Source organism: Strix uralensis, chromosome 3, assembly GCF_047716275.1.
Source record: "Strix uralensis isolate ZFMK-TIS-50842 chromosome 3, bStrUra1, whole genome shotgun sequence".
In the NCBI taxonomy this organism is placed as follows: domain Eukaryota; kingdom Metazoa; phylum Chordata; class Aves; order Strigiformes; family Strigidae; genus Strix; species Strix uralensis.
Window position 1 is genome coordinate 120,763,793 of NC_133974.1, and position 140,104 is coordinate 120,903,896.

The window sequence follows — 140,104 nt, forward strand, 5'->3', positions numbered from 1 at the left end:
GAATTCCCTGCTAGCACCTTCTCTGTGCCTGTTCACATTGCTTTGCAGAATCGCTTTTGTGCAGAAAACAGTAACACTTGTTCAGAACGAAAGAAAGCACAGAGCCCCAGATTTTATGTTGTCCTGGAGAGCTTGCAGAGCACTGGGGAAAGGCAGGCAGAGAATTCCCTGCTAGCACCTTCTCTGTGCCTGGGAAGCAGAAGTGTTCACATTGCTTCGCAGAATCGCTTTTGTGCAGAAAACAGTAACACTTGTTCAGAACGAAAGAAAGCACAGAGCCCCAGATTTTATGTTGTCCTGGAGAGCTTGCAGAGCACTGGGGAAAGGCAGGCAGAGAATTCCCTGCTAGCACCTTCTCTGTGCCTGGGAAGCAGAACTGTTCACATTGCTTGGCAGAATCGCTTCTGTGCAGAAAACAGTAACACTTGTTCAGAACGAAAGAAAGCACAGAGCCCCAGATTTTATGTTGTCCTGGAGAGCTTGCAGAGCACTGGGGAAAAGCAGGCAGAGAATTCCCTGCTAGCACCTTCTCTGTGCCTGTTCACATTGCTTCGCAGAATCGCTTTTGTGCAGAAAACAGTAACACTTGTTCAGAACGAAAGAAAGCACAGAGCCCCAGATTTTATGTTGTCCTGGAGAGCTTGCAGAGCACTGGGGAAAGGCAGGCAGAGAATTCCCTGCTAGCACCTTCTCTGTGCCTGGGAAGCAGAAGTGTTCACATTGCTTCGCAGAATCGCTTTTGTGCAGAAAACAGTAACACTTGTTCAGAACGAAAGAAAGCACAGAGCACCAGATTTTATGTTGTCCTGGAGAGCTTGCAGAGCACTGGGGAAAGGCAGGCAGAGAATTCCCTGCTAGCACCTTCTCTGTGCCTGGGAAGCAGAAGTGTTCACATTGCTTCGCAGAATCGCTTTTGTGCAGAAAACAGTAACACTTGTTCAGAACGAAAGAAAGCACAGAGCCCCAGATTTTATGTTGTCCTGGAGAGCTTGCAGAGCACTGGGGAAAAGCAGGCAGAGAATTCCCTGCTAGCACCTTCTCTGTGCCTGGGAAGCAGAAGTGTTCACATTGCTTCGCAGAATCGCTTTTGTGCAGAAAACAGTAACACTTGTTCAGAACGAAAGAAAGCACAGAGCCCCAGATTTGATGTTGTCCTGGAGAGCTTGCAGAGCACTGGGGAAAAGCAGGCAGAGAATTCCCTGCTAGCACCTTCTCTGTGCCTGTTCACATTGCTTGGCAGAATCGCTTCTGTGCAGAAAACAGTAACGCTTGTTCAGAACGAAAGAAAGCACAGAGCCCCAGATTTTATGTTGTCCTGGAGAGCTTGCAGAGCACTGGGGAAAGGCAGGCAGAGACTTCCCTGCTAGCACCTTCTCTGTGCCTGGGAAGCAGAAGTGTTCACATTGCTTGGCAGAATCGCTTTTGTGCAGGAAACAGTAACACTTGTTCAGAACGAAAGAAAGCACAGAGCCCCAGATTTGATGTTGTCCTGGAGAGCTTGCAGAGCACTGGGGAAAAGCAGGCAGAGAATTCCCTGCTAGCACCTTCTCTGTGCCTGTTCACATTGCTTCGCAGAATCGCTTTTGTGCAGAAAACAGTAACACTTGTTCAGAACGAAAGAAAGCACAGAGCCCCAGATTTTATGTTGTCCTGGAGAGCTTGCAGAGCACTGGGGAAAGGCAGGCAGAGAATTCCCTGCTAGCACCTTCTCTGTGCCTGGGAAGCAGAAGTGTTCACATTGCTTCGCAGAATCGCTTTTGTGCAGGAAACAGTAACACTTGTTCAGAACGAAAGAAAGCACAGAGCCCCAGATTTGCTGTTGTCCTGGAGAGCTTGCAGAGCACTGGAGAAAAACAGGCAGAGAATTCCCTGCTAGCACCTTCTCTGTGCCTGTTCACATTGCTTCGCAGAATCGCTTTTGTGCAGAAAACAGTAACACTTGTTCAGAACGAAAGAAAGCACAGAGCCCCAGATTTTATGTTGTCCTGGAGAGCTTGCAGAGCACTGGGGAAAAGCAGGCAGAGAATTCCCTGCTAGCACCTTCTCTGTGCCTGGGAAGCAGAAGTGTTCACATTGCTTCGCAGAATCGCTTTTGTGCAGAAAACAGTAACACTTGTTCAGAACGAAAGAAAGCACAGAGCCCCAGATTTGATGTTGTCCTGGAGAGCTTGCAGAGCACTGGGGAAAAGCAGGCAGAGAATTCCCTGCTAGCACCTTCTCTGTGCCTGTTCACATTGCTTCGCAGAATCGCTTTTGTGCAGAAAACAGTAACACTTGTTCAGAACGAAAGAAAGCACAGAGCCCCAGATTTGCTGTTGTCCTGGAGAGCTTGCAGAGCACTGGAGAAAAACAGGCAGAGAATTCCCTGCTAGCACCTTCTCTGTGCCTGTTCACATTGCTTCGCAGAATCGCTTTTGTGCAGAAAACAGTAACACTTGTTCAGAACGAAAGAAAGCACAGAGCCCCAGATTTTATGTTGTCCTGGAGAGCTTGCAGAGCACTGGGGAAAGGCAGGCAGAGAATTCCCTGCTAGCACCTTCTCTGTGCCTGGGAAGCAGAAGTGTTCACATTGCTTCGCAGAATCGCTTTTGTGCAGAAAACAGTAACACTTGTTCAGAACGAAAGAAAGCACAGAGCCCCAGATTTTATGTTGTCCTGGAGAGCTTGCAGAGCACTGGGGAAAAGCAGGCAGAGAATTCCCTGCTAGCACCTTCTCTGTGCCTGGGAAGCAGAAGTGTTCACATTGCGTCGCAGAATCGCTTTTGTGCAGAAAACAGTAACACTTGTTCAGAACGAAAGAAAGCACAGAGCCCCAGATTTTATGTTGTCCTGGAGAGCTTGCAGAGCACTGGGGAAAGGCAGGCAGAGAATTCCCTGCTAGCACCTTCTCTGTGCCTGGGAAGCAGAAGTGTTCACATTGCTTCGCAGAATCGCTTTTGTGCAGAAAACAGTAACACTTGTTCAGAACGAAAGAAAGCACAGAGCCCCAGATTTTATGTTGTCCTGGAGAGCTTGCAGAGCACTGGGGAAAGGCAGGCAGAGAATTCCCTGCTAGCACCTTCTCTGTGCCTGGGAAGCAGAACTGTTCACATTGCTTGGCAGAATCGCTTCTGTGCAGAAAACAGTAACACTTGTTCAGAACGAAAGAAAGCACAGAGCCCCAGATTTTATGTTGTCCTGGAGAGCTTGCAGAGCACTGGGGAAAAGCAGGCAGAGAATTCCCTGCTAGCACCTTCTCTGTGCCTGTTCACATTGCTTCGCAGAATCGCTTTTGTGCAGAAAACAGTAACACTTGTTCAGAACGAAAGAAAGCACAGAGCCCCAGATTTTATGTTGTCCTGGAGAGCTTGCAGAGCACTGGGGAAAGGCAGGCAGAGAATTCCCTGCTAGCACCTTCTCTGTGCCTGGGAAGCAGAAGTGTTCACATTGCTTCGCAGAATCGCTTTTGTGCAGAAAACAGTAACACTTGTTCAGAACGAAAGAAAGCACAGAGCCCCAGATTTTATGTTGTCCTGGAGAGCTTGCAGAGCACTGGGGAAAAGCAGGCAGAGAATTCCCTGCTAGCACCTTCTCTGTGCCTGGGAAGCAGAAGTGGTCACATTGCTTCGCAGAATCGCTTTTGTGCAGAAAACAGTAACACTTGTTCAGAACGAAAGAAAGCACAGAGCCCCAGATTTGCTGTTGTCCTGGAGAGCTTGCAGAGCACTGGGGAAAGGCAGGCAGAGAATTCCCTGCTAGCACCTTCTCTGTGCCTGGGAAACAGAAGTGTTCACATTGCTTGGCAGAATCGCTTTTGTGCAGAAAACAGTAACACTTGTTCAGAACGAAAGAAAGCACAGAGCCCCAGATTTTATGTTGTCCTGGAGAGCTTGCAGAGCACTGGGGAAAGGCAGGCAGAGAATTCCCTGCTAGCACCTTCTCTGTGCCTGTTCACATTGCTTTGCAGAATCGCTTTTGTGCAGAAAACAGTAACACTTGTTCAGAACGAAAGAAAGCACAGAGCCCCAGATTTTATGTTGTCCTGGAGAGCTTGCAGAGCACTGGGGAAAGGCAGGCAGAGAATTCCCTGCTAGCACCTTCTCTGTGCCTGGGAAGCAGAACTGTTCACATTGCTTGGCAGAATCGCTTCTGTGCAGAAAACAGTAACACTTGTTCAGAACGAAAGAAAGCACAGAGCCCCAGATTTTATGTTGTCCTGGAGAGCTTGCAGAGCACTGGGGAAAGGCAGGCAGAGAATTCCCTGCTAGCACCTTCTCTGTGCCTGGGAAGCAGAAGTGTTCACATTGCTTCGCAGAATCGCTTTTGTGCAGAAAACAGTAACACTTGTTCAGAACGAAAGAAAGCACAGAGCCCCAGATTTGATGTTGTCCTGGAGAGCTTGCAGAGCACTGGGGAAAAGCAGGCAGAGAATTCCCTGCTAGCACCTTCTCTGTGCCTGTTCACATTGCTTCGCAGAATCGCTTTTGTGCAGAAAACAGTAACACTTGTTCAGAACGAAAGAAAGCACAGAGCCCCAGATTTGCTGTTGTCCTGGAGAGCTTGCAGAGCACTGGAGAAAAACAGGCAGAGAATTCCCTGCTAGCACCTTCTCTGTGCCTGTTCACATTGCTTCGCAGAATCGCTTTTGTGCAGAAAACAGTAACACTTGTTCAGAACGAAAGAAAGCACAGAGCCCCAGATTTTATGTTGTCCTGGAGAGCTTGCAGAGCACTGGGGAAAGGCAGGCAGAGAATTCCCTGCTAGCACCTTCTCTGTGCCTGGGAAGCAGAAGTGTTCACATTGCTTCGCAGAATCGCTTTTGTGCAGAAAACAGTAACACTTGTTCAGAACGAAAGAAAGCACAGAGCCCCAGATTTTATGTTGTCCTGGAGAGCTTGCAGAGCACTGGGGAAAAGCAGGCAGAGAATTCCCTGCTAGCACCTTCTCTGTGCCTGGGAAGCAGAAGTGTTCACATTGCTTGGCAGAATCGCTTTTGTGCAGAAAACAGTAACACTTGTTCAGAACGAAAGAAAGCACAGAGCCCCAGATTTTATGTTGTCCTGGAGAGCTTGCAGAGCACTGGGGAAAGGCAGGCAGAGAATTCCCTGCTAGCACCTTCTCTGTGCCTGGGAAGCAGAAGTGTTCACATTGCTTCGCAGAATCGCTTTTGTGCAGAAAACAGTAACACTTGTTCAGAACGAAAGAAAGCACAGAGCCCCAGATTTTATGTTGTCCTGGAGAGCTTGCAGAGCACTGGGGAAAGGCAGGCAGAGAATTCCCTGCTAGCACCTTCTCTGTGCCTGGGAAGCAGAACTGTTCACATTGCTTGGCAGAATCGCTTTTGTGCAGAAAACAGTAACACTTGTTCAGAACGAAAGAAAGCACAGAGCCCCAGATTTTATGTTGTCCTGGAGAGCTTGCAGAGCACTGGGGAAAAGCAGGCAGAGAATTCCCTGCTAGCACCTTCTCTGTGCCTGTTCACATTGCTTCGCAGAATCGCTTTTGTGCAGAAAACAGTAACACTTGTTCAGAACGAAAGAAAGCACAGAGCCCCAGATTTTATGTTGTCCTGGAGAGCTTGCAGAGCACTGGGGAAAGGCAGGCAGAGAATTCCCTGCTAGCACCTTCTCTGTGCCTGGGAAGCAGAAGTGTTCACATTGCTTCGCAGAATCGCTTTTGTGCAGAAAACAGTAACACTTGTTCAGAACGAAAGAAAGCACAGAGCACCAGATTTTATGTTGTCCTGGAGAGCTTGCAGAGCACTGGGGAAAGGCAGGCAGAGAATTCCCTGCTAGCACCTTCTCTGTGCCTGGGAAGCAGAAGTGTTCACATTGCTTCGCAGAATCGCTTTTGTGCAGAAAACAGTAACACTTGTTCAGAACGAAAGAAAGCACAGAGCCCCAGATTTTATGTTGTCCTGGAGAGCTTGCAGAGCACTGGGGAAAGGCAGGCAGAGAATTCCCTGCTAGCACCTTCTCTGTGCCTGGGAAGCAGAAGTGTTCACATTGCTTGGCAGAATCGCTTTTGTGCAGAAAACAGTAACACTTGTTCAGAACGAAAGAAAGCACAGAGCCCCAGATTTTATGTTGTCCTGGAGAGCTTGCAGAGCACTGGGGAAAAGCAGGCAGAGAATTCCCTGCTAGCACCTTCTCTGTGCCTGTTCACATTGCTTCGCAGAATCGCTTTTGTGCAGAAAACAGTAACACTTGTTCAGAACGAAAGAAAGCACAGAGCCCCAGATTTTATGTTGTCCTGGAGAGCTTGCAGAGCACTGGGGAAAGGCAGGCAGAGAATTCCCTGCTAGCACCTTCTCTGTGCCTGGGAAGCAGAAGTGTTCACATTGCTTCGCAGAATCGCTTTTGTGCAGGAAACAGTAACACTTGTTCAGAACGAAAGAAAGCACAGAGCCCCAGATTTTATGTTGTCCTGGAGAGCTTGCAGAGCACTGGGGAAAGCCAGGCAGAGAATTCCCTGCTAGCACCTTCTCTGTGCCTGGGAGGCAGAAGTGTTCACATTGCTTCGCAGAATCGCTTTTGTGCAGGAAACAGTAACACTTGTTCAGAACGAAAGAAAGCACAGAGCCCCAGATTTTATGTTGTCCTGGAGAGCTTGCAGAGCACTGGGGAAAAGCAGGCAGAGAATTCCCTGCTAGCACCTTCTCTGTGCCTGGGAAACAGAAGTGTTCACATTGCTTCGCAGAATCGCTTTTGTGCAGAAAACAGTAACACTTGTTCAGACGAAAGAAAGCACAGAGCCCCAGATTTTATGTTGTCCTGGAGAGCTTGCAGAGCACTGGGGAAAGGCAGGCAGAGAATTCCCTGCTAGCACCTTCTCTGTGCCTGGGAAACAGAAGTGTTCACATTGCTTGGCAGAATCGCTTTTGTGCAGAAAACAGTAACACTTGTTCAGAACGAAAGAAAGCACAGAGCCCCAGATTTTATGTTGTCCTGGAGAGCTTGCAGAGCACTGGGGAAAGGCAGGCAGAGAATTCCCTGCTAGCACCTTCTCTGTGCCTGTTCACATTGCTTTGCAGAATCGCTTTTGTGCAGAAAACAGTAACACTTGTTCAGAACGAAAGAAAGCACAGAGCCCCAGATTTTATGTTGTCCTGGAGAGCTTGCAGAGCACTGGGGAAAGGCAGGCAGAGAATTCCCTGCTAGCACCTTCTCTGTGCCTGGGAAACAGAAGTGTTCACATTGCTTCGCAGAATCGCTTTTGTGCAGAAAACAGTAACACTTGTTCAGAACGAAAGAAAGCACAGAGACCCAGATTTTATGTTGTCCTGGAGAGCTTGCAGAGCACTGGGGAAAGGCAGGCCGACAATTCCCTGCTAGCACCTTCTCTGTGCCTGGGAGGCAGAAGTGTTCCCATTGCTTCGCAGAATCGCTTTTGTGCAGAAAACAGTAACACTTGTTCAGAAGGAAAGAAAGCACAGAGCCCCAGATTTTATGTTGTCCTGGAGAGCTTGCAGAGCACTGGGGAAAGGCAGGCAGAGAATTCCCTGCTAGCACCTTCTCTGTGCCTGGGAAGCAGAAGTGTTCACATTGCTTCGCAGAATCGCTTTTGTGCAGAAAACAGTAACACTTGTTCAGAACGAAAGAAAGCACAGAGCCCCAGATTTTATGTTGTCCTGGAGAGCCTGCAGAGCACTGGGGAAAGGCAGGCAGAGAATTCCCTGCTAGCACCTTCTCTGTGCCTGGGAAGCAGAAGTGTTCACATTGCTTCGCAGAATCGCTTTTGTGCAGAAAACAGTAACACTTGTTCAGAAGGAAAGAAAGCACAGAGCCCCAGATTTTATGTTGTGCTGGAGAGCTTGCAGAGTACTGGGGAAAAGCAAGCAGAGAATTCCCTGCTAGCACCTTCTCTGTGCCTGGGAAACAGAAGTGTTCACATTGCTTCGCAGAATCGCTTTTGTGCAGAAAACAGTAACACTTGTTCAGAACAAAAGAAAGCACAGAGCCCCAGAATTTATGTTGTCCTGGAGAGCTTGCAGAGCACTGGGGAAAAGCAGGCAGAGAATTCCCTGCTAGCACCTTCTCTGTGCCTGGGAAGCAGAAGTGTTCACATTGCTTCGCAGAATCGCTTTTGTGCAGAAAACAGTAACACTTGTTCAGACGAAAGAAAGCACAGAGCCCCAGATTTTATGTTGTCCTGGAGAGCTTGCAGAGCACTGGGGAAAGGCAGGCAGAGAATTCCCTGCTAGCACCTTCTCTGTGCCTGGGAAGCAGAAGTCTTCACATTGCTTCGCAGAATCGCTTTTGTGCAGAAAACAATAACACTTGTTCACAACGAAAGAAAGCACAGAGCCCCAGATTTTATGTTGTCCTGGAGAGCTTGCAGAGCACTGGGGAAAAGCAGGCAGAGAATTCCCTGCTAGCACCTTCTCTGTGCCTGTTCACATTGCTTCGCAGAATCGCTTTTGTGCAGAAAACAGTAACACTTGTTCAGAACGAAAGAAAGCACAGAGCCCCAGATTTTATGTTGTCCTGGAGAGCTTGCAGAGCACTGGGGAAAGGCAGGCAGAGAATTCCCTGCTAGCACCTTCTCTGTGCCTGGGAAGCAGAAGTCTTCACATTGCTTCGCAGAATCGCTTTTGTGCAGAAAACAATAACACTTGTTCACAACGAAAGAAAGCACAGAGCCCCAGATTTTATGTTGTCCTGGAGAGCTTGCAGAGCACTGGGGAAAAGCAGGCAGAGAATTCCCTGCTAGCACCTTCTCTGTGCCTGTTCACATTGCTTCGCAGAATCGCTTTTGTGCAGAAAACAGTAACACTTGTTCAGAACGAAAGAAAGCACAGAGCCCCAGATTTTATGTTGTCCTGGAGAGCTTGCAGAGCACTGGGGAAAGGCAGGCAGAGAATTCCCTGCTAGCACCTTCTCTGTGCCTGGGAAGCAGAAGTGTTCACATTGCTTCGCAGAATCGCTTTTGTGCAGAAAACAATAACACTTGTTCAGAACGAAAGAAAGCACAGAGCCCCAGATTTTATGTTGTCCTGGAGAGCTTGCAGAGCACTGGGGAAAGGCAGGCAGAGAATTCCCTGCTAGCACCTTCTCTGTGCCTGGGAAGCAGAAGTGTTCACATTGCTTCGCAGAATCGCTTTTGTGCAGAAAACAGTAACACTTGTTCAGAACGAAAGAAAGCACAGAGCCCCAGATTTTATGTTGTCCTGGAGAGCTTGCAGAGCACTGGGGAAAAGCAGGCAGAGAATTCCCTGCTAGCACCTTCTCTGTGCCTGGGAAGCAGAAGTGTTCACATTGCTTCGCAGAATCGCTTTTGTGCAGAAAACAGTAACACTTGTTCAGACGAAAGAAAGCACAGAGCCCCAGATTTTATGTTGTCCTGGAGAGCTTGCAGAGCACTGGGGAAAGGCAGGCAGAGAATTCCCTGCTAGCACCTTCTCTGTGCCTGGGAAGCAGAAGTCTTCACATTGCTTCGCAGAATCGCTTTTGTGCAGAAAACAATAACACTTGTTCACAACGAAAGAAAGCACAGAGCCCCAGATTTTATGTTGTCCTGGAGAGCTTGCAGAGCACTGGGGAAAAGCAGGCAGAGAATTCCCTGCTAGCACCTTCTCTGTGCCTGTTCACATTGCTTCGCAGAATCGCTTTTGTGCAGAAAACAGTAACACTTGTTCAGAACGAAAGAAAGCACAGAGCCCCAGATTTTATGTTGTCCTGGAGAGCTTGCAGAGCACTGGGGAAAGGCAGGCAGAGAATTCCCTGCTAGCACCTTCTCTGTGCCTGGGAAGCAGAAGTCTTCACATTGCTTCGCAGAATCGCTTTTGTGCAGAAAACAATAACACTTGTTCACAACGAAAGAAAGCACAGAGCCCCAGATTTTATGTTGTCCTGGAGAGCTTGCAGAGCACTGGGGAAAAGCAGGCAGAGAATTCCCTGCTAGCACCTTCTCTGTGCCTGTTCACATTGCTTCGCAGAATCGCTTTTGTGCAGAAAACAGTAACACTTGTTCAGAACGAAAGAAAGCACAGAGCCCCAGATTTGATGTTGTCCTGGAGAGCTTGCAGAGCACTGGGGAAAAGCAGGCAGAGAATTCCCTGCTAGCACCTTCTCTGTGCCTGTTCACATTGCTTCGCAGAATCGCTTTTGTGCAGAAAACAGTAACACTTGTTCAGAACGAAAGAAAGCACAGAGCCCCAGATTTGCTGTTGTCCTGGAGAGCTTGCAGAGCACTGGAGAAAAACAGGCAGAGAATTCCCTGCTAGCACCTTCTCTGTGCCTGTTCACATTGCTTCGCAGAATCGCTTTTGTGCAGAAAACAGTAACACTTGTTCAGAACGAAAGAAAGCACAGAGCCCCAGATTTTATGTTGTCCTGGAGAGCTTGCAGAGCACTGGGGAAAGGCAGGCAGAGAATTCCCTGCTAGCACCTTCTCTGTGCCTGGGAAGCAGAAGTGTTCACATTGCTTCGCAGAATCGCTTTTGTGCAGAAAACAGTAACACTTGTTCAGAACGAAAGAAAGCACAGAGCCCCAGATTTTATGTTGTCCTGGAGAGCTTGCAGAGCACTGGGGAAAAGCAGGCAGAGAATTCCCTGCTAGCACCTTCTCTGTGCCTGGGAAGCAGAAGTGTTCACATTGCTTGGCAGAATCGCTTTTGTGCAGAAAACAGTAACACTTGTTCAGAACGAAAGAAAGCACAGAGCCCCAGATTTTATGTTGTCCTGGAGAGCTTGCAGAGCACTGGGGAAAGGCAGGCAGAGAATTCCCTGCTAGCACCTTCTCTGTGCCTGGGAAGCAGAAGTGTTCACATTGCTTCGCAGAATCGCTTTTGTGCAGAAAACAGTAACACTTGTTCAGAACGAAAGAAAGCACAGAGCCCCAGATTTTATGTTGTCCTGGAGAGCTTGCAGAGCACTGGGGAAAGGCAGGCAGAGAATTCCCTGCTAGCACCTTCTCTGTGCCTGGGAAGCAGAACTGTTCACATTGCTTGGCAGAATCGCTTCTGTGCAGAAAACAGTAACACTTGTTCAGAACGAAAGAAAGCACAGAGCCCCAGATTTTATGTTGTCCTGGAGAGCTTGCAGAGCACTGGGGAAAAGCAGGCAGAGAATTCCCTGCTAGCACCTTCTCTGTGCCTGTTCACATTGCTTCGCAGAATCGCTTTTGTGCAGAAAACAGTAACACTTGTTCAGAACGAAAGAAAGCACAGAGCCCCAGATTTTATGTTGTCCTGGAGAGCTTGCAGAGCACTGGGGAAAGGCAGGCAGAGAATTCCCTGCTAGCACCTTCTCTGTGCCTGGGAAGCAGAAGTGTTCACATTGCTTCGCAGAATCGCTTTTGTGCAGAAAACAGTAACACTTGTTCAGAACGAAAGAAAGCACAGAGCACCAGATTTTATGTTGTCCTGGAGAGCTTGCAGAGCACTGGGGAAAGGCAGGCAGAGAATTCCCTGCTAGCACCTTCTCTGTGCCTGGGAAGCAGAAGTGTTCACATTGCTTCGCAGAATCGCTTCTGTGCAGAAAACAGTAACACTTGTTCAGAACGAAAGAAAGCACAGAGCCCCAGATTTTATGTTGTCCTGGAGAGCTTGCAGAGCACTGGGGAAAAGCAGGCAGAGAATTCCCTGCTAGCACCTTCTCTGTGCCTGGGAAGCAGAAGTGGTCACATTGCTTCGCAGAATCGCTTTTGTGCAGAAAACAGTAACACTTGTTCAGAACGAAAGAAAGCACAGAGCCCCAGATTTGCTGTTGTCCTGGAGAGCTTGCAGAGCACTGGGGAAAAGCAGGCAGAGAATTCCCTGCTAGCACCTTCTCTGTGCCTGTTCACATTGCTTGGCAGAATCGCTTCTGTGCAGAAAACAGTAACGCTTGTTCAGAACGAAAGAAAGCACAGAGCCCCAGATTTTATGTTGTCCTGGAGAGCTTGCAGAGCACTGGGGAAAGGCAGGCAGAGACTTCCCTGCTAGCACCTTCTCTGTGCCTGGGAAGCAGAAGTGTTCACATTGCTTGGCAGAATCGCTTTTGTGCAGGAAACAGTAACACTTGTTCAGAACGAAAGAAAGCACAGAGCCCCAGATTTGATGTTGTCCTGGAGAGCTTGCAGAGCACTGGGGAAAAGCAGGCAGAGAATTCCCTGCTAGCACCTTCTCTGTGCCTGTTCACATTGCTTCGCAGAATCGCTTTTGTGCAGAAAACAGTAACACTTGTTCAGAACGAAAGAAAGCACAGAGCCCCAGATTTTATGTTGTCCTGGAGAGCTTGCAGAGCACTGGGGAAAGGCAGGCAGAGAATTCCCTGCTAGCACCTTCTCTGTGCCTGTTCACATTGCTTTGCAGAATCGCTTTTGTGCAGAAAACAGTAACACTTGTTCAGAACGAAAGAAAGCACAGAGCCCCAGATTTTATGTTGTCCTGGAGAGCTTGCAGAGCACTGGGGAAAGGCAGGCAGAGAATTCCCTGCTAGCACCTTCTCTGTGCCTGGGAAACAGAAGTGTTCACATTGCTTCGCAGAATCGCTTTTGTGCAGAAAACAGTAACACTTGTTCAGAACGAAAGAAAGCACAGAGACCCAGATTTTATGTTGTGCTGGAGAGCTTGCAGAGCACTGGGGAAAGGCAGGCCGACAATTCCCTGCTAGCACCTTCTCTGTGCCTGGGAAGCAGAAGTGTTCCCATTGCTTCGCAGAATCGCTTTTGTGCAGAAAACAGTAACACTTGTTCAGAACGAAAGAAAGCACAGAGCCCCAGATTTTATGTTGTCCTGGAGAGCCTGCAGAGCACTGGGGAAAGGCAGGCAGAGAATTCCCTGCTAGCACCTTCTCTGTGCCTGGGAAGCAGAAGTGTTCCCATTGCTTCGCAGAATCGCTTTTGTGCAGAAAACAGTAACACTTGTTCAGAAGGAAAGAAAGCACAGAGCCCCAGATTTTATGTTGTGCTGGAGAGCTTGCAGAGTACTGGGGAAAAGCAAGCAGAGAATTCCCTGCTAGCACCTTCTCTGTGCCTGGGAAACAGAAGTGTTCACATTGCTTCGCAGAATCGCTTTTGTGCAGAAAACAGTAACACTTGTTCAGAACAAAAGAAAGCACAGAGCCCCAGAATTTATGTTGTCCTGGAGAGCTTGCAGAGCACTGGGGAAAAGCAGGCAGAGAATTCCCTGCTAGCACCTTCTCTGTGCCTGGGAAGCAGAAGTGTTCACATTGCTTCGCAGAATCGCTTTTGTGCAGAAAACAGTAACACTTGTTCAGAACGAAAGAAAGCACAGAGCCCCAGATTTTATGTTGTCCTGGAGAGCTTGCAGAGCACTGGGGAAAGGCAGGCAGAGAATTCCCTGCTAGCACCTTCTCTGTGCCTGGGAAGCAGAAGTGTTCCCATTGCTTCGCAGAATCGCTTTTGTGCAGAAAACAGTAACACTTGTTCAGAACGAAAGAAAGCACAGAGCCCCAGATTTTATGTTGTCCTGGAGAGCTTGCAGAGCACTGGGGAAAAGCAGGCAGAGAATTCCCTGCTAGCACCTTCTCTGTGCCTGGGAAACAGAAGTGTTCACATTGCTTCGCAGAATCGCTTTTGTGCAGAAAACAGTAACACTTGTTCAGAACGAAAGAAAGCACAGAGCCCCAGATTTTATGTTGTCCTGGAGAGCTTGCAGAGCACTGGGGAAAGGCAGGCAGAGAATTCCCTGCTAGCACCTTCTATGTGCCTGGGAAGCAGAAGTGTTCACATTGCTTCACAGAATCGCTTTTGTGCAGAAAACAGTAACACTTGTTCAGAACGAAAGAAAGCACAGAGCCCCAGATTTTATGTTGTCCTGGAGAGCTTGCAGAGCACTGGGGAAAAGCAGGCAGAGAATTCCCTGCTAGCACCTTCTCTGTGCCTGGGAAGCAGAAGTGTTCGCATTGCTTGGCAGAATCGCTTTTGTGCAGAAAACAGTAACACTTGTTCAGAACGAAAGAAAGCACAGAGCCCCAGATTTTATGTTGTCCTGGAGAGCTTGCAGAGCACTGGGGAAAGGCAGGCAGAGAATTCCCTGCTAGCACCTTCTCTGTGCCTGGGAAACAGAAGTGTTCACATTGCTTCGCAGAATCGCTTTTGTGCAGAAAACAGTAACACTTGTTCAGACGAAAGAAAGCACAGAGCCCCAGATTTTATGTTGTCCTGGAGAGCTTGCAGAGCACTGGGGAAAGGCAGGCAGAGAATTCCCTGCTAGCACCTTCTCTGTGCCTGGGAAACAGAAGTGTTCACATTGCTTGGCAGAATCGCTTTTGTGCAGAAAACAGTAACACTTGTTCAGAACGAAAGAAAGCACAGAGCCCCAGATTTTATGTTGTCCTAGAGAGCTTGCAGAGCACTGGGGAAAGGCAGGCAGAGAATTCCCTGCTAGCACCTTCTCTGTGCCTGGGAAGCAGAAGTGTTCACATTGCTTCGCAGAATCGCTTTTGTGCAGAAAACAGTAACACTTGTTCAGAAGGAAAGAAAGCACAGAGCCCCAGATTTTATGTTGTGCTGGAGAGCTTGCAGAGTACTGGGGAAAAGCAAGCAGAGAATTCCCTGCTAGCACCTTCTCTGTGCCTGGGAAACAGAAGTGTTCACATTGCTTCGCAGAATCGCTTTTGTGCAGAAAACAGTAACACTTGTTCAGAAGGAAAGAAAGCACAGAGCCCCAGAATTTATGTTGTCCTGGAGAGCTTGCAGAGCACTGGGGAAAGGCAGGCAGAGATTTCCCTGCTAGCACCTTCTCTGTGCCTGGGAAGCAGAAGTGTTCCCATTGCTTCGCAGAATCGCTTTTGTGCAGAAAACAGTAACACTTGTTCAGAACGAAAGAAAGCACAGAGCCCCAGATTTTATGTTGTCCTGGAGAGCTTGCAGAGCACTGGGGAAAGGCAGGCAGAGAATTCCCTGCTAGCACCTTCTCTGTGCCTGGGAAGCAGAAGTGTTCACATTGCTTCGCAGAATCGCTTTTGTGCAGAAAATAGTAACACTTGTTCAGAACGAAAGAAAGCACAGAGCCCCAGATTTGATGTTGTCCTGGAGAGCTTGCAGAGCACTGGAGAAAAACAGGCAGAGAATTCCCTGCTAGCACCTTCTCTGTGCCTGGGAAGCAGAAGTCTTCACATTGCTTCGCAGAATCGCTTCTGTGCAGAAAACAGTAACACTTGTTCAGACGAAAGAAAGCACAGAGCCCCAGATTTTATGTTGTCCTGGAGAGCTTGCAGAGCACTGGGGAAAGGCAGGCAGAGAATTCCCTGCTAGCACCTTCTCTGTGCCTGGGAAGCAGAAGTCTTCACATTGCTTCGCAGAATCTCTTTTGTGCAGGAAACAATAACACTTGTTCAGAACGAAAGAAAGCACAGAGCCCCAGATTTTATGTTGTCCTGGAGAGCTTGCAGAGCACTGGGGAAAAGCAGGCAGAGAATTCCCTGCTAGCACCTTCTCTGTGCCTGGGAAACAGAAGTGTTCCCATTGCTTGGCAGAATCGCTTTTGTGCAGGAAACAGTAACACTTGTTCAGAACGAAAGAAAGCACAGAGCCCCAGATTTTATGTTGTCCTGGAGAGCTTGCAGAGCACTGGGGAAAGGCAGGCAGAGAATTCCCTGCTAGCACCTTCTCTGTGCCTGGGAAGCAGAAGTGTTCACATTGCTTCGCAGAATCACTTTTGTGCAGAAAACAGTAACACTTGTTCAGAACGAAAGAAAGCACAGAGCCCCAGATTTTATGTTGTCCTGGAGAGCTTGCAGAGCACTGGGGAAAGGCAGGCAGAGAATTCCCTGCTAGCACCTTCTCTGTGCCTGGGAAGCAGAAGTGTTCACATTGCTTCGCAGAATCGCTTTTGTGCAGAAAACAGTAACACTTGTTCAGAACGAAAGAAAGCACAGAGCCCCAGATTTTATGTTGTCCTGGAGAGCTTGCAGAGCACTGGGGAAAGGCAGGCAGAGAATTCCCTGCTAGCACCTTCTCTGTGCCTGGGAAGCAGAAGTCTTCACATTGCTTCGCAGAATCGCTTTTGTGCAGAAAACAATAACACTTGTTCAGAACGAAAGAAAGCACAGAGCCCCAGATTTTATGTTGTCCTGGAGAGCTTGCAGAGCACTGGGGAAAAGCAGGCAGAGAATTCCCTGCTAGCACCTTCTCTGTGCCTGGGAAACAGAAGTCTTCACATTGCTTCGCAGAATCGCTTTTGTGCAGAAAACAATAACACTTGTTCAGAACGAAAGAAAGCACAGAGCCCCAGATTTTATGTTGTCCTGGAGAGCTTGCAGAGCACTGGGGAAAAGCAGGCAGAGAATTCCCTGCTAGCACCTTCTCTGTGCCTGGGAAGCAGAAGTGTTCCCATTGCTTCGCAGAATCGCTTTTGTGCAGAAAACAGTAACACTTGTTCAGAACGAAAGAAAGCACAGAGCCCCAGATTTTATGTTGTGCTGGAGAGCTTGCAGAGCACTGGGGAAAGGCAGGCAGACAATTCCCTGCTAGCACCTTCTCTGTGCCTGGGAAGCAGAAGTGTTCCCATTGCTTCGCAGAATCGCTTTTGTGCAGAAAACAGTAACACTTGTTCAGAACGAAAGAAAGCACAGAGCCCCAGATTTTATGTTGTCCTGGAGAGCTTACAGAGCACTGGGGAAAAGCAGGCAGAGAATTCCCTGCTAGCACCTTCTCTGTGCCTGGGAAGCAGAAGTGTTCACATTGCTTCGCAGAATCGCTTTTGTGCAGAAAACAGTAACACTTGTTCAGAAGGAAAGAAAGCACAGAGCCCCAGATTTTATGTTGTCCTGGAGAGCTTGCAGAGTACTGGGGAAAAGCAAGCAGAGAATTCCCTGCTAGCACCTTCTCTGTGCCTGGGAAACAGAAGTGTTCACATTGCTTCGCAGAATCGCTTTTGTGCAGAAAACAATAACACTTGTTCAGAACAAAAGAAAGCACAGAGCCCCAGATTTTATGTTGTCCTGGAGAGCTTGCAGAGCACTGGGGAAAAGCAGGCAGAGAATTCCCTGCTAGCACCTTCTCTGTGCCTGGGAAGCAGAAGTGTTCACATTGCTTCGCAGAATCGCTTTTGTGCAGAAAACAGTAACACTTGTTCAGACGAAAGAAAGCACAGAGCCCCAGATTTTATGTTGTCCTGGAGAGCTTGCAGAGCACTGGGGAAAGGCAGGCAGAGAATTCCCTGCTAGCACCTTCTCTGTGCCTGGGAAGCAGAAGTCTTTACATTGCTTCGCAGAATCGCTTTTGTGCAGAAAACAATAACACTTGTTCAGAACGAAAGAAAGCACAGAGCCCCAGATTTTATGTTGTCCTGGAGAGCTTGCAGAGCACTGGGGAAAAGCAGGCAGAGAATTCCCTGCTAGCACCTTCTCTGTGCCTGGGAAACAGAAGTGTTCGCATTGCTTCGCAGAATCGCTTTTGTGCAGAAAACAGTAACACTTGTTCAGAACGAAAGAAAGCACAGAGCCCCAGATTTTATGTTGTCCTGCAGAGCTTGCAGAGCACTGGGGAAAGGCAGGCAGAGAATTCCCTGCTAGCACCTTCTCTGTGCCTGGGAAGCAGAAGTGTTCCCATTGCTTCGCAGAATCGCTTTTGTGCAGAAAACAGTAACACTTGTTCAGAACGAAAGAAAGCACAGAGCCCCAGATTTTATGTTGTCCTGGAGAGCTTGCAGAGCACTGGGGAAAGGCAGGCAGAGAATTCCCTGCTAGCACCTTCTCTGTGCCTGGGAAGCAGAAGTGTTCACATTGCTTCGCAGAATCGCTTTTGTGCAGAAAACAGTAACACTTGTTCAGAACGAAAGAAAGCACAGAGCCCCAGATTTTATGTTGTCCTGGAGAGCTTGCAGAGCACTGGGGAAAGGCAGGCAGAGAATTCCCTGCTAGCACCTTCTCTGTGCCTGGGAAACAGAAGTGTTCACATTGCTTCGCAGAATCGCTTTTGTGCAGAAAACAGTAACACTTGTTCAGAACGAAAGAAAGCACAGAGCCCCAGATTTTATGTTGTGCTGGAGAGCTTGCAGAGCACTGGGGAAAGGCAGGCAGAGAATTCCCTGCTAGCACCTTCTATGTGCCTGGGAAGCAGAAGTGTTCACATTGCTTCGCAGAATCGCTTTTGTGCAGAAAACAGTAACACTTGTTCAGAACGAAAGAAAGCACAGAGCCCCAGATTTTATGTTGTCCTGGAGAGCTTGCAGAGCACTGGGGAAAAGCAGGCAGAGATTTCCCTACTAGCACCTTCTCTGTGCCTGGGAAACAGAAGTGTTCACATTGCTTCGCAGAATCGCTTTTGTGCAGAAAACAGTAACACTTGTTCAGACGAAAGAAAGCACAGAGCCCCAGATTTTATGTTGTCCTGGAAAGCTTGCAGAGCACTGGGGAAAGGCAGGCAGAGAATTCCCTGCTAGCACCTTCTCTGTGCCTGGGAAACAGAAGTGTTCACATTGCTTGGCAGAATCGCTTTTGTGCAGAAAACAGTAACACTTGTTCAAAACGAAAAAAAGCACAGAGCCCCAGATTTTATGTTGTCCTGGAGAGCTTGCAGAGCACTGGGGAAAGGCAGGCAGAGAATTCCCTGCTAGCACCTTCTCTGTGCCTGGGAAGCAGAAGTGTTCCCATTGCTTCGCAGAATCGCTTTTGTGCAGAAAACAGTAACACTTGTTCAGAACGAAAGAAAGCACAGAGCCCCAGATTTTATGTTGTCCTGGAGAGCTTGCAGAGCACTGGGGAAAGGCAGGCAGAGAATTCCCTGCTAGCACCTTCTCTGTGCCTGGGAAGCAGAAGTCTTCACATTGCTTCGCAGAATCGCTTTTGTGCAGAAAACACTAACACTTGTTCAGAACGAAAGAAAGCACAGAGCCCCAGATTTTATGTTGTCCTGGAGAGCTTGCAGAGCACTGGGGAAAAGCAGGCAGAGATTTCCCTACTAGCACCTTCTCTGTGCCTGGGAAACAGAAGTGTTCACATTGCTTCGCAGAATCGCTTTTGTGCAGAAAACAGTAACACTTGTTCAGAACGAAAGAAAGCACAGAGCCCCAGATTTTATGTTGTCCTGGAGAGCTTGCAGAGCACTGGGGAAAGGCAGGCAGAGAATTCCCTGCTAGCACCTTCTCTGTGCCTGGGAAACAGAAGTGTTCCCATTGCTTCGCAGAATCGCTTTTGTGCAGAAAACAGTAACACTTGTTCAGAACGAAAGAAAGCACAGAGCCCCAGATTTTATGTTGTGCTGGAGAGCTTGCAGAGCACTGGGGAAAGGCAGGCAGAGAATTCCCTGCTAGCACCTTCTCTGTGCCTGGGAAGCAGAAGTGTTCCCATTGCTTCGCAGAATCGCTTTTGTGCAGAAAACAGTAACACTTGTTCAGAACGAAAGAAAGCACAGAGCCCCAGATTTTATGTTGTCCTGGAGAGCTTGCAGAGCACTGGGGAAAGGCAGGCAGAGAATTCCCTGCTAGCACCTTCTCTGTGCCTGGGAAGCAGAAGTGTTCACATTGCTTCGCAGAATCGCTTTTGTGCAGAAAACAGTAACACTTGTTCAGAACGAAAGAAAGCACAGAGCCCCAGATTTGCTGTTGTCCTGGAGAGCTTGCAGAGCACTGGAGAAAAACAGGCAGAGAATTCCCTGCTAGCACCTTCTCTGTGCCTGGGAAGCAGAAGTCTTCACATTGCTTCGCAGAATCGCTTTTGTGCAGAAAACAGTAACACTTGTTCAGAACGAAAGAAAGCACAGAGCCCCAGATTTGCTGTTGTCCTGGAGAGCTTGCAGAGCACTGGAGAAAAACAGGCAGAGAATTCCCTGCTAGCACCTTCTCTGTGCCTGGGAAGCAGAAGTCTTCACATTGCTTCGCAGAATCGCTTTTGTGCAGAAAACAGTAACACTTGTTCAGACGAAAGAAAGCACAGAGCCCCAGATTTTATGTTGTCCTGGAGAGCTTGCAGAGCACTGGGGAAAGGCAGGCAGAGAATTCCCTGCTAGCACCTTCTCTGTGCCTGGGAAGCAGAAGTCTTCACATTGCTTCGCAGAATCTCTTTTGTGCAGGAAACAATAACACTTGTTCAGAACGAAAGAAAGCACAGAGCCCCAGATTTTATGTTGTCCTGGAGAGCTTGCAGAGCACTGGGGAAAGGCAGGCAGAGAATTCCCTGCTAGCACCTTCTCTGTGCCTGGGAAACAGAAGTGTTCAGATTTCTTAGCAGTATCGTTTTTGTGCAGAAAACAGTAACACTTGTTCAGAAGCAAAGAAAGCACAGAGCCCCATATTTTATGTTGTGCTGGAGAGCTTGCAGAGTACTGGGGAAAAGCAGGCAGAGAATTCCCTGCTAGCACGTTCTCTGTGCCTGGGAAACAGAAGTGTTCACATTGCTTCGCAGAATCGCTTTTGTGCAGAAAACAGTAACACTTGTTCAGAAGGAAAGAAAGCACAGAGCCCCAGATTTTATGTTGTCCTGGAGAGCTTGCAGAGCACTGGGGAAAGGCAGGCAGAGAATTCCCTGCTAGCACCTTCTCTGTGCCTGGGAAGCAGAAGTGTTCACATTGCTTCGCAGAATCGCTTTTGTGCAGAAAACAATAACACTTGTTCAGAACGAAAGAAAGCACAGAGCCCCAGATTTTATGTTGTCCTGGAGAGCTTGCAGAGCACTGGGGAAAAGCAGGCAGAGAATTCCCTGCTAGCACCTTCTCTGTGCCTGGGAAACAGAAGTGTTCGCATTGCTTCGCAGAATCGCTTTTGTACAGAAAACAGTAACACTTGTTCAGAACGAAAGAAAGCACAGAGCCCCAGATTTTATGTTGTGCTGGAGAGCTTGCAGAGTACTGGGGAAAAGCAGGCAGAGAATTCCCTGCTAGCACCTTCTCTGTGCCTGGGAAACAGAAGTGTTCACATTGCTTCGCAGAATCGCTTTTGTGCAGAAAACAGTAACACTTGTTCAGAACGAAAGAAAGCACAGAGCCCCAGATTTTATGTTGTGCTGGAGAGCTTGCAGAGTACTGGGGAAAAGCAGGCAGAGAATTCCCTGCTAGCACCTTCTCTGTGCCTGGGAAGCAGAAGTCTTCACATTGCTTCGCAGAATCGCTTTTGTGCAGAAAACAGTAACACTTGTTCAGACGAAAGAAAGCACTGAGCCCCAGATTTTATGTTGTCTTGGAGAGCTTGCAGAGCACTGTGGAAAGGCAGGCAGAGAATTCCCTGCTAGCACCTTCTCTGTGCCTGGGAAGCAGAAGTGTTCACATTGCTTGGCAGAATCGCTTTTGTGCAGAAAACAATAACACTTGTTCAGAACGAAAGAAAGCACAGAGCCCCAGATTTTATGTTGTCCTGGAGAGCTTGCAGAGCACTGGGGAAAAGCAGGCAGAGAATTCCCTGCTAGCACCTTCTCTGTGCCTGGGAAACAGAAGTGTTCGCATTGCTTCGCAGAATCGCTTTTGTGCAGAAAACAGTAACACTTGTTCAGAACGAAAGAAAGCACAGAGCCCCAGATTTTATGTTGTCCTGGAGAGCTTGCAGAGCACTGGGGAAAGGCAGGCAGAGAATTCCCTGCTAGCACCTTCTCTGTGCCTGGGAAACAGAAGTGTTCACATTGCTTCGCAGAATCGCTTTTGTGCAGAAAACAGTAACACTTGTTCAGAACGAAAGAAAGCACAGAGCACCAGATTTTATGTTGTCCTGGAGAGCTTGCAGAGCACTGGGGAAAGGCAGGCAGAGAATTCCCTGCTAGCACCTTCTCTGTGCCTGGGAAGCAGAAGTGTTCCCATTGCTTCGCAGAATCGCTTTTGTGCAGAAAACAGTAACACTTGTTCAGAACGAAAGAAAGCACAGAGCCCCAGATTTTATGTTGTCCTGGAGAGCTTGCAGAGCACTGGGGAAAGGCAGGCAGAGAATTCCCTGCTAGCACCTTCTCTGTGCCTGGGAAGCAGAAGTCTTCACATTGCTTCGCAGAATCGCTTTTGTGCAGAAAACAATAACACTTGTTCAGAACAAAAGAAAGCACAGAGCCCCAGATTTTATGTTGTCCTGGAGAGCTTGCAGAGCACTGGGGAAAAGCAGGCAGAGAATTCCCTGCTAGCACCTTCTCTGTGCCTGGGAAACAGAAGTCTTCACATTGCTTCGCAGAATCGCTTTTGTGCAGAAAACAATAACACTTGTTCAGAACGAAAGAAAGCACAGAGCCCCAGATTTTATGTTGTCCTGGAGAGCTTGCAGAGCACTGGGGAAAAGCAGGCAGAGAATTCCCTGCTAGCACCTTCTCTGTGCCTGGGAAGCAGAAGTGTTCCCATTGCTTCGCAGAATCGCTTTTGTGCAGAAAACAGTAACACTTGTTCAGAACGAAAGAAAGCACAGAGCCCCAGATTTTATGTTGTCCTGGAGAGCTTGCAGAGCACTGGGGAAAGGCAGGCAGAGAATTCCCTGCTAGCACCTTCTCTGTGCCTGGGAAGCAGAAGTCTTCACATTGCTTCGCAGAATCGCTTTTGTGCAGAAAACAATAACACTTGTTCAGAACGAAAGAAAGCACAGAGCCCCAGATTTTATGTTGTCCTGGAGAGCTTGCAGAGCACTGGGGAAAGGCAGGCAGAGAATTCCCTGCTAGCACCTTCTCTGTGCCTGGGAAACAGAAGTCTTCACATTGCTTCGCAGAATCGCTTTTGTGCAGAAAACAATAACACTTGTTCAGAACGAAAGAAAGCACAGAGCCCCAGATTTTATGTTGTCCTGGAGAGCTTGCAGAGCACTGGGGAAAAGCAGGCAGAGAATTCCCTGCTAGCACCTTCTCTGTGCCTGGGAAGCAGAAGTGTTCCCATTGCTTGGCAGAATCGCTTTTGTGCAGAAAACAGTAACACTTGTTCAGAACGAAAGAAAGCACAGAGCCCCAGATTTTATGTTGTGCTGGAGAGCTTGCAGAGCACTGGGGAAAGGCAGGCAGACAATTCCCTGCTAGCACCTTCTCTGTGCCTGGGAAGCAGAAGTGTTCACATTGCTTCGCAGAATCGCTTTTGTGCAGAAAACAGTAACACTTGTTCAGAACGAAAGAAAGCACAGAGCCCCAGATTTTATGTTGTCCTGGAGAGCTTACAGAGCACTGGGGAAAAGCAGGCAGAGAATTCCCTGCTAGCACCTTCTCTGTGCCTGGGAAACAGAAGTGTTCACATTGCTTCGCAGAATCGCTTTTGTGCAGAAAACAGTAACACTTGTTCAGAAGGAAAGAAAGCACAGAGCCCCAGATTTTATGTTGTCCTGGAGAGCTTGCAGAGTACTGGGGAAAAGCAAGCAGAGAATTCCCTGCTAGCACCTTCTCTGTGCCTGGGAAACAGAAGTGTTCACATTGCTTCGCAGAATCGCTTTTGTGCAGAAAACAATAACACTTGTTCAGAACAAAAGAAAGCACAGAGCCCCAGATTTTATGTTGTCCTGGAGAGCTTGCAGAGCACTGGGGAAAAGCAGGCAGAGAATTCCCTGCTAGCACCTTCTCTGTGCCTGGGAAGCAGAAGTCTTCACATTGCTTCGCAGAATCGCTTTTGTGCAGAAAACAGTAACACTTGTTCAGACGAAAGAAAGCACAGAGCCCCAGATTTTATGTTGTCCTGGAGAGCTTGCAGAGCACTGGGGAAAGGCAGGCAGAGAATTCCCTGCTAGCACCTTCTCTGTGCCTGGGAAACAGAACTGTTCGCATTGCTTCGCAGAATCGCTTTTCTGCAGAAAACAGTAACACTTGTTCAGAACGAAAGAAAGCACAGAGCCCCAGATTTTATGTTGTCCTGCAGAGCTTGCAGAGCACTGGGGAAAGGCAGGCAGAGAATTCCCTGCTAGCACCTTCTCTGTGCCTGGGAAGCAGAAGTGTTCCCATTGCTTCGCAGAATCGCTTTTGTGCAGAAAACAGTAACACTTGTTCAGAACGAAAGAAAGCACAGAGCCCCAGATTTTATGTTGTCCTGGAGAGCTTGCAGAGCACTGGGGAAAGGCAGGCAGAGAATTCCCTGCTAGCACCTTCTCTGTGCCTGGGAAGCAGAAGTGTTCGCATTGCTTGGCAGAATCGCTTTTGTGCAGAAAACAGTAACACTTGTTCAGAACGAAAGAAAGCACAGAGCCCCAGATTTTATGTTGTCCTGGAGAGGTTGCAGAGTACTGGGGAAAAGCAAGCAGAGAATTCCCTGCTAGCACCTTCTCTGTGCCTGGGAAACAGAAGTGTTCACATTGCTTCGCAGAATCGCTTTTGTGCAGAAAACAATAACACTTGTTCAGAACAAAAGAAAGCACAGAGCCCCAGATTTTATGTTGTCCTGGAGAGCTTGCAGAGCACTGGGGAAAAGCAGGCAGAGAATTCCCTGCTAGCACCTTCTCTGTGCCTGGGAAGCAGAAGTCTTCACATTGCTTCGCAGAATCGCTTTTGTGCAGAAAACAGTAACACTTGTTCAGAACGAAAGAAAGCACAGAGCCCCAGATTTTATGTTGTCCTGCAGAGCTTGCAGAGCACTGGGGAAAGGCAGGCAGAGAATTCCCTGCTAGCACCTTCTCTGTGCCTGGGAAGCAGAAGTGTTCCCATTGCTTCGCAGAATCGCTTTTGTGCAGAAAACAGTAACACTTGTTCAGAACGAAAGAAAGCACAGAGCCCCAGATTTTATGTTGTCCTGGAGAGCTTGCAGAGCACTGGGGAAAGGCAGGCAGAGAATTCCCTGCTAGCACCTTCTCTGTGCCTGGGAAGCAGAAGTGTTCGCATTGCTTGGCAGAATCGCTTTTGTGCAGAAAACAGTAACACTTGTTCAGAACGAAAGAAAGCACAGAGCCCCAGATTTTATGTTGTCCTGGAGAGCTTGCAGAGCACTGGGGAAAGGCAGGCAGAGAATTCCCTGCTAGCACCTTCTCTGTGCCTGGGAAACAGAAGTGTTCACATTGCTTCGCAGAATCGCTTTTGTGCAGAAAACAGTAACACTTGTTCAGAACGAAAGAAAGCACAGAGCCCCAGATTTTATGTGGTCCTGGAGAGCTTGCAGAGCACTGGGGAAAGGCAGGCAGAGAATTCCCTGCTAGCACCTTCTCTGTGCCTGGGAAGCAGAAGTGTTCACATTGCTTGGCACAATCGCTTTTGTGCAGAAAACAGTAACACTTGTTCAGAACGAAAGAAAGCACAGAGCCCCAGATTTTATGTTGTCCTGGAGAGCTTGCAGAGCACTGGGGAAAGGCAGGCAGAGAATTCCCTGCTAGCACCTTCTCTGTGCCTGGGAAACAGAAGTCTTCACATTGCTTCGCAGAATCGCTTTTGTGCAGAAAACAATAACACTTGTTCAGAACGAAAGAAAGCACAGAGCCCCAGATTTTATGTTGTCCTGGAGAGCTTGCAGAGCACTGGGGAAAAGCAGGCAGAGAATTCCCTGCTAGCACCTTCTCTGTGCCTGGGAAGCAGAAGTGTTCCCATTGCTTGGCAGAATCGCTTTTGTGCAGAAAACAGTAACACTTGTTCAGAACGAAAGAAAGCACAGAGCCCCAGATTTTATGTTGTGCTGGAGAGCTTGCAGAGCACTGGGGAAAGGCAGGCAGACAATTCCCTGCTAGCACCTTCTCTGTGCCTGGGAAGCAGAAGTGTTCGCATTGCTTCGCAGAATCGCTTTTGTGCAGAAAACAGTAACACTTGTTCAGAACGAAAGAAAGCACAGAGCCCCAGATTTTATGTTGTCCTGGAGAGCTTGCAGAGCACTGGGGAAAAGCAGGCAGAGAATTCCCTGCTAGCACCTTCTCTGTGCCTGGGAAACAGAAGTGTTCACATTGCTTCGCAGAATCGCTTTTGTGCAGAAAACAGTAACACTTGTTCAGAAGGAAAGAAAGCACAGAGCCCCAGATTTTATGTTGTCCTGGAGAGCTTGCAGAGTACTGGGGAAAAGCAAGCAGAGAATTCCCTGCTAGCACCTTCTCTGTGCCTGGGAAACAGAAGTGTTCACATTGCTTCGCAGAATCGCTTTTGTGCAGAAAACAATAACACTTGTTCAGAACAAAAGAAAGCACAGAGCCCCAGATTTTATGTTGTCCTGGAGAGCTTGCAGAGCACTGGGGAAAAGCAGGCAGAGAATTCCCTGCTAGCACCTTCTCTGTGCCTGGGAAGCAGAAGTCTTCACATTGCTTCGCAGAATCGCTTTTGTGCAGAAAACAGTAACACTTGTTCAGACGAAAGAAAGCACAGAGCCCCAGATTTTATGTTGTCCTGGAGAGCTTGCAGAGCACTGGGGAAAGGCAGGCAGAGAATTCCCTGCTAGCACCTTCTCTGTGCCTGGGAAGCAGAAGTCTTTACATTGCTTCGCAGAATCGCTTTTGTGCAGAAAACAATAACACTTGTTCAGAACGAAAGAAAGCACAGAGCCCCAGATTTTATGTTGTCCTGGAGAGCTTGCAGAGCACTGGGGAAAAGCAGGCAGAGAATTCCCTGCTAGCACCTTCTCTGTGCCTGGGAAACAGAAGTGTTCGCATTGCTTCGCAGAATCGCTTTTGTGCAGAAAACAGTAACACTTGTTCAGAACGAAAGAAAGCACAGAGCCCCAGATTTTATGTTGTCCTGCAGAGCTTGCAGAGCACTGGGGAAAGGCAGGCAGAGAATTCCCTGCTAGCACCTTCTCTGTGCCTGGGAAGCAGAAGTGTTCCCATTGCTTCGCAGAATCGCTTTTGTGCAGAAAACAGTAACACTTGTTCAGAAGGAAAGAAAGCACAGAGCCCCAGATTTTATGTTGTCCTGGAGAGCTTGCAGAGCACTGGGGAAAGGCAGGCAGAGAATTCCCTGCTAGCACCTTCTCTGTGCCTGGGAAGCAGAAGTGTTCGCATTGCTTGGCAGAATCGCTTTTGTGCAGAAAACAATAACACTTGTTCAGAACAAAAGAAAGCACAGAGCCCCAGATTTTATGTTGTCCTGGAGAGCTTGCAGAGCACTGGGGAAAAGCAGGCAGAGAATTCCCTGCTAGCACCTTCTCTGTGCCTGGGAAACAGAAGTGTTCGCATTGCTTCGCAGAATCGCTTTTGTGCAGAAAACAGTAACACTTGTTCAGAACGAAAGAAAGCACAGAGCCCCAGATTTTATGTTGTCCTGCAGAGCTTGCAGAGCACTGGGGAAAGGCAGGCAGAGAATTCCCTGCTAGCACCTTCTCTGTGCCTGGGAAGCAGAAGTGTTCCCATTGCTTCGCAGAATCGCTTTTGTGCAGAAAACAGTAACACTTGTTCAGAACGAAAGAAAGCACAGAGCCCCAGATTTTATGTTGTCCTGGAGAGCTTGCAGAGCACTGGGGAAAGGCAGGCAGAGAATTCCCTGCTAGCACCTTCTCTGTGCCTGGGAAGCAGAAGTGTTCACATTGCTTCGCAGAATCGCTTTTGTGCAGAAAACAGTAACACTTGTTCAGAACGAAAGAAAGCACAGAGCCCCAGATTTTATGTTGTCCTGGAGAGCTTGCAGAGTACTGGGGAAAAGCAGGCAGAGAATTCCCTGCTAGCACCTTCTCTGTGCCTGGGAAGCAGAAGTCTTCACATTGCTTCGCAGAATCGCTTTTGTGCAGAAAACAGTAACACTTGTTCAGACGAAAGAAAGCACAGAGCCCCAGATTTTATGTTGTCTTGGAGAGCTTGCAGAGCACTGGGGAAAAGCAGGCAGAGAATTCCCTGCTAGCACCTTCTCTGTGCCTGGGAAACAGAAGTGTTCGCATTGCTTCGCAGAATCGCTTTTGTGCAGAAAACAGTAACACTTGTTCAGAACGAAAGAAAGCACAGAGCCCCAGATTTTATGTTGTCCTGGAGAGCTTGCAGAGCACTGGGGAAAGGCAGGCAGAGAATTCCCTGCTAGCACCTTCTCTGTGCCTGGGAAGCAGAAGTGTTCCCATTGCTTCGCAGAATCGCTTTTGTGCAGAAAACAGTAACACTTGTTCAGAACGAAAGAAAGCACAGAGCCCCAGATTTTATGTTGTCCTGGAGAGCTTGCAGAGCACTGGGGAAAGGCAGGCAGAGAATTCCCTGCTAGCACCTTCTCTGTGCCTGGGAAGCAGAAGTGTTCCCATTGCTTCGCAGAATCGCTTTTGTGCAGAAAACAGTAACACTTGTTCAGAACGAAAGAAAGCACAGAGCCCCAGATTTTATGTTGTCCTGGAGAGCTTGCAGAGCACTGGGGAAAGGCAGGCAGAGAATTCCCTGCTAGCACCTTCTCTGTGCCTGGGAAGCAGAAGTCTTCACATTGCTTCGCAGAATCGCTTTTGTGCAGAAAACAATAACACTTGTTCAGAACGAAAGAAAGCACAGAGCCCCAGATTTTATGTTGTCCTGGAGAGCTTGCAGAGCACTGGGGAAAGGCAGGCAGAGAATTCCCTGCTAGCACCTTCTCTGTGCCTGGGAAACAGAAGTCTTCACATTGCTTCGCAGAATCGCTTTTGTGCAGAAAACAATAACACTTGTTCAGAACGAAAGAAAGCACAGAGCCCCAGATTTTATGTTGTCCTGGAGAGCTTGCAGAGCACTGGGGAAAAGCAGGCAGAGAATTCCCTGCTAGCACCTTCTCTGTGCCTGGGAAACAGAAGTGTTCGCATTGCTTCGCAGAATCGCTTTTGTGCAGAAAACAGTAACACTTGTTCAGAACGAAAGAAAGCACAGAGCCCCAGATTTTATGTTGTCCTGCAGAGCTTGCAGAGCACTGGGGAAAGGCAGGCAGAGAATTCCCTGCTAGCACCTTCTCTGTGCCTGGGAAGCAGAAGTGTTCCCATTGCTTCGCAGAATCGCTTTTGTGCAGAAAACAGTAACACTTGTTCAGAACGAAAGAAAGCACAGAGCCCCAGATTTTATGTTGTCCTGGAGAGCTTGCAGAGCACTGGGGAAAGGCAGGCAGAGAATTCCCTGCTAGCACCTTCTCTGTGCCTGGGAAGCAGAAGTGTTCGCATTGCTTGGCAGAATCGCTTTTGTGCAGAAAACAGTAACACTTGTTCAGAACGAAAGAAAGCACAGAGCCCCAGATTTTATGTTGTCCTGGAGAGCTTGCAGAGCACTGGGGAAAGGCAGGCAGAGAATTCCCTGCTAGCACCTTCTCTGTGCCTGGGAAACAGAAGTGTTCACATTGCTTCGCAGAATTGCTTTTGTGCAGAAAACAGTAACACTTGTTCAGACGAAAGAAAGCACAGAGCCCCAGATTTTATGTTGTGCTGGAGAGCTTGCAGAGCACTGGGGAAAGGCAGGCAGAGAATTCCCTGCTAGCACCTTCTATGTGCCTGGGAAGCAGAAGTCTTCACATTGCTTCGCAGAATCGCTTTTGTGCAGAAAACAGTAACACTTGTTCAGAACGAAAGAAAGCACAGAGCCCCAGATTTTATGTTGTCCTGGAGAGCTTGCAGAGCACTGGGGAAAAGCAGGCAGAGATTTCCCTACTAGCACCTTCTCTGTGCCTGGGAAACAGAAGTGTTCACATTGCTTCGCAGAATCGCTTTTGTGCAGAAAACAGTAACACTTGTTCAGACGAAAGAAAGCACAGAGCCCCAGATTTTATGTTGTCCTGGAGAGCTTGCAGAGCACTGGGGAAAGGCAGGCAGAGAATTCCCTGCTAGCACCTTCTCTGTGCCTGGGAAACAGAAGTGTTCACATTGCTTGGCAGAATCGCTTTTGTGCAGAAAACAGTAACACTTGTTCAGAACGAAAAAAAGCACAGAGCCCCAGATTTTATGTTGTCCTGGAGAGCTTGCAGAGCACTGGGGAAAGGCAGGCAGAGAATTCCCTGCTAGCACCTTCTCTGTGCCTGGGAAGCAGAAGTGTTCCCATTGCTTCGCAGAATCGCTTTTGTGCAGAAAACAGTAACACTTGTTCAGAACGAAAGAAAGCACAGAGCCCCAGATTTTATGTTGTCCTGGAGAGCTTGCAGAGCACTGGGGAAAAGCAGGCAGAGAATTCCCTGCTAGCACCTTCTCTGTGCCTGGGAAGCAGAAGTCTTCACATTGCTTCGCAGAATCGCTTTTGTGCAGAAAACAGTAACACTTGTTCAGAACGAAAGAAAGCACAGAGCCCCAGATTTTATGTTGTCCTGGAGAGCTTGCAGAGCACTGGGGAAAGGCAGGCAGAGAATTCCCTGCTAGCACCTTCTCTGTGCCTGGGAAGCAGAAGTGTTCCCATTGCTTCGCAGAATCGCTTTTGTGCAGAAAACAGTAACACTTGTTCAGAACGAAAGAAAGCACAGAGCCCCAGATTTTATGTTGTCCTGGAGAGCTTGCAGAGCACTGGGGAAAGGCAGGCAGAGAATTCCCTGCTAGCACCTTCTCTGTGCCTGGGAAGCAGAAGTGTTCACATTGCTTCGCAGAATCGCTTTTGTGCAGAAAACAGTAACACTTGTTCAGAACGAAAGAAAGCACAGAGCCCCAGATTTTATGTTGTCCTGCAGAGCTTGCAGAGCACTGGGGAAAGGCAGGCAGAGAATTCCCTGCTAGCACCTTCTCTGTGCCTGGGAAACAGAAGTGTTCACATTGCTTGGCAGAATCGCTTTTGTGCAGAAAACAGTAACACTTGTTCAGAACGAAAGAAAGCACAGAGCCCCAGATTTTATGTTGTGCTGGAGAGCTTGCAGAGCACTGGGGAAAGGCAGGCAGAGAATTCCCTGCTAGCACCTTCTATGTGCCTGGGAAGCAGAAGTCTTCACATTGCTTCGCAGAATCGCTTTTGTGCAGAAAACAGTAACACTTGTTCAGAACGAAAGAAAGCACAGAGCCCCAGATTTTATGTTGTGCTGGAGAGCTTGCAGAGTACTGGGGAAAAGCAGGCAGAGAATTCCCTGCTAGCACCTTCTCTGTGCCTGGGAAGCAGAAGTCTTCACATTGCTTCGCAGAATCGCTTTTGTGCAGAAAACAGTAACACTTGTTCAGACGAAAGAAAGCACAGAGCCCCAGATTTTATGTTGTCTTGGAGAGCTTGCAGAGCACTGGGGAAAGGCAGGCAGAGAATTCCCTGCTAGCACCTTCTCTGTGCCTGGGAAGCAGAAGTCTTCACATTGCTTTGCAGAATCGCTTTTGTGCAGAAAACAATAACACTTGTTCAGAACGAAAGAAAGCACAGAGCCCCAGATTTTATGTTGTCCTGGAGAGCTTGCAGAGCACTGGGGAAAAGCAGGCAGAGAATTCCCTGCTAGCACCTTCTCTGTGCCTGGGAAACAGAAGTGTTCGCATTGCTTCGCAGAATCGCTTTTGTGCAGAAAACAGTAACACTTGTTCAGAACGAAAGAAAGCACAGAGCCCCAGATTTTATGTTGTCCTGGAGAGCTTGCAGAGCACTGGGGAAAGGCAGGCAGAGAATTCCCTGCTAGCACCTTCTCTGTGCCTGGGAAACAGAAGTCTTCACATTGCTTCGCAGAATCACTTTTGTGCAGAAAACAGTAACACTTGTTCAGAACGAAAGAAAGCACAGAGCCCCAGATTTTATGTTGTGCTGGAGAGCTTGCAGAGCACTGGGGAAAGGCAGGCAGACAATTCCCTGCTAGCACCTTCTCTGTGCCTGGGAAGCAGAAGTGTTCCCATTGCTTCGCAGAATCGCTTTTGTGCAGAAAACAGTAACACTTGTTCAGAACGAAAGAAAGCACAGAGCCCCAGATTTTATGTTGTCCTGGAGAGCTTACAGAGCACTGGGGAAAAGCAGGCAGAGAATTCCCTGCTAGCACCTTCTCTGTGCCTGGGAAACAGAAGTGTTCACATTGCTTCGCAGAATCGCTTTTGTGCAGAAAACAGTAACACTTGTTCAGAAGGAAAGAAAGCACAGAGCCCCAGATTTTATGTTGTCCTGGAGAGCTTGCAGAGTACTGGGGAAAAGCAAGCAGAGAATTCCCTGCTAGCACCTTCTCTGTGCCTGGGAAACAGAAGTGTTCACATTGCTTCGCAGAATCGCTTTTGTGCAGAAAACAATAACACTTGTTCAGAACAAAAGAAAGCACAGAGCCCCAGATTTTATGTTGTCCTGGAGAGCTTGCAGAGCACTGGGGAAAAGCAGGCAGAGAATTCCCTGCTAGCACCTTCTCTGTGCCTGGGAAGCAGAAGTCTTCACATTGCTTCGCAGAATCGCTTTTGTGCAGAAAACAGTAACACTTGTTCAGACGAAAGAAAGCACAGAGCCCCAGATTTTATGTTGTCCTGGAGAGCTTGCAGAGCACTGGGGAAAGGCAGGCAGAGAATTCCCTGCTAGCACCTTCTCTGTGCCTGGGAAGCAGAAGTCTTTACATTGCTTCGCAGAATCGCTTTTGTGCAGAAAACAATAACACTTGTTCAGAACGAAAGAAAGCACAGAGCCCCAGATTTTATGTTGTCCTGGAGAGCTTGCAGAGCACTGGGGAAAAGCAGGCAGAGAATTCCCTGCTAGCACCTTCTCTGTGCCTGGGAAACAGAAGTGTTCGCATTGCTTCGCAGAATCGCTTTTGTGCAGAAAACAGTAACACTTGTTCAGAACGAAAGAAAGCACAGAGCCCCAGATTTTATGTTGTCCTGGAGAGCTTGCAGAGCACTGGGGAAAGGCAGGCAGAGAATTCCCTGCTAGCACCTTCTCTGTGCCTGGGAAGCAGAAGTGTTCGCATTGCTTGGCAGAATCGCTTTTGTGCAGAAAACAGTAACACTTGTTCAGAACGAAAGAAAGCACAGAGCCCCAGATTTTATGTTGTCCTGGAGAGCTTGCAGAGCACTGGGGAAAGGCAGGCAGAGAATTCCCTGCTAGCACCTTCTCTGTGCCTGGGAAACAGAAGTGTTCACATTGCTTCGCAGAATTGCTTTTGTGCAGAAAACAGTAACACTTGTTCAGACGAAAGAAAGCACAGAGCCCCAGATTTTATGTTGTGCTGGAGAGCTTGCAGAGCACTGGGGAAAGGCAGGCAGAGAATTCCCTGCTAGCACCTTCTATGTGCCTGGGAAGCAGAAGTCTTCACATTGCTTCGCAGAATCGCTTTTGTGCAGAAAACAGTAACACTTGTTCAGAACGAAAGAAAGCACAGAGCCCCAGATTTTATGTTGTCCTGGAGAGCTTGCAGAGCACTGGGGAAAAGCAGGCAGAGATTTCCCTACTAGCACCTTCTCTGTGCCTGGGAAACAGAAGTGTTCACATTGCTTCGCAGAATCGCTTTTGTGCAGAAAACAGTAACACTTGTTCAGACGAAAGAAAGCACAGAGCCCCAGATTTTATGTTGTCCTGGAGAGCTTGCAGAGCACTGGGGAAAGGCAGGCAGAGAATTCCCTGCTAGCACCTTCTCTGTGCCTGGGAAACAGAAGTGTTCACATTGCTTGGCAGAATCGCTTTTGTGCAGAAAACAGTAACACTTGTTCAGAACGAAAAAAAGCACAGAGCCCCAGATTTTATGTTGTCCTGGAGAGCTTGCAGAGCACTGGGGAAAGGCAGGCAGAGAATTCCCTGCTAGCACCTTCTCTGTGCCTGGGAAGCAGAAGTGTTCCCATTGCTTCGCAGAATCGCTTTTGTGCAGAAAACAGTAACACTTGTTCAGAACGAAAGAAAGCACAGAGCCCCAGATTTTATGTTGTCCTGGAGAGAATGCAGAGCACTGGGGAAAAGCAGGCAGAGATTTCCCTACTAGCACCTTCTCTGTGCCTGGGAAACAGAAGTGTTCCCATTGCTTCGCAGAATCGCTTTTGTGCAGAAAACAGTAACACTTGTTCAGAACGAAAGAAAGCACAGAGCCCCAGATTTTATGTTGTCCTGGAGAGCTTGCAGAGCACTGGGGAAAGGCAGGCAGAGAATTCCCTGCTAGCACCTTCTCTGTGCCTGGGAAACAGAAGTGTTCCCATTGCTTCGCAGAATCGCTTTTGTGCAGAAAACAGTAACACTTGTTCAGAACGAAAGAAAGCACAGAGCCCCAGATTTTATGTTGTGCTGCAGAGCTTGCAGAGCACTGGGGAAAGGCAGGCAGAGAATTCCCTGCTAGCACCTTCTATGTGCCTGGGAAGCAGAAGTGTTCCCATTGCTTGGCAGAATCGCTTTTGTGCAGAAAACAGTAACACTTGTTCAGAACGAAAGAAAGCACAGAGCCCCAGATTTTATGTTGTCCTGGAGAGCTTGCAGAGCACTGGGGAAAGGCAGGCAGAGAATTCCCTGCTAGCACCTTCTCTGTGCCTGGGAAGCAGAAGTGTTCACATTGCTTCGCAGAATCGCTTTTGTGCAGAAAACAGTAACACTTGTTCAGAACGAAAGAAAGCACAGAGCCCCAGATTTGCTGTTGTCCTGGAGAGCTTGCAGAGCACTGGAGAAAAACAGGCAGAGAATTCCCTGCTAGCACCTTCTCTGTGCCTGGGAAGCAGAAGTGTTCACATTGCTTCGCAGAATCGCTTTTGTGCAGAAAACAGTAACACTTGTTCAGACGAAAGAAAGCACAGAGCCCCAGATTTTATGTTGTCCTGGAGAGCTTGCAGAGCACTGGGGAAAGGCAGGCAGAGAATTCCCTGCTAGCACCTTCTCTGTGCCTGGGAAGCAGAAGTCTTCACATTGCTTCGCAGAATCTCTTTTGTGCAGGAAACAATAACACTTGTTCAGAACGAAAGAAAGCACAGAGCCCCAGATTTTATGTTGTGCTGGAGAGCTTGCAGAGCACTGGGGAAAGGCAGGCAGAGAATTCCCTGCTAGCACCTTCTCTGTGCCTGGGAAACAGAAGTGTTCAGATTTCTTAGCAGTATCGTTTTTGTGCAGAAAACAGTAACACTTGTTCAGAAGCAAAGAAAGCACAGAGCCCCATATTTTATGTTGTGCTGGAGAGCTTGCAGAGTACTGGGGAAAAGCAGGCAGAGAATTCCCTGCTAGCACGTTCTCTGTGCCTGGGAAACAGAAGTGTTCACATTGCTTCGCAGAATCGCTTTTGTGCAGAAAACAGTAACACTTGTTCAGAAGGAAAGAAAGCACAGAGCCCCAGATTTTATGTTGTCCTGGAGAGCTTGCAGAGCACTGGGGAAAGGCAGGCAGAGAATTCCCTGCTAGCACCTTCTCTGTGCCTGGGAAGCAGAAGTGTTCACATTGCTTCGCAGAATCGCTTTTGTGCAGAAAACAATAACACTTGTTCAGAACGAAAGAAAGCACAGAGCCCCAGATTTTATGTTGTCCTGGAGAGCTTGCAGAGCACTGGGGAAAATCAGGCAGAGAATTCCCTGCTAGCACCTTCTCTGTGCCTGGGAAACAGAAGTGTTCGCATTGCTTCGCAGAATCGCTTTTGTACAGAAAACAGTAACACTTGTTCAGAATGAAAGAAAGCACAGAGCCCCAGATTTTATGTTGTGCTGGAGAGCTTGCAGAGTACTGGGGAAAAGCAGGCAGAGAATTCCCTGCTAGCACCTTCTCTGTGCCTGGGAAACAGAAGTGTTCACATTGCTTCGCAGAATCGCTTTTGTGCAGAAAACAGTAACACTTGTTCAGAACGAAAGAAAGCACAGAGCCCCAGATTTTATGTTGTGCTGGAGAGCTTGCAGAGTACTGGGGAAAAGCAGGCAGAGAATTCCCTGCTAGCACCTTCTCTGTGCCTGGGAAACAGAAGTGTTCACATTGCTTCGCAGAATCGCTTTTGTGCAGAAAACAGTAACACTTGTTCAGACGAAAGAAAGCACAGAGCCCCAGATTTTATGTTGTCTTGGAGAGCTTGCAGAGCACTGGGGAAAGGCAGGCAGAGAATTCCCTGCTAGCACCTTCTCTGTGCCTGGGAAGCAGAAGTGTTCCCATTGCTTCGCAGAATCGCTTTTGTGCAGAAAACAGTAACACTTGTTCAGAACGAAAGAAAGCACAGAGCCCCAGATTTTATGTTGTCCTGGAGAGCTTGCAGAGCACTGGGGAAAAGCAGGCAGAGAATTCCCTGCTAGCACCTTCTCTGTGCCTGGGAAACAGAAGTGTTCGCATTGCTTCGCTGAATCGCTTTTGTGCAGAAAACAGTAACACTTGTTCAGAACGAAAGAAAGCACAGAGCCCCAGATTTTATGTTGTCCTGGAGAGCTTGCAGAGCACTGGGGAAAGGCAGGCAGAGAATTCCCTGCTAGCACCTTCTCTGTGCCTGGGAAGCAGAAGTGTTCACATTGCTTGGCAGAATCGCTTTTGTGCAGAAAACAGTAACACTTGTTCAGAACGAAAGAAAGCACAGAGCCCCAGATTTTATGTTGTCCTGGAGAGCTTGCAGAGCACTGGGGAAAAGCAGGCAGAGAATTCCCTGCTAGCACCTTCTCTGTGCCTGGGAAACAGAAGTGTTCGCATTGCTTCGCTGAATCGCTTTTGTGCAGAAAACAGTAACACTTGTTCAGAACGAAAGAAAGCACAGAGCCCCAGATTTTATGTTGTCCTGGAGAGCTTGCAGAGCACTGGGGAAAGGCAGGCAGAGAATTCCCTGCTAGCACCTTCTCTGTGCCTGGGAAACAGAAGTGTTCACATTGCTTCGCAGAATCGCTTTTGTGCAGAAAACAGTAACACTTGTTCAGAACGAAAGAAAGCACAGAGCCCCAGATTTTATGTTGTCCTGGAGAGCTTGCAGAGCACTGGGGAAAGGCAGGCAGAGAATTCCCTGCTAGCACCTTCTCTGTGCCTGGGAAGCAGAAGTGTTCCCATTGCTTCGCAGAATCGCTTTTGTGCAGAAAACAGTAACACTTGTTCAGAACGAAAGAAAGCACAGAGCCCCAGATTTTATGTTGTGCTGGAGAGCTTGCAGAGCACTGGGGAAAGGCAGGCAGAGAATTCCCTGCTAGCACCTTCTCTGTGCCTGGGAAGCAGAAGTCTTCACATTGCTTCGCAGAATCGCTTTTGTGCAGAAAACAATAACACTTGTTCAGAACGAAAGAAAGCACAGAGCCCCAGATTTTATGTTGTCCTGGAGAGCTTGCAGAGCACTGGGGAAAAGCAGGCAGAGAATTCCCTGCTAGCACCTTCTCTGTGCCTGGGAAACAGAAGTGTTCAGATTTCTTAGCAGTATCGTTTTTGTGCAGAAAACAGTAACACTTGTTCAGAATGAAAGAAAGCACAGAGCCCCAGATTTTATGTTGTCCTGGAGAGCTTGCAGAGCACTGGGGAAAAGCAGGCAGAGAATTCCCTGCTAGCACCTTCTCTGTGCCTGGGAAACAGAAGTGTTCACATTGCTTCGCAGAATCGCTTTTGTGCAGAAAACAGTAACACTTGTTCAGAACGAAAGAAAGCACAGAGCCCCAGATTTTATGTTGTCCTGGAGAGCTTGCAGAGCACTGGGGAAAGGCAGGCAGAGAATTCCCTGCTAGCACCTTCTCTGTGCCTGGGAAGCAGAAGTGTTCCCATTGCTTCGCAGAATCGCTTTTGTGCAGAAAACAGTAACACTTGTTCAGAACGAAAGAAAGCACAGAGCCCCAGATTTTATGTTGTCCTGGAGAGCTTGCAGAGCACTGGGGAAAGGCAGGCAGAGAATTCCCTGCTAGCACCTTCTCTGTGCCTGGGAAGCAGAAGTCTTCACATTGCTTCGCAGAATCGCTTTTGTGCAGAAAACAATAACACTTGTTCAGAACGAAAGAAAGCACAGAGCCCCAGATTTTATGTTGTCCTGGAGAGCTTGCAGAGCACTGGGGAAAAGCAGGCAGAGAATTCCCTGCTAGCACCTTCTCTGTGCCTGGGAAACAGAAGTGTTCAGATTTCTTAGCAGTATCGTTTTTGTGCAGAAAACAGTAACACTTGTTCAGAAGCAAAGAAAGCACAGAGCCCCATATTTTATGTTGTGCTGGAGAGCTTGCAGAGTACTGGGGAAAAGCAGGCAGAGAATTCCCTGCTAGCACGTTCTCTGTGCCTGGGAAACAGAAGTGTTCACATTGCTTCGCAGAATCGCTTTTGTGCAGAAAACAGTAACACTTGTTCAGAAGGAAAGAAAGCACAGAGCCCCAGATTTTATGTTGTCCTGGAGAGCTTGCAGAGCACTGGGGAAAGGCAGGCAGAGAATTCCCTGCTAGCACCTTCTCTGTGCCTGGGAAGCAGAAGTGTTCACATTGCTTCGCAGAATCGCTTTTGTGCAGAAAACAATAACACTTGTTCAGAACGAAAGAAAGCACAGAGCCCCAGATTTTATGTTGTCCTGGAGAGCTTGCAGAGCACTGGGGAAAATCAGGCAGAGAATTCCCTGCTAGCACCTTCTCTGTGCCTGGGAAACAGAAGTGTTCGCATTGCTTCGCAGAATCGCTTTTGTACAGAAAACAGTAACACTTGTTCAGAATGAAAGAAAGCACAGAGCCCCAGATTTTATGTTGTGCTGGAGAGCTTGCAGAGTACTGGGGAAAAGCAGGCAGAGAATTCCCTGCTAGCACCTTCTCTGTGCCTGGGAAACAGAAGTGTTCACATTGCTTCGCAGAATCGCTTTTGTGCAGAAAACAGTAACACTTGTTCAGAAGGAAAGAAAGCACAGAGCCCCAGATTTTATGTTGTGCTGGAGAGCTTGCAGAGTACTGGGGAAAAGCAGGCAGAGAATTCCCTGCTAGCACCTTCTCTGTGCCTGGGAAGCAGAAGTCTTCACATTGCTTCGCAGAATCGCTTTTGTGCAGAAAACAGTAACACTTGTTCAGACGAAAGAAAGCACAGAGCCCCAGATTTTATGTTGTCTTGGAGAGCTTGCAGAGCACTGGGGAAAGGCAGGCAGAGAATTCCCTGCTAGCACCTTCTCTGTGCCTGGGAAGCAGAAGTGTTCACATTGCTTGGCAGAATCGCTTTTGTGCAGAAAACAGTAACACTTGTTCAGAACGAAAGAAAGCACAGAGCCCCAGATTTTATGTTGTCCTGGAGAGCTTGCAGAGCACTGGGGAAAAGCAGGCAGAGAATTCCCTGCTAGCACCTTCTCTGTGCCTGGGAAACAGAAGTGTTCGCATTGCTTCGCTGAATCGCTTTTGTGCAGAAAACAGTAACACTTGTTCAGAACGAAAGAAAGCACAGAGCCCCAGATTTTATGTTGTCCTGGAGAGCTTGCAGAGCACTGGGGAAAGGCAGGCAGAGAATTCCCTGCTAGCACCTTCTCTGTGCCTGGGAAACAGAAGTGTTCACATTGCTTCGCAGAATCGCTTTTGTGCAGAAAACAGTAACACTTGTTCAGAACGAAAGAAAGCACAGAGCCCCAGATTTTATGTTGTCCTGGAGAGCTTGCAGAGCACTGGGGAAAGGCAGGCAGAGAATTCCCTGCTAGCACCTTCTCTGTGCCTGGGAAGCAGAAGTGTTCCCATTGCTTCGCAGAATCGCTTTTGTGCAGAAAACAGTAACACTTGTTCAGAACGAAAGAAAGCACAGAGCCCCAGATTTTATGTTGTCCTGGAGAGCTTGCAGAGCACTGGGGAAAAGCAGGCAGAGAATTCCCTGCTAGCACCTTCTCTGTGCCTGGGAAACAGAAGTCTTCACATTGCTTCGCAGAATCGCTTTTGTGCAGAAAACAATAACACTTGTTCAGAACGAAAGAAAGCACAGAGCCCCAGATTTTATGTTGTCCTGGAGAGCTTGCAGAGCACTGGGGAAAAGCAGGCAGAGAATTCCCTGCTAGCACCTTCTCTGTGCCTGGGAAACAGAAGTGTTCGCATTGCTTCGCAGAATCGCTTTTGTGCAGAAAACAGTAACACTTGTTCAGAACGAAAGAAAGCACAGAGCCCCAGATTTTATGTTGTGCTGGAGAGCTTGCAGAGCACTGGGGAAAGGCAGGCAGACAATTCCCTGCTAGCACCTTCTCTGTGCCTGGGAAGCAGAAGTGTTCCCATTGCTTTGCAGAATCGCTTTTGTGCAGAAAATAGTAACACTTGTTCAGAACGAAAGAAAGCACAGAGCCCCAGATTTTATGTTGTCCTGGAGAGCTTGCAGAGCACTGGGGAAAAGCAGGCAGAGAATTCCCTGCTAGCACCTTCTCTGTGCCTGGGAAACAGAAGTGTTCACATTGCTTCGCAGAATCGCTTTTGTGCAGAAAACAGTAACACTTGTTCAGAACGAAAGAAAGCACAGAGCCCCAGATTTGCTGTTGACCTGGAGAGCTTGCAGAGCACTGGAGAAAAACAGGCAGAGAATTCCCTGCTAGCACCTTCTCTGTGCCTGGGAAGCAGAAGTCTTCACATTGCTTCGCAGAATCGCTTTTGTGCAGAAAACAGTAACACTTGTTCAGACGAAAGAAAGCACAGAGCCCCAGATTTTATGTTGTCCTGGAGAGCTTGCAGAGCACTGGGGAAAGGCAGGCAGAGAATTCCCTGCTAGCACCTTCTCTGTGCCTGGGAAGCAGAAGTCTTCACATTGCTTCGCAGAATCTCTTTTGTGCAGGAAACAATAACACTTGTTCAGAACGAAAGAAAGCACAGAGCCCCAGATTTTATGTTGTCCTGGAGAGCTTGCAGAGCACTGGGGAAAGGCAGGCAGAGAATTCCCTGCTAGCACCTTCTCTGTGCCTGGGAAACAGAAGTGTTCAGATTTCTTAGCAGTATCGTTTTTGTGCAGAAAACAGTAACACTTGTTCAGAAGCAAAGAAAGCACAGAGCCCCATATTTTATGTTGTGCTGGAGAGCTTGCAGAGTACTGGGGAAAAGCAGGCAGAGAATTCCCTGCTAGCACGTTCTCTGTGCCTGGGAAACAGAAGTGTTCACATTGCTTCGCAGAATCGCTTTTGTGCAGAAAACAGTAACACTTGTTCAGAAGGAAAGAAAGCACAGAGCCCCAGATTTTATGTTGTCCTGGAGAGCTTGCAGAGCACTGGGGAAAGGCAGGCAGAGAATTCCCTGCTAGCACCTTCTCTGTGCCTGGGAAGCAGAAGTGTTCACATTGCTTCGCAGAATCGCTTTTGTGCAGAAAACAATAACACTTGTTCAGAACGAAAGAAAGCACAGAGCCCCAGATTTTATGTTGTCCTGGAGAGCTTGCAGAGCACTGGGGAAAAGCAGGCAGAGAATTCCCTGCTAGCACCTTCTCTGTGCCTGGGAAACAGAAGTGTTCGCATTGCTTCGCTGAATCGCTTTTGTGCAGAAAACAGTAACACTTGTTCAGAACGAAAGAAAGCACAGAGCCCCAGATTTTATGTTGTCCTGGAGAGCTTGCAGAGCACTGGGGAAAGGCAGGCAGAGAATTCCCTGCTAGCACCTTCTCTGTGCCTGGGAAACAGAAGTGTTCACATTGCTTCGCAGAATCGCTTTTGTGCAGAAAACAGTAACACTTGTTCAGAACGAAAGAAAGCACAGAGCCCCAGATTTTATGTTGTCCTGGAGAGCTTGCAGAGCACTGGGGAAAGGCAGGCAGAGAATTCCCTGCTAGCACCTTCTCTGTGCCTGGGAAGCAGAAGTGTTCCCATTGCTTCGCAGAATCGCTTTTGTGCAGAAAACAGTAACACTTGTTCAGAACGAAAGAAAGCACAGAGCCCCAGATTTTATGTTGTGCTGGAGAGCTTGCAGAGCACTGGGGAAAGGCAGGCAGAGAATTCCCTGCTAGCACCTTCTCTGTGCCTGGGAAGCAGAAGTCTTCACATTGCTTCGCAGAATCGCTTTTGTGCAGAAAACAATAACACTTGTTCAGAACGAAAGAAAGCACAGAGCCCCAGATTTTATGTTGTCCTGGAGAGCTTGCAGAGCACTGGGGAAAAGCAGGCAGAGAATTCCCTGCTAGCACCTTCTCTGTGCCTGGGAAACAGAAGTGTTCAGATTTCTTAGCAGTATCGTTTTTGTGCAGAAAACAGTAACACTTGTTCAGAAGCAAAGAAAGCACAGAGCCCCAGATTTTATGTTGTCCTGGAGAGCTTGCAGAGCACTGGGGAAAAGCAGGCAGAGAATTCCCTGCTAGCACCTTCTCTGTGCCTGGGAAACAGAAGTGTTCACATTGCTTCGCAGAATCGCTTTTGTGCAGAAAACAGTAACACTTGTTCAGAACGAAAGAAAGCACAGAGCCCCAGATTTTATGTTGTCCTGGAGAGCTTGCAGAGCACTGGGGAAAGGCAGGCAGACAATTCCCTGCTAGCACCTTCTCTGTGCCTGGGAAGCAGAAGTGTTCCCATTGCTTCGCAGAATCGCTTTTGTGCAGAAAACAGTAACACTTGTTCAGAACGAAAGAAAGCACAGAGCCCCAGATTTTATGTTGTGCTGGAGAGCTTGCAGAGCACTGGGGAAAGGCAGGCAGAGAATTCCCTGCTAGCACCTTCTCTGTGCCTGGGAAGCAGAAGTCTTCACATTGCTTCGCAGAATCGCTTTTGTGCAGAAAACAGTAACACTTGTTCAGAAGCAAAGAAAGCACAGAGCCCCAGATTTTATGTTGTGCTGGAGAGCTTGCAGAGTACTGGGGAAAAGCAGGCAGAGAATTCCCTGCTAGCACGTTCTCTGTGCCTGGGAAACAGAAGTGTTCACATTGCTTCGCAGAATCGCTTTTGTGCAGAAAACAGTAACACTTGTTCAGAAGGAAAGAAAGCACAGAGCCCCAGATTTTATGTTGTCCTGGAGAGCTTGCAGAGCACTGGGGAAAGGCAGGCAGAGAATTCCCTGCTAGCACCTTCTCTGTGCCTGGGAAGCAGAAGTGTTCACATTGCTTCGCAGAATCGCTTTTGTGCAGAAAACAATAACACTTGTTCAGAACGAAAGAAAGCACAGAGCCCCAGATTTTATGTTGTCCTGGAGAGCTTGCAGAGCACTGGGGAAAAGCAGGCAGAGAATTCCCTGCTAGCACCTTCTCTGTGCCTGGGAAACAGAAGTGTTCGCATTGCTTCGCTGAATCGCTTTTGTGCAGAAAACAGTAACACTTGTTCAGAACGAAAGAAAGCACAGAGCCCCAGATTTTATGTTGTCCTGGAGAGCTTGCAGAGCACTGGGGAAAGGCAGGCAGAGAATTCCCTGCTAGCACCTTCTCTGTGCCTGGGAAACAGAAGTGTTCACATTGCTTCGCAGAATCGCTTTTGTGCAGAAAACAGTAACACTTGTTCAGAACGAAAGAAAGCACAGAGCCCCAGATTTTATGTTGTCCTGGAGAGCTTGCAGAGCACTGGGGAAAGGCAGGCAGAGAATTCCCTGCTAGCACCTTCTCTGTGCCTGGGAAGCAGAAGTGTTCCCATTGCTTCGCAGAATCGCTTTTGTGCAGAAAACAGTAACACTTGTTCAGAACGAAAGAAAGCACAGAGCCCCAGATTTTATGTTGTGCTGGAGAGCTTGCAGAGCACTGGGGAAAGGCAGGCAGAGAATTCCCTGCTAGCACCTTCTCTGTGCCTGGGAAGCAGAAGTCTTCACATTGCTTCGCAGAATCGCTTTTGTGCAGAAAACAATAACACTTGTTCAGAACGAAAGAAAGCACAGAGCCCCAGATTTTATGTTGTCCTGGAGAGCTTGCAGAGCACTGGGGAAAAGCAGGCAGAGAATTCCCTGCTAGCACCTTCTCTGTGCCTGGGAAACAGAAGTGTTCAGATTTCTTAGCAGTATCGTTTTTGTGCAGAAAACAGTAACACTTGTTCAGAAGCAAAGAAAGCACAGAGCCCCAGATTTTATGTTGTCCTGGAGAGCTTGCAGAGCACTGGGGAAAAGCAGGCAGAGAATTCCCTGCTAGCACCTTCTCTGTGCCTGGGAAACAGAAGTGTTCACATTGCTTCGCAGAATCGCTTTTGTGCAGAAAACAGTAACACTTGTTCAGAACGAAAGAAAGCACAGAGCCCCAGATTTTATGTTGTCCTGGAGAGCTTGCAGAGCACTGGGGAAAGGCAGGCAGAGAATTCCCTGCTAGCACCTTCTCTGTGCCTGGGAAGCAGAAGTGTTCCCATTGCTTCGCAGAATCGCTTTTGTGCAGAAAACAGTAACACTTGTTCAGAACGAAAGAAAGCACAGAGCCCCAGATTTTATGTTGTGCTGGAGAGCTTGCAGAGCACTGGGGAAAGGCAGGCAGAGAATTCCCTGCTAGCACCTTCTCTGTGCCTGGGAAGCAGAAGTCTTCACATTGCTTCGCAGAATCGCTTTTGTGCAGAAAACAATAACACTTGTTCAGAACGAAAGAAAGCACAGAGCCCCAGATTTTATGTTGTCCTGGAGAGCTTGCAGAGCACTGGGGAAAAGCAGGCAGAGAATTCCCTGCTAGCACCTTCTCTGTGCCTGGGAAACAGAAGTGTTCAGATTTCTTAGCAGTATCGTTTTTGTGCAGAAAACAGTAACACTTGTTCAGAAGCAAAGAAAGCACAGAGCCCCATATTTTATGTTGTGCTGGAGAGCTTGCAGAGTACTGGGGAAAAGCAGGCAGAGAATTCCCTGCTAGCACGTTCTCTGTGCCTGGGAAACAGAAGTGTTCACATTGCTTCGCAGAATCGCTTTTGTGCAGAAAACAGTAACACTTGTTCAGAAGGAAAGAAAGCACAGAGCCCCAGATTTTATGTTGTCCTGGAGAGCTTGCAGAGCACTGGGGAAAGGCAGGCAGAGAATTCCCTGCTAGCACCTTCTCTGTGCCTGGGAAGCAGAAGTGTTCACATTGCTTCGCAGAATCGCTTTTGTGCAGAAAACAATAACACTTGTTCAGAACGAAAGAAAGCACAGAGCCCCAGATTTTATGTTGTCCTGGAGAGCTTGCAGAGCACTGGGGAAAATCAGGCAGAGAATTCCCTGCTAGCACCTTCTCTGTGCCTGGGAAACAGAAGTGTTCGCATTGCTTCGCAGAATCGCTTTTGTACAGAAAACAGTAACACTTGTTCAGAATGAAAGAAAGCACAGAGCCCCAGATTTTATGTTGTGCTGGAGAGCTTGCAGAGTACTGGGGAAAAGCAGGCAGAGAATTCCCTGCTAGCACCTTCTCTGTGCCTGGGAAACAGAAGTGTTCACATTGCTTCGCAGAATCGCTTTTGTGCAGAAAACAGTAACACTTGTTCAGAAGGAAAGAAAGCACAGAGCCCCAGATTTTATGTTGTGCTGGAGAGCTTGCAGAGTACTGGGGAAAAGCAGGCAGAGAATTCCCTGCTAGCACCTTCTCTGTGCCTGGGAAGCAGAAGTCTTCACATTGCTTCGCAGAATCGCTTTTGTGCAGAAAACAGTAACACTTGTTCAGACGAAAGAAAGCACAGAGCCCCAGATTTTATGTTGTCTTGGAGAGCTTGCAGAGCACTGGGGAAAGGCAGGCAGAGAATTCCCTGCTAGCACCTTCTCTGTGCCTGGGAAGCAGAAGTGTTCACATTGCTTGGCAGAATCGCTTTTGTGCAGAAAACAGTAACACTTGTTCAGAACGAAAGAAAGCACAGAGCCCCAGATTTTATGTTGTCCTGGAGAGCTTGCAGAGCACTGGGGAAAAGCAGGCAGAGAATTCCCTGCTAGCACCTTCTCTGTGCCTGGGAAACAGAAGTGTTCGCATTGCTTGGCAGAATCGCTTTTGTGCAGAAAACAGTAACACTTGTTCAGAACGAAAGAAAGCACAGAGCCCCAGATTTTATGTTGTCCTGGAGAGCTTGCAGAGCACTGGGGAAAGGCAGGCAGAGAATTCCCTGCTAGCACCTTCTCTGTGCCTGGGAAACAGAAGTGTTCACATTGCTTCGCAGAATCGCTTTTGTGCAGAAAACAGTAACACTTGTTCAGAACGAAAGAAAGCACAGAGCCCCAGATTTGATGTTGTCCTGGAGAGCTTGCAGAGCACTGGGGAAAGGCAGGCAGAGAATTCCCTGCTAGCACCTTCTCTGTGCCTGGGAAGCAGAAGTGTTCCCATTGCTTCGCAGAATCGCTTTTGTGCAGAAAACAGTAACACTTGTTCAGAACGAAAGAAAGCACAGAGCCCCAGATTTTATGTTGTGCTGCAGAGCTTGCAGAGCACTGGGGAAAAGCAGGCAGAGAATTCCCTGCTAGCACCTTCTCTGTGCCTGGGAAGCAGAAGTCTTCACATTGCTTCGCAGAATCGCTTTTGTGCAGAAAACAATAACACTTGTTCAGAACGAAAGAAAGCACAGAGCCCCAGATTTTATGTTGTCCTGGAGAGCTTGCAGAGCACTGGGGAAAAGCAGGCAGAGAATTCCCTGCTAGCACCTTCTCTGTGCCTGGGAAACAGAAGTGTTCGCATTGCTTCGCAGAATCGCTTTTGTGCAGAAAACAGTAACACTTGTTCAGAACGAAAGAAAGCACAGAGCCCCAGATTTTATGTTGTGCTGGAGAGCTTGCAGAGCACTGGGGAAAGGCAGGCAGACAATTCCCTGCTAGCACCTTCTCTGTGCCTGGGAAGCAGAAGTGTTCCCATTGCTTTGCAGAATCGCTTTTGTGCAGAAAATAGTAACACTTGTTCAGAACGAAAGAAAGCACAGAGCCCCAGATTTTATGTTGTCCTGGAGAGCTTGCAGAGCACTGGGGAAAAGCAGGCAGAGAATTCCCTGCTAGCACCTTCTCTGTGCCTGGGAAACAGAAGTCTTCACATTGCTTCGCAGAATCGCTTTTGTGCAGAAAACAATAACACTTGTTCAGAACGAAAGAAAGCACAGAGCCCCAGATTTTATGTTGTCCTGGAGAGCTTGCAGAGCACTGGGGAAAAGCAGGCAGAGAATTCCCTGCTAGCACCTTCTCTGTGCCTGGGAAGCAGAAGTGTTCCCATTGCTTGGCAGAATCACTTTTGTGCAGAAAACAGTAACACTTGTTCAGAAGGAAAGAAAGCACAGAGCCCCAGATTTTATGTTGTCCTGGAGAGCTTGCAGAGCACTGGGGAAAGGCAGGCAGAGAATTCCCTGCTAGCACCTTCTCTGTGCCTGGGAAGCAGAAGTGTTCCCATTGCTTCGCAGAATCGCTTTTGTGCAGAAAACAGTAACACTTGTTCAGAACGAAAGAAAGCACAGAGCCCCAGATTTTATGTTGTGCTGGAGAGCTTGCAGAGCACTGGGGAAAAGCAGGCAGAGAATTCCCTGCTAGCACCTTCTCTGTGCCTGGGAAGCAGAAGTCTTCACATTGCTTCGCAGAATCGCTTTTGTGCAGAAAACAATAACACTTGTTCAGAACGAAAGAAAGCACAGAGCCCCAGATTTTATGTTGTCCTGGAGAGCTTGCAGAGCACTGGGGAAAAGCAGGCAGAGAATTCCCTGCTAGCACCTTCTCTGTGCCTGGGAAACAGAAGTGTTCGCATTGCTTCGCAGAATCGCTTTTGTGCAGAAAACAGTAACACTTGTTCAGAACGAAAGAAAGCACAGAGCCCCAGATTTTATGTTGTGCTGGAGAGCTTGCAGAGCACTGGGGAAAGGCAGGCAGACAATTCCCTGCTAGCACCTTCTCTGTGCCTGGGAAGCAGAAGTGTTCCCATTGCTTTGCAGAATCGCTTTTGTGCAGAAAATAGTAACACTTGTTCAGAACGAAAGAAAGCACAGAGCCCCAGATTTTATGTTGTCCTGGAGAGCTTGCAGAGCACTGGGGAAAAGCAGGCAGAGAATTCCCTGCTAGCACCTTCTCTGTGCCTGGGAAACAGAAGTCTTCACATTGCTTCGCAGAATCGCTTTTGTGCAGAAAACAATAACACTTGTTCAGAACGAAAGAAAGCACAGAGCCCCAGATTTTATGTTGTCCTGGAGAGCTTGCAGAGCACTGGGGAAAAGCAGGCAGAGAATTCCCTGCTAGCACCTTCTCTGTGCCTGGGAAGCAGAAGTGTTCCCATTGCTTGGCAGAATCACTTTTGTGCAGAAAACAGTAACACTTGTTCAGAAGGAAAGAAAGCACAGAGCCCCAGATTTTATGTTGTCCTGGAGAGCTTGCAGAGCACTGGGGAAAGGCAGGCAGACAATTCCCTGCTAGCACCTTCTCTGTGCCTGGGAAGCAGAAGTGTTCCCATTGCTTCGCAGAATCGCTTTTGTGCAGAAAACAGTAACACTTGTTCAGAACGAAAGAAAGCACAGAGCCCCAGATTTTATGTTGTCCTGGAGAGCTTACAGAGCACTGGGGAAAAGCAGGCAGAGAATTCCCTGCTAGCACCTTCTCTGTGCCTGGGAAACAGAAGTGTTCACATTGCTTCGCAGAATCGCTTTTGTGCAGAAAACAGTAACACTTGTTCAGAAGGAAAGAAAGCACAGAGCCCCAGATTTTATGTTGTCCTGGAGAGCTTGCAGAGTACTGGGGAAAAGCAAGCAGAGAATTCCCTGCTAGCACCTTCTCTGTGCCTGGGAAACAGAAGTGTTCACATTGCTTCGCAGAATGGCTTTTGTGCAGAAAACAATAACACTTGTTCAGAACAAAAGAAAGCACAGAGCCCCAGATTTTATGTTGTCCTGGAGAGCTTGCAGAGCACTGGGGAAAAGCAGGCAGAGAATTCCCTGCTAGCACCTTCTCTGTGCCTGGGAAGCAGAAGTCTTCACATTGCTTCGCAGAATCGCTTTTGTGCAGAAAACAGTAACACTTGTTCAGACGAAAGAAAGCACAGAGCCCCAGATTTTATGTTGTCCTGGAGAGCTTGCAGAGCACTGGGGAAAGGCAGGCAGAGAATTCCCTGCTAGCACCTTCTCTGTGCCTGGGAAGCAGAAGTCTTTACATTGCTTCGCAGAATCGCTTTTGTGCAGAAAACAGTAACACTTGTTCAGAACGAAAGAAAGCACAGAGCCCCAGATTTTATGTTGTCCTGGAGAGCTTGCAGAGCACTGGGGAAAAGCAGGCAGAGAATTCCCTGCTAGCACCTTCTCTGTGCCTGGGAAACAGAAGTGTTCGCATTGCTTCGCAGAATCGCTTTTGTGCAGAAAACAGTAACACTTGTTCAGAACGAAAGAAAGCACAGAGCCCCAGATTTTATGTTGTCCTGCAGAGCTTGCAGAGCACTGGGGAAAGGCAGGCAGAGAATTCCCTGCTAGCACCTTCTCTGTGCCTGGGAAGCAGAAGTGTTCCCATTGCTTCGCAGAATCGCTTTTGTGCAGAAAACAGTAACACTTGTTCAGAACGAAAGAAAGCACAGAGCCCCAGATTTTATGTTGTCCTGGAGAGCTTGCAGAGCACTGGGGAAAGGCAGGCAGAGAATTCCCTGCTAGCACCTTCTCTGTGCCTGGGAAGCAGAAGTGTTCGCATTGCTTGGCAGAATCGCTTTTGTGCAGAAAACAGTAACACTTGTTCAGAACGAAAGAAAGCACAGAGCCCCAGATTTTATGTTGTCCTGGAGAGCTTGCAGAGCACTGGGGAAAGGCAGGCAGAGAATTCCCTGCTAGCACCTTCTCTGTGCCTGGGAAACAGAAGTGTTCACATTGCTTCGCAGAATCGCTTTTGTGCAGAAAACAGTAACACTTGTTCAGAACGAAAGAAAGCACAGAGCCCCAGATTTTATGTTGTGCTGGAGAGCTTGCAGAGCACTGGGGAAAGGCAGGCAGAGAATTCCCTGCTAGCACCTTCTATGTGCCTGGGAAGCAGAAGTCTTCACATTGCTTCGCAGAATCGCTTTTGTGCAGAAAACAGTAACACTTGTTCAGAACGAAAGAAAGCACAGAGCCCCAGATTTTATGTTGTCCTGGAGAGCTTGCAGAGCACTGGGGAAAAGCAGGCAGAGAATTCCCTGCTAGCACCTTCTCTGTGCCTGGGAAACAGAAGTGTTCACATTGCTTCGCAGAATCGCTTTTGTGCAGAAAACAGTAACACTTGTTCAGAACGAAAGAAAGCACAGAGCCCCAGATTTTATGTTGTCCTGGAGAGCTTGCAGAGCACTGGGGAAAGGCAGGCAGAGAATTCCCTGCTAGCACCTTCTCTGTGCCTGGGAAGCAGAAGTGTTCCCATTGCTTCGCAGAATCGCTTTTGTGCAGAAAACAGTAACACTTGTTCAGAACGAAAGAAAGCACAGAGCCCCAGATTTTATGTTGTGCTGGAGAGCTTGCAGAGCACTGGGGAAAGGCAGGCAGAGAATTCCCTGCTAGCACCTTCTCTGTGCCTGGGAAGCAGAAGTCTTCACATTGCTTCGCAGAATCGCTTTTGTGCAGAAAACAATAACACTTGTTCAGAACGAAAGAAAGCACAGAGCCCCAGATTTTATGTTGTCCTGGAGAGCTTGCAGAGCACTGGGGAAAAGCAGGCAGAGAATTCCCTGCTAGCACCTTCTCTGTGCCTGGGAAACAGAAGTGTTCAGATTTCTTAGCAGTATCGTTTTTGTGCAGAAAACAGTAACACTTGTTCAGAAGCAAAGAAAGCACAGAGCCCCATATTTTATGTTGTGCTGGAGAGCTTGCAGAGTACTGGGGAAAAGCAGGCAGAGAATTCCCTGCTAGCACGTTCTCTGTGCCTGGGAAACAGAAGTGTTCACATTGCTTCGCAGAATCGCTTTTGTGCAGAAAACAGTAACACTTGTTCAGAAGGAAAGAAAGCACAGAGCCCCAGATTTTATGTTGTCCTGGAGAGCTTGCAGAGCACTGGGGAAAGGCAAGCAGAGAATTCCCTGCTAGCACCTTCTCTGTGCCTGGGAAACAGAAGTGTTCCCATTGCTTCGCAGAATCGCTTTTGTGCAGAAAACAGTAACACTTGTTCAGAACGAAAGAAAGCACAGAGCCCCAGATTTTATGTTGTGCTGCAGAGCTTGCAGAGCACTGGGGAAAGGCAGGCAGAGAATTCCCTGCTAGCACCTTCTATGTGCCTGGGAAGCAGAAGTGTTCCCATTGCTTCGCAGAATCGCTTTTGTGCAGAAAACAGTAACACTTGTTCAGAACGAAAGAAAGCACAGAGCCCCAGATTTTATGTTGTCCTGGAGAGCTTGCAGAGCACTGGGGAAAGGCAGGCAGAGAATTCCCTGCTAGCACCTTCTCTGTGCCTGGGAAGCAGAAGTGTTCACATTGCTTCGCAGAATCGCTTTTGTGCAGAAAACAGTAACACTTGTTCAGAACGAAAGAAAGCACAGAGCCCCAGATTTGCTGTTGTCCTGGAGAGCTTGCAGAGCACTGGAGAAAAACAGGCAGAGAATTCCCTGCTAGCACCTTCTCTGTGCCTGGGAAGCAGAAGTCTTCACATTGCTTCGCAGAATCGCTTTTGTGCAGAAAACAGTAACACTTGTTCAGAACGAAAGAAAGCACAGAGCCCCAGATTTGCTGTTGTCCTGGAGAGCTTGCAGAGCACTGGAGAAAAACAGGCAGAGAATTCCCTGCTAGCACCTTCTCTGTGCCTGGGAAGCAGAAGTCTTCACATTGCTTCGCAGAATCGCTTTTGTGCAGAAAACAGTAACACTTGTTCAGACGAAAGAAAGCACAGAGCCCCAGATTTTATGTTGTCCTGGAGAGCTTGCAGAGCACTGGGGAAAGGCAGGCAGAGAATTCCCTGCTAGCACCTTCTCTGTGCCTGGGAAACAGAAGTGTTCAGATTTCTTAGCAGTATCGTTTTTGTGCAGAAAACAGTAACACTTGTTCAGAAGCAAAGAAAGCACAGAGCCCCATATTTTATGTTGTGCTGGAGAGCTTGCAGAGTACTGGGGAAAAGCAGGCAGAGAATTCCCTGCTAGCACGTTCTCTGTGCCTGGGAAACAGAAGTGTTCACATTGCTTCGCAGAATCGCTTTTGTGCAGAAAACAGTAACACTTGTTCAGAAGGAAAGAAAGCACAGAGCCCCAGATTTTATGTTGTCCTGGAGAGCTTGCAGAGCACTGGGGAAAGGCAGGCAGAGAATTCCCTGCTAGCACCTTCTCTGTGCCTGGGAAGCAGAAGTGTTCACATTGCTTCGCAGAATCGCTTTTGTGCAGAAAACAATAACACTTGTTCAGAACGAAAGAAAGCACAGAGCCCCAGATTTTATGTTGTCCTGGAGAGCTTGCAGAGCACTGGGGAAAATCAGGCAGAGAATTCCCTGCTAGCACCTTCTCTGTGCCTGGGAAACAGAAGTGTTCACATTGCTTCGCAGAATCGCTTTTGTGCAGAAAACAGTAACACTTGTTCAGAAGGAAAGAAAGCACAGAGCCCCAGATTTTATGTTGTGCTGGAGAGCTTGCAGAGTACTGGGGAAAAGCAGGCAGAGAATTCCCTGCTAGCACCTTCTCTGTGCCTGGGAAGCAGAAGTCTTCACATTGCTTCGCAGAATCGCTTTTGTGCAGAAAACAGTAACACTTGTTCAGACGAAAGAAAGCACAGAGCCCCAGATTTTATGTTGTCTTGGAGAGCTTGCAGAGCACTGGGGAAAGGCAGGCAGAGAATTCCCTGCTAGTACCTTCTCTGTGCCTGGGAAACAGAAGTGTTCGCATTGCTTCGCTGAATCGCTTTTGTGCAGAAAACAGTAACACTTGTTCAGAACGAAAGAAAGCACAGAGCCCCAGATTTTATGTTGTCTGGAGAGCTTGCAGAGCACTGGGGAAAGGCAGGCAGAGAATTCCCTGCTAGCACCTTCTCTGTGCCTGGGAAACAGAAGTGTTCACATTGCTTCGCAGAATCGCTTTTGTGCAGAAAACAGTAACACTTGTTCAGAACGAAAGAAAGCACAGAGCCCCAGATTTTATGTTGTCCTGGAGAGCTTGCAGAGCACTGGGGAAAGGCAGGCAGACAATTCCCTGCTAGCACCTTCTCTGTGCCTGGGAAGCAGAAGTGTTCCCATTGCTTCGCAGAATCGCTTTTGTGCAGAAAACAGTAACACTTGTTCAGACGAAAGAAAGCACAGAGCCCCAGATTTTATGTTGTCTTGGAGAGCTTGCAGAGCACTGGGGAAAGGCAGGCAGAGAATTCCCTGCTAGCACCTTCTCTGTGCCTGGGAAACAGAAGTGTTCGCATTGCTTCGCTGAATCGCTTTTGTGCAGAAAACAGTAACACTTGTTCAGAACGAAAGAAAGCACAGAGCCCCAGATTTTATGTTGTCCTGGAGAGCTTGCAGAGCACTGGGGAAAGGCAGGCAGAGAATTCCCTGCTAGCACCTTCTCTGTGCCTCGGAAACAGAAGTGTTCACATTGCTTCGCAGAATCGCTTTTGTGCAGAAAACAGTAACACTTGTTCAGAACGAAAGAAAGCACAGAGCCCCAGATTTTATGTTGTCCTGGAGAGCTTGCAGAGCACTGGGGAAAGGCAGGCAGAGAATTCCCTGCTAGCACCTTCTCTGTGCCTGGGAAGCAGAAGTGTTCCCATTGCTTCGCAGAATCGCTTTTGTGCAGAAAACAGTAACACTTGTTCAGAACGAAAGAAAGCACAGAGCCCCAGATTTTATGTTGTGCTGGAGAGCTTGCAGAGCACTGGGGAAAGGCAGGCAGAGAATTCCCTGCTAGCACCTTCTCTGTGCCTGGGAAGCAGAAGTCTTCACATTGCTTCGCAGAATCGCTTTTGTGCAGAAAACAATAACACTTGTTCAGAACGAAAGAAAGCACAGAGCCCCAGATTTTATGTTGTCCTGGAGAGCTTGCAGAGCACTGGGGAAAAGCAGGCAGAGAATTCCCTGCTAGCACCTTCTCTGTGCCTGGGAAACAGAAGTCTTCACATTGCTTCGCAGAATCGCTTTTGTGCAGAAAACAGTAACACTTGTTCAGAACGAAAGAAAGCACAGAGCCCCAGATTTTATGTTGTCCTGGAGAGCTTGCAGAGCACTGGGGAAAAGCAGGCAGAGAATTCCCTGCTAGCACCTTCTCTGTGCCTGGGAAACAGAAGTGTTCGCATTGCTTCGCAGAATCGCTTTTGTGCAGAAAACAGTAACACTTGTTCAGAACGAAAGAAAGCACAGAGCCCCAGATTTTATGTTGTGCTGGAGAGCTTGCAGAGCACTGGGGAAAGGCAGGCAGACAATTCCCTGCTAGCACCTTCTCTGTGCCTGGGAAGCAGAAGTGTTCCCATTGCTTCGCAGAATCGCTTTTGTGCAGAAAATAGTAACACTTGTTCAGAACGAAAGAAAGCACAGAGCCCCAGATTTTATGTTGTCCTGGAGAGCTTACAGAGCACTGGGGAAAAGCAGGCAGAGAATTCCCTGCTAGCACCTTCTCTGTGCCTGGGAAACAGAAGTGTTCACATTGCTTCGCAGAATCGCTTTTGTGCAGAAAACAGTAACACTTGTTCAGAAGGAAAGAAAGCACAGAGCCCCAGATTTTATGTTGTCCTGGAGATCTTGCAGAGTACTGGGGAAAAGCAAGCAGAGAATTCCCTGCTAGCACCTTCTCTGTGCCTGGGAAACAGAAGTGTTCACATTGCTTCGCAGAATCGCTTTTGTGCAGAAAACAATAACACTTGTTCAGAACAAAAGAAAGCACAGAGCCCCAGATTTTATGTTGTCCTGGAGAGCTTGCAGAGCACTGGGGAAAAGCAGGCAGAGAATTCCCTGCTAGCACCTTCTCTGTGCCTGGGAAGCAGAAGTCTTCACATTGCTTCGCAGAATCGCTTTTGTGCAGAAAACAGTAACACTTGTTCAGACGAAAGAAAGCACAGAGCCCCAGATTTTATGTTGTCCTGCAGAGCTTGCAGAGCACTGGGGAAAGGCAGGCAGAGAATTCCCTGCTAGCACCTTCTCTGTGCCTGGGAAGCAGAAGTCTTCACATTGCTTCGCAGAATCGCTTTTGTGCAGAAAACAATAACACTTGTTCAGAACGAAAGAAAGCACAGAGCCCCAGATTTTATGTTGTCCTGGAGAGCTTGCAGAGCACTGGGGAAAGGCAGGCAGAGAATTCCCTGCTAGCACCTTCTCTGTGCCTGGGAAACAGAAGTGTTCAGATTTCTTAGCAGTATCGTTTTTGTGCAGAAAACAGTAACACTTGTTCAGAAGGAAAGAAAGCACAGAGCCCCAGATTTTATGTTGTCCTGGAGAGCTTGCAGAGCACTGGGGAAAGGCAGGCAGAGAATTCCCTGCTAGCACCTTCTCTGTGCCTGGGAAGCAGAAGTGTTCACATTGCTTCGCAGAATCGCTTTTGTGCAGAAAACAATAACACTTGTTCAGAACGAAAGAAAGCACAGAGCCCCAGATTTTATGTTGTCCTGGAGAGCTTGCAGAGCACTGGGGAAAATCAGGCAGAGAATTCCCTGCTAGCACCTTCTCTGTGCCTGGGAAACAGAAGTGTTCACATTGCTTCGCAGAATCGCTTTTGTACAGAAAACAGTAACACTTGTTCAGAATGAAAGAAAGCACAGAGCCCCAGATTTTATGTTGTGCTGGAGAGCTTGCAGAGTACTGGGGAAAAGCAGGCAGAGAATTCCCTGCTAGCACCTTCTCTGTGCCGGGGAAACAGAAGTGTTCACATTGCTTCGCAGAATCGCTTTTGTGCAGAAAACAGTAACACTTGTTCAGAAGGAAAGAAAGCACAGAGCCCCAGATTTTATGTTGTGCTGGAGAGCTTGCAGAGTACTGGGGAAAAGCAGGCAGAGAATTCCCTGCTAGCACCTTCTCTGTGCCTGGGAAGCGGAAGTCTTCACATTGCTTCGCAGAATCGCTTTTGTGCAGAAAACAGTAACACTTGTTCAGACGAAAGAAAGCACAGAGCCCCAGATTTTATGTTGTCTTGGAGAGCTTGCAGAGCACTGGGGAAAGGCAGGCAGAGAATTCCCTGCTAGCACCTTCTCTGTGCCTGGGAAACAGAAGTGTTCGCATTGCTTCGCTGAATCGCTTTTGTGCAGAAAACAGTAACACTTGTTCAGAACGAAAGAAAGCACAGAGCCCCAGATTTTATGTTGTCCTGGAGAGCTTGCAGAGCACTGGGGAAAGGCAGGCAGAGAATTCCCTGCTAGCACCTTCTCTGTGCCTGGGAAACAGAAGTGTTCACATTGCTTCGCAGAATCGCTTTTGTGCAGAAAACAGTAACACTTGTTCAGAACGAAAGAAAGCACAGAGCCCCAGATTTTATGTTGTCCTGGAGAGCTTGCAGAGCACTGGGGAAAGGCAGGCAGAGAATTCCCTGCTAGCACCTTCTCTGTGCCTGGGAAGCAGAAGTGTTCCCATTGCTTCGCAGAATCGCTTTTGTGCAGAAAACAGTAACACTTGTTCAGAACGAAAGAAAGCACAGAGCCCCAGATTTTATGTTGTGCTGGAGAGCTTGCAGAGCACTGGGGAAAAGCAGGCAGAGAATTCCCTGCTAGCACCTTCTCTGTGCCTGGGAAACAGAAGTCTTCACATTGCTTCGCAGAATCGCTTTTGTGCAGAAAACAATAACACTTGTTCAGAACGAAAGAAAGCACAGAGCCCCAGATTTTATGTTGTCCTGGAGAGCTTGCAGAGCACTGGGGAAAAGCAGGCAGAGAATTCCCTGCTAGCACCTTCTCTGTGCCTGGGAAACAGAAGTGTTCGCATTGCTTCGCAGAATCGCTTTTGTGCAGAAAACAGTAACACTTGTTCAGAACGAAAGAAAGCACAGAGCCCCAGATTTTATGTTGTGCTGGAGAGCTTGCAGAGCACTGGGGAAAGGCAGGCAGACAATTCCCTGCTAGCACCTTCTCTGTGCCTGGGAAGCAGAAGTGTTCCCATTGCTTCGCAGAATCGCTTTTGTGCAGAAAATAGTAACACTTGTTCAGAACGAAAGAAAGCACAGAGCCCCAGATTTTATGTTGTCCTGGAGAGCTTACAGAGCACTGGGGAAAAGCAGGCAGAGAATTCCCTGCTAGCACCTTCTCTGTGCCTGGGAAACAGAAGTGTTCACATTGCTTCGCAGAATCGCTTTTGTGCAGAAAACAGTAACACTTGTTCAGAAGGAAAGAAAGCACAGAGCCCCAGATTTTATGTTGTCCTGGAGATCTTGCAGAGTACTGGGGAAAAGCAAGCAGAGAATTCCCTGCTAGCACCTTCTCTGTGCCTGGGAAACAGAAGTGTTCACATTGCTTCGCAGAATCGCTTTTGTGCAGAAAACAATAACACTTGTTCAGAACAAAAGAAAGCACAGAGCCCCAGATTTTATGTTGTCCTGGAGAGCTTGCAGAGCACTGGGGAAAAGCAGGCAGAGAATTCCCTGCTAGCACCTTCTCTGTGCCTGGGAAGCAGAAGTCTTCACATTGCTTCGCAGAATCGCTTTTGTGCAGAAAACAATAACACTTGTTCAGAACGAAAGAAAGCACAGAGCCCCAGATTTTATGTTGTCCTGGAGAGCTTGCAGAGCACTGGGGAAAAGCAGGCAGAGAATTCCCTGCTAGCACCTTCTCTGTGCCTGGGAAACAGAAGTGCTCGCATTGCTTCGCAGAATCGCTTTTGTGCAGAAAACAGTAACACTTGTTCAGAACGAAAGAAAGCACAGAGCCCCAGATTTTATGTTGTCCTGGAGAGCTTGCAGAGCACTGGGGAAAAGCAGGCAGAGAATTCCCTGCTAGCACCTTCTCTGTGCCTGGGAAACAGAAGTCTTCACATTGCTTCGCAGAATCGCTTTTGTGCAGAAAACAGTAACACTTGTTCAGAACGAAAGAAAGCACAGAGCCCCAGATTTTATGTTGTCCTGGAGAGCTTGCAGAGCACTGGGGAAAAGCAGGCAGAGAATTCCCTGCTAGCACCTTCTCTGTGCCTGGGAAACAGAAGTGTTCGCATTGCTTCGCAGAATCGCTTTTGTGCAGAAAACAGTAACACTTGTTCAGAACGAAAGAAAGCACAGAGCCCCAGATTTTATGTTGTGCTGGAGAGCTTGCAGAGCACTGGGGAAAGGCAGGCAGACAATTCCCTGCTAGCACCTTCTCTGTGCCTGGGAAGCAGAAGTGTTCCCATTGCTTCGCAGAATCGCTTTTGTGCAGAAAATAGTAACACTTGTTCAGAACGAAAGAAAGCACAGAGCCCCAGATTTTATGTTGTCCTGGAGAGCTTACAGAGCACTGGGGAAAAGCAGGCAGAGAATTCCCTGCTAGCACCTTCTCTGTGCCTGGGAAACAGAAGTGTTCACATTGCTTCGCAGAATCGCTTTTGTGCAGAAAACAGTAACACTTGTTCAGAAGGAAAGAAAGCACAGAGCCCCAGATTTTATGTTGTCCTGGAGATCTTGCAGAGTACTGGGGAAAAGCAAGCAGAGAATTCCCTGCTAGCACCTTCTCTGTGCCTGGGAAACAGAAGTGTTCACATTGCTTCGCAGAATCGCTTTTGTGCAGAAAACAATAACACTTGTTCAGAACAAAAGAAAGCACAGAGCCCCAGATTTTATGTTGTCCTGGAGAGCTTGCAGAGCACTGGGGAAAAGCAGGCAGAGAATTCCCTGCTAGCACCTTCTCTGTGCCTGGGAAGCAGAAGTCTTCACATTGCTTCGCAGAATCGCTTTTGTGCAGAAAACAGTAACACTTGTTCAGACGAAAGAAAGCACAGAGCCCCAGATTTTATGTTGTCCTGCAGAGCTTGCAGAGCACTGGGGAAAGGCAGGCAGAGAATTCCCTGCTAGCACCTTCTCTGTGCCTGGGAAGCAGAAGTCTTCACATTGCTTCGCAGAATCGCTTTTGTGCAGAAAACAATAACACTTGTTCAGAACGAAAGAAAGCACAGAGCCCCAGATTTTATGTTGTCCTGGAGAGCTTGCAGAGCACTGGGGAAAGGCAGGCAGAGAATTCCCTGCTAGCACCTTCTCTGTGCCTGGGAAACAGAAGTGTTCAGATTTCTTAGCAGTATCGTTTTTGTGCAGAAAACAGTAACACTTGTTCAGAAGCAAAGAAAGCACAGAGCCCCATATTTTATGTTGTGCTGGAGAGCTTGCAGAGTACTGGGGAAAAGCAGGCAGAGAATTCCCTGCTAGCACGTTCTCTGTGCCTGGGAAACAGAAGTGTTCACATTGCTTCGCAGAATCGCTTTTGTGCAGAAAACAGTAACACTTGTTCAGAAGGAAAGAAAGCACAGAGCCCCAGATTTTATGTTGTCCTGGAGAGCTTGCAGAGCACTGGGGAAAGGCAGGCAGAGAATTCCCTGCTAGCACCTTCTCTGTGCCTGGGAAGCAGAAGTGTTCACATTGCTTCGCAGAATCGCTTTTGTGCAGAAAACAATAACACTTGTTCAGAACGAAAGAAAGCACAGAGCCCCAGATTTTATGTTGTCCTGGAGAGCTTGCAGAGCACTGGGGAAAATCAGGCAGAGCATTCCCTGCTAGCACCTTCTCTGTGCCTGGGAAACAGAAGTGTTCACATTGCTTCGCAGAATCGCTTTTGTACAGAAAACAGTAACACTTGTTCAGAATGAAAGAAAGCACAGAGCCCCAGATTTTATGTTGTGCTGGAGAGCTTGCAGAGTACTGGGGAAAAGCAGGCAGAGAATTCCCTGCTAGCACCTTCTCTGTGCCGGGGAAACAGAAGTGTTCACATTGCTTCGCAGAATCGCTTTTGTGCAGAAAACAGTAACACTTGTTCAGAAGGAAAGAAAGCACAGAGCCCCAGATTTTATGTTGTGCTGGAGAGCTTGCAGAGTACTGGGGAAAAGCAGGCAGAGAATTCCCTGCTAGCACCTTCTCTGTGCCTGGGAAGCGGAAGTCTTCACATTGCTTCGCAGAATCGCTTTTGTGCAGAAAACAGTAACACTTGTTCAGACGAAAGAAAGCACAGAGCCCCAGATTTTATGTTGTCTTGGAGAGCTTGCAGAGCACTGGGGAAAGGCAGGCAGAGAATTCCCTGCTAGCACCTTCTCTGTGCCTGGGAAACAGAAGTGTTCGCATTGCTTCGCTGAATCGCTTTTGTGCAGAAAACAGTAACACTTGTTCAGAACGAAAGAAAGCACAGAGCCCCAGATTTTATGTTGTCCTGGAGAGCTTGCAGAGCACTGGGGAAAGGCAGGCAGAGAATTCCCTGCTAGCACCTTCTCTGTGCCTGGGAAACAGAAGTGTTCACATTGCTTCGCAGAATCGCTTTTGTGCAGAAAACAGTAACACTTGTTCAGAACGAAAGAAAGCACAGAGCCCCAGATTTTATGTTGTCCTGGAGAGCTTGCAGAGCACTGGGGAAAGGCAGGCAGAGAATTCCCTGCTAGCACCTTCTCTGTGCCTGGGAAGCAGAAGTGTTCACATTGCTTCGCAGAATCGCTTTTGTGCAGAAAACAGTAACACTTGTTCAGAACGAAAGAAAGCACAGAGCCCCAGATTTTATGTTGTGCTGGAGAGCTTGCAGAGCACTGGGGAAAAGCAGGCAGAGAATTCCCTGCTAGCACCTTCTCTGTGCCTGGGAAACAGAAGTCTTCACATTGCTTCGCAGAATCGCTTTTGTGCAGAAAACAATAACACTTGTTCAGAACGAAAGAAAGCACAGAGCCCCAGATTTTATGTTGTCCTGGAGAGCTTGCAGAGCACTGGGGAAAAGCAGGCAGAGAATTCCCTGCTAGCACCTTCTCTGTGCCTGGGAAACAGAAGTGTTCGCATTGCTTCGCAGAATCGCTTTTGTGCAGAAAACAGTAACACTTGTTCAGAACGAAAGAAAGCACAGAGCCCCAGATTTTATGTTGTGCTGGAGAGCTTGCAGAGCACTGGGGAAAGGCAGGCAGACAATTCCCTGCTAGCACCTTCTCTGTGCCTGGGAAGCAGAAGTGTTCCCATTGCTTCGCAGAATCGCTTTTGTGCAGAAAATAGTAACACTTGTTCAGAACGAAAGAAAGCACAGAGCCCCAGATTTTATGTTGTCCTGGAGAGCTTACAGAGCACTGGGGAAAAGCAGGCAGAGAATTCCCTGCTAGCACCTTCTCTGTGCCTGGGAAACAGAAGTGTTCACATTGCTTCGCAGAATCGCTTTTGTGCAGAAAACAGTAACACTTGTTCAGAAGGAAAGAAAGCACAGAGCCCCAGATTTTATGTTGTCCTGGAGATCTTGCAGAGTACTGGGGAAAAGCAAGCAGAGAATTCCCTGCTAGCACCTTCTCTGTGCCTGGGAAACAGAAGTGTTCACATTGCTTCGCAGAATCGCTTTTGTGCAGAAAACAATAACACTTGTTCAGAACAAAAGAAAGCACAGAGCCCCAGATTTTATGTTGTCCTGGAGAGCTTGCAGAGCACTGGGGAAAAGCAGGCAGAGAATTCCCTGCTAGCACCTTCTCTGTGCCTGGGAAGCAGAAGTCTTCACATTGCTTCGCAGAATCGCTTTTGTGCAGAAAACAATAACACTTGTTCAGAACGAAAGAAAGCACAGAGCCCCAGATTTTATGTTGTCCTGGAGAGCTTGCAGAGCACTGGGGAAAAGCAGGCAGAGAATTCCCTGCTAGCACCTTCTCTGTGCCTGGGAAACAGAAGTGCTCGCATTGCTTCGCAGAATCGCTTTTGTGCAGAAAACAGTAACACTTGTTCAGAACGAAAGAAAGCACAGAGCCCCAGATTTTATGTTGTGCTGGAGAGCTTGCAGAGCACTGGGGAAAGGCAGGCAGAGAATTCCCTGCTAGCACCTTCTCTGTGCCTGGGAAACAGAAGTGTTCAGATTTCTTAGCAGTATCGTTTTTGTGCAGAAAACAGTAACACTTGTTCAGAACGAAAGAAAGCACAGAGCCCCAGATTTTATGTTGTCCTGGAGAGCTTGCAGAGCACTGGGGAAAGGCAGGCAGAGAATTCCCTGCTAGCACCTTCTCTGTGCCTGGGAAGCAGAAGTGTTCCCATTGCTTCGCAGAATCGCTTTTGTGCAGAAAACAGTAACACTTGTTCAGAACGAAAGAAAGCACAGAGCCCCAGATTTTATGTTGTCCTGGAGAGCTTGCAGAGCACTGGGGAAAGGCAGGCAGAGAATTCCCTGCTAGCACCTTCTCTGTGCCTGGGAAGCAGAAGTCTTCACATTGCTTCGCAGAATCGCTTTTGTGCAGAAAACAATAACACTTGTTCAGAACGAAAGAAAGCACAGAGCCCCAGATTTTATGTTGTCCTGGAGAGCTTGCAGAGCACTGGGGAAAGGCAGGCAGAGAATTCCCTGCTAGCACCTTCTCTGTGCCTGGGAAACAGAAGTCTTCACATTGCTTCGCAGAATCGCTTTTGTGCAGAAAACAATAACACTTGTTCAGAACGAAAGAAAGCACAGAGCCCCAGATTTTATGTTGTCCTGGAGAGCTTGCAGAGCACTGGGGAAAAGCAGGCAGAGAATTCCCTGCTAGCACCTTCTCTGTGCCTGGGAAGCAGAAGTGTTCCCATTGCTTGGCAGAATCACTTTTGTGCAGAAAACAGTAACACTTGTTCAGAACGAAAGAAAGCACAGAGCCCCAGATTTTATGTTGTGCTGGAGAGCTTGCAGAGCACTGGGGAAAGGCAGGCAGACAATTCCCTGCTAGCACCTTCTCTGTGCCTGGGAAGCAGAAGTGTTCCCATTGCTTCGCAGAATCGCTTTTGTGCAGAAAACAGTAACACTTGTTCAGAACGAAAGAAAGCACAGAGCCCCAGATTTTATGTTGTCCTGGAGAGCTTACAGAGCACTGGGGAAAAGCAGGCAGAGAATTCCCTGCTAGCACCTTCTCTGTGCCTGGGAAACAGAAGTGTTCACATTGCTTCGCAGAATCGCTTTTGTGCAGAAAACAGTAACACTTGTTCAGAAGGAAAGAAAGCACAGAGCCCCAGATTTTATGTTGTCCTGGAGAGCTTGCAGAGTACTGGGGAAAAGCAAGCAGAGAATTCCCTGCTAGCACCTTCTCTGTGCCTGGGAAACAGAAGTGTTCACATTGCTTCGCAGAATCGCTTTTGTGCAGAAAACAATAACACTTGTTCAGAACAAAAGAAAGCACAGAGCCCCAGATTTTATGTTGTCCTGGAGAGCTTGCAGAGCACTGGGGAAAGGCAGGCAGAGAATTCCCTGCTAGCACCTTCTCTGTGCCTGGGAAACAGAAGTGTTCACATTGCTTCGCAGAATCGCTTTTGTGCAGAAAACAGTAACACTTGTTCAGAACGAAAGAAAGCACAGAGCCCCAGATTTTATGTTGTCCTGGAGAGCTTGCAGAGCACTGGGGAAAAGCAGGCAGAGAATTCCCTGCTAGCACCTTCTCTGTGCCTGGGAAACAGAAGTGTTCACATTGCTTCGCAGAATTGCTTTTGTGCAGAAAACAGTAACACTTGTTCAGACGAAAGAAAGCACAGAGCCCCAGATTTTATGTTGTGCTGGAGAGCTTGCAGAGCACTGGGGAAAGGCAGGCAGAGAATTCCCTGCTAGCACCTTCTATGTGCCTGGGAAGCAGAAGTCTTCACATTGCTTCGCAGAATCGCTTTTGTGCAGAAAACAGTAACACTTGTTCAGAACGAAAGAAAGCACAGAGCCCCAGATTTTATGTTGTCCTGGAGAGCTTGCAGAGCACTGGGGAAAAGCAGGCAGAGATTTCCCTACTAGCACCTTCTCTGTGCCTGGGAAACAGAAGTGTTCACATTGCTTCGCAGAATCGCTTTTGTGCAGAAAACAGTAACACTTGTTCAGACGAAAGAAAGCACAGAGCCCCAGATTTTATGTTGTCCTGGAGAGCTTGCAGAGCACTGGGGAAAGGCAGGCAGAGAATTCCCTGCTAGCACCTTCTCTGTGCCTGGGAAACAGAAGTGTTCACATTGCTTGGCAGAATCGCTTTTGTGCAGAAAACAGTAACACTTGTTCAGAACGAAAAAAAGCACAGAGCCCCAGATTTTATGTTGTCCTGGAGAGCTTGCAGAGCACTGGGGAAAGGCAGGCAGAGAATTCCCTGCTAGCACCTTCTCTGTGCCTGGGAAGCAGAAGTGTTCCCATTGCTTCGCAGAATCGCTTTTGTGCAGAAAACAGTAACACTTGTTCAGAACGAAAGAAAGCACAGAGCCCCAGATTTTATGTTGTCCTGGAGAGCTTGCAGAGCACTGGGGAAAAGCAGGCAGAGAATTCCCTGCTAGCACCTTCTCTGTGCCTGGGAAGCAGAAGTGTTCACATTGCTTCGCAGAATCGCTTTTGTGCAGAAAACAGTAACACTTGTTCAGAACGAAAGAAAGCACAGAGCCCCAGATTTTATGTTGTCCTGGAGAGCTTGCAGAGCACTGGGGAAAAGCAGGCAGAGATTTCCCTACTAGCACCTTCTCTGTGCCTGGGAAACAGAAGTGTTCCCATTGCTTCGCAGAATCGCTTTTGTGCAGAAAACAGTAACACTTGTTCAGAACGAAAGAAAGCACAGAGCCCCAGATTTTATGTTGTCCTGGAGAGCTTGCAGAGCACTGGGGAAAAGCAGGCAGAGATTTCCCTACTAGCACCTTCTCTGTGCCTGGGAAACAGAAGTGTTCCCATTGCTTCGCAGAATCGCTTTTGTGCAGAAAACAGTAACACTTGTTCAGAACGAAAGAAAGCACAGAGCCCCAGATTTTATGTTGTCCTGGAGAGCTTGCAGAGCACTGGGGAAAGGCAGGCAGAGAATTCCCTGCTAGCACCTTCTCTGTGCCTGGGAAACAGAAGTGTTCACATTGCTTCGCAGAATCGCTTTTGTGCAGAAAACAGTAACACTTGTTCAGAAGGAAAGAAAGCACAGAGCCCCAGATTTTATGTTGTCCTGGAGAGCTTGCAGAGTACTGGGGAAAAGCAAGCAGAGAATTCCCTGCTAGCACCTTCTCTGTGCCTGGGAAACAGAAGTGTTCACATTGCTTCGCAGAATCGCTTTTGTGCAGAAAACAATAACACTTGTTCAGAACAAAAGAAAGCACAGAGCCCCAGATTTTATGTTGTCCTGGAGAGCTTGCAGAGCACTGGGGAAAAGCAGGCAGAGAATTCCCTGCTAGCACCTTCTCTGTGCCTGGGAAGCAGAAGTCTTCACATTGCTTCGCAGAATCGCTTTTGTGCAGAAAACAATAACACTTGTTCAGAACGAAAGAAAGCACAGAGCCCCAGATTTTATGTTGTCCTGGAGAGCTTGCAGAGCACTGGGGAAAAGCAGGCAGAGAATTCCCTGCTAGCACCTTCTCTGTGCCTGGGAAACAGAAGTGTTCGCATTGCTTCGCAGAATCGCTTTTGTGCAGAAAACAGTAACACTTGTTCAGAACGAAAGAAAGCACAGAGCCCCAGATTTTATGTTGTCCTGGAGAGCTTGCAGAGCACTGGGGAAAGGCAGGCAGAGAATTCCCTGCTAGCACCTTCTCTGTGCCTGGGAAACAGAAGTGTTCAGATTTCTTAGCAGTATCGTTTTTGTGCAGAAAACAGTAACACTTGTTCAGAACGAAAGAAAGCACAGAGCCCCAGATTTTATGTTGTCCTGGAGAGCTTGCAGAGCACTGGGGAAAGGCAGGCAGAGAATTCCCTGCTAGCACCTTCTCTGTGCCTGGGAAGCAGAAGTGTTCCCATTGCTTCGCAGAATCGCTTTTGTGCAGAAAACAGTAACACTTGTTCAGAACGAAAGAAAGCACAGAGCCCCAGATTTTATGTTGTCCTGGAGAGCTTGCAGAGCACTGGGGAAAGGCAGGCAGAGAATTCCCTGCTAGCACCTTCTCTGTGCCTGGGAAGCAGAAGTCTTCACATTGCTTCGCAGAATCGCTTTTGTGCAGAAAACAATAACACTTGTTCAGAACGAAAGAAAGCACAGAGCCCCAGATTTTATGTTGTCCTGGAGAGCTTGCAGAGCACTGGGGAAAGGCAGGCAGAGAATTCCCTGCTAGCACCTTCTCTGTGCCTGGGAAACAGAAGTGTTCCCATTGCTTCGCAGAATCGCTTTTGTGCAGAAAACAATAACACTTGTTCAGAACGAAAGAAAGCACAGAGCCCCAGATTTTATGTTGTCCTGGAGAGCTTGCAGAGCACTGGGGAAAAGCAGGCAGAGAATTCCCTGCTAGCACCTTCTCTGTGCCTGGGAAGCAGAAGTGTTCCCATTGCTTGGCAGAATCACTTTTGTGCAGAAAACAGTAACACTTGTTCAGAACGAAAGAAAGCACAGAGCCCCAGATTTTATGTTGTGCTGGAGAGCTTGCAGAGCACTGGGGAAAGGCAGGCAGACAATTCCCTGCTAGCACCTTCTCTGTGCCTGGGAAGCAGAAGTGTTCCCATTGCTTCGCAGAATCGCTTTTGTGCAGAAAACAGTAACACTTGTTCAGAACGAAAGAAAGCACAGAGCCCCAGATTTTATGTTGTCCTGGAGAGCTTACAGAGCACTGGGGAAAAGCAGGCAGAGAATTCCCTGCTAGCACCTTCTCTGTGCCTGGGAAACAGAAGTGTTCACATTGCTTCGCAGAATCGCTTTTGTGCAGAAAACAGTAACACTTGTTCAGAAGGAAAGAAAGCACAGAGCCCCAGATTTTATGTTGTCCTGAAGAGCTTGCAGAGTACTGGGGAAAAGCAAGCAGAGAATTCCCTGCTAGCACCTTCTCTGTGCCTGGGAAACAGAAGTGTTCACATTGCTTCGCAGAATCGCTTTTGTGCAGAAAACAATAACACTTGTTCAGAACAAAAGAAAGCACAGAGCCCCAGATTTTATGTTGTCCTGGAGAGCTTGCAGAGCACTGGGGAAAGGCAGGCAGAGAATTCCCTGCTAGCACCTTCTCTGTGCCTGGGAAGCAGAAGTGTTCGCATTGCTTGGCAGAATTGCTTTTGTGCAGAAAACAGTAACACTTGTTCAGACGAAAGAAAGCACAGAGCCCCAGATTTTATGTTGTGCTGGAGAGCTTGCAGAGCACTGGGGAAAGGCAGGCAGAGAATTCCCTGCTAGCACCTTCTATGTGCCTGGGAAGCAGAAGTCTTCACATTGCTTCGCAGAATCGCTTTTGTGCAGAAAACAGTAACACTTGTTCAGAACGAAAGAAAGCACAGAGCCCCAGATTTTATGTTGTCCTGGAGAGCTTGCAGAGCACTGGGGAAAAGCAGGCAGAGATTTCCCTACTAGCACCTTCTCTGTGCCTGGGAAACTGAAGTGTTCACATTGCTTCGCAGAATCGCTTTTGTGCAGAAAACAGTAACACTTGTTCAGACGAAAGAAAGCACAGAGCCCCAGATTTTATGTTGTCCTGGAGAGCTTGCAGAGCACTGGGGAAAGGCAGGCAGAGAATTCCCTGCTAGCACCTTCTCTGTGCCTGGGAAACAGAAGTGTTCACATTGCTTGGCAGAATCGCTTTTGTGCAGAAAACAGTAACACTTGTTCAGAACGAAAAAAAGCACAGAGCCCCAGATTTTATGTTGTCCTGGAGAGCTTGCAGAGCACTGGGGAAAGGCAGGCAGAGAATTCCCTGCTAGCACCTTCTCTGTGCCTGGGAAGCAGAAGTGTTCCCATTGCTTCGCAGAATCGCTTTTGTGCAGAAAACAGTAACACTTGTTCAGAACGAAAGAAAGCACAGAGCCCCAGATTTTATGTTGTCCTGGAGAGCTTGCAGAGCACTGGGGAAAAGCAGGCAGAGAATTCCCTGCTAGCACCTTCTCTGTGCCTGGGAAGCAGAAGTCTTCACATTGCTTCGCAGAATCGCTTTTGTGCAGAAAACAGTAACACTTGTTCAGAACGAAAGAAAGCACAGAGCCCCAGATTTTATGTTGTCCTGGAGAGCTTGCAGAGCACTGGGGAAAAGCAGGCAGAGATTTCCCTACTAGCACCTTCTCTGTGCCTGGGAAACAGAAGTGTTCCCATTGCTTCGCAGAATCGCTTTTGTGCAGAAAACAGTAACACTTGTTCAGAACGAAAGAAAGCACAGAGCCCCAGATTTTATGTTGTCCTGGAGAGCTTGCAGAGCACTGGGGAAAGGCAGGCAGAGAATTCCCTGCTAGCACCTTCTCTGTGCCTGGGAAACAGAAGTGTTCCCATTGCTTCGCAGAATCGCTTTTGTGCAGAAAACAGTAACACTTGTTCAGAACGAAAGAAAGCACAGAGCCCCAGATTTTATGTTGTGCTGCAGAGCTTGCAGAGCACTGGGGAAAGGCAGGCAGAGAATTCCCTGCTAGCACCTTCTATGTGCCTGGGAAGCAGAAGTGTTCCCATTGCTTCGCAGAATCGCTTTTGTGCAGAAAACAGTAACACTTGTTCAGAACGAAAGAAAGCACAGAGCCCCAGATTTTATGTTGTCCTGGAGAGCTTGCAGAGCACTGGGGAAAGGCAGGCAGAGAATTCCCTGCTAGCACCTTCTCTGTGCCTGGGAAGCAGAAGTGTTCACATTGCTTCGCAGAATCGCTTTTGTGCAGAAAACAGTAACACTTGTTCAGAACGAAAGAAAGCACAGAGCCCCAGATTTGCTGTTGTCCTGGAGAGCTTGCAGAGCACTGGAGAAAAACAGGCAGAGAATTCCCTGCTAGCACCTTCTCTGTGCCTGGGAAGCAGAAATCTTCACATTGCTTCGCAGAATCGCTTTTGTGCAGAAAACAGTAACACTTGTTCAGACGAAAGAAAGCACAGAGCCCCAGATTTTATGTTGTCCTGGAGAGCTTGCAGAGCACTGGGGAAAGGCAGGCAGAGAATTCCCTGCTAGCACCTTCTCTGTGCCTGGGAAGCAGAAGTCTTCACATTGCTTCGCAGAATCGCTTTTGTGCAGAAAACAGTAACACTTGTTCAGAACGAAAGAAAGCACAGAGCCCCAGATTTTATGTTGTCCTGGAGAGCTTGCAGAGCACTGGGGAAAGGCAGGCAGAGAATTCCCTGCTAGCACCTTCTCTGTGCCTGGGAAGCAGAAGTGTTCCCATTGCTTCGCAGAATCGCTTTTGTGCAGAAAACAGTAACACTTGTTCAGAACGAAAGAAAGCACAGAGCCCCAGATTTTATGTTGTGCTGGAGAGCTTGCAGAGCACTGGGGAAAGGCAGGCAGAGAATTCCCTGCTAGCACCTTCTCTGTGCCTGGGAAGCAGAAGTCTTCACATTGCTTCGCAGAATCGCTTTTGTGCAGAAAACAATAACACTTGTTCAGAACGAAAGAAAGCACAGAGCCCCAGATTTTATGTTGTCCTGGAGAGCTTGCAGAGCACTGGGGAAAAGCAGGCAGAGAATTCCCTGCTAGCACCTTCTCTGTGCCTGGGAAACAGAAGTGTTCACATTGCTTCGCAGAATTGCTTTTGTGCAGAAAACAGTAACACTTGTTCAGACGAAAGAAAGCACAGAGCCCCAGATTTTATGTTGTGCTGGAGAGCTTGCAGAGCACTGGGGAAAGGCAGGCAGAGAATTCCCTGCTAGCACCTTCTATGTGCCTGGGAAGCAGAAGTCTTCACATTGCTTCGCAGAATCGCTTTTGTGCAGAAAACAGTAACACTTGTTCAGAACGAAAGAAAGCACAGAGCCCCAGATTTTATGTTGTCCTGGAGAGCTTGCAGAGCACTGGGGAAAAGCAGGCAGAGATTTCCCTACTAGCACCTTCTCTGTGCCTGGGAAACTGAAGTGTTCACATTGCTTCGCAGAATCGCTTTTGTGCAGAAAACAGTAACACTTGTTCAGACGAAAGAAAGCACAGAGCCCCAGATTTTATGTTGTCCTGGAGAGCTTGCAGAGCACTGGGGAAAGGCAGGCAGAGAATTCCCTGCTAGCACCTTCTCTGTGCCTGGGAAACAGAAGTGTTCACATTGCTTGGCAGAATCGCTTTTGTGCAGAAAACAGTAACACTTGTTCAGAACGAAAAAAAGCACAGAGCCCCAGATTTTATGTTGTCCTGGAGAGCTTGCAGAGCACTGGGGAAAGGCAGGCAGAGAATTCCCTGCTAGCACCTTCTCTGTGCCTGGGAAGCAGAAGTGTTCCCATTGCTTCGCAGAATCGCTTTTGTGCAGAAAACAGTAACACTTGTTCAGAACGAAAGAAAGCACAGAGCCCCAGATTTTATGTTGTCCTGGAGAGCTTGCAGAGCACTGGGGAAAAGCAGGCAGAGAATTCCCTGCTAGCACCTTCTCTGTGCCTGGGAAGCAGAAGTCTTCACATTGCTTCGCAGAATCGCTTTTGTGCAGAAAACAGTAACACTTGTTCAGAACGAAAGAAAGCACAGAGCCCCAGATTTTATGTTGTCCTGGAGAGCTTGCAGAGCACTGGGGAAAAGCAGGCAGAGATTTCCCTACTAGCACCTTCTCTGTGCCTGGGAAACAGAAGTGTTCCCATTGCTTCGCAGAATCGCTTTTGTGCAGAAAACAGTAACACTTGTTCAGAACGAAAGAAAGCACAGAGCCCCAGATTTTATGTTGTCCTGGAGAGCTTGCAGAGCACTGGGGAAAAGCAGGCAGAGATTTCCCTACTAGCACCTTCTCTGTGCCTGGGAAACAGAAGTGTTCCCATTGCTTCGCAGAATCGCTTTTGTGCAGAAAACAGTAACACTTGTTCAGAACGAAAGAAAGCACAGAGCCCCAGATTTTATGTTGTCCTGGAGAGCTTGCAGAGCACTGGGGAAAGGCAGGCAGAGAATTCCCTGCTAGCACCTTCTCTGTGCCTGGGAAACAGAAGTGTTCACATTGCTTCGCAGAATCGCTTTTGTGCAGAAAACAGTAACACTTGTTCAGAAGGAAAGAAAGCACAGAGCCCCAGATTTTATGTTGTCCTGGAGAGCTTGCAGAGTACTGGGGAAAAGCAAGCAGAGAATTCCCTGCTAGCACCTTCTCTGTGCCTGGGAAACAGAAGTGTTCAGATTTCTTAGCAGTATCGTTTTTGTGCAGAAAACAGTAACACTTGTTCAGAACGAAAGAAAGCACAGAGCCCCAGATTTTATGTTGTCCTGGAGAGCTTGCAGAGCACTGGGGAAAGGCAGGCAGAGAATTCCCTGCTAGCACCTTCTCTGTGCCTGGGAAGCAGAAGTGTTCCCATTGCTTCGCAGAATCGCTTTTGTGCAGAAAACAGTAACACTTGTTCAGAACGAAAGAAAGCACAGAGCCCCAGATTTTATGTTGTCCTGGAGAGCTTGCAGAGCACTGGGGAAAGGCAGGCAGAGAATTCCCTGCTAGCACCTTCTCTGTGCCTGGGAAGCAGAAGTCTTCACATTGCTTCGCAGAATCGCTTTTGTGCAGAAAACAATAACACTTGTTCAGAACGAAAGAAAGCACAGAGCCCCAGATTTTATGTTGTCCTGGAGAGCTTGCAGAGCACTGGGGAAAGGCAGGCAGAGAATTCCCTGCTAGCACCTTCTCTGTGCCTGGGAAACAGAAGTCTTCACATTGCTTCGCAGAATCGCTTTTGTGCAGAAAACAATAACACTTGTTCAGAACGAAAGAAAGCACAGAGCCCCAGATTTTATGTTGTCCTGGAGAGCTTGCAGAGCACTGGGGAAAAGCAGGCAGAGAATTCCCTGCTAGCACCTTCTCTGTGCCTGGGAAGCAGAAGTGTTCCCATTGCTTGGCAGAATCACTTTTGTGCAGAAAACAGTAACACTTGTTCAGAACGAAAGAAAGCACAGAGCCCCAGATTTTATGTTGTGCTGGAGAGCTTGCAGAGCACTGGGGAAAGGCAGGCAGAGAATTCCCTGCTAGCACCTTCTCTGTGCCTGGGAAGCAGAAGTGTTCCCATTGCTTCGCAGAATCGCTTTTGTGCAGAAAACAGTAACACTTGTTCAGAACGAAAGAAAGCACAGAGCCCCAGATTTTATGTTGTCCTGGAGAGCTTACAGAGCACTGGGGAAAAGCAGGCAGAGAATTCCCTGCTAGCACCTTCTCTGTGCCTGGGAAACAGAAGTGTTCACATTGCTTCGCAGAATCGCTTTTGTGCAGAAAACAGTAACACTTGTTCAGAAGGAAAGAAAGCACAGAGCCCCAGATTTTATGTTGTCCTGGAGAGCTTGCAGAGTACTGGGGAAAAGCAAGCAGAGAATTCCCTGCTAGCACCTTCTCTGTGCCTGGGAAACAGAAGTGTTCACATTGCTTCGCAGAATCGCTTTTGTGCAGAAAACAATAACACTTGTTCAGAACAAAAGAAAGCACAGAGCCCCAGATTTTATGTTGTCCTGGAGAGCTTGCAGAGCACTGGGGAAAGGCAGGCAGAGAATTCCCTGCTAGCACCTTCTCTGTGCCTGGGAAGCAGAAGTGTTCGCATTGCTTGGCAGAATTGCTTTTGTGCAGAAAACAGTAACACTTGTTCAGACGAAAGAAAGCACAGAGCCCCAGATTTTATGTTGTGCTGGAGAGCTTGCAGAGCACTGGGGAAAGGCAGGCAGAGAATTCCCTGCTAGCACCTTCTATGTGCCTGGGAAGCAGAAGTCTTCACATTGCTTCGCAGAATCGCTTTTGTGCAGAAAACAGTAACACTTGTTCAGAACGAAAGAAAGCACAGAGCCCCAGATTTTATGTTGTCCTGGAGAGCTTGCAGAGCACTGGGGAAAAGCAGGCAGAGATTTCCCTACTAGCACCTTCTCTGTGCCTGGGAAACTGAAGTGTTCACATTGCTTCGCAGAATCGCTTTTGTGCAGAAAACAGTAACACTTGTTCAGACGAAAGAAAGCACAGAGCCCCAGATTTTATGTTGTCCTGGAGAGCTTGCAGAGCACTGGGGAAAGGCAGGCAGAGAATTCCCTGCTAGCACCTTCTCTGTGCCTGGGAAACAGAAGTGTTCACATTGCTTGGCAGAATCGCTTTTGTGCAGAAAACAGTAACACTTGTTCAGAACGAAAAAAAGCACAGAGCCCCAGATTTTATGTTGTCCTGGAGAGCTTGCAGAGCACTGGGGAAAGGCAGGCAGAGAATTCCCTGCTAGCACCTTCTCTGTGCCTGGGAAGCAGAAGTGTTCCCATTGCTTCGCAGAATCGCTTTTGTGCAGAAAACAGTAACACTTGTTCAGAACGAAAGAAAGCACAGAGCCCCAGATTTTATGTTGTCCTGGAGAGCTTGCAGAGCACTGGGGAAAAGCAGGCAGAGAATTCCCTGCTAGCACCTTCTCTGTGCCTGGGAAGCAGAAGTCTTCACATTGCTTCGCAGAATCGCTTTTGTGCAGAAAACAGTAACACTTGTTCAGAACGAAAGAAAGCACAGAGCCCCAGATTTGCTGTTGTCCTGGAGAGCTTGCAGAGCACTGGGGAAAAGCAGGCAGAGATTTCCCTACTAGCACCTTCTCTGTGCCTGGGAAACAGAAGTGTTCCCATTGCTTCGCAGAATCGCTTTTGTGCAGAAAACAGTAACACTTGTTCAGAACGAAAGAAAGCACAGAGCCCCAGATTTTATGTTGTCCTGGAGAGCTTGCAGAGCACTGGGGAAAGGCAGGCAGAGAATTCCCTGCTAGCACCTTCTCTGTGCCTGGGAAACAGAAGTGTTCCCATTGCTTCGCAGAATCGCTTTTGTGCAGAAAACAGTAACACTTGTTCAGAACGAAAGAAAGCACAGAGCCCCAGATTTTATGTTGTGCTGCAGAGCTTGCAGAGCACTGGGGAAAGGCAGGCAGAGAATTCCCTGCTAGCACCTTCTATGTGCCTGGGAAGCAGAAGTGTTCCCATTGCTTCGCAGAATCGCTTTTGTGCAGAAAACAGTAACACTTGTTCAGAACGAAAGAAAGCACAGAGCCCCAGATTTTATGTTGTCCTGGAGAGCTTGCAGAGCACTGGGGAAAGGCAGGCAGAGAATTCCCTGCTAGCACCTTCTCTGTGCCTGGGAAGCAGAAGTGTTCACATTGCTTCGCAGAATCGCTTTTGTGCAGAAAACAGTAACACTTGTTCAGAACGAAAGAAAGCACAGAGCCCCAGATTTGCTGTTGTCCTGGAGAGCTTGCAGAGCACTGGAGAAAAACAGGCAGAGAATTCCCTGCTAGCACCTTCTCTGTGCCTGGGAAGCAGAAATCTTCACATTGCTTCGCAGAATCGCTTTTGTGCAGAAAACAGTAACACTTGTTCAGACGAAAGAAAGCACAGAGCCCCAGATTTTATGTTGTCCTGGAGAGCTTGCAGAGCACTGGGGAAAGGCAGGCAGAGAATTCCCTGCTAGCACCTTCTCTGTGCCTGGGAAGCAGAAGTCTTCACATTGCTTCGCAGAATCGCTTTTGTGCAGAAAACAGTAACACTTGTTCAGAACGAAAGAAAGCACAGAGCCCCAGATTTTATGTTGTCCTGGAGAGCTTGCAGAGCACTGGGGAAAGGCAGGCAGAGAATTCCCTGCTAGCACCTTCTCTGTGCCTGGGAAGCAGAAGTGTTCCCATTGCTTCGCAGAATCGCTTTTGTGCAGAAAACAGTAACACTTGTTCAGAACGAAAGAAAGCACAGAGCCCCAGATTTTATGTTGTGCTGGAGAGCTTGCAGAGCACTGGGGAAAGGCAGGCAGAGAATTCCCTGCTAGCACCTTCTCTGTGCCTGGGAAGCAGAAGTCTTCACATTGCTTCGCAGAATCGCTTTTGTGCAGAAAACAATAACACTTGTTCAGAACGAAAGAAAGCACAGAGCCCCAGATTTTATGTTGTCCTGGAGAGCTTGCAGAGCACTGGGGAAAAGCAGGCAGAGAATTCCCTGCTAGCACCTTCTCTGTGCCTGGGAAACAGAAGTCTTCACATTGCTTCGCAGAATCGCTTTTGTGCAGAAAACAATAACACTTGTTCAGAACGAAAGAAAGCTCAGAGCCCCAGATTTTATGTTGTCCTGGAGAGCTTGCAGAGCACTGGGGAAAAGCAGGCAGAGAATTCCCTGCTAGCACCTTCTCTGTGCCTGGGAAACAGAAGTGTTCACATTGCTTCGCAGAATCGCTTTTGTGCAGAAAACAGTAACACTTGTTCAGAAGGAAAGAAAGCACAGAGCCCCAGATTTTATGTTGTCCTGGAGAGCTTGCAGAGCACTGGGGAAAGGCAGGCAGAGAATTCCCTGCTAGCACCTTCTCTGTGCCTGGGAAGCAGAAGTGTTCACATTGCTTCGCAGAATCGCTTTTGTGCAGAAAACAATAACACTTGTTCAGAACGAAAGAAAGCACAGAGCCCCAGATTTTATGTTGTGCTGGAGAGCTTGCAGAGTACTGGGGAAAAGCAGGCAGAGAATTCCCTGCTAGCACCTTCTCTGTGCCTGGGAAACAGAAGTGTTCACATTGCTTCGCAGAATCGCTTTTGTGCAGAAAACAGTAACACTTGTTCAGAAGGAAAGAAAGCACAGAGCCGCAGATTTTATGTTGTGCTGGAGAGCTTGCAGAGTACTGGGGAAAAGCAGGCAGAGAATTCCCTGCTAGCACCTTCTCTGTGCCTGGGAAGCAGAAGTCTTCACATTGCTTCGCAGAATCGCTTTTGTGCAGAAAACAGTAACACTTGTTCAGACGAAAGAAAGCACAGAGCCCCAGATTTTATGTTGTCTTGGAGAGCTTGCAGAGCACTGGGGAAAGGCAGGCAGAGAATTCCCTGCTAGCACCTTCTCTGTGCCTGGGAAGCAGAAGTGTTCACATTGCTTGGCAGAATCGCTTTTGTGCAGAAAACAGTAACACTTGTTCAGAACGAAAGAAAGCACAGAGCCCCAGATTTTATGTTGTCCTGGAGAGCTTGCAGAGCACTGGGGAAAAGCAGGCAGAGAATTCCCTGCTAGCACCTTCTCTGTGCCTGGGAAACAGAAGTGTTCGCATTGCTTCGCTGAATCGCTTTTGTGCAGAAAACAGTAACACTTGTTCAGAACGAAAGAAAGCACAGAGCCCCAGATTTTATGTTGTCCTGGAGAGCTTGCAGAGCACTGGGGAAAGGCAGGCAGAGAATTCCCTGCTAGCACCTTCTCTGTGCCTGGGAAACAGAAGTGTTCACATTGCTTCGCAGAATCGCTTTTGTGCAGAAAACAGTAACACTTGTTCAGAACGAAAGAAAGCACAGAGCCCCAGATTTTATGTTGTCCTGGAGAGCTTGCAGAGCACTGGGGAAAGGCAGGCAGAGAATTCCCTGCTAGCACCTTCTCTGTGCCTGGGAAGCAGAAGTGTTCCCATTGCTTCACAGAATCGCTTTTGTGCAGAAAACAGTAACACTTGTTCAGAACGAAAGAAAGCACAGAGCCCCAGATTTTATGTTGTCCTGGAGAGCTTGCAGAGCACTGGGGAAAAGCAGGCAGAGAATTCCCTGCTAGCACCTTCTCTGTGCCTGGGAAACAGAAGTCTTCACATTGCTTCGCAGAATCGCTTTTGTGCAGAAAACAATAACACTTGTTCAGAACGAAAGAAAGCTCAGAGCCCCAGATTTTATGTTGTCCTGGAGAGCTTGCAGAGCACTGGGGAAAAGCAGGCAGAGAATTCCCTGCTAGCACCTTCTCTGTGCCTGGGAAACAGAAGTGTTCGCATTGCTTCGCAGAATCGCTTTTGTGCAGAAAACAGTAACACTTGTTCAGAACGAAAGAAAGCACAGAGCCCCAGATTTTATGTTGTGCTGGAGAGCTTGCAGAGCACTGGGGAAAGGCAGGCAGACAATTCCCTGCTAGCACCTTCTCTGTGCCTGGGAAGCAGAAGTGTTCCCATTGCTTCGCAGAATCGCTTTTGTGCAGAAAATAGTAACACTTGTTCAGAACGAAAGAAAGCACAGAGCCCCAGATTTTATGTTGTCCTGGAGAGCTTACAGAGCACTGGGGAAAAGCAGGCAGAGAATTCCCTGCTAGCACCTTCTCTGTGCCTGGGAAACAGAAGTGTTCACATTGCTTCGCAGAATCGCTTTTGTGCAGAAAACAGTAACACTTGTTCAGAAGGAAAGAAAGCACAGAGCCCCAGATTTTATGTTGTCCTGGAGATCTTGCAGAGTACTGGGGAAAAGCAAGCAGAGAATTCCCTGCTAGCACCTTCTCTGTGCCTGGGAAACAGAAGTGTTCACATTGCTTCGCAGAATCGCTTTTGTGCAGAAAACAATAACACTTGTTCAGAACAAAAGAAAGCACAGAGCCCCAGATTTTATGTTGTCCTGGAGAGCTTGCAGAGCACTGGGGAAAAGCAGGCAGAGAATTCCCTGCTAGCACCTTCTCTGTGCCTGGGAAGCAGAAGTCTTCACATTGCTTCGCAGAATCGCTTTTGTGCAGAAAACAATAACACTTGTTCAGAACGAAAGAAAGCACAGAGCCCCAGATTTTATGTTGTCCTGGAGAGCTTGCAGAGCACTGGGGAAAAGCAGGCAGAGAATTCCCTGCTAGCACCTTCTCTGTGCCTGGGAAACAGAAGTGCTCGCATTGCTTCGCAGAATCGCTTTTGTGCAGAAAACAGTAACACTTGTTCAGAACGAAAGAAAGCACAGAGCCCCAGATTTTATGTTGTCCTGGAGAGCTTGCAGAGCACTGGGGAAAGGCAGGCAGAGAATTCCCTGCTAGCACCTTCTCTGTGCCTGGGAAACAGAAGTGTTCAGATTTCTTAGCAGTATCGTTTTTGTGCAGAAAACAGTAACACTTGTTCAGAACGAAAGAAAGCACAGAGCCCCAGATTTTATGTTGTCCTGGAGAGCTTGCAGAGCACTGGGGAAAAGCAGGCAGAGAATTCCCTGCTAGCACCTTCTCTGTGCCTGGGAAGCAGAAGTCTTCACATTGCTTCGCAGAATCGCTTTTGTGCAGAAAACAATAACACTTGTTCAGAACGAAAGAAAGCACAGAGCCCCAGATTTTATGTTGTCCTGGAGAGCTTGCAGAGCACTGGGGAAAAGCAGGCAGAGAATTCCCTGCTAGCACCTTCTCTGTGCCTGGGAAACAGAAGTGCTCGCATTGCTTCGCAGAATCGCTTTTGTGCAGAAAACAGTAACACTTGTTCAGAACGAAAGAAAGCACAGAGCCCCAGATTTTATGTTGTCCTGGAGAGCTTGCAGAGCACTGGGGAAAGGCAGGCAGAGAATTCCCTGCTAGCACCTTCTCTGTGCCTGGGAAGCAGAAGTGTTCGCATTGCTTGGCAGAATTGCTTTTGTGCAGAAAACAGTAACACTTGTTCAGACGAAAGAAAGCACAGAGCCCCAGATTTTATGTTGTGCTGGAGAGCTTGCAGAGCACTGGGGAAAGGCAGGCAGAGAATTCCCTGCTAGCACCTTCTATGTGCCTGGGAAGCAGAAGTCTTCACATTGCTTCGCAGAATCGCTTTTGTGCAGAAAACAGTAACACTTGTTCAGAACGAAAGAAAGCACAGAGCCCCAGATTTTATGTTGTCCTGGAGAGCTTGCAGAGCACTGGGGAAAAGCAGGCAGAGATTTCCCTACTAGCACCTTCTCTGTGCCTGGGAAACAGAAGTGTTCACATTGCTTCGCAGAATCGCTTTTGTGCAGAAAACAGTAACACTTGTTCAGACGAAAGAAAGCACAGAGCCCCAGATTTTATGTTGTCCTGGAGAGCTTGCAGAGCACTGGGGAAAGGCAGGCAGAGAATTCCCTGCTAGCACCTTCTCTGTGCCTGGGAAACAGAAGTGTTCACATTGCTTGGCAGAATCGCTTTTGTGCAGAAAACAGTAACACTTGTTCAGAACGAAAAAAAGCACAGAGCCCCAGATTTTATGTTGTCCTGGAGAGCTTGCAGAGCACTGGGGAAAGGCAGGCAGAGAATTCCCTGCTAGCACCTTCTCTGTGCCTGGGAAGCAGAAGTGTTCCCATTGCTTCGCAGAATCGCTTTTGTGCAGAAAACAGTAACACTTGTTCAGAACGAAAGAAAGCACAGAGCCCCAGATTTTATGTTGTCCTGGAGAGCTTGCAGAGCACTGGGGAAAAGCAGGCAGAGAATTCCCTGCTAGCACCTTCTCTGTGCCTGGGAAGCAGAAGTCTTCACATTGCTTCGCAGAATCGCTTTTGTGCAGAAAACAGTAACACTTGTTCAGAACGAAAGAAAGCACAGAGCCCCAGATTTTATGTTGTCCTGGAGAGCTTGCAGAGCACTGGGGAAAAGCAGGCAGAGATTTCCCTACTAGCACCTTCTCTGTGCCTGGGAAACAGAAGTGTTCCCATTGCTTCGCAGAATCGCTTTTGTGCAGAAAACAGTAACACTTGTTCAGAACGAAAGAAAGCACAGAGCCCCAGATTTTATGTTGTCCTGGAGAGCTTGCAGAGCACTGGGGAAAGGCAGGCAGAGAATTCCCTGCTAGCACCTTCTCTGTGCCTGGGAAACAGAAGTGTTCCCATTGCTTCGCAGAATCGCTTTTGTGCAGAAAACAGTAACACTTGTTCAGAACGAAAGAAAGCACAGAGCCCCAGATTTTATGTTGTGCTGCAGAGCTTGCAGAGCACTGGGGAAAGGCAGGCAGAGAATTCCCTGCTAGCACCTTCTATGTGCCTGGGAAGCAGAAGTGTTCCCATTGCTTCGCAGAATCGCTTTTGTGCAGAAAACAGTAACACTTGTTCAGAACGAAAGAAAGCACAGAGCCCCAGATTTGCTGTTGTCCTGGAGAGCTTGCAGAGCACTGGAGAAAAACAGGCAGAGAATTCCCTGCTAGCACCTTCTCTGTGCCTGGGAAACAGAAGTGTTCACATTGCTTCGCAGAATCGCTTTTGTGCAGAAAACAGTAACACTTGTTCAGAAGGAAAGAAAGCACAGAGCCCCAGATTTTATGTTGTCCTGGAGATCTTGCAGAGTACTGGGGAAAAGCAAGCAGAGAATTCCCTGCTAGCACCTTCTCTGTGCCTGGGAAACAGAAGTGTTCACATTGCTTCGCAGAATCGCTTTTGTGCAGAAAACAATAACACTTGTTCAGAACAAAAGAAAGCACAGAGCCCCAGATTTTATGTTGTCCTGGAGAGCTTGCAGAGCACTGGGGAAAAGCAGGCAGAGAATTCCCTGCTAGCACCTTCTCTGTGCCTGGGAAGCAGAAGTCTTCACATTGCTTCGCAGAATCGCTTTTGTGCAGAAAACAATAACACTTGTTCAGAACGAAAGAAAGCACAGAGCCCCAGATTTTATGTTGTCCTGGAGAGCTTGCAGAGCACTGGGGAAAAGCAGGCAGAGAATTCCCTGCTAGCACCTTCTCTGTGCCTGGGAAACAGAAGTGCTCGCATTGCTTCGCAGAATCGCTTTTGTGCAGAAAACAGTAACACTTGTTCAGAACGAAAGAAAGCACAGAGCCCCAGATTTTATGTTGTCCTGGAGAGCTTGCAGAGCACTGGGGAAAGGCAGGCAGAGAATTCCCTGCTAGCACCTTCTCTGTGCCTGGGAAACAGAAGTGTTCAGATTTCTTAGCAGTATCGTTTTTGTGCAGAAAACAGTAACACTTGTTCAGAACGAAAGAAAGCACAGAGCCCCAGATTTTATGTTGTCCTGGAGAGCTTGCAGAGCACTGGGGAAAGGCAGGCAGAGAATTCCCTGCTAGCACCTTCTCTGTGCCTGGGAAGCAGAAGTGTTCCCATTGCTTCGCAGAATCGCTTTTGTGCAGAAAACAGTAACACTTGTTCAGAACGAAAGAAAGCACAGAGCCCCAGATTTTATGTTGTCCTGGAGAGCTTGCAGAGCACTGGGGAAAGGCAGGCAGAGAATTCCCTGCTAGCACCTTCTCTGTGCCTGGGAAGCAGAAGTCTTCACATTGCTTCGCAGAATCGCTTTTGTGCAGAAAACAATAACACTTGTTCAGAACGAAAGAAAGCACAGAGCCCCAGATTTTATGTTGTCCTGGAGAGCTTGCAGAGCACTGGGGAAAGGCAGGCAGAGAATTCCCTGCTAGCACCTTCTCTGTGCCTGGGAAACAGAAGTCTTCACATTGCTTCGCAGAATCGCTTTTGTGCAGAAAACAATAACACTTGTTCAGAACGAAAGAAAGCACAGAGCCCCAGATTTTATGTTGTCCTGGAGAGCTTGCAGAGCACTGGGGAAAAGCAGGCAGAGAATTCCCTGCTAGCACCTTCTCTGTGCCTGGGAAGCAGAAGTGTTCCCATTGCTTGGCAGAATCACTTTTGTGCAGAAAACAGTAACACTTGTTCAGAACGAAAGAAAGCACAGAGCCCCAGATTTTATGTTGTGCTGGAGAGCTTGCAGAGCACTGGGGAAAGGCAGGCAGAGAATTCCCTGCTAGCACCTTCTCTGTGCCTGGGAAGCAGAAGTGTTCCCATTGCTTCGCAGAATCGCTTTTGTGCAGAAAACAGTAACACTTGTTCAGAACGAAAGAAAGCACAGAGCCCCAGATTTTATGTTGTCCTGGAGAGCTTACAGAGCACTGGGGAAAAGCAGGCAGAGAATTCCCTGCTAGCACCTTCTCTGTGCCTGGGAAACAGAAGTGTTCACATTGCTTCGCAGAATCGCTTTTGTGCAGAAAACAGTAACACTTGTTCAGAAGGAAAGAAAGCACAGAGCCCCAGATTTTATGTTGTCCTGGAGAGCTTGCAGAGTACTGGGGAAAAGCAAGCAGAGAATTCCCTGCTAGCACCTTCTCTGTGCCTGGGAAACAGAAGTGTTCACATTGCTTCGCAGAATCGCTTTTGTGCAGAAAACAATAACACTTGTTCAGAACGAAAGAAAGCACAGAGCCCCAGATTTTATGTTGTCCTGGAGAGCTTGCAGAGCACTGGGGAAAGGCAGGCAGAGAATTCCCTGCTAGCACCTTCTCTGTGCCTGGGAAGCAGAAGTGTTCGCATTGCTTCGCAGAATCGCTTTTGTGCAGAAAACAGTAACACTTGTTCAGAACGAAAGAAAGCACAGAGCCCCAGATTTTATGTTGTCCTGGAGAGCTTGCAGAGCACTGGGGAAAAGCAGGCAGAGAATTCCCTGCTAGCACCTTCTCTGTGCCTGGGAAACAGAAGTGTTCACATTGCTTCGCAGAATTGCTTTTGTGCAGAAAACAGTAACACTTGTTCAGACGAAAGAAAGCACAGAGCCCCAGATTTTATGTTGTGCTGGAGAGCTTGCAGAGCACTGGGGAAAGGCAGGCAGAGAATTCCCTGCTAGCACCTTCTCTGTGCCTGGGAAGCAGAAGTGTTCACATTGCTTCGCAGAATCGCTTTTGTGCAGAAAACAGTAACACTTGTTCAGAACGAAAGAAAGCACAGAGCCCCAGATTTTATGTTGTCCTGGAGAGCTTGCAGAGCACTGGGGAAAAGCAGGCAGAGAATTCCCTGCTATCACCTTCTCTGTGCCTGGGAAACAGAAGTGTTCACATTGCTTGGCAGAATCGCTTTTGTGCAGAAAACAGTAACACTTGTTCAGACGAAAGAAAGCACAGAGCCCCAGATTTTATGTTGTCCTGGAGAGCTTGCAGAGCACTGGGGAAAGGCAGGCAGAGAATTCCCTGCTAGCACCTTCTCTGTGCCTGGGAAACAGAAGTGTTCACATTGCTTGGCAGAATCGCTTTTGTGCAGAAAACAGTAACACTTGTTCAGAACGAAAAAAAGCACAGAGCCCCAGATTTTATGTTGTCCTGGAGAGCTTGCAGAGCACTGGGGAAAAGCAGGCAGAGAATTCCCTGCTAGCACCTTCTCTGTGCCTGGGAAGCAGAAGTCTTCACATTGCTTCGCAGAATCGCTTTTGTGCAGAAAACAGTAACACTTGTTCAGAACGAAAGAAAGCACAGAGCCCCAGATTTTATGTTGTCCTGGAGAGCTTGCAGAGCACTGGGGAAAAGCAGGCAGAGATTTCCCTACTAGCACCTTCTCTGTGCCTGGGAAACAGAAGTGTTCCCATTGCTTCGCAGAATCGCTTTTGTGCAGAAAACAGTAACACTTGTTCAGAACGAAAGAAAGCACAGAGCCCCAGATTTTATGTTGTCCTGGAGAGCTTGCAGAGCACTGGGGAAAAGCAGGCAGAGATTTCCCTACTAGCACCTTCTCTGTGCCTGGGAAACAGAAGTGTTCCCATTGCTTCGCAGAATCGCTTTTGTGCAGAAAACAGTAACACTTGTTCAGAACGAAAGAAAGCACAGAGCCCCAGATTTTATGTTGTCCTGGAGAGCTTGCAGAGCACTGGGGAAAGGCAGGCAGAGAATTCCCTGCTAGCACCTTCTCTGTGCCTGGGAAACAGAAGTGTTCACATTGCTTCGCAGAATCGCTTTTGTGCAGAAAACAGTAACACTTGTTCAGAAGGAAAGAAAGCACAGAGCCCCAGATTTTATGTTGTCCTGGAGAGCTTGCAGAGTACTGGGGAAAAGCAAGCAGAGAATTCCCTGCTAGCACCTTCTCTGTGCCTGGGAAACAGAAGTGTTCACATTGCTTCGCAGAATCGCTTTTGTGCAGAAAACAATAACACTTGTTCAGAACAAAAGAAAGCACAGAGCCCCAGATTTTATGTTGTCCTGGAGAGCTTGCAGAGCACTGGGGAAAAGCAGGCAGAGAATTCCCTGCTAGCACCTTCTCTGTGCCTGGGAAGCAGAAGTCTTCACATTGCTTCGCAGAATCGCTTTTGTGCAGAAAACAGTAACACTTGTTCAGACGAAAGAAAGCACAGAGCCCCAGATTTTATGTTGTCCTGCAGAGCTTGCAGAGCACTGGGGAAAGGCAGGCAGAGAATTCCCTGCTAGCACCTTCTCTGTGCCTGGGAAGCAGAAGTCTTCACATTGCTTCGCAGAATCGCTTTTGTGCAGAAAACAATAACACTTGTTCAGAACGAAAGAAAGCACAGAGCCCCAGATTTTATGTTGTCCTGGAGAGCTTGCAGAGCACTGGGGAAAGGCAGGCAGAGAATTCCCTGCTAGCACCTTCTCTGTGCCTGGGAAACAGAAGTGTTCAGATTTCTTAGCAGTATCGTTTTTGTGCAGAAAACAGTAACACTTGTTCAGAAGCAAAGAAAGCACAGAGCCCCATATTTTATGTTGTGCTGGAGAGCTTGCAGAGTACTGGGGAAAAGCAGGCAGAGAATTCCCTGCTAGCACGTTCTCTGTGCCTGGGAAACAGAAGTGTTCACATTGCTTCGCAGAATCGCTTTTGTGCAGAAAACAGTAACACTTGTTCAGAAGGAAAGAAAGCACAGAGCCCCAGATTTTATGTTGTCCTGGAGAGCTTGCAGAGCACTGGGGAAAGGCAGGCAGAGAATTCCCTGCTAGCACCTTCTCTGTGCCTGGGAAGCAGAAGTGTTCACATTGCTTCGCAGAATCGCTTTTGTGCAGAAAACAATAACACTTGTTCAGAACGAAAGAAAGCACAGAGCCCCAGATTTTATGTTGTCCTGGAGAGCTTGCAGAGCACTGGGGAAAATCAGGCAGAGCATTCCCTGCTAGCACCTTCTCTGTGCCTGGGAAACAGAAGTGTTCACATTGCTTCGCAGAATCGCTTTTGTACAGAAAACAGTAACACTTGTTCAGAATGAAAGAAAGCACAGAGCCCCAGATTTTATGTTGTGCTGGAGAGCTTGCAGAGTACTGGGGAAAAGCAGGCAGAGAATTCCCTGCTAGCACCTTCTCTGTGCCGGGGAAACAGAAGTGTTCACATTGCTTCGCAGAATCGCTTTTGTGCAGAAAACAGTAACACTTGTTCAGAAGGAAAGAAAGCACAGAGCCCCAGATTTTATGTTGTGCTGGAGAGCTTGCAGAGTACTGGGGAAAAGCAGGCAGAGAATTCCCTGCTAGCACCTTCTCTGTGCCTGGGAAGCGGAAGTCTTCACATTGCTTCGCAGAATCGCTTTTGTGCAGAAAACAGTAACACTTGTTCAGACGAAAGAAAGCACAGAGCCCCAGATTTTATGTTGTCTTGGAGAGCTTGCAGAGCACTGGGGAAAGGCAGGCAGAGAATTCCCTGCTAGCACCTTCTCCGTGCCTGGGAAACAGAAGTGTTCGCATTGCTTCGCTGAATCGCTTTTGTGCAGAAAACAGTAACACTTGTTCAGAACGAAAGAAAGCACAGAGCCCCAGATTTTATGTTGTCCTGGAGAGCTTGCAGAGCACTGGGGAAAGGCAGGCAGAGAATTCCCTGCTAGCACCTTCTCTGTGCCTGGGAAACAGAAGTGTTCACATTGCTTCGCAGAATCGCTTTTGTGCAGAAAACAGTAACACTTGTTCAGAACGAAAGAAAGCACAGAGCCCCAGATTTTATGTTGTCCTGGAGAGCTTGCAGAGCACTGGGGAAAGGCAGGCAGAGAATTCCCTGCTAGCACCTTCTCTGTGCCTGGGAAGCAGAAGTGTTCCCATTGCTTCGCAGAATCGCTTTTGTGCAGAAAACAGTAACACTTGTTCAGAACGAAAGAAAGCACAGAGCCCCAGATTTTATGTTGTGCTGGAGAGCTTGCAGAGCACTGGGGAAAAGCAGGCAGAGAATTCCCTGCTAGCACCTTCTCTGTGCCTGGGAAACAGAAGTCTTCACATTGCTTCGCAGAATCGCTTTTGTGCAGAAAACAATAACACTTGTTCAGAACGAAAGAAAGCACAGAGCCCCAGATTTTATGTTGTCCTGGAGAGCTTGCAGAGCACTGGGGAAAAGCAGGCAGAGAATTCCCTGCTAGCACCTTCTCTGTGCCTGGGAAACAGAAGTGTTCGCATTGCTTCGCAGAATCGCTTTTGTGCAGAAAACAGTAACACTTGTTCAGAACGAAAGAAAGCACAGAGCCCCAGATTTTATGTTGTGCTGGAGAGCTTGCAGAGCACTGGGGAAAGGCAGGCAGACAATTCCCTGCTAGCACCTTCTCTGTGCCTGGGAAGCAGAAGTGTTCCCATTGCTTCGCAGAATCGCTTTTGTGCAGAAAATAGTAACACTTGTTCAGAACGAAAGAAAGCACAGAGCCCCAGATTTTATGTTGTCCTGGAGAGCTTACAGAGCACTGGGGAAAAGCAGGCAGAGAATTCCCTGCTAGCACCTTCTCTGTGCCTGGGAAACAGAAGTGTTCACATTGCTTCGCAGAATCGCTTTTGTGCAGAAAACAGTAACACTTGTTCAGAAGGAAAGAAAGCACAGAGCCCCAGATTTTATGTTGTCCTGGAGATCTTGCAGAGTACTGGGGAAAAGCAAGCAGAGAATTCCCTGCTAGCACCTTCTCTGTGCCTGGGAAACAGAAGTGTTCACATTGCTTCGCAGAATCGCTTTTGTGCAGAAAACAATAACACTTGTTCAGAACAAAAGAAAGCACAGAGCCCCAGATTTTATGTTGTCCTGGAGAGCTTGCAGAGCACTGGGGAAAAGCAGGCAGAGAATTCCCTGCTAGCACCTTCTCTGTGCCTGGGAAGCAGAAGTCTTCACATTGCTTCGCAGAATCGCTTTTGTGCAGAAAACAATAACACTTGTTCAGAACGAAAGAAAGCACAGAGCCCCAGATTTTATGTTGTCCTGGAGAGCTTGCAGAGCACTGGGGAAAAGCAGGCAGAGAATTCCCTGCTAGCACCTTCTCTGTGCCTGGGAAACAGAAGTGCTCGCATTGCTTCGCAGAATCGCTTTTGTGCAGAAAACAGTAACACTTGTTCAGAACGAAAGAAAGCACAGAGCCCCAGATTTTATGTTGTCCTGGAGAGCTTGCAGAGCACTGGGGAAAGGCAGGCAGAGAATTCCCTGCTAGCACCTTCTCTGTGCCTGGGAAACAGAAGTGTTCAGATTTCTTAGCAGTATCGTTTTTGTGCAGAAAACAGTAACACTTGTTCAGAACGAAAGAAAGCACAGAGCCCCAGATTTTATGTTGTCCTGGAGAGCTTGCAGAGCACTGGGGAAAGGCAGGCAGAGAATTCCCTGCTAGCACCTTCTCTGTGCCTGGGAAGCAGAAGTGTTCCCATTGCTTCGCAGAATCGCTTTTGTGCAGAAAACAGTAACACTTGTTCAGAACGAAAGAAAGCACAGAGCCCCAGATTTTATGTTGTCCTGGAGAGCTTGCAGAGCACTGGGGAAAGGCAGGCAGAGAATTCCCTGCTAGCACCTTCTCTGTGCCTGGGAAGCAGAAGTCTTCACATTGCTTCGCAGAATCGCTTTTGTGCAGAAAACAATAACACTTGTTCAGAACGAAAGAAAGCACAGAGCCCCAGATTTTATGTTGTCCTGGAGAGCTTGCAGAGCACTGGGGAAAGGCAGGCAGAGAATTCCCTGCTAGCACCTTCTCTGTGCCTGGGAAACAGAAGTCTTCACATTGCTTCGCAGAATCGCTTTTGTGCAGAAAACAATAACACTTGTTCAGAACGAAAGAAAGCACAGAGCCCCAGATTTTATGTTGTCCTGGAGAGCTTGCAGAGCACTGGGGAAAAGCAGGCAGAGAATTCCCTGCTAGCACCTTCTCTGTGCCTGGGAAGCAGAAGTGTTCCCATTGCTTGGCAGAATCACTTTTGTGCAGAAAACAGTAACACTTGTTCAGAACGAAAGAAAGCACAGAGCCCCAGATTTTATGTTGTGCTGGAGAGCTTGCAGAGCACTGGGGAAAGGCAGGCAGACAATTCCCTGCTAGCACCTTCTCTGTGCCTGGGAAGCAGAAGTGTTCCCATTGCTTCGCAGAATCGCTTTTGTGCAGAAAACAGTAACACTTGTTCAGAACGAAAGAAAGCACAGAGCCCCAGATTTTATGTTGTCCTGGAGAGCTTACAGAGCACTGGGGAAAAGCAGGCAGAGAATTCCCTGCTAGCACCTTCTCTGTGCCTGGGAAACAGAAGTGTTCACATTGCTTCGCAGAATCGCTTTTGTGCAGAAAACAGTAACACTTGTTCAGAAGGAAAGAAAGCACAGAGCCCCAGATTTTATGTTGTCCTGGAGAGCTTGCAGAGTACTGGGGAAAAGCAAGCAGAGAATTCCCTGCTAGCACCTTCTCTGTGCCTGGGAAACAGAAGTGTTCACATTGCTTCGCAGAATCGCTTTTGTGCAGAAAACAATAACACTTGTTCAGAACAAAAGAAAGCACAGAGCCCCAGATTTTATGTTGTCCTGGAGAGCTTGCAGAGCACTGGGGAAAGGCAGGCAGAGAATTCCCTGCTAGCACCTTCTCTGTGCCTGGGAAACAGAAGTGTTCACATTGCTTCGCAGAATCGCTTTTGTGCAGAAAACAGTAACACTTGTTCAGAACGAAAGAAAGCACAGAGCCCCAGATTTTATGTTGTCCTGGAGAGCTTGCAGAGCACTGGGGAAAAGCAGGCAGAGAATTCCCTGCTAGCACCTTCTCTGTGCCTGGGAAACAGAAGTGTTCACATTGCTTCGCAGAATTGCTTTTGTGCAGAAAACAGTAACACTTGTTCAGACGAAAGAAAGCACAGAGCCCCAGATTTTATGTTGTGCTGGAGAGCTTGCAGAGCACTGGGGAAAGGCAGGCAGAGAATTCCCTGCTAGCACCTTCTATGTGCCTGGGAAGCAGAAGTCTTCACATTGCTTCGCAGAATCGCTTTTGTGCAGAAAACAGTAACACTTGTTCAGAACGAAAGAAAGCACAGAGCCCCAGATTTTATGTTGTCCTGGAGAGCTTGCAGAGCACTGGGGAAAAGCAGGCAGAGATTTCCCTGCTAGCACCTTCTCTGTGCCTGGGAAACAGAAGTGTTCCCATTGCTTCGCAGAATCGCTTTTGTGCAGAAAACAGTAACACTTGTTCAGAACGAAAGAAAGCACAGAGCCCCAGATTTTATGTTGTCCTGGAGAGCTTGCAGAGCACTGGGGAAAGGCAGGCAGAGAATTCCCTGCTAGCACCTTCTCTGTGCCTGGGAAACAGAAGTGTTCACATTGCTTCGCAGAATCGCTTTTGTGCAGAAAACAGTAACACTTGTTCAGAAGGAAAGAAAGCACAGAGCCCCAGATTTTATGTTGTCCTGGAGAGCTTGCAGAGTACTGGGGAAAAGCAAGCAGAGAATTCCCTGCTAGCACCTTCTCTGTGCCTGGGAAACAGAAGTGTTCACATTGCTTCGCAGAATCGCTTTTGTGCAGAAAACAATAACACTTGTTCAGAACAAAAGAAAGCACAGAGCCCCAGATTTTATGTTGTCCTGGAGAGCTTGCAGAGCACTGGGGAAAAGCAGGCAGAGAATTCCCTGCTAGCACCTTCTCTGTGCCTGGGAAGCAGAAGTCTTCACATTGCTTCGCAGAATCGCTTTTGTGCAGAAAACAATAACACTTGTTCAGAACGAAAGAAAGCACAGAGCCCCAGATTTTATGTTGTCCTGGAGAGCTTGCAGAGCACTGGGGAAAAGCAGGCAGAGAATTCCCTGCTAGCACCTTCTCTGTGCCTGGGAAACAGAAGTGTTCGCATTGCTTCGCAGAATCGCTTTTGTGCAGAAAACAGTAACACTTGTTCAGAACGAAAGAAAGCACAGAGCCCCAGATTTTATGTTGTCCTGGAGAGCTTGCAGAGCACTGGGGAAAGGCAGGCAGAGAATTCCCTGCTAGCACCTTCTCTGTGCCTGGGAAACAGAAGTGTTCAGATTTCTTAGCAGTATCGTTTTTGTGCAGAAAACAGTAACACTTGTTCAGAACGAAAGAAAGCACAGAGCCCCAGATTTTATGTTGTCCTGGAGAGCTTGCAGAGCACTGGGGAAAGGCAGGCAGAGAATTCCCTGCTAGCACCTTCTCTGTGCCTGGGAAGCAGAAGTGTTCCCATTGCTTCGCAGAATCGCTTTTGTGCAGAAAACAGTAACACTTGTTCAGAACGAAAGAAAGCACAGAGCCCCAGATTTTATGTTGTCCTGGAGAGCTTGCAGAGCACTGGGGAAAGGCAGGCAGAGAATTCCCTGCTAGCACCTTCTCTGTGCCTGGGAAGCAGAAGTCTTCACATTGCTTCGCAGAATCGCTTTTGTGCAGAAAACAATAACACTTGTTCAGAACGAAAGAAAGCACAGAGCCCCAGATTTTATGTTGTCCTGGAGAGCTTGCAGAGCACTGGGGAAAGGCAGGCAGAGAATTCCCTGCTAGCACCTTCTCTGTGCCTGGGAAACAGAAGTCTTCACATTGCTTCGCAGAATCGCTTTTGTGCAGAAAACAATAACACTTGTTCAGAACGAAAGAAAGCACAGAGCCCCAGATTTTATGTTGTCCTGGAGAGCTTGCAGAGCACTGGGGAAAAGCAGGCAGAGAATTCCCTGCTAGCACCTTCTCTGTGCCTGGGAAGCAGAAGTGTTCCCATTGCTTGGCAGAATCACTTTTGTGCAGAAAACAGTAACACTTGTTCAGAACGAAAGAAAGCACAGAGCCCCAGATTTTATGTTGTGCTGGAGAGCTTGCAGAGCACTGGGGAAAGGCAGGCAGACAATTCCCTGCTAGCACCTTCTCTGTGCCTGGGAAGCAGAAGTGTTCCCATTGCTTCGCAGAATCGCTTTTGTGCAGAAAACAGTAACACTTGTTCAGAACGAAAGAAAGCACAGAGCCCCAGATTTTATGTTGTCCTGGAGAGCTTACAGAGCACTGGGGAAAAGCAGGCAGAGAATTCCCTGCTAGCACCTTCTCTGTGCCTGGGAAACAGAAGTGTTCACATTGCTTCGCAGAATCGCTTTTGTGCAGAAAACAGTAACACTTGTTCAGAAGGAAAGAAAGCACAGAGCCCCAGATTTTATGTTGTCCTGGAGAGCTTGCAGAGTACTGGGGAAAAGCAAGCAGAGAATTCCCTGCTAGCACCTTCTCTGTGCCTGGGAAACAGAAGTGTTCACATTGCTTCGCAGAATCGCTTTTGTGCAGAAAACAATAACACTTGTTCAGAACAAAAGAAAGCACAGAGCCCCAGATTTTATGTTGTCCTGGAGAGCTTGCAGAGCACTGGGGAAAGGCAGGCAGAGAATTCCCTGCTAGCACCTTCTCTGTGCCTGGGAAGCAGAAGTGTTCGCATTGCTTGGCAGAATTGCTTTTGTGCAGAAAACAGTAACACTTGTTCAGACGAAAGAAAGCACAGAGCCCCAGATTTTATGTTGTGCTGGAGAGCTTGCAGAGCACTGGGGAAAGGCAGGCAGAGAATTCCCTGCTAGCACCTTCTATGTGCCTGGGAAGCAGAAGTCTTCACATTGCTTCGCAGAATCGCTTTTGTGCAGAAAACAGTAACACTTGTTCAGAACGAAAGAAAGCACAGAGCCCCAGATTTTATGTTGTCCTGGAGAGCTTGCAGAGCACTGGGGAAAAGCAGGCAGAGATTTCCCTACTAGCACCTTCTCTGTGCCTGGGAAACAGAAGTGTTCACATTGCTTCGCAGAATCGCTTTTGTGCAGAAAACAGTAACACTTGTTCAGACGAAAGAAAGCACAGAGCCCCAGATTTTATGTTGTCCTGGAGAGCTTGCAGAGCACTGGGGAAAGGCAGGCAGAGAATTCCCTGCTAGCACCTTCTCTGTGCCTGGGAAACAGAAGTGTTCACATTGCTTGGCAGAATCGCTTTTGTGCAGAAAACAGTAACACTTGTTCAGAACGAAAAAAAGCACAGAGCCCCAGATTTTATGTTGTCCTGGAGAGCTTGCAGAGCACTGGGGAAAGGCAGGCAGAGAATTCCCTGCTAGCACCTTCTCTGTGCCTGGGAAGCAGAAGTGTTCCCATTGCTTCGCAGAATCGCTTTTGTGCAGAAAACAGTAACACTTGTTCAGAACGAAAGAAAGCACAGAGCCCCAGATTTTATGTTGTCCTGGAGAGCTTGCAGAGCACTGGGGAAAAGCAGGCAGAGAATTCCCTGCTAGCACCTTCTCTGTGCCTGGGAAGCAGAAGTCTTCACATTGCTTCGCAGAATCGCTTTTGTGCAGAAAACAGTAACACTTGTTCAGAACGAAAGAAAGCACAGAGCCCCAGATTTTATGTTGTCCTGGAGAGCTTGCAGAGCACTGGGGAAAAGCAGGCAGAGATTTCCCTACTAGCACCTTCTCTGTGCCTGGGAAACAGAAGTGTTCCCATTGCTTCGCAGAATCGCTTTTGTGCAGAAAACAGTAACACTTGTTCAGAACGAAAGAAAGCACAGAGCCCCAGATTTTATGTTGTCCTGGAGAGCTTGCAGAGCACTGGGGAAAGGCAGGCAGAGAATTCCCTGCTAGCACCTTCTCTGTGCCTGGGAAACAGAAGTGTTCCCATTGCTTCGCAGAATCGCTTTTGTGCAGAAAACAGTAACACTTGTTCAGAACGAAAGAAAGCACAGAGCCCCAGATTTTATGTTGTGCTGCAGAGCTTGCAGAGCACTGGGGAAAGGCAGGCAGAGAATTCCCTGCTAGCACCTTCTATGTGCCTGGGAAGCAGAAGTGTTCCCATTGCTTCGCAGAATCGCTTTTGTGCAGAAAACAGTAACACTTGTTCAGAACGAAAGAAAGCACAGAGCCCCAGATTTTATGTTGTCCTGGAGAGCTTGCAGAGCACTGGGGAAAGGCAGGCAGAGAATTCCCTGCTAGCACCTTCTCTGTGCCTGGGAAGCAGAAATCTTCACATTGCTTCGCAGAATCGCTTTTGTGCAGAAAACAGTAACACTTGTTCAGACGAAAGAAAGCACAGAGCCCCAGATTTTATGTTGTCCTGGAGAGCTTGCAGAGCACTGGGGAAAGGCAGGCAGAGAATTCCCTGCTAGCACCTTCTCTGTGCCTGGGAAGCAGAAGTCTTCACATTGCTTCGCAGAATCGCTTTTGTGCAGAAAACAGTAACACTTGTTCAGAACGAAAGAAAGCACAGAGCCCCAGATTTTATGTTGTCCTGGAGAGCTTGCAGAGCACTGGGGAAAGGCAGGCAGAGAATTCCCTGCTAGCACCTTCTCTGTGCCTGGGAAGCAGAAGTGTTCCCATTGCTTCGCAGAATCGCTTTTGTGCAGAAAACAGTAACACTTGTTCAGAACGAAAGAAAGCACAGAGCCCCAGATTTTATGTTGTGCTGGAGAGCTTGCAGAGCACTGGGGAAAGGCAGGCAGAGAATTCCCTGCTAGCACCTTCTCTGTGCCTGGGAAGCAGAAGTCTTCACATTGCTTCGCAGAATCGCTTTTGTGCAGAAAACAATAACACTTGTTCAGAACGAAAGAAAGCACAGAGCCCCAGATTTTATGTTGTCCTGGAGAGCTTGCAGAGCACTGGGGAAAAGCAGGCAGAGAATTCCCTGCTAGCACCTTCTCTGTGCCTGGGAAACAGAAGTGTTCAGATTTCTTAGCAGTATCGTTTTTGTGCAGAAAACAGTAACACTTGTTCAGAAGCAAAGAAAGCACAGAGCCCCATATTTTATGTTGTGCTGGAGAGCTTGCAGAGTACTGGGGAAAAGCAGGCAGAGAATTCCCTGCTAGCACGTTCTCTGTGCCTGGGAAACAGAAGTGTTCACATTGCTTCGCAGAATCGCTTTTGTGCAGAAAACAGTAACACTTGTTCAGAAGGAAAGAAAGCACAGAGCCCCAGATTTTATGTTGTCCTGGAGAGCTTGCAGAGCACTGGGGAAAGGCAGGCAGAGAATTCCCTGCTAGCACCTTCTCTGTGCCTGGGAAGCAGAAGTGTTCACATTGCTTCGCAGAATCGCTTTTGTGCAGAAAACAATAACACTTGTTCAGAACGAAAGAAAGCACAGAGCCCCAGATTTTATGTTGTGCTGGAGAGCTTGCAGAGTACTGGGGAAAAGCAGGCAGAGAATTCCCTGCTAGCACCTTCTCTGTGCCTGGGAAACAGAAGTGTTCACATTGCTTCGCAGAATCGCTTTTGTGCAGAAAACAGTAACACTTGTTCAGAAGGAAAGAAAGCACAGAGCCGCAGATTTTATGTTGTGCTGGAGAGCTTGCAGAGTACTGGGGAAAAGCAGGCAGAGAATTCCCTGCTAGCACCTTCTCTGTGCCTGGGAAGCAGAAGTCTTCACATTGCTTCGCAGAATCGCTTTTGTGCAGAAAACAGTAACACTTGTTCAGACGAAAGAAAGCACAGAGCCCCAGATTTTATGTTGTCTTGGAGAGCTTGCAGAGCACTGGGGAAAGGCAGGCAGAGAATTCCCTGCTAGCACCTTCTCTGTGCCTGGGAAGCAGAAGTGTTCACATTGCTTGGCAGAATCGCTTTTGTGCAGAAAACAGTAACACTTGTTCAGAACGAAAGAAAGCACAGAGCCCCAGATTTTATGTTGTCCTGGAGAGCTTGCAGAGCACTGGGGAAAAGCAGGCAGAGAATTCCCTGCTAGCACCTTCTCTGTGCCTGGGAAACAGAAGTGTTCGCATTGCTTCGCTGAATCGCTTTTGTGCAGAAAACAGTAACACTTGTTCAGAACGAAAGAAAGCACAGAGCCCCAGATTTTATGTTGTCCTGGAGAGCTTGCAGAGCACTGGGGAAAGGCAGGCAGAGAATTCCCTGCTAGCACCTTCTCTGTGCCTGGGAAACAGAAGTGTTCACATTGCTTCGCAGAATCGCTTTTGTGCAGAAAACAGTAACACTTGTTCAGAACGAAAGAAAGCACAGAGCCCCAGATTTTATGTTGTCCTGGAGAGCTTGCAGAGCACTGGGGAAAGGCAGGCAGAGAATTCCCTGCTAGCACCTTCTCTGTGCCTGGGAAGCAGAAGTGTTCCCATTGCTTCACAGAATCGCTTTTGTGCAGAAAACAGTAACACTTGTTCAGAACGAAAGAAAGCACAGAGCCCCAGATTTTATGTTGTCCTGGAGAGCTTGCAGAGCACTGGGGAAAAGCAGGCAGAGAATTCCCTGCTAGCACCTTCTCTGTGCCTGGGAAACAGAAGTCTTCACATTGCTTCGCAGAATCGCTTTTGTGCAGAAAACAATAACACTTGTTCAGAACGAAAGAAAGCTCAGAGCCCCAGATTTTATGTTGTCCTGGAGAGCTTGCAGAGCACTGGGGAAAAGCAGGCAGAGAATTCCCTGCTAGCACCTTCTCTGTGCCTGGGAAACAGAAGTGTTCGCATTGCTTCGCAGAATCGCTTTTGTGCAGAAAACAGTAACACTTGTTCAGAACGAAAGAAAGCACAGAGCCCCAGATTTTATGTTGTGCTGGAGAGCTTGCAGAGCACTGGGGAAAGGCAGGCAGACAATTCCCTGCTAGCACCTTCTCTGTGCCTGGGAAGCAGAAGTGTTCCCATTGCTTCGCAGAATCGCTTTTGTGCAGAAAATAGTAACACTTGTTCAGAACGAAAGAAAGCACAGAGCCCCAGATTTTATGTTGTCCTGGAGAGCTTACAGAGCACTGGGGAAAAGCAGGCAGAGAATTCCCTGCTAGCACCTTCTCTGTGCCTGGGAAACAGAAGTGTTCACATTGCTTCGCAGAATCGCTTTTGTGCAGAAAACAGTAACACTTGTTCAGAAGGAAAGAAAGCACAGAGCCCCAGATTTTATGTTGTCCTGGAGATCTTGCAGAGTACTGGGGAAAAGCAAGCAGAGAATTCCCTGCTAGCACCTTCTCTGTGCCTGGGAAACAGAAGTGTTCACATTGCTTCGCAGAATCGCTTTTGTGCAGAAAACAATAACACTTGTTCAGAACAAAAGAAAGCACAGAGCCCCAGATTTTATGTTGTCCTGGAGAGCTTGCAGAGCACTGGGGAAAAGCAGGCAGAGAATTCCCTGCTAGCACCTTCTCTGTGCCTGGGAAGCAGAAGTCTTCACATTGCTTCGCAGAATCGCTTTTGTGCAGAAAACAATAACACTTGTTCAGAACGAAAGAAAGCACAGAGCCCCAGATTTTATGTTGTCCTGGAGAGCTTGCAGAGCACTGGGGAAAAGCAGGCAGAGAATTCCCTGCTAGCACCTTCTCTGTGCCTGGGAAACAGAAGTGCTCGCATTGCTTCGCAGAATCGCTTTTGTGCAGAAAACAGTAACACTTGTTCAGAACGAAAGAAAGCACAGAGCCCCAGATTTTATGTTGTCCTGGAGAGCTTGCAGAGCACTGGGGAAAGGCAGGCAGAGAATTCCCTGCTAGCACCTTCTCTGTGCCTGGGAAACAGAAGTGTTCAGATTTCTTAGCAGTATCGTTTTTGTGCAGAAAACAGTAACACTTGTTCAGAACGAAAGAAAGCACAGAGCCCCAGATTTTATGTTGTCCTGGAGAGCTTGCAGAGCACTGGGGAAAGGCAGGCAGAGAATTCCCTGCTAGCACCTTCTCTGTGCCTGGGAAGCAGAAGTCTTCACATTGCTTCGCAGAATCGCTTTTGTGCAGAAAACAATAACACTTGTTCAGAACGAAAGAAAGCACAGAGCCCCAGATTTTATGTTGTCCTGGAGAGCTTGCAGAGCACTGGGGAAAAGCAGGCAGAGAATTCCCTGCTAGCACCTTCTCTGTGCCTGGGAAACAGAAGTGCTCGCATTGCTTCGCAGAATCGCTTTTGTGCAGAAAACAGTAACACTTGTTCAGAACGAAAGAAAGCACAGAGCCCCAGATTTTATGTTGTCCTGGAGAGCTTGCAGAGCACTGGGGAAAGGCAGGCAGAGAATTCCCTGCTAGCACCTTCTCTGTGCCTGGGAAGCAGAAGTGTTCGCATTGCTTGGCAGAATTGCTTTTGTGCAGAAAACAGTAACACTTGTTCAGACGAAAGAAAGCACAGAGCCCCAGATTTTATGTTGTGCTGGAGAGCTTGCAGAGCACTGGGGAAAGGCAGGCAGAGAATTCCCTGCTAGCACCTTCTATGTGCCTGGGAAGCAGAAGTCTTCACATTGCTTCGCAGAATCGCTTTTGTGCAGAAAACAGTAACACTTGTTCAGAACGAAAGAAAGCACAGAGCCCCAGATTTTATGTTGTCCTGGAGAGCTTGCAGAGCACTGGGGAAAAGCAGGCAGAGATTTCCCTACTAGCACCTTCTCTGTGCCTGGGAAACAGAAGTGTTCACATTGCTTCGCAGAATCGCTTTTGTGCAGAAAACAGTAACACTTGTTCAGACGAAAGAAAGCACAGAGCCCCAGATTTTATGTTGTCCTGGAGAGCTTGCAGAGCACTGGGGAAAGGCAGGCAGAGAATTCCCTGCTAGCACCTTCTCTGTGCCTGGGAAACAGAAGTGTTCACATTGCTTGGCAGAATCGCTTTTGTGCAGAAAACAGTAACACTTGTTCAGAACGAAAAAAAGCACAGAGCCCCAGATTTTATGTTGTCCTGGAGAGCTTGCAGAGCACTGGGGAAAGGCAGGCAGAGAATTCCCTGCTAGCACCTTCTCTGTGCCTGGGAAGCAGAAGTGTTCCCATTGCTTCGCAGAATCGCTTTTGTGCAGAAAACAGTAACACTTGTTCAGAACGAAAGAAAGCACAGAGCCCCAGATTTTATGTTGTCCTGGAGAGCTTGCAGAGCACTGGGGAAAAGCAGGCAGAGAATTCCCTGCTAGCACCTTCTCTGTGCCTGGGAAACAGAAGTGTTCCCATTGCTTCGCAGAATCGCTTTTGTGCAGAAAACAGTAACACTTGTTCAGAACGAAAGAAAGCACAGAGCCCCAGATTTTATGTTGTCCTGGAGAGCTTGCAGAGCACTGGGGAAAGGCAGGCAGAGAATTCCCTGCTAGCACCTTCTCTGTGCCTGGGAAACAGAAGTGTTCCCATTGCTTCGCAGAATCGCTTTTGTGCAGAAAACAGTAACACTTGTTCAGAACGAAAGAAAGCACAGAGCCCCAGATTTTATGTTGTGCTGCAGAGCTTGCAGAGCACTGGGGAAAGGCAGGCAGAGAATTCCCTGCTAGCACCTTCTATGTGCCTGGGAAGCAGAAGTGTTCCCATTGCTTCGCAGAATCGCTTTTGTGCAGAAAACAGTAACACTTGTTCAGAACGAAAGAAAGCACAGAGCCCCAGATTTTATGTTGTCCTGGAGAGCTTGCAGAGCACTGGGGAAAGGCAGGCAGAGAATTCCCTGCTAGCACCTTCTCTGTGCCTGGGAAGCAGAAGTGTTCACATTGCTTCGCAGAATCGCTTTTGTGCAGAAAACAGTAACACTTGTTCAGAACGAAAGAAAGCACAGAGCCCCAGATTTGCTGTTGTCCTGGAGAGCTTGCAGAGCACTGGAGAAAAACAGGCAGAGAATTCCCTGCTAGCACCTTCTCTGTGCCTGGGAAGCAGAAATCTTCACATTGCTTCGCAGAATCGCTTTTGTGCAGAAAACAGTAACACTTGTTCAGACGAAAGAAAGCACAGAGCCCCAGATTTTATGTTGTGCTGGAGAGCTTGCAGAGCACTGGGGAAAGGCAGGCAGAGAATTCCCTGCTAGCACCTTCTCTGTGCCTGGGAAGCAGAAGTCTTCACATTGCTTCGCAGAATCGCTTTTGTGCAGAAAACAATAACACTTGTTCAGAACGAAAGAAAGCACAGAGCCCCAGATTTTATGTTGTCCTGGAGAGCTTGCAGAGCACTGGGGAAAAGCAGGCAGAGAATTCCCTGCTAGCACCTTCTCTGTGCCTGGGAAACAGAAGTGTTCAGATTTCTTAGCAGTATCGTTTTTGTGCAGAAAACAGTAACACTTGTTCAGAAGCAAAGAAAGCACAGAGCCCCATATTTTATGTTGTGCTGGAGAGCTTGCAGAGTACTGGGGAAAAGCAGGCAGAGAATTCCCTGCTAGCACGTTCTCTGTGCCTGGGAAACAGAAGTGTTCACATTGCTTCGCAGAATCGCTTTTGTGCAGAAAACAGTAACACTTGTTCAGAAGGAAAGAAAGCACAGAGCCCCAGATTTTATGTTGTCCTGGAGAGCTTGCAGAGCACTGGGGAAAGGCAGGCAGAGAATTCCCTGCTAGCACCTTCTCTGTGCCTGGGAAGCAGAAGTGTTCACATTGCTTCGCAGAATCGCTTTTGTGCAGAAAACAATAACACTTGTTCAGAACGAAAGAAAGCACAGAGCCCCAGATTTTATGTTGTGCTGGAGAGCTTGCAGAGTACTGGGGAAAAGCAGGCAGAGAATTCCCTGCTAGCACCTTCTCTGTGCCTGGGAAACAGAAGTGTTCACATTGCTTCGCAGAATCGCTTTTGTGCAGAAAACAGTAACACTTGTTCAGAAGGAAAGAAAGCACAGAGCCGCAGATTTTATGTTGTGCTGGAGAGCTTGCAGAGTACTGGGGAAAAGCAGGCAGAGAATTCCCTGCTAGCACCTTCTCTGTGCCTGGGAAGCAGAAGTCTTCACATTGCTTCGCAGAATCGCTTTTGTGCAGAAAACAGTAACACTTGTTCAGACGAAAGAAAGCACAGAGCCCCAGATTTTATGTTGTCTTGGAGAGCTTGCAGAGCACTGGGGAAAGGCAGGCAGAGAATTCCCTGCTAGCACCTTCTCTGTGCCTGGGAAGCAGAAGTGTTCACATTGCTTGGCAGAATCGCTTTTGTGCAGAAAACAGTAACACTTGTTCAGAACGAAAGAAAGCACAGAGCCCCAGATTTTATGTTGTCCTGGAGAGCTTGCAGAGCACTGGGGAAAAGCAGGCAGAGAATTCCCTGCTAGCACCTTCTCTGTGCCTGGGAAACAGAAGTGTTCGCATTGCTTCGCTGAATCGCTTTTGTGCAGAAAACAGTAACACTTGTTCAGAACGAAAGAAAGCACAGAGCCCCAGATTTTATGTTGTCCTGGAGAGCTTGCAGAGCACTGGGGAAAGGCAGGCAGAGAATTCCCTGCTAGCACCTTCTCTGTGCCTGGGAAACAGAAGTGTTCACATTGCTTCGCAGAATCGCTTTTGTGCAGAAAACAGTAACACTTGTTCAGAACGAAAGAAAGCACAGAGCCCCAGATTTTATGTTGTCCTGGAGAGCTTGCAGAGCACTGGGGAAAGGCAGGCAGAGAATTCCCTGCTAGCACCTTCTCTGTGCCTGGGAAGCAGAAGTGTTCCCATTGCTTCACAGAATCGCTTTTGTGCAGAAAACAGTAACACTTGTTCAGAACGAAAGAAAGCACAGAGCCCCAGATTTTATGTTGTCCTGGAGAGCTTGCAGAGCACTGGGGAAAAGCAGGCAGAGAATTCCCTGCTAGCACCTTCTCTGTGCCTGGGAAACAGAAGTCTTCACATTGCTTCGCAGAATCGCTTTTGTGCAGAAAACAATAACACTTGTTCAGAACGAAAGAAAGCACAGAGCCCCAGATTTTATGTTGTCCTGGAGAGCTTGCAGAGCACTGGGGAAAAGCAGGCAGAGAATTCCCTGCTAGCACCTTCTCTGTGCCTGGGAAACAGAAGTGTTCGCATTGCTTCGCAGAATCGCTTTTGTGCAGAAAACAGTAACACTTGTTCAGAACGAAAGAAAGCACAGAGCCCCAGATTTTATGTTGTGCTGGAGAGCTTGCAGAGCACTGGGGAAAGGCAGGCAGACAATTCCCTGCTAGCACCTTCTCTGTGCCTGGGAAGCAGAAGTGTTCCCATTGCTTCGCAGAATCGCTTTTGTGCAGAAAATAGTAACACTTGTTCAGAACGAAAGAAAGCACAGAGCCCCAGATTTTATGTTGTCCTGGAGAGCTTACAGAGCACTGGGGAAAAGCAGGCAGAGAATTCCCTGCTAGCACCTTCTCTGTGCCTGGGAAACAGAAGTGTTCACATTGCTTCGCAGAATCGCTTTTGTGCAGAAAACAGTAACACTTGTTCAGAAGGAAAGAAAGCACAGAGCCCCAGATTTTATGTTGTCCTGGAGATCTTGCAGAGTACTGGGGAAAAGCAAGCAGAGAATTCCCTGCTAGCACCTTCTCTGTGCCTGGGAAACAGAAGTGTTCACATTGCTTCGCAGAATCGCTTTTGTGCAGAAAACAATAACACTTGTTCAGAACAAAAGAAAGCACAGAGCCCCAGATTTTATGTTGTCCTGGAGAGCTTGCAGAGCACTGGGGAAAAGCAGGCAGAGAATTCCCTGCTAGCACCTTCTCTGTGCCTGGGAAGCAGAAGTCTTCACATTGCTTCGCAGAATCGCTTTTGTGCAGAAAACAATAACACTTGTTCAGAACGAAAGAAAGCACAGAGCCCCAGATTTTATGTTGTCCTGGAGAGCTTGCAGAGCACTGGGGAAAAGCAGGCAGAGAATTCCCTGCTAGCACCTTCTCTGTGCCTGGGAAACAGAAGTGCTCGCATTGCTTCGCAGAATCGCTTTTGTGCAGAAAACAGTAACACTTGTTCAGAACGAAAGAAAGCACAGAGCCCCAGATTTTATGTTGTCCTGGAGAGCTTGCAGAGCACTGGGGAAAGGCAGGCAGAGAATTCCCTGCTAGCACCTTCTCTGTGCCTGGGAAACAGAAGTGTTCAGATTTCTTAGCAGTATCGTTTTTGTGCAGAAAACAGTAACACTTGTTCAGAACGAAAGAAAGCACAGAGCCCCAGATTTTATGTTGTCCTGGAGAGCTTGCAGAGCACTGGGGAAAGGCAGGCAGAGAATTCCCTGCTAGCACCTTCTCTGTGCCTGGGAAGCAGAAGTGTTCCCATTGCTTCGCAGAATCGCTTTTGTGCAGAAAACAGTAACACTTGTTCAGAACGAAAGAAAGCACAGAGCCCCAGATTTTATGTTGTCCTGGAGAGCTTGCAGAGCACTGGGGAAAGGCAGGCAGAGAATTCCCTGCTAGCACCTTCTCTGTGCCTGGGAAGCAGAAGTCTTCACATTGCTTCGCAGAATCGCTTTTGTGCAGAAAACAATAACACTTGTTCAGAACGAAAGAAAGCACAGAGCCCCAGATTTTATGTTGTCCTGGAGAGCTTGCAGAGCACTGGGGAAAGGCAGGCAGAGAATTCCCTGCTAGCACCTTCTATGTGCCTGGGAAGCAGAAGTCTTCACATTGCTTCGCAGAATCGCTTTTGTGCAGAAAACAATAACACTTGTTCAGAACGAAAGAAAGCACAGAGCCCCAGATTTTATGTTGTCCTGGAGAGCTTGCAGAGCACTGGGGAAAAGCAGGCAGAGATTTCCCTACTAGCACCTTCTCTGTGCCTGGGAAACAGAAGTGTTCCCATTGCTTCGCAGAATCGCTTTTGTGCAGAAAACAGTAACACTTGTTCAGAACGAAAGAAAGCACAGAGCCCCAGATTTTATGTTGTCCTGGAGAGCTTGCAGAGCACTGGGGAAAGGCAGGCAGAGAATTCCCTGCTAGCACCTTCTCTGTGCCTGGGAAACAGAAGTGTTCACATTGCTTCGCAGAATCGCTTTTGTGCAGAAAACAGTAACACTTGTTCAGAAGGAAAGAAAGCACAGAGCCCCAGATTTTATGTTGTCCTGGAGAGCTTGCAGAGTACTGGGGAAAAGCAAGCAGAGAATTCCCTGCTAGCACCTTCTCTGTGCCTGGGAAACAGAAGTGTTCACATTGCTTCGCAGAATCGCTTTTGTGCAGAAAACAATAACACTTGTTCAGAACAAAAGAAAGCACAGAGCCCCAGATTTTATGTTGTCCTGGAGAGCTTGCAGAGCACTGGGGAAAAGCAGGCAGAGAATTCCCTGCTAGCACCTTCTCTGTGCCTGGGAAGCAGAAGTCTTCACATTGCTTCGCAGAATCGCTTTTGTGCAGAAAACAATAACACTTGTTCAGAACGAAAGAAAGCACAGAGCCCCAGATTTTATGTTGTCCTGGAGAGCTTGCAGAGCACTGGGGAAAAGCAGGCAGAGAATTCCCTGCTAGCACCTTCTCTGTGCCTGGGAAACAGAAGTGTTCGCATTGCTTCGCAGAATCGCTTTTGTGCAGAAAACAGTAACACTTGTTCAGAACGAAAGAAAGCACAGAGCCCCAGATTTTATGTTGTCCTGGAGAGCTTGCAGAGCACTGGGGAAAGGCAGGCAGAGAATTCCCTGCTAGCACCTTCTCTGTGCCTGGGAAACAGAAGTGTTCAGATTTCTTAGCAGTATCGTTTTTGTGCAGAAAACAGTAACACTTGTTCAGAACGAAAGAAAGCACAGAGCCCCAGATTTTATGTTGTCCTGGAGAGCTTGCAGAGCACTGGGGAAAGGCAGGCAGAGAATTCCCTGCTAGCACCTTCTCTGTGCCTGGGAAGCAGAAGTGTTCCCATTGCTTCGCAGAATCGCTTTTGTGCAGAAAACAGTAACACTTGTTCAGAACGAAAGAAAGCACAGAGCCCCAGATTTTATGTTGTCCTGGAGAGCTTGCAGAGCACTGGGGAAAGGCAGGCAGAGAATTCCCTGCTAGCACCTTCTCTGTGCCTGGGAAGCAGAAGTCTTCACATTGCTTCGCAGAATCGCTTTTGTGCAGAAAACAATAACACTTGTTCAGAACGAAAGAAAGCACAGAGCCCCAGATTTTATGTTGTCCTGGAGAGCTTGCAGAGCACTGGGGAAAGGCAGGCAGAGAATTCCCTGCTAGCACCTTCTCTGTGCCTGGGAAACAGAAGTCTTCACATTGCTTCGCAGAATCGCTTTTGTGCAGAAAACAATAACACTTGTTCAGAACGAAAGAAAGCACAGAGCCCCAGATTTTATGTTGTCCTGGAGAGCTTGCAGAGCACTGGGGAAAAGCAGGCAGAGAATTCCCTGCTAGCACCTTCTCTGTGCCTGGGAAGCAGAAGTGTTCCCATTGCTTGGCAGAATCACTTTTGTGCAGAAAACAGTAACACTTGTTCAGAACGAAAGAAAGCACAGAGCCCCAGATTTTATGTTGTGCTGGAGAGCTTGCAGAGCACTGGGGAAAGGCAGGCAGACAATTCCCTGCTAGCACCTTCTCTGTGCCTGGGAAGCAGAAGTGTTCCCATTGCTTCGCAGAATCGCTTTTGTGCAGAAAACAGTAACACTTGTTCAGAACGAAAGAAAGCACAGAGCCCCAGATTTTATGTTGTCCTGGAGAGCTTACAGAGCACTGGGGAAAAGCAGGCAGAGAATTCCCTGCTAGCACCTTCTCTGTGCCTGGGAAACAGAAGTGTTCACATTGCTTCGCAGAATCGCTTTTGTGCAGAAAACAGTAACACTTGTTCAGAAGGAAAGAAAGCACAGAGCCCCAGATTTTATGTTGTCCTGGAGAGCTTGCAGAGTACTGGGGAAAAGCAAGCAGAGAATTCCCTGCTAGCACCTTCTCTGTGCCTGGGAAACAGAAGTGTTCACATTGCTTCGCAGAATCGCTTTTGTGCAGAAAACAATAACACTTGTTCAGAACAAAAGAAAGCACAGAGCCCCAGATTTTATGTTGTCCTGGAGAGCTTGCAGAGCACTGGGGAAAGGCAGGCAGAGAATTCCCTGCTAGCACCTTCTCTGTGCCTGGGAAGCAGAAGTGTTCGCATTGCTTGGCAGAATTGCTTTTGTGCAGAAAACAGTAACACTTGTTCAGACGAAAGAAAGCACAGAGCCCCAGATTTTATGTTGTGCTGGAGAGCTTGCAGAGCACTGGGGAAAGGCAGGCAGAGAATTCCCTGCTAGCACCTTCTATGTGCCTGGGAAGCAGAAGTCTTCACATTGCTTCGCAGAATCGCTTTTGTGCAGAAAACAGTAACACTTGTTCAGAACGAAAGAAAGCACAGAGCCCCAGATTTTATGTTGTCCTGGAGAGCTTGCAGAGCACTGGGGAAAAGCAGGCAGAGATTTCCCTACTAGCACCTTCTCTGTGCCTGGGAAACAGAAGTGTTCACATTGCTTCGCAGAATCGCTTTTGTGCAGAAAACAGTAACACTTGTTCAGACGAAAGAAAGCACAGAGCCCCAGATTTTATGTTGTCCTGGAGAGCTTGCAGAGCACTGGGGAAAGGCAGGCAGAGAATTCCCTGCTAGCACCTTCTCTGTGCCTGGGAAACAGAAGTGTTCACATTGCTTGGCAGAATCGCTTTTGTGCAGAAAACAGTAACACTTGTTCAGAACGAAAAAAAGCACAGAGCCCCAGATTTTATGTTGTCCTGGAGAGCTTGCAGAGCACTGGGGAAAGGCAGGCAGAGAATTCCCTGCTAGCACCTTCTCTGTGCCTGGGAAGCAGAAGTGTTCCCATTGCTTCGCAGAATCGCTTTTGTGCAGAAAACAGTAACACTTGTTCAGAACGAAAGAAAGCACAGAGCCCCAGATTTTATGTTGTCCTGGAGAGCTTGCAGAGCACTGGGGAAAAGCAGGCAGAGAATTCCCTGCTAGCACCTTCTCTGTGCCTGGGAAGCAGAAGTCTTCACATTGCTTCGCAGAATCGCTTTTGTGCAGAAAACAGTAACACTTGTTCAGAACGAAAGAAAGCACAGAGCCCCAGATTTTATGTTGTCCTGGAGAGCTTGCAGAGCACTGGGGAAAAGCAGGCAGAGATTTCCCTACTAGCACCTTCTCTGTGCCTGGGAAACAGAAGTGTTCCCATTGCTTCGCAGAATCGCTTTTGTGCAGAAAACAGTAACACTTGTTCAGAACGAAAGAAAGCACAGAGCCCCAGATTTTATGTTGTCCTGGAGAGCTTGCAGAGCACTGGGGAAAGGCAGGCAGAGAATTCCCTGCTAGCACCTTCTCTGTGCCTGGGAAACAGAAGTGTTCCCATTGCTTCGCAGAATCGCTTTTGTGCAGAAAACAGTAACACTTGTTCAGAACGAAAGAAAGCACAGAGCCCCAGATTTTATGTTGTGCTGCAGAGCTTGCAGAGCACTGGGGAAAGGCAGGCAGAGAATTCCCTGCTAGCACCTTCTATGTGCCTGGGAAGCAGAAGTGTTCCCATTGCTTCGCAGAATCGCTTTTGTGCAGAAAACAGTAACACTTGTTCAGAACGAAAGAAAGCACAGAGCCCCAGATTTTATGTTGTCCTGGAGAGCTTGCAGAGCACTGGGGAAAGGCAGGCAGAGAATTCCCTGCTAGCACCTTCTCTGTGCCTGGGAAGCAGAAGTGTTCACATTGCTTCGCAGAATCGCTTTTGTGCAGAAAACAGTAACACTTGTTCAGAACGAAAGAAAGCACAGAGCCCCAGATTTGCTGTTGTCCTGGAGAGCTTGCAGAGCACTGGAGAAAAACAGGCAGAGAATTCCCTGCTAGCACCTTCTCTGTGCCTGGGAAGCAGAAATCTTCACATTGCTTCGCAGAATCGCTTTTGTGCAGAAAACAGTAACACTTGTTCAGACGAAAGAAAGCACAGAGCCCCAGATTTTATGTTGTCCTGGAGAGCTTGCAGAGCACTGGGGAAAGGCAGGCAGAGAATTCCCTGCTAGCACCTTCTCTGTGCCTGGGAAGCAGAAGTCTTCACATTGCTTCGCAGAATCGCTTTTGTGCAGAAAACAGTAACACTTGTTCAGAACGAAAGAAAGCACAGAGCCCCAGATTTTATGTTGTCCTGGAGAGCTTGCAGAGCACTGGGGAAAGGCAGGCAGAGAATTCCCTGCTAGCACCTTCTCTGTGCCTGGGAAGCAGAAGTGTTCCCATTGCTTCGCAGAATCGCTTTTGTGCAGAAAACAGTAACACTTGTTCAGAACGAAAGAAAGCACAGAGCCCCAGATTTTATGTTGTGCTGGAGAGCTTGCAGAGCACTGGGGAAAGGCAGGCAGAGAATTCCCTGCTAGCACCTTCTCTGTGCCTGGGAAGCAGAAGTCTTCACATTGCTTCGCAGAATCGCTTTTGTGCAGAAAACAATAACACTTGTTCAGAACGAAAGAAAGCACAGAGCCCCAGATTTTATGTTGTCCTGGAGAGCTTGCAGAGCACTGGGGAAAAGCAGGCAGAGAATTCCCTGCTAGCACCTTCTCTGTGCCTGGGAAACAGAAGTGTTCAGATTTCTTAGCAGTATCGTTTTTGTGCAGAAAACAGTAACACTTGTTCAGAAGCAAAGAAAGCACAGAGCCCCATATTTTATGTTGTGCTGGAGAGCTTGCAGAGTACTGGGGAAAAGCAGGCAGAGAATTCCCTGCTAGCACGTTCTCTGTGCCTGGGAAACAGAAGTGTTCACATTGCTTCGCAGAATCGCTTTTGTGCAGAAAACAGTAACACTTGTTCAGAAGGAAAGAAAGCACAGAGCCCCAGATTTTATGTTGTCCTGGAGAGCTTGCAGAGCACTGGGGAAAGGCAGGCAGAGAATTCCCTGCTAGCACCTTCTCTGTGCCTGGGAAGCAGAAGTGTTCACATTGCTTCGCAGAATCGCTTTTGTGCAGAAAACAATAACACTTGTTCAGAACGAAAGAAAGCACAGAGCCCCAGATTTTATGTTGTGCTGGAGAGCTTGCAGAGTACTGGGGAAAAGCAGGCAGAGAATTCCCTGCTAGCACCTTCTCTGTGCCTGGGAAACAGAAGTGTTCACATTGCTTCGCAGAATCGCTTTTGTGCAGAAAACAGTAACACTTGTTCAGAAGGAAAGAAAGCACAGAGCCGCAGATTTTATGTTGTGCTGGAGAGCTTGCAGAGTACTGGGGAAAAGCAGGCAGAGAATTCCCTGCTAGCACCTTCTCTGTGCCTGGGAAGCAGAAGTCTTCACATTGCTTCGCAGAATCGCTTTTGTGCAGAAAACAGTAACACTTGTTCAGACGAAAGAAAGCACAGAGCCCCAGATTTTATGTTGTCTTGGAGAGCTTGCAGAGCACTGGGGAAAGGCAGGCAGAGAATTCCCTGCTAGCACCTTCTCTGTGCCTGGGAAGCAGAAGTGTTCACATTGCTTGGCAGAATCGCTTTTGTGCAGAAAACAGTAACACTTGTTCAGAACGAAAGAAAGCACAGAGCCCCAGATTTTATGTTGTCCTGGAGAGCTTGCAGAGCACTGGGGAAAAGCAGGCAGAGAATTCCCTGCTAGCACCTTCTCTGTGCCTGGGAAACAGAAGTGTTCGCATTGCTTCGCTGAATCGCTTTTGTGCAGAAAACAGTAACACTTGTTCAGAACGAAAGAAAGCACAGAGCCCCAGATTTTATGTTGTCCTGGAGAGCTTGCAGAGCACTGGGGAAAGGCAGGCAGAGAATTCCCTGCTAGCACCTTCTCTGTGCCTGGGAAACAGAAGTGTTCACATTGCTTCGCAGAATCGCTTTTGTGCAGAAAACAGTAACACTTGTTCAGAACGAAAGAAAGCACAGAGCCCCAGATTTTATGTTGTCCTGGAGAGCTTGCAGAGCACTGGGGAAAGGCAGGCAGAGAATTCCCTGCTAGCACCTTCTCTGTGCCTGGGAAGCAGAAGTGTTCCCATTGCTTCACAGAATCGCTTTTGTGCAGAAAACAGTAACACTTGTTCAGAACGAAAGAAAGCACAGAGCCCCAGATTTTATGTTGTCCTGGAGAGCTTGCAGAGCACTGGGGAAAAGCAGGCAGAGAATTCCCTGCTAGCACCTTCTCTGTGCCTGGGAAACAGAAGTCTTCACATTGCTTCGCAGAATCGCTTTTGTGCAGAAAACAATAACACTTGTTCAGAACGAAAGAAAGCTCAGAGCCCCAGATTTTATGTTGTCCTGGAGAGCTTGCAGAGCACTGGGGAAAAGCAGGCAGAGAATTCCCTGCTAGCACCTTCTCTGTGCCTGGGAAACAGAAGTGTTCGCATTGCTTCGCAGAATCGCTTTTGTGCAGAAAACAGTAACACTTGTTCAGAACGAAAGAAAGCACAGAGCCCCAGATTTTATGTTGTGCTGGAGAGCTTGCAGAGCACTGGGGAAAGGCAGGCAGACAATTCCCTGCTAGCACCTTCTCTGTGCCTGGGAAGCAGAAGTGTTCCCATTGCTTCGCAGAATCGCTTTTGTGCAGAAAATAGTAACACTTGTTCAGAACGAAAGAAAGCACAGAGCCCCAGATTTTATGTTGTCCTGGAGAGCTTACAGAGCACTGGGGAAAAGCAGGCAGAGAATTCCCTGCTAGCACCTTCTCTGTGCCTGGGAAACAGAAGTGTTCACATTGCTTCGCAGAATCGCTTTTGTGCAGAAAACAGTAACACTTGTTCAGAAGGAAAGAAAGCACAGAGCCCCAGATTTTATGTTGTCCTGGAGATCTTGCAGAGTACTGGGGAAAAGCAAGCAGAGAATTCCCTGCTAGCACCTTCTCTGTGCCTGGGAAACAGAAGTGTTCACATTGCTTCGCAGAATCGCTTTTGTGCAGAAAACAATAACACTTGTTCAGAACAAAAGAAAGCACAGAGCCCCAGATTTTATGTTGTCCTGGAGAGCTTGCAGAGCACTGGGGAAAAGCAGGCAGAGAATTCCCTGCTAGCACCTTCTCTGTGCCTGGGAAGCAGAAGTCTTCACATTGCTTCGCAGAATCGCTTTTGTGCAGAAAACAATAACACTTGTTCAGAACGAAAGAAAGCACAGAGCCCCAGATTTTATGTTGTCCTGGAGAGCTTGCAGAGCACTGGGGAAAAGCAGGCAGAGAATTCCCTGCTAGCACCTTCTCTGTGCCTGGGAAACAGAAGTGCTCGCATTGCTTCGCAGAATCGCTTTTGTGCAGAAAACAGTAACACTTGTTCAGAACGAAAGAAAGCACAGAGCCCCAGATTTTATGTTGTCCTGGAGAGCTTGCAGAGCACTGGGGAAAGGCAGGCAGAGAATTCCCTGCTAGCACCTTCTCTGTGCCTGGGAAACAGAAGTGTTCAGATTTCTTAGCAGTATCGTTTTTGTGCAGAAAACAGTAACACTTGTTCAGAACGAAAGAAAGCACAGAGCCCCAGATTTTATGTTGTCCTGGAGAGCTTGCAGAGCACTGGGGAAAAGCAGGCAGAGAATTCCCTGCTAGCACCTTCTCTGTGCCTGGGAAGCAGAAGTCTTCACATTGCTTCGCAGAATCGCTTTTGTGCAGAAAACAATAACACTTGTTCAGAACGAAAGAAAGCACAGAGCCCCAGATTTTATGTTGTCCTGGAGAGCTTGCAGAGCACTGGGGAAAAGCAGGCAGAGAATTCCCTGCTAGCACCTTCTCTGTGCCTGGGAAACAGAAGTGCTCGCATTGCTTCGCAGAATCGCTTTTGTGCAGAAAACAGTAACACTTGTTCAGAACGAAAGAAAGCACAGAGCCCCAGATTTTATGTTGTCCTGGAGAGCTTGCAGAGCACTGGGGAAAGGCAGGCAGAGAATTCCCTGCTAGCACCTTCTCTGTGCCTGGGAAGCAGAAGTGTTCGCATTGCTTGGCAGAATTGCTTTTGTGCAGAAAACAGTAACACTTGTTCAGACGAAAGAAAGCACAGAGCCCCAGATTTTATGTTGTGCTGGAGAGCTTGCAGAGCACTGGGGAAAGGCAGGCAGAGAATTCCCTGCTAGCACCTTCTATGTGCCTGGGAAGCAGAAGTCTTCACATTGCTTCGCAGAATCGCTTTTGTGCAGAAAACAGTAACACTTGTTCAGAACGAAAGAAAGCACAGAGCCCCAGATTTTATGTTGTCCTGGAGAGCTTGCAGAGCACTGGGGAAAAGCAGGCAGAGATTTCCCTACTAGCACCTTCTCTGTGCCTGGGAAACAGAAGTGTTCACATTGCTTCGCAGAATCGCTTTTGTGCAGAAAACAGTAACACTTGTTCAGACGAAAGAAAGCACAGAGCCCCAGATTTTATGTTGTCCTGGAGAGCTTGCAGAGCACTGGGGAAAGGCAGGCAGAGAATTCCCTGCTAGCACCTTCTCTGTGCCTGGGAAACAGAAGTGTTCACATTGCTTGGCAGAATCGCTTTTGTGCAGAAAACAGTAACACTTGTTCAGAACGAAAAAAAGCACAGAGCCCCAGATTTTATGTTGTCCTGGAGAGCTTGCAGAGCACTGGGGAAAGGCAGGCAGAGAATTCCCTGCTAGCACCTTCTCTGTGCCTGGGAAGCAGAAGTGTTCCCATTGCTTCGCAGAATCGCTTTTGTGCAGAAAACAGTAACACTTGTTCAGAACGAAAGAAAGCACAGAGCCCCAGATTTTATGTTGTCCTGGAGAGCTTGCAGAGCACTGGGGAAAAGCAGGCAGAGAATTCCCTGCTAGCACCTTCTCTGTGCCTGGGAAACAGAAGTGTTCCCATTGCTTCGCAGAATCGCTTTTGTGCAGAAAACAGTAACACTTGTTCAGAACGAAAGAAAGCACAGAGCCCCAGATTTTATGTTGTCCTGGAGAGCTTGCAGAGCACTGGGGAAAGGCAGGCAGAGAATTCCCTGCTAGCACCTTCTCTGTGCCTGGGAAACAGAAGTGTTCCCATTGCTTCGCAGAATCGCTTTTGTGCAGAAAACAGTAACACTTGTTCAGAACGAAAGAAAGCACAGAGCCCCAGATTTTATGTTGTGCTGCAGAGCTTGCAGAGCACTGGGGAAAGGCAGGCAGAGAATTCCCTGCTAGCACCTTCTATGTGCCTGGGAAGCAGAAGTGTTCCCATTGCTTCGCAGAATCGCTTTTGTGCAGAAAACAGTAACACTTGTTCAGAACGAAAGAAAGCACAGAGCCCCAGATTTTATGTTGTCCTGGAGAGCTTGCAGAGCACTGGGGAAAGGCAGGCAGAGAATTCCCTGCTAGCACCTTCTCTGTGCCTGGGAAGCAGAAGTGTTCACATTGCTTCGCAGAATCGCTTTTGTGCAGAAAACAGTAACACTTGTTCAGAACGAAAGAAAGCACAGAGCCCCAGATTTGCTGTTGTCCTGGAGAGCTTGCAGAGCACTGGAGAAAAACAGGCAGAGAATTCCCTGCTAGCACCTTCTCTGTGCCTGGGAAGCAGAAATCTTCACATTGCTTCGCAGAATCGCTTTTGTGCAGAAAACAGTAACACTTGTTCAGACGAAAGAAAGCACAGAGCCCCAGATTTTATGTTGTGCTGGAGAGCTTGCAGAGCACTGGGGAAAGGCAGGCAGAGAATTCCCTGCTAGCACCTTCTCTGTGCCTGGGAAGCAGAAGTCTTCACATTGCTTCGCAGAATCGCTTTTGTGCAGAAAACAATAACACTTGTTCAGAACGAAAGAAAGCACAGAGCCCCAGATTTTATGTTGTCCTGGAGAGCTTGCAGAGCACTGGGGAAAAGCAGGCAGAGAATTCCCTGCTAGCACCTTCTCTGTGCCTGGGAAACAGAAGTGTTCAGATTTCTTAGCAGTATCGTTTTTGTGCAGAAAACAGTAACACTTGTTCAGAAGCAAAGAAAGCACAGAGCCCCATATTTTATGTTGTGCTGGAGAGCTTGCAGAGTACTGGGGAAAAGCAGGCAGAGAATTCCCTGCTAGCACGTTCTCTGTGCCTGGGAAACAGAAGTGTTCACATTGCTTCGCAGAATCGCTTTTGTGCAGAAAACAGTAACACTTGTTCAGAAGGAAAGAAAGCACAGAGCCCCAGATTTTATGTTGTCCTGGAGAGCTTGCAGAGCACTGGGGAAAGGCAGGCAGAGAATTCCCTGCTAGCACCTTCTCTGTGCCTGGGAAGCAGAAGTGTTCACATTGCTTCGCAGAATCGCTTTTGTGCAGAAAACAATAACACTTGTTCAGAACGAAAGAAAGCACAGAGCCCCAGATTTTATGTTGTGCTGGAGAGCTTGCAGAGTACTGGGGAAAAGCAGGCAGAGAATTCCCTGCTAGCACCTTCTCTGTGCCTGGGAAACAGAAGTGTTCACATTGCTTCGCAGAATCGCTTTTGTGCAGAAAACAGTAACACTTGTTCAGAAGGAAAGAAAGCACAGAGCCGCAGATTTTATGTTGTGCTGGAGAGCTTGCAGAGTACTGGGGAAAAGCAGGCAGAGAATTCCCTGCTAGCACCTTCTCTGTGCCTGGGAAGCAGAAGTCTTCACATTGCTTCGCAGAATCGCTTTTGTGCAGAAAACAGTAACACTTGTTCAGACGAAAGAAAGCACAGAGCCCCAGATTTTATGTTGTCTTGGAGAGCTTGCAGAGCACTGGGGAAAGGCAGGCAGAGAATTCCCTGCTAGCACCTTCTCTGTGCCTGGGAAGCAGAAGTGTTCACATTGCTTGGCAGAATCGCTTTTGTGCAGAAAACAGTAACACTTGTTCAGAACGAAAGAAAGCACAGAGCCCCAGATTTTATGTTGTCCTGGAGAGCTTGCAGAGCACTGGGGAAAAGCAGGCAGAGAATTCCCTGCTAGCACCTTCTCTGTGCCTGGGAAACAGAAGTGTTCGCATTGCTTCGCTGAATCGCTTTTGTGCAGAAAACAGTAACACTTGTTCAGAACGAAAGAAAGCACAGAGCCCCAGATTTTATGTTGTCCTGGAGAGCTTGCAGAGCACTGGGGAAAGGCAGGCAGAGAATTCCCTGCTAGCACCTTCTCTGTGCCTGGGAAACAGAAGTGTTCACATTGCTTCGCAGAATCGCTTTTGTGCAGAAAACAGTAACACTTGTTCAGAACGAAAGAAAGCACAGAGCCCCAGATTTTATGTTGTCCTGGAGAGCTTGCAGAGCACTGGGGAAAGGCAGGCAGAGAATTCCCTGCTAGCACCTTCTCTGTGCCTGGGAAGCAGAAGTGTTCCCATTGCTTCACAGAATCGCTTTTGTGCAGAAAACAGTAACACTTGTTCAGAACGAAAGAAAGCACAGAGCCCCAGATTTTATGTTGTCCTGGAGAGCTTGCAGAGCACTGGGGAAAAGCAGGCAGAGAATTCCCTGCTAGCACCTTCTCTGTGCCTGGGAAACAGAAGTCTTCACATTGCTTCGCAGAATCGCTTTTGTGCAGAAAACAATAACACTTGTTCAGAACGAAAGAAAGCACAGAGCCCCAGATTTTATGTTGTCCTGGAGAGCTTGCAGAGCACTGGGGAAAAGCAGGCAGAGAATTCCCTGCTAGCACCTTCTCTGTGCCTGGGAAACAGAAGTGTTCGCATTGCTTCGCAGAATCGCTTTTGTGCAGAAAACAGTAACACTTGTTCAGAACGAAAGAAAGCACAGAGCCCCAGATTTTATGTTGTGCTGGAGAGCTTGCAGAGCACTGGGGAAAGGCAGGCAGACAATTCCCTGCTAGCACCTTCTCTGTGCCTGGGAAGCAGAAGTGTTCCCATTGCTTCGCAGAATCGCTTTTGTGCAGAAAATAGTAACACTTGTTCAGAACGAAAGAAAGCACAGAGCCCCAGATTTTATGTTGTCCTGGAGAGCTTACAGAGCACTGGGGAAAAGCAGGCAGAGAATTCCCTGCTAGCACCTTCTCTGTGCCTGGGAAACAGAAGTGTTCACATTGCTTCGCAGAATCGCTTTTGTGCAGAAAACAGTAACACTTGTTCAGAAGGAAAGAAAGCACAGAGCCCCAGATTTTATGTTGTCCTGGAGATCTTGCAGAGTACTGGGGAAAAGCAAGCAGAGAATTCCCTGCTAGCACCTTCTCTGTGCCTGGGAAACAGAAGTGTTCACATTGCTTCGCAGAATCGCTTTTGTGCAGAAAACAATAACACTTGTTCAGAACAAAAGAAAGCACAGAGCCCCAGATTTTATGTTGTCCTGGAGAGCTTGCAGAGCACTGGGGAAAAGCAGGCAGAGAATTCCCTGCTAGCACCTTCTCTGTGCCTGGGAAGCAGAAGTCTTCACATTGCTTCGCAGAATCGCTTTTGTGCAGAAAACAATAACACTTGTTCAGAACGAAAGAAAGCACAGAGCCCCAGATTTTATGTTGTCCTGGAGAGCTTGCAGAGCACTGGGGAAAAGCAGGCAGAGAATTCCCTGCTAGCACCTTCTCTGTGCCTGGGAAACAGAAGTGCTCGCATTGCTTCGCAGAATCGCTTTTGTGCAGAAAACAGTAACACTTGTTCAGAACGAAAGAAAGCACAGAGCCCCAGATTTTATGTTGTCCTGGAGAGCTTGCAGAGCACTGGGGAAAGGCAGGCAGAGAATTCCCTGCTAGCACCTTCTCTGTGCCTGGGAAACAGAAGTGTTCAGATTTCTTAGCAGTATCGTTTTTGTGCAGAAAACAGTAACACTTGTTCAGAACGAAAGAAAGCACAGAGCCCCAGATTTTATGTTGTCCTGGAGAGCTTGCAGAGCACTGGGGAAAGGCAGGCAGAGAATTCCCTGCTAGCACCTTCTCTGTGCCTGGGAAGCAGAAGTGTTCCCATTGCTTCGCAGAATCGCTTTTGTGCAGAAAACAGTAACACTTGTTCAGAACGAAAGAAAGCACAGAGCCCCAGATTTTATGTTGTCCTGGAGAGCTTGCAGAGCACTGGGGAAAGGCAGGCAGAGAATTCCCTGCTAGCACCTTCTCTGTGCCTGGGAAGCAGAAGTCTTCACATTGCTTCGCAGAATCGCTTTTGTGCAGAAAACAATAACACTTGTTCAGAACGAAAGAAAGCACAGAGCCCCAGATTTTATGTTGTCCTGGAGAGCTTGCAGAGCACTGGGGAAAGGCAGGCAGAGAATTCCCTGCTAGCACCTTCTCTGTGCCTGGGAAACAGAAGTCTTCACATTGCTTCGCAGAATCGCTTTTGTGCAGAAAACAATAACACTTGTTCAGAACGAAAGAAAGCACAGAGCCCCAGATTTTATGTTGTCCTGGAGAGCTTGCAGAGCACTGGGGAAAAGCAGGCAGAGAATTCCCTGCTAGCACCTTCTCTGTGCCTGGGAAGCAGAAGTGTTCCCATTGCTTGGCAGAATCACTTTTGTGCAGAAAACAGTAACACTTGTTCAGAACGAAAGAAAGCACAGAGCCCCAGATTTTATGTTGTGCTGGAGAGCTTGCAGAGCACTGGGGAAAGGCAGGCAGAGAATTCCCTGCTAGCACCTTCTCTGTGCCTGGGAAGCAGAAGTGTTCCCATTGCTTCGCAGAATCGCTTTTGTGCAGAAAACAGTAACACTTGTTCAGAACGAAAGAAAGCACAGAGCCCCAGATTTTATGTTGTCCTGGAGAGCTTACAGAGCACTGGGGAAAAGCAGGCAGAGAATTCCCTGCTAGCACCTTCTCTGTGCCTGGGAAACAGAAGTGTTCACATTGCTTCGCAGAATCGCTTTTGTGCAGAAAACAGTAACACTTGTTCAGAAGGAAAGAAAGCACAGAGCCCCAGATTTTATGTTGTCCTGGAGAGCTTGCAGAGTACTGGGGAAAAGCAAGCAGAGAATTCCCTGCTAGCACCTTCTCTGTGCCTGGGAAACAGAAGTGTTCACATTGCTTCGCAGAATCGCTTTTGTGCAGAAAACAATAACACTTGTTCAGAACGAAAGAAAGCACAGAGCCCCAGATTTTATGTTGTCCTGGAGAGCTTGCAGAGCACTGGGGAAAGGCAGGCAGAGAATTCCCTGCTAGCACCTTCTCTGTGCCTGGGAAGCAGAAGTGTTCGCATTGCTTGGCAGAATCGCTTTTGTGCAGAAAACAGTAACACTTGTTCAGAACGAAAGAAAGCACAGAGCCCCAGATTTTATGTTGTCCTGGAGAGCTTGCAGAGCACTGGGGAAAAGCAGGCAGAGAATTCCCTGCTAGCACCTTCTCTGTGCCTGGGAAACAGAAGTGTTCACATTGCTTCGCAGAATTGCTTTTGTGCAGAAAACAGTAACACTTGTTCAGACGAAAGAAAGCACAGAGCCCCAGATTTTATGTTGTGCTGGAGAGCTTGCAGAGCACTGGGGAAAGGCAGGCAGAGAATTCCCTGCTAGCACCTTCTATGTGCCTGGGAAGCAGAAGTCTTCACATTGCTTCGCAGAATCGCTTTTGTGCAGAAAACAGTAACACTTGTTCAGAACGAAAGAAAGCACAGAGCCCCAGATTTTATGTTGTCCTGGAGAGCTTGCAGAGCACTGGGGAAAAGCAGGCAGAGAATTCCCTGCTATCACCTTCTCTGTGCCTGGGAAACAGAAGTGTTCACATTGCTTGGCAGAATCGCTTTTGTGCAGAAAACAGTAACACTTGTTCAGACGAAAGAAAGCACAGAGCCCCAGATTTTATGTTGTCCTGGAGATCTTGCAGAGTACTGGGGAAAAGCAAGCAGAGAATTCCCTGCTAGCACCTTCTCTGTGCCTGGGAAACAGAAGTGTTCACATTGCTTCGCAGAATCGCTTTTGTGCAGAAAACAATAACACTTGTTCAGAACAAAAGAAAGCACAGAGCCCCAGATTTTATGTTGTCCTGGAGAGCTTGCAGAGCACTGGGGAAAAGCAGGCAGAGAATTCCCTGCTAGCACCTTCTCTGTGCCTGGGAAGCAGAAGTCTTCACATTGCTTCGCAGAATCGCTTTTGTGCAGAAAACAATAACACTTGTTCAGAACGAAAGAAAGCACAGAGCCCCAGATTTTATGTTGTCCTGGAGAGCTTGCAGAGCACTGGGGAAAAGCAGGCAGAGAATTCCCTGCTAGCACCTTCTCTGTGCCTGGGAAACAGAAGTGCTCGCATTGCTTCGCAGAATCGCTTTTGTGCAGAAAACAGTAACACTTGTTCAGAACGAAAGAAAGCACAGAGCCCCAGATTTTATGTTGTCCTGGAGAGCTTGCAGAGCACTGGGGAAAGGCAGGCAGAGAATTCCCTGCTAGCACCTTCTCTGTGCCTGGGAAACAGAAGTGTTCAGATTTCTTAGCAGTATCGTTTTTGTGCAGAAAACAGTAACACTTGTTCAGAACGAAAGAAAGCACAGAGCCCCAGATTTTATGTTGTCCTGGAGAGCTTGCAGAGCACTGGGGAAAAGCAGGCAGAGAATTCCCTGCTAGCACCTTCTCTGTGCCTGGGAAGCAGAAGTCTTCACATTGCTTCGCAGAATCGCTTTTGTGCAGAAAACAATAACACTTGTTCAGAACGAAAGAAAGCACAGAGCCCCAGATTTTATGTTGTCCTGGAGAGCTTGCAGAGCACTGGGGAAAAGCAGGCAGAGAATTCCCTGCTAGCACCTTCTCTGTGCCTGGGAAACAGAAGTGCTCGCATTGCTTCGCAGAATCGCTTTTGTGCAGAAAACAGTAACACTTGTTCAGAACGAAAGAAAGCACAGAGCCCCAGATTTTATGTTGTCCTGGAGAGCTTGCAGAGCACTGGGGAAAGGCAGGCAGAGAATTCCCTGCTAGCACCTTCTCTGTGCCTGGGAAGCAGAAGTGTTCGCATTGCTTGGCAGAATTGCTTTTGTGCAGAAAACAGTAACACTTGTTCAGACGAAAGAAAGCACAGAGCCCCAGATTTTATGTTGTGCTGGAGAGCTTGCAGAGCACTGGGGAAAGGCAGGCAGAGAATTCCCTGCTAGCACCTTCTATGTGCCTGGGAAGCAGAAGTCTTCACATTGCTTCGCAGAATCGCTTTTGTGCAGAAAACAGTAACACTTGTTCAGAACGAAAGAAAGCACAGAGCCCCAGATTTTATGTTGTCCTGGAGAGCTTGCAGAGCACTGGGGAAAAGCAGGCAGAGATTTCCCTACTAGCACCTTCTCTGTGCCTGGGAAACAGAAGTGTTCACATTGCTTCGCAGAATCGCTTTTGTGCAGAAAACAGTAACACTTGTTCAGACGAAAGAAAGCACAGAGCCCCAGATTTTATGTTGTCCTGGAGAGCTTGCAGAGCACTGGGGAAAGGCAGGCAGAGAATTCCCTGCTAGCACCTTCTCTGTGCCTGGGAAACAGAAGTGTTCACATTGCTTGGCAGAATCGCTTTTGTGCAGAAAACAGTAACACTTGTTCAGAACGAAAAAAAGCACAGAGCCCCAGATTTTATGTTGTCCTGGAGAGCTTGCAGAGCACTGGGGAAAGGCAGGCAGAGAATTCCCTGCTAGCACCTTCTCTGTGCCTGGGAAGCAGAAGTGTTCCCATTGCTTCGCAGAATCGCTTTTGTGCAGAAAACAGTAACACTTGTTCAGAACGAAAGAAAGCACAGAGCCCCAGATTTTATGTTGTCCTGGAGAGCTTGCAGAGCACTGGGGAAAAGCAGGCAGAGAATTCCCTGCTAGCACCTTCTCTGTGCCTGGGAAACAGAAGTGTTCCCATTGCTTCGCAGAATCGCTTTTGTGCAGAAAACAGTAACACTTGTTCAGAACGAAAGAAAGCACAGAGCCCCAGATTTTATGTTGTCCTGGAGAGCTTGCAGAGCACTGGGGAAAGGCAGGCAGAGAATTCCCTGCTAGCACCTTCTCTGTGCCTGGGAAACAGAAGTGTTCCCATTGCTTCGCAGAATCGCTTTTGTGCAGAAAACAGTAACACTTGTTCAGAACGAAAGAAAGCACAGAGCCCCAGATTTTATGTTGTGCTGCAGAGCTTGCAGAGCACTGGGGAAAGGCAGGCAGAGAATTCCCTGCTAGCACCTTCTATGTGCCTGGGAAGCAGAAGTGTTCCCATTGCTTCGCAGAATCGCTTTTGTGCAGAAAACAGTAACACTTGTTCAGAACGAAAGAAAGCACAGAGCCCCAGATTTTATGTTGTCCTGGAGAGCTTGCAGAGCACTGGGGAAAGGCAGGCAGAGAATTCCCTGCTAGCACCTTCTCTGTGCCTGGGAAGCAGAAGTGTTCACATTGCTTCGCAGAATCGCTTTTGTGCAGAAAACAGTAACACTTGTTCAGAACGAAAGAAAGCACAGAGCCCCAGATTTGCTGTTGTCCTGGAGAGCTTGCAGAGCACTGGAGAAAAACAGGCAGAGAATTCCCTGCTAGCACCTTCTCTGTGCCTGGGAAGCAGAAATCTTCACATTGCTTCGCAGAATCGCTTTTGTGCAGAAAACAGTAACACTTGTTCAGACGAAAGAAAGCACAGAGCCCCAGATTTTATGTTGTGCTGGAGAGCTTGCAGAGCACTGGGGAAAGGCAGGCAGAGAATTCCCTGCTAGCACCTTCTCTGTGCCTGGGAAGCAGAAGTCTTCACATTGCTTCGCAGAATCGCTTTTGTGCAGAAAACAATAACACTTGTTCAGAACGAAAGAAAGCACAGAGCCCCAGATTTTATGTTGTCCTGGAGAGCTTGCAGAGCACTGGGGAAAAGCAGGCAGAGAATTCCCTGCTAGCACCTTCTCTGTGCCTGGGAAACAGAAGTGTTCAGATTTCTTAGCAGTATCGTTTTTGTGCAGAAAACAGTAACACTTGTTCAGAAGCAAAGAAAGCACAGAGCCCCATATTTTATGTTGTGCTGGAGAGCTTGCAGAGTACTGGGGAAAAGCAGGCAGAGAATTCCCTGCTAGCACGTTCTCTGTGCCTGGGAAACAGAAGTGTTCACATTGCTTCGCAGAATCGCTTTTGTGCAGAAAACAGTAACACTTGTTCAGAAGGAAAGAAAGCACAGAGCCCCAGATTTTATGTTGTCCTGGAGAGCTTGCAGAGCACTGGGGAAAGGCAGGCAGAGAATTCCCTGCTAGCACCTTCTCTGTGCCTGGGAAGCAGAAGTGTTCACATTGCTTCGCAGAATCGCTTTTGTGCAGAAAACAATAACACTTGTTCAGAACGAAAGAAAGCACAGAGCCCCAGATTTTATGTTGTGCTGGAGAGCTTGCAGAGTACTGGGGAAAAGCAGGCAGAGAATTCCCTGCTAGCACCTTCTCTGTGCCTGGGAAACAGAAGTGTTCACATTGCTTCGCAGAATCGCTTTTGTGCAGAAAACAGTAACACTTGTTCAGAAGGAAAGAAAGCACAGAGCCGCAGATTTTATGTTGTGCTGGAGAGCTTGCAGAGTACTGGGGAAAAGCAGGCAGAGAATTCCCTGCTAGCACCTTCTCTGTGCCTGGGAAGCAGAAGTCTTCACATTGCTTCGCAGAATCGCTTTTGTGCAGAAAACAGTAACACTTGTTCAGACGAAAGAAAGCACAGAGCCCCAGATTTTATGTTGTCTTGGAGAGCTTGCAGAGCACTGGGGAAAGGCAGGCAGAGAATTCCCTGCTAGCACCTTCTCTGTGCCTGGGAAGCAGAAGTGTTCACATTGCTTGGCAGAATCGCTTTTGTGCAGAAAACAGTAACACTTGTTCAGAACGAAAGAAAGCACAGAGCCCCAGATTTTATGTTGTCCTGGAGAGCTTGCAGAGCACTGGGGAAAAGCAGGCAGAGAATTCCCTGCTAGCACCTTCTCTGTGCCTGGGAAACAGAAGTGTTCGCATTGCTTCGCTGAATCGCTTTTGTGCAGAAAACAGTAACACTTGTTCAGAACGAAAGAAAGCACAGAGCCCCAGATTTTATGTTGTCCTGGAGAGCTTGCAGAGCACTGGGGAAAGGCAGGCAGAGAATTCCCTGCTAGCACCTTCTCTGTGCCTGGGAAACAGAAGTGTTCACATTGCTTCGCAGAATCGCTTTTGTGCAGAAAACAGTAACACTTGTTCAGAACGAAAGAAAGCACAGAGCCCCAGATTTTATGTTGTCCTGGAGAGCTTGCAGAGCACTGGGGAAAGGCAGGCAGAGAATTCCCTGCTAGCACCTTCTCTGTGCCTGGGAAGCAGAAGTGTTCCCATTGCTTCACAGAATCGCTTTTGTGCAGAAAACAGTAACACTTGTTCAGAACGAAAGAAAGCACAGAGCCCCAGATTTTATGTTGTCCTGGAGAGCTTGCAGAGCACTGGGGAAAAGCAGGCAGAGAATTCCCTGCTAGCACCTTCTCTGTGCCTGGGAAACAGAAGTCTTCACATTGCTTCGCAGAATCGCTTTTGTGCAGAAAACAATAACACTTGTTCAGAACGAAAGAAAGCACAGAGCCCCAGATTTTATGTTGTCCTGGAGAGCTTGCAGAGCACTGGGGAAAAGCAGGCAGAGAATTCCCTGCTAGCACCTTCTCTGTGCCTGGGAAACAGAAGTGTTCGCATTGCTTCGCAGAATCGCTTTTGTGCAGAAAACAGTAACACTTGTTCAGAACGAAAGAAAGCACAGAGCCCCAGATTTTATGTTGTGCTGGAGAGCTTGCAGAGCACTGGGGAAAGGCAGGCAGACAATTCCCTGCTAGCACCTTCTCTGTGCCTGGGAAGCAGAAGTGTTCCCATTGCTTCGCAGAATCGCTTTTGTGCAGAAAATAGTAACACTTGTTCAGAACGAAAGAAAGCACAGAGCCCCAGATTTTATGTTGTCCTGGAGAGCTTACAGAGCACTGGGGAAAAGCAGGCAGAGAATTCCCTGCTAGCACCTTCTCTGTGCCTGGGAAACAGAAGTGTTCACATTGCTTCGCAGAATCGCTTTTGTGCAGAAAACAGTAACACTTGTTCAGAAGGAAAGAAAGCACAGAGCCCCAGATTTTATGTTGTCCTGGAGATCTTGCAGAGTACTGGGGAAAAGCAAGCAGAGAATTCCCTGCTAGCACCTTCTCTGTGCCTGGGAAACAGAAGTGTTCACATTGCTTCGCAGAATCGCTTTTGTGCAGAAAACAATAACACTTGTTCAGAACAAAAGAAAGCACAGAGCCCCAGATTTTATGTTGTCCTGGAGAGCTTGCAGAGCACTGGGGAAAAGCAGGCAGAGAATTCCCTGCTAGCACCTTCTCTGTGCCTGGGAAGCAGAAGTCTTCACATTGCTTCGCAGAATCGCTTTTGTGCAGAAAACAATAACACTTGTTCAGAACGAAAGAAAGCACAGAGCCCCAGATTTTATGTTGTCCTGGAGAGCTTGCAGAGCACTGGGGAAAAGCAGGCAGAGAATTCCCTGCTAGCACCTTCTCTGTGCCTGGGAAACAGAAGTGCTCGCATTGCTTCGCAGAATCGCTTTTGTGCAGAAAACAGTAACACTTGTTCAGAACGAAAGAAAGCACAGAGCCCCAGATTTTATGTTGTCCTGGAGAGCTTGCAGAGCACTGGGGAAAGGCAGGCAGAGAATTCCCTGCTAGCACCTTCTCTGTGCCTGGGAAACAGAAGTGTTCAGATTTCTTAGCAGTATCGTTTTTGTGCAGAAAACAGTAACACTTGTTCAGAACGAAAGAAAGCACAGAGCCCCAGATTTTATGTTGTCCTGGAGAGCTTGCAGAGCACTGGGGAAAGGCAGGCAGAGAATTCCCTGCTAGCACCTTCTCTGTGCCTGGGAAGCAGAAGTGTTCCCATTGCTTCGCAGAATCGCTTTTGTGCAGAAAACAGTAACACTTGTTCAGAACGAAAGAAAGCACAGAGCCCCAGATTTTATGTTGTCCTGGAGAGCTTGCAGAGCACTGGGGAAAGGCAGGCAGAGAATTCCCTGCTAGCACCTTCTCTGTGCCTGGGAAGCAGAAGTCTTCACATTGCTTCGCAGAATCGCTTTTGTGCAGAAAACAATAACACTTGTTCAGAACGAAAGAAAGCACAGAGCCCCAGATTTTATGTTGTCCTGGAGAGCTTGCAGAGCACTGGGGAAAGGCAGGCAGAGAATTCCCTGCTAGCACCTTCTCTGTGCCTGGGAAACAGAAGTCTTCACATTGCTTCGCAGAATCGCTTTTGTGCAGAAAACAATAACACTTGTTCAGAACGAAAGAAAGCACAGAGCCCCAGATTTTATGTTGTCCTGGAGAGCTTGCAGAGCACTGGGGAAAAGCAGGCAGAGAATTCCCTGCTAGCACCTTCTCTGTGCCTGGGAAGCAGAAGTGTTCCCATTGCTTGGCAGAATCACTTTTGTGCAGAAAACAGTAACACTTGTTCAGAACGAAAGAAAGCACAGAGCCCCAGATTTTATGTTGTGCTGGAGAGCTTGCAGAGCACTGGGGAAAGGCAGGCAGAGAATTCCCTGCTAGCACCTTCTCTGTGCCTGGGAAGCAGAAGTGTTCCCATTGCTTCGCAGAATCGCTTTTGTGCAGAAAACAGTAACACTTGTTCAGAACGAAAGAAAGCACAGAGCCCCAGATTTTATGTTGTCCTGGAGAGCTTACAGAGCACTGGGGAAAAGCAGGCAGAGAATTCCCTGCTAGCACCTTCTCTGTGCCTGGGAAACAGAAGTGTTCACATTGCTTCGCAGAATCGCTTTTGTGCAGAAAACAGTAACACTTGTTCAGAAGGAAAGAAAGCACAGAGCCCCAGATTTTATGTTGTCCTGGAGAGCTTGCAGAGTACTGGGGAAAAGCAAGCAGAGAATTCCCTGCTAGCACCTTCTCTGTGCCTGGGAAACAGAAGTGTTCACATTGCTTCGCAGAATCGCTTTTGTGCAGAAAACAATAACACTTGTTCAGAACGAAAGAAAGCACAGAGCCCCAGATTTTATGTTGTCCTGGAGAGCTTGCAGAGCACTGGGGAAAGGCAGGCAGAGAATTCCCTGCTAGCACCTTCTCTGTGCCTGGGAAGCAGAAGTGTTCGCATTGCTTGGCAGAATCGCTTTTGTGCAGAAAACAGTAACACTTGTTCAGAACGAAAGAAAGCACAGAGCCCCAGATTTTATGTTGTCCTGGAGAGCTTGCAGAGCACTGGGGAAAAGCAGGCAGAGAATTCCCTGCTAGCACCTTCTCTGTGCCTGGGAAACAGAAGTGTTCACATTGCTTCGCAGAATTGCTTTTGTGCAGAAAACAGTAACACTTGTTCAGACGAAAGAAAGCACAGAGCCCCAGATTTTATGTTGTGCTGGAGAGCTTGCAGAGCACTGGGGAAAGGCAGGCAGAGAATTCCCTGCTAGCACCTTCTATGTGCCTGGGAAGCAGAAGTCTTCACATTGCTTCGCAGAATCGCTTTTGTGCAGAAAACAGTAACACTTGTTCAGAACGAAAGAAAGCACAGAGCCCCAGATTTTATGTTGTCCTGGAGAGCTTGCAGAGCACTGGGGAAAAGCAGGCAGAGAATTCCCTGCTATCACCTTCTCTGTGCCTGGGAAACAGAAGTGTTCACATTGCTTGGCAGAATCGCTTTTGTGCAGAAAACAGTAACACTTGTTCAGACGAAAGAAAGCACAGAGCCCCAGATTTTATGTTGTCCTGGAGAGCTTGCAGAGCACTGGGGAAAGGCAGGCAGAGAATTCCCTGCTAGCACCTTCTCTGTGCCTGGGAAACAGAAGTGTTCACATTGCTTGGCAGAATCGCTTTTGTGCAGAAAACAGTAACACTTGTTCAGAACGAAAAAAAGCACAGAGCCCCAGATTTTATGTTGTCCTGGAGAGCTTGCAGAGCACTGGGGAAAAGCAGGCAGAGAATTCCCTGCTAGCACCTTCTCTGTGCCTGGGAAGCAGAAGTCTTCACATTGCTTCGCAGAATCGCTTTTGTGCAGAAAACAGTAACACTTGTTCAGAACGAAAGAAAGCACAGAGCCCCAGATTTTATGTTGTCCTGGAGAGCTTGCAGAGCACTGGGGAAAAGCAGGCAGAGATTTCCCTACTAGCACCTTCTCTGTGCCTGGGAAACAGAAGTGTTCCCATTGCTTCGCAGAATCGCTTTTGTGCAGAAAACAGTAACACTTGTTCAGAACGAAAGAAAGCACAGAGCCCCAGATTTTATGTTGTCCTGGAGAGCTTGCAGAGCACTGGGGAAAAGCAGGCAGAGATTTCCCTACTAGCACCTTCTCTGTGCCTGGGAAACAGAAGTGTTCCCATTGCTTCGCAGAATCGCTTTTGTGCAGAAAACAGTAACACTTGTTCAGAACGAAAGAAAGCACAGAGCCCCAGATTTTATGTTGTCCTGGAGAGCTTGCAGAGCACTGGGGAAAGGCAGGCAGAGAATTCCCTGCTAGCACCTTCTCTGTGCCTGGGAAACAGAAGTGTTCACATTGCTTCGCAGAATCGCTTTTGTGCAGAAAACAGTAACACTTGTTCAGAAGGAAAGAAAGCACAGAGCCCCAGATTTTATGTTGTCCTGGAGAGCTTGCAGAGTACTGGGGAAAAGCAAGCAGAGAATTCCCTGCTAGCACCTTCTCTGTGCCTGGGAAACAGAAGTGTTCACATTGCTTCGCAGAATCGCTTTTGTGCAGAAAACAATAACACTTGTTCAGAACAAAAGAAAGCACAGAGCCCCAGATTTTATGTTGTCCTGGAGAGCTTGCAGAGCACTGGGGAAAAGCAGGCAGAGAATTCCCTGCTAGCACCTTCTCTGTGCCTGGGAAGCAGAAGTCTTCACATTGCTTCGCAGAATCGCTTTTGTGCAGAAAACAATAACACTTGTTCAGAACGAAAGAAAGCACAGAGCCCCAGATTTTATGTTGTCCTGGAGAGCTTGCAGAGCACTGGGGAAAAGCAGGCAGAGAATTCCCTGCTAGCACCTTCTCTGTGCCTGGGAAACAGAAGTGTTCGCATTGCTTCGCAGAATCGCTTTTGTGCAGAAAACAGTAACACTTGTTCAGAACGAAAGAAAGCACAGAGCCCCAGATTTTATGTTGTCCTGGAGAGCTTGCAGAGCACTGGGGAAAGGCAGGCAGAGAATTCCCTGCTAGCACCTTCTCTGTGCCTGGGAAACAGAAGTGTTCAGATTTCTTAGCAGTATCGTTTTTGTGCAGAAAACAGTAACACTTGTTCAGAACGAAAGAAAGCACAGAGCCCCAGATTTTATGTTGTCCTGGAGAGCTTGCAGAGCACTGGGGAAAGGCAGGCAGAGAATTCCCTGCTAGCACCTTCTCTGTGCCTGGGAAGCAGAAGTGTTCCCATTGCTTGGCAGAATCGCTTTTGTGCAGAAAACAGTAACACTTGTTCAGAACGAAAGAAAGCACAGAGCCCCAGATTTTATGTTGTCCTGGAGAGCTTGCAGAGCACTGGGGAAAGGCAGGCAGAGAATTCCCTGCTAGCACCTTCTCTGTGCCTGGGAAGCAGAAGTCTTCACATTGCTTCGCAGAATCGCTTTTGTGCAGAAAACAATAACACTTGTTCAGAACGAAAGAAAGCACAGAGCCCCAGATTTTATGTTGTCCTGGAGAGCTTGCAGAGTACTGGGGAAAGGCAGGCAGAGAATTCCCTGCTAGCACCTTCTCTGTGCCTGGGAAACAGAAGTCTTCACATTGCTTCGCAGAATCGCTTTTGTGCAGAAAACAATAACACTTGTTCAGAACGAAAGAAAGCACAGAGCCCCAGATTTTATGTTGTCCTGGAGAGCTTGCAGAGCACTGGGGAAAAGCAGGCAGAGAATTCCCTGCTAGCACCTTCTCTGTGCCTGGGAAGCAGAAGTGTTCCCATTGCTTGGCAGAATCACTTTTGTGCAGAAAACAGTAACACTTGTTCAGAACGAAAGAAAGCACAGAGCCCCAGATTTTATGTTGTGCTGGAGAGCTTGCAGAGCACTGGGGAAAGGCAGGCAGACAATTCCCTGCTAGCACCTTCTCTGTGCCTGGGAAGCAGAAGTGTTCCCATTGCTTCGCAGAATCGCTTTTGTGCAGAAAACAGTAACACTTGTTCAGAACGAAAGAAAGCACAGAGCCCCAGATTTTATGTTGTCCTGGAGAGCTTGCAGAGCACTGGGGAAAAGCAGGCAGAGAATTCCCTGCTAGCACCTTCTCTGTGCCTGGGAAACAGAAGTGTTCACATTGCTTCGCAGAATCGCTTTTGTGCAGAAAACAGTAACACTTGTTCAGAAGGAAAGAAAGCACAGAGCCCCAGATTTTATGTTGTCCTGGAGAGCTTGCAGAGTACTGGGGAAAAGCAAGCAGAGAATTCCCTGCTAGCACCTTCTCTGTGCCTGGGAAACAGAAGTGTTCACATTGCTTCGCAGAATCGCTTTTGTGCAGAAAACAATAACACTTGTTCAGAACAAAAGAAAGCACAGAGCCCCAGATTTTATGTTGTCCTGGAGAGCTTGCAGAGCACTGGGGAAAGGCAGGCAGAGAATTCCCTGCTAGCACCTTCTCTGTGCCTGGGAAGCAGAAGTGTTCGCATTGCTTGGCAGAATTGCTTTTGTGCAGAAAACAGTAACACTTGTTCAGACGAAAGAAAGCACAGAGCCCCAGATTTTATGTTGTGCTGGAGAGCTTGCAGAGCACTGGGGAAAGGCAGGCAGAGAATTCCCTGCTAGCACCTTCTATGTGCCTGGGAAGCAGAAGTCTTCACATTGCTTCGCAGAATCGCTTTTGTGCAGAAAACAGTAACACTTGTTCAGAACGAAAGAAAGCACAGAGCCCCAGATTTTATGTTGTCCTGGAGAGCTTGCAGAGCACTGGGGAAAAGCAGGCAGAGATTTCCCTACTAGCACCTTCTCTGTGCCTGGGAAACAGAAGTGTTCACATTGCTTCGCAGAATCGCTTTTGTGCAGAAAACAGTAACACTTGTTCAGACGAAAGAAAGCACAGAGCCCCAGATTTTATGTTGTCCTGGAGAGCTTGCAGAGCACTGGGGAAAGGCAGGCAGAGAATTCCCTGCTAGCACCTTCTCTGTGCCTGGGAAACAGAAGTGTTCACATTGCTTGGCAGAATCGCTTTTGTGCAGAAAACAGTAACACTTGTTCAGAACGAAAAAAAGCACAGAGCCCCAGATTTTATGTTGTCCTGGAGAGCTTGCAGAGCACTGGGGAAAGGCAGGCAGAGAATTCCCTGCTAGCACCTTCTCTGTGCCTGGGAAGCAGAAGTGTTCCCATTGCTTCGCAGAATCGCTTTTGTGCAGAAAACAGTAACACTTGTTCAGAACGAAAGAAAGCACAGAGCCCCAGATTTTATGTTGTCCTGGAGAGCTTGCAGAGCACTGGGGAAAAGCAGGCAGAGAATTCCCTGCTAGCACCTTCTCTGTGCCTGGGAAGCAGAAGTCTTCACATTGCTTCGCAGAATCGCTTTTGTGCAGAAAACAGTAACACTTGTTCAGAACGAAAGAAAGCACAGAGCCCCAGATTTTATGTTGTCCTGGAGAGCTTGCAGAGCACTGGGGAAAAGCAGGCAGAGATTTCCCTACTAGCACCTTCTCTGTGCCTGGGAAGCAGAAGTGTTCCCATTGCTTCGCAGAATCGCTTTTGTGCAGAAAACAGTAACACTTGTTCAGAACGAAAGAAAGCACAGAGCCCCAGATTTTATGTTGTCCTGGAGAGCTTGCAGAGCACTGGGGAAAGGCAGGCAGAGAATTCCCTGCTAGCACCTTCTCTGTGCCTGGGAAACAGAAGTGTTCCCATTGCTTCGCAGAATCGCTTTTGTGCAGAAAACAGTAACACTTGTTCAGAACGAAAGAAAGCACAGAGCCCCAGATTTTATGTTGTGCTGCAGAGCTTGCAGAGCACTGGGGAAAGGCAGGCAGAGAATTCCCTGCTAGCACCTTCTATGTGCCTGGGAAGCAGAAGTGTTCCCATTGCTTCGCAGAATCGCTTTTGTGCAGAAAACAGTAACACTTGTTCAGAACGAAAGAAAGCACAGAGCCCCAGATTTTATGTTGTCCTGGAGAGCTTGCAGAGCACTGGGGAAAGGCAGGCAGAGAATTCCCTGCTAGCACCTTCTCTGTGCCTGGGAAGCAGAAGTGTTCCCATTGCTTCGCAGAATCGCTTTTGTGCAGAAAACAGTAACACTTGTTCAGAACGAAAGAAAGCACAGAGCCCCAGATTTGCTGTTGTCCTGGAGAGCTTGCAGAGCACTGGAGAAAAACAGGCAGAGAATTCCCTGCTAGCACCTTCTCTGTGCCTGGGAAGCAGAAATCTTCACATTGCTTCGCAGAATCGCTTTTGTGCAGAAAACAGTAACACTTGTTCAGACGAAAGAAAGCACAGAGCCCCAGATTTTATGTTGTCCTGGAGAGCTTGCAGAGCACTGGGGAAAGGCAGGCAGAGAATTCCCTGCTAGCACCTTCTCTGTGCCTGGGAAGCAGAAGTCTTCACATTGCTTCGCAGAATCGCTTTTGTGCAGAAAACAGTAACACTTGTTCAGAACGAAAGAAAGCACAGAGCCCCAGATTTTATGTTGTCCTGGAGAGCTTGCAGAGCACTGGGGAAAGGCAGGCAGAGAATTCCCTGCTAGCACCTTCTCTGTGCCTGGGAAGCAGAAGTGTTCCCATTGCTTCGCAGAATCGCTTTTGTGCAGAAAACAGTAACACTTGTTCAGAACGAAAGAAAGCACAGAGCCCCAGATTTTATGTTGTGCTGGAGAGCTTGCAGAGCACTGGGGAAAGGCAGGCAGAGAATTCCCTGCTAGCACCTTCTCTGTGCCTGGGAAGCAGAAGTCTTCACATTGCTTCGCAGAATCGCTTTTGTGCAGAAAACAATAACACTTGTTCAGAACGAAAGAAAGCACAGAGCCCCAGATTTTATGTTGTCCTGGAGAGCTTGCAGAGCACTGGGGAAAAGCAGGCAGAGAATTCCCTGCTAGCACCTTCTCTGTGCCTGGGAAACAGAAGTGTTCAGATTTCTTAGCAGTATCGTTTTTGTGCAGAAAACAGTAACACTTGTTCAGAAGCAAAGAAAGCACAGAGCCCCATATTTTATGTTGTGCTGGAGAGCTTGCAGAGTACTGGGGAAAAGCAGGCAGAGAATTCCCTGCTAGCACGTTCTCTGTGCCTGGGAAACAGAAGTGTTCACATTGCTTCGCAGAATCGCTTTTGTGCAGAAAACAGTAACACTTGTTCAGAAGGAAAGAAAGCACAGAGCCCCAGATTTTATGTTGTCCTGGAGAGCTTGCAGAGCACTGGGGAAAGGCAGGCAGAGAATTCCCTGCTAGCACCTTCTCTGTGCCTGGGAAGCAGAAGTGTTCACATTGCTTCGCAGAATCGCTTTTGTGCAGAAAACAATAACACTTGTTCAGAACGAAAGAAAGCACAGAGCCCCAGATTTTATGTTGTGCTGGAGAGCTTGCAGAGTACTGGGGAAAAGCAGGCAGAGAATTCCCTGCTAGCACCTTCTCTGTGCCTGGGAAACAGAAGTGTTCACATTGCTTGGCAGAATCGCTTTTGTGCAGAAAACAGTAACACTTGTTCAGAAGGAAAGAAAGCACAGAGCCCCAGATTTTATGTTGTGCTGGAGAGCTTGCAGAGTACTGGGGAAAAGCAGGCAGAGAATTCCCTGCTAGCACCTTCTCTGTGCCTGGGAAGCAGAAGTCTTCACATTGCTTCGCAGAATCGCTTTTGTGCAGAAAACAGTAACACTTGTTCAGAACGAAAGAAAGCACAGAGCCCCAGATTTTATGTTGTCTTGGAGAGCTTGCAGAGCACTGGGGAAAAGCAGGCAGAGATTTCCCTACTAGCACCTTCTCTGTGCCTGGGAAACAGAAGTGTTCACATTGCTTCGCAGAATCGCTTTTGTGCAGAAAACAGTAACACTTGTTCAGAACGAAAGAAAGCACAGAGCCCCAGATTTTATGTTGTCCTGGAGAGCTTGCAGAGCACTGGGGAAAGGCAGGCAGAGAATTCCCTGCTAGCACCTTCTCTGTGCCTGGGAAGCAGAAGTGTTCCCATTGCTTCGCAGAATCGCTTTTGTGCAGAAAACAGTAACACTTGTTCAGAACGAAAGAAAGCACAGAGCCCCAGATTTTATGTTGTCCTGGAGAGCTTGCAGAGCACTGGGGAAAAGCAGGCAGAGAATTCCCTGCTAGCACCTTCTCTGTGCCTGGGAAACAGAAGTCTTCACATTGCTTCGCAGAATCGCTTTTGTGCAGAAAACAATAACACTTGTTCAGAACGAAAGAAAGCACAGAGCCCCAGATTTTATGTTGTCCTGGAGAGCTTGCAGAGCACTGGGGAAAAGCAGGCAGAGAATTCCCTGCTAGCACTTTCTCTGTGCCTGGGAAACAGAAGTGTTCGCATTGCTTCGCAGAATCGCTTTTGTGCAGAAAACAGTAACACTTGTTCAGAACGAAAGAAAGCACAGAGCCCCAGATTTTATGTTGTGCTGGAGAGCTTGCAGAGCACTGGGGAAAGGCAGGCAGACAATTCCCTGCTAGCACCTTCTCTGTGCCTGGGAAGCAGAAGTGTTCCCATTGCTTTGCAGAATCGCTTTTGTGCAGAAAATAGTAACACTTGTTCAGAACGAAAGAAAGCACAGAGCCCCAGATTTTATGTTGTCCTGGAGAGCTTGCAGAGCACTGGGGAAAAGCAGGCAGAGAATTCCCTGCTAGCACCTTCTCTGTGCCTGGGAAACAGAAGTCTTCACATTGCTTCGCAGAATCGCTTTTGTGCAGAAAACAATAACACTTGTTCAGAACGAAAGAAAGCACAGAGCCCCAGATTTTATGTTGTCCTGGAGAGCTTGCAGAGCACTGGGGAAAAGCAGGCAGAGAATTCCCTGCTAGCACCTTCTCTGTGCCTGGGAAGCAGAAGTGTTCCCATTGCTTGGCAGAATCACTTTTGTGCAGAAAACAGTAACACTTGTTCAGAAGGAAAGAAAGCACAGAGCCCCAGATTTTATGTTGTCCTGGAGAGCTTGCAGAGCACTGGGGAAAGGCAGGCAGACAATTCCCTGCTAGCACCTTCTCTGTGCCTGGGAAGCAGAAGTGTTCCCATTGCTTCGCAGAATCGCTTTTGTGCAGAAAACAATAACACTTGTTCAGAACAAAAGAAAGCACAGAGCCCCAGATTTTATGTTGTCCTGGAGAGCTTGCAGAGCACTGGGGAAAAGCAGGCAGAGAATTCCCTGCTAGCACCTTCTCTGTGCCTGGGAAGCAGAAGTCTTCACATTGCTTCGCAGAATCGCTTTTGTGCAGAAAACAGTAACACTTGTTCAGACGAAAGAAAGCACAGAGCCCCAGATTTTATGTTGTCCTGGAGAGCTTGCAGAGCACTGGGGAAAGGCAGGCAGAGAATTCCCTGCTAGCACCTTCTCTGTGCCTGAGAAGCAGAAGTCTTTACATTGCTTCGCAGAATCGCTTTTGTGCAGAAAACAATAACACTTGTTCAGAACGAAAGAAAGCACAGAGCCCCAGATTTTATGTTGTCCTGGAGAGCTTGCAGAGCACTGGGGAAAAGCAGGCAGAGAATTCCCTGCTAGCACCTTCTCTGTGCCTGGGAAACAGAAGTGTTCGCATTGCTTCGCAGAATCGCTTTTGTGCAGAAAACAGTAACACTTGTTCAGAACGAAAGAAAGCACAGAGCCCCAGATTTTATGTTGTCCTGCAGAGCTTGCAGAGCACTGGGGAAAGGCAGGCAGAGAATTCCCTGCTAGCACCTTCTCTGTGCCTGGGAAGCAGAAGTGTTCACATTGCTTCGCAGAATCGCTTTTGTGCAGAAAACAGTAACACTTGTTCAGAACGAAAGAAAGCACAGAGCCCCAGATTTTATGTTGTCCTGGAGAGCTTGCAGAGCACTGGGGAAAGGCAGGCAGAGAATTCCCTGCTAGCACCTTCTCTGTGCCTGGGAAGCAGAAGTGTTCCCATTGCTTGGCAGAATCGCTTTTGTGCAGAAAACAGTAACACTTGTTCAGAACGAAAGAAAGCACAGAGCCCCAGATTTTATGTTGTGCTGGAGAGCTTGCAGAGCACTGGGGAAAGGCAGGCAGAGAATTCCCTGCTAGCACCTTCTATGTGCCTGGGAAGCAGAAGTCTTCACATTGCTTCGCAGAATCGCTTTTGTGCAGAAAACAGTAACACTTGTTCAGAACGAAAGAAAGCACAGAGCCCCAGATTTTATGTTGTCCTGGAGAGCTTGCAGAGCACTGGGGAAAAGCAGGCAGAGATTTCCCTACTAGCACCTTCTCTGTGCCTGGGAAACAGAAGTGTTCACATTGCTTCGCAGAATCGCTTTTGTGCAGAAAACAGTAACACTTGTTCAGACGAAAGAAAGCACAGAGCCCCAGATTTTATGTTGTCCTGGAGAGCTTGCAGAGCACTGGGGAAAGGCAGGCAGAGAATTCCCTGCTAGCACCTTCTCTGTGCCTGGGAAACAGAAGTGTTCACATTGCTTGGCAGAATCGCTTTTGTGCAGAATACAGTAACACTTGTTCAGAACGAAAAAAAGCACAGAGCCCCAGATTTTATGTTGTCCTGGAGAGCTTGCAGAGCACTGGGGAAAGGCAGGCAGAGAATTCCCTGCTAGCACCTTCTCTGTGCCTGGGAAGCAGAAGTGTTCCCATTGCTTCGCAGAATCGCTTTTGTGCAGAAAACAGTAACACTTGTTCAGAACGAAAGAAAGCACAGAGCCCCAGATTTTATGTTGTCCTGGAGAGCTTGCAGAGCACTGGGGAAAAGCAGGCAGAGAATTCCCTGCTAGCACCTTCTCTGTGCCTGGGAAGCAGAAGTCTTCACATTGCTTCGCAGAATCGCTTTTGTGCAGAAAACAGTAACACTTGTTCAGAACGAAAGAAAGCACAGAGCCCCAGATTTTATGTTGTGCTGGAGAGCTTGCAGAGCACTGGGGAAAAGCAGGCAGAGATTTCCCTACTAGCACCTTCTCTGTGCCTGGGAAACAGAAGTGTTCACATTGCTTCGCAGAATCGCTTTTGTGCAGAAAACAGTAACACTTGTTCAGAACGAAAGAAAGCACAGAGCCCCAGATTTTATGTTGTCCTGGAGAGCTTGCAGAGCACTGGGGAAAGGCAAGCAGAGAATTCCCTGCTAGCACCTTCTCTGTGCCTGGGAAACAGAAGTGTTCCCATTGCTTCGCAGAATCGCTTTTGTGCAGAAAACAGTAACACTTGTTCAGAACGAAAGAAAGCACAGAGCCCCAGATTTTATGTTGTGCTGCAGAGCTTGCAGAGCACTGGGGAAAGGCAGGCAGAGAATTCCCTGCTAGCACCTTCTATGTGCCTGGGAAGCAGAAGTGTTCCCATTGCTTCGCAGAATCGCTTTTGTGCAGAAAACAGTAACACTTGTTCAGAACGAAAGAAAGCACAGAGCCCCAGATTTTATGTTGTCCTGGAGAGCTTGCAGAGCACTGGGGAAAGGCAGGCAGAGAATTCCCTGCTAGCACCTTCTCTGTGCCTGGGAAGCAGAAGTGTTCACATTGCTTCGCAGAATCGCTTTTGTGCAGAAAACAGTAACACTTGTTCAGAACGAAAGAAAGCACAGAGCCCCAGATTTGCTGTTGTCCTGGAGAGCTTGCAGAGCACTGGAGAAAAACAGGCAGAGAATTCCCTGCTAGCACCTTCTCTGTGCCTGGGAAGCAGAAGTCTTCACATCGCTTCGCAGAATCGCTTTTGTGCAGAAAACAGTAACACTTGTTCAGAACGAAAGAAAGCACAGAGCCCCAGATTTGCTGTTGTCCTGGAGAGCTTGCAGAGCACTGGAGAAAAACAGGCAGAGAATTCCCTGCTAGCACCTTCTCTGTGCCTGGGAAGCAGAAGTCTTCACATTGCTTCGCAGAATCGCTTCTGTGCAGAAAACAGTAACACTTGTTCAGACGAAAGAAAGCACAGAGCCCCAGATTTTATGTTGTCCTGGAGAGCTTGCAGAGCACTGGGGAAAGGCAGGCAGAGAATTCCCTGCTAGCACCTTCTCTGTGCCTGGGAAGCAGAAGTCTTCACATTGCTTCGCAGAATCTCTTTTGTGCAGGAAACAATAACACTTGTTCAGAACGAAAGAAAGCACAGAGCCCCAGATTTTATGTTGTCCTGGAGAGCTTGCAGAGCACTGGGGAAAGGCAGGCAGAGAATTCCCTGCTAGCACCTTCTCTGTGCCTGGGAAACAGAAGTGTTCAGATTTCTTAGCAGTATCGTTTTTGTGCAGAAAACAGTAACACTTGTTCAGAACGAAAGAAAGCACAGAGCCCCAGATTTTATGTTGTCCTGGAGAGCTTGCAGAGCACTGGGGAAAAGCAGGCAGAGAATTCCCTGCTAGCACCTTCTCTGTGCCTGGGAAACAGAAGTGTTCGCATTGCTTCGCAGAATCGCTTTTGTGCAGAAAACAGTAACACTTGTTCAGAACGAAAGAAAGCACAGAGCCCCAGATTTTATGTTGTCCTGGAGAGCTTGCAGAGCACTGGGGAAAGGCAGGCAGAGAATTCCCTGCTAGCACCTTCTCTGTGCCTGGGAAACAGAAGTGTTCAGATTTCTTAGCAGTATCGTTTTTGTGCAGAAAACAGTAACACTTGTTCAGAACGAAAGAAAGCACAGAGCCCCAGATTTTATGTTGTCCTGGAGAGCTTGCAGAGCACTGGGGAAAGGCAGGCAGAGAATTCCCTGCTAGCACGTTCTCTGTGCCTGGGAAGCAGAAGTGTTCACATTGCTTCGCAGAATCGCTTTTGTGCAGAAAACAATAACACTTGTTCAGAACGAAAGAAAGCACAGAGCCCCAGATTTTATGTTGTCCTGGAGAGCTTGCAGAGCACTGGGGAAAATCAGGCAGAGAATTCCCTGCTAGCACCTTCTCTGTGCCTGGGAAACAGAAGTGTTCGCATTGCTTCGCAGAATCGCTTTTGTACAGAAAACAGTAACACTTGTTCAGAATGAAAGAAAGCACAGAGCCCCAGATTTTATGTTGTGCTGGAGAGCTTGCAGAGTACTGGGGAAAAGCAGGCAGAGAATTCCCTGCTAGCACCTTCTCTGTGCCTGGGAAACAGAAGTGTTCACATTGCTTCGCAGAATCGCTTTTGTGCAGAAAACAGTAACACTTGTTCAGAAGGAAAGAAAGCACAGAGCCCCAGATTTTATGTTGTGCTGGAGAGCTTGCAGAGTACTGGGGAAAAGCAGGCAGAGAATTCCCTGCTAGCACCTTCTCTGTGCCTGGGAAGCAGAAGTCTTCACATTGCTTCGCAGAATCGCTTTTGTGCAGAAAACAGTAACACTTGTTCAGACGAAAGAAAGCACAGAGCCCCAGATTTTATGTTGTCTTGGAGAGCTTGCAGAGCACTGGGGAAAGGCAGGCAGAGAATTCCCTGCTAGCACCTTCTCTGTGCCTGGGAAGCAGAAGTGTTCACATTGCTTGGCAGAATCGCTTTTGTGCAGAAAACAGTAACACTTGTTCAGAACGAAAGAAAGCACAGAGCCCCAGATTTTATGTTGTCCTGGAGAGCTTGCAGAGCACTGGGGAAAAGCAGGCAGAGAATTCCCTGCTAGCACCTTCTCTGTGCCTGGGAAACAGAAGTGTTCGCATTGCTTCGCAGAATCGCTTTTGTGCAGAAAACAGTAACACTTGTTCAGAACGAAAGAAAGCACAGAGCCCCAGATTTTATGTTGTCCTGGAGAGCTTGCAGAGCACTGGGGAAAGGCAGGCAGAGAATTCCCTGCTAGCACCATCTCTGTGCCTGGGAAACAGAAGTGTTCACATTGCTTCGCAGAATCGCTTTTGTGCAGAAAACAGTAACACTTGTTCAGAACGAAAGAAAGCACAGAGCCCCAGATTTTATGTTGTCCTGGAGAGCTTGCAGAGCACTGGGGAAAGGCAGGCAGAGAATTCCCTGCTAGCACCTTCTCTGTGCCTGGGAAGCAGAAGTGTTCCCATTGCTTCACAGAATCGCTTTTGTGCAGAAAACAGTAACACTTGTTCAGAACGAAAGAAAGCACAGAGCCCCAGATTTTATGTTGTCCTGGAGAGCTTGCAGAGCACTGGGGAAAGGCAGGCAGAGAATTCCCTGCTAGCACCTTCTCTGTGCCTGGGAAGCAGAAGTGTTCACATTGCTTCGCAGAATCGCTTTTGTGCAGAAAACAATAACACTTGTTCAGAACGAAAGAAAGCACAGAGCCCCAGATTTTATGTTGTCCTGGAGAGCTTGCAGAGCACTGGGGAAAAGCAGGCAGAGAATTCCCTGCTAGCACCTTCTCTGTGCCTGGGAAACAGAAGTGTTCACATTGCTTCGCAGAATCGCTTTTGTGCAGAAAACAATAACACTTGTTCAGAACGAAAGAAAGCACAGAGCCCCAGATTTTATGTTGTCCTGGAGAGCTTGCAGAGCACTGGGGAAAATCAGGCAGAGAATTCCCTGCTAGCACCTTCTCTGTGCCTGGGAAACAGAAGTGTTCACATTGCTTCGCAGAATCGCTTTTGTGCAGAAAACAATAACACTTGTTCAGAACAAAAGAAAGCACAGAGCCCCAGATTTTATGTTGTCCTGGAGAGCTTGCAGAGCACTGGGGAAAAGCAGGCAGAGAATTCCCTGCTAGCACCTTCTCTGTGCCTGGGAAGCAGAAGTCTTCACATTGCTTCGCAGAATCGCTTTTGTGCAGAAAACAGTAACACTTGTTCAGAACGAAAGAAAGCACAGAGCCCCAGATTTTATGTTGTCCTGGAGAGCTTGCAGAGCACTGGGGAAAAGCAGGCAGAGAATTCCCTGCTAGCACCTTCTCTGTGCCTGGGAAACAGAAGTGTTCGCATTGCTTCGCAGAATCGCTTTTGTGCAGAAAACAGTAACACTTGTTCAGAACGAAAGAAAGCACAGAGCCCCAGATTTTATGTTGTCCTGCAGAGCTTGCAGAGCACTGGGGAAAGGCAGGCAGAGAATTCCCTGCTAGCACCTTCTCTGTGCCTGGGAAGCAGAAGTGTTCCCATTGCTTCGCAGAATCGCTTTTGTGCAGAAAACAGTAACACTTGTTCAGAACGAAAGAAAGCACAGAGCCCCAGATTTTATGTTGTCCTGGAGAGCTTGCAGAGCACTGGGGAAAGGCAGGCAGAGAATTCCCTGCTAGCACCTTCTCTGTGCCTGGGAAGCAGAAGTGTTCGCATTGCTTGGCAGAATCGCTTTTGTGCAGAAAACAGTAACACTTGTTCAGAACGAAAGAAAGCACAGAGCCCCAGATTTTATGTTGTCCTGGAGAGCTTGCAGAGCACTGGGGAAAGGCAGGCAGAGAATTCCCTGCTAGCACCTTCTCTGTGCCTGGGAAACAGAAGTGTTCACATTGCTTCGCAGAATCGCTTTTGTGCAGAAAACAGTAACACTTGTTCAGAACGAAAAAAAGCACAGAGCCCCAGATTTTATGTTGTGCTGGAGAGCTTGCAGAGCACTGGGGAAAGGCAGGCAGAGAATTCCCTGCTAGCACCTTCTCTGTGCCTGGGAAACAGAAGTCTTCACATTGCTTCGCAGAATCGCTTTTGTGCAGAAAACAATAACACTTGTTCAGAACGAAAGAAAGCACAGAGCCCCAGATTTTATGTTGTCCTGCAGAGCTTGCAGAGCACTGGGGAAAGGCAGGCAGAGAATTCCCTGCTAGCACCTTCTCTGTGCCTGGGAAGCAGAAGTGTTCCCATTGCTTCGCAGAATCGCTTTTGTGCAGAAAACAGTAACACTTGTTCAGAACGAAAGAAAGCACAGAGCCCCAGATTTTATGTTGTGCTGGAGAGCTTGCAGAGCACTGGGGAAAGGCAGGCAGACAATTCCCTGCTAGCACCTTCTCTGTGCCTGGGAAGCAGAAGTGTTCCCATTGCTTGGCAGAATCGCTTTTGTGCAGAAAACAGTAACACTTGTTCAGAACGAAAGAAAGCACAGAGCCCCAGATTTTATGTTGTCCTGGAGAGCTTGCAGAGCACTGGGGAAAGGCAGGCAGAGAATTCCCTGCTAGCACCTTCTCTGTGCCTGGGAAACAGAAGTGTTCACATTGCTTCGCAGAATCGCTTTTGTGCAGAAAACAGTAACACTTGTTCAGAACGAAAGAAAGCACAGAGCCCCAGATTTTATGTTGTGCTGGAGAGCTTGCAGAGCACTGGGGAAAGGCAGGCAGAGAATTCCCTGCTAGCACCTTCTATGTGCCTGGGAAGCAGAAGTCTTCACATTGCTTCGCAGAATCGCTTTTGTGCAGAAAACAGTAACACTTGTTCAGAACGAAAGAAAGCACAGAGCCCCAGATTTTATGTTGTCCTGGAGAGCTTGCAGAGCACTGGGGAAAAGCAGGCAGAGATTTCCCTACTAGCACCTTCTCTGTGCCTGGGAAACAGAAGTGTTCACATTGCTTCGCAGAATCGCTTTTGTGCAGAAAACAGTAACACTTGTTCAGAACGAAAGAAAGCACAGAGCCCCAGATTTTATGTTGTCCTGGAGAGCTTGCAGAGCACTGGGGAAAGGCAGGCAGAGAATTCCCTGCTAGCACCTTCTATGTGCCTGGGAAGCAGAAGTCTTCACATTGCTTCGCAGAATCGCTTTTGTGCAGAAAACAGTAACACTTGTTCAGAACGAAAGAAAGCACAGAGCCCCAGATTTTATGTTGTCCTGGAGAGCTTGCAGAGCACTGGGGAAAAGCAGGCAGAGATTTCCCTACTAGCACCTTCTCTGTGCCTGGGAAACAGAAGTGTTCACATTGCTTCGCAGAATCGCTTTTGTGCAGAAAACAGTAACACTTGTTCAGACGAAAGAAAGCACAGAGCCCCAGATTTTATGTTGTCCTGGAGAGCTTGCAGAGCACTGGGGAAAGGCAGGCAGAGAATTCCCTGCTAGCACCTTCTCTGTGCCTGGGAAACAGAAGTGTTCACATTGCTTGGCAGAATCGCTTTTGTGCAGAAAACAGTAACACTTGTTCAGAACGAAAAAAAGCACAGAGCCCCAGATTTTATGTTGTCCTGGAGAGCTTGCAGAGCACTGGGGAAAGGCAGGCAGAGAATTCCCTGCTAGCACCTTCTCTGTGCCTGGGAAGCAGAAGTGTTCCCATTGCTTCGCAGAATCGCTTTTGTGCAGAAAACAGTAACACTTGTTCAGAACGAAAGAAAGCACAGAGCCCCAGATTTTATGTTGTCCTGGAGAGCTTGCAGAGCACTGGGGAAAGGCAGGCAGAGAATTCCCTGCTAGCACCTTCTCTGTGCCTGGGAAACAGAAGTGTTCCCATTGCTTGGCAGAATCGCTTTTGTGCAGAAAACAGTAACACTTGTTCAGAACGAAAGAAAGCACAGAGCCCCAGATTTTATGTTGTGCTGGAGAGCTTGCAGAGCACTGGGGAAAGGCAGGCAGAGAATTCCCTGCTAGCACCTTCTATGTGCCTGGGAAGCAGAAGTGTTCACATTGCTTCGCAGAATCGCTTTTGTGCAGAAAACAGTAACACTTGTTCAGAACGAAAGAAAGCACAGAGCCCCAGATTTTATGTTGTCCTGGAGAGCTTGCAGAGCACTGGGGAAAAGCAGGCAGAGATTTCCCTACTAGCACCTTCTCTGTGCCTGGGAAACAGAAGTGTTCACATTGCTTCGCAGAATCGCTTTTGTGCAGAAAACAGTAACACTTGTTCAGAACGAAAGAAATTACAGAGCCCCAGATTTTATGTTGTCCTGGAGAGCTTGCAGAGCACTGGGGAAAGGCAGGCAGAGAATTCCCTGCTAGCACCTTCTCTGTGCCTGGGAAACAGAAGTGTTCACATTGCTTCGCAGAATCGCTTTTGTGCAGAAAACAGTAACACTTGTTCAGAACGAAAGAAAGCACAGAGCCCCAGATTTTATGTTGTGCTGGAGAGCTTGCAGAGCACTGGGGAAAGGCAGGCAGAGAATTCCCTGCTAGCACCTTCTATGTGCCTGGGAAACAGAAGTGTTCACATTGCTTCGCAGAATCACTTTTGTGCAGAAAACAGTAACACTTGTTCAGAACGAAAGAAAGCACAGAGCCCCAGATTTTATGTTGTCCTGGAGAGCTTGCAGAGCACTGGGGAAAGGCAGGCAGAGAATTCCCTGCTAGCACCTTCTCTGTGCCTGGGAAGCAGAAGTCTTCACATTGCTTCGCAGAATCGCTTTTGTGCAGAAAACAGTAACACTTGTTCAGAACGAAAGAAAGCACAGAGCCCCAGATTTTATGTTGTCCTGGAGAGCTTGCAGAGCACTGGGGAAAAGCAGGCAGAGATTTCCCTACTAGCACCTTCTCTGTGCCTGGGAAACAGAAGTGTTCACATTGCTTCGCAGAATCGCTTTTGTGCAGAAAACAGTAACACTTGTTCAGAACGAAAGAAAGCACAGAGCCCCAGATTTTATGTTGTCCTGGAGAGCTTGCAGAGCACTGGGGAAAGGCAGGCAGAGAATTCCCTGCTAGCACCTTCTCTGTGCCTGGGAAACAGAAGTGTTCCCATTGCTTGGCAGAATCGCTTTTGTGCAGAAA